This window comes from Ictidomys tridecemlineatus, chromosome 16 (assembly GCF_052094955.1).
Source record: "Ictidomys tridecemlineatus isolate mIctTri1 chromosome 16, mIctTri1.hap1, whole genome shotgun sequence".
NCBI lineage: Eukaryota > Metazoa > Chordata > Mammalia > Rodentia > Sciuridae > Ictidomys > Ictidomys tridecemlineatus.
Window position 1 is genome coordinate 16,971,972 of NC_135492.1, and position 144,179 is coordinate 17,116,150.

General features: G+C 36.3%; 2 protein-coding genes across 2 annotated transcripts; both read left to right on the plus strand.

Annotated features, from left to right (window-relative positions):
• The first annotated feature begins 24,346 nt into the window (after nucleotides 1-24,346).
• On the plus strand, nucleotides 24,347-27,701 carry LOC144371480 (uncharacterized). The gene is given in 2 exon segments (XM_078033784.1): nucleotides 24,347-26,231; nucleotides 26,481-27,701. Coding segments are annotated over 2 exon segments (2,820 nt in total). The 5' UTR covers nucleotides 24,347-24,457; the 3' UTR covers nucleotides 27,527-27,701.
• A 34,784-nt stretch (nucleotides 27,702-62,485) lies between these two features.
• Nucleotides 62,486-106,191, plus strand: LOC144371222 (uncharacterized). Its single transcript, XM_078033642.1, is given in 4 exon segments — nucleotides 62,486-62,713; nucleotides 95,378-95,472; nucleotides 104,648-105,857; nucleotides 105,859-106,191. Coding segments are annotated over 4 exon segments (1,683 nt in total). The 3' UTR covers nucleotides 106,009-106,191.
• The last annotated feature ends 37,988 nt before the right edge of the window (nucleotides 106,192-144,179 follow it).

The window sequence follows — 144,179 nt, forward strand, 5'->3', positions numbered from 1 at the left end:
TAAATATTGGTGAGTAGGTGGGGAAAAGGTTCACTCACCCATTGTTGGTGGGACTGCAGATTGGTGCAATCACTCTGGAAAGGAGTGTGGAGATTCCTAAGAAAACTTGAAATGGAACCACCATTTGACCCAGCTATGCCACTTCTCGATTTATATCTAAAGGACGTAAAGATCAGCACACTACAGTGACTCAGTCACAAAAATGTTTATAGCAACTCAATTTATAATACCTCAACTCTGCAATCAGCCCAGTTGCCCTTCAACAGATGAATGGACAAAGAAAATGTAACACACACACACACACACACACACACACACACACATACACACACACACACACACACACGGAGGTTGAGGAGGGAAAAAAAAGGCTATTGGATTAGATAAATGGAAATTATGGGAAGGGAGGGGGATGGTGTAGAAAAGAGAGTAAACTTAATGGAACACATTTTTTATGTTCATATATAACTACAGACCAGGGTAACTCCACATCATGCACAACTAAAAGACTAGGATCCTAATCAGAATAAGTTACACTCCATGTATGTATAAAGTGTCCAAATATACTCTAGTGTCATGGAACACACAGAAATGCAAATACTGAAATTACTCGAATTATCAGGGCGAAAAACAAGAGGGAATTTTGGTGAGCTTGAGAGAGGAAAGATGTCTTAGAATTAGACTGAAGGTACTATCAGGAACCACTTTTAAGACTTTTTTATTTTTTATTTTATTTTCTTGGTATAGAGGATTGAACCTATGGGCACTTAACCACTGATACACATGCCCAGCTCTTCTTTATATTTTATTTAGAGACAGGGTCTCACTGAGTTGCTTCAGGTCTCACTAAGTTGCCAAGGCTGGTTTGAAACTCGCAATCCTCCTGAGCCAGCCTTCTGAGCTGCTGGGATGATAGGCATGAACCCCTACACCAGCAACAACAGAAAATTTGATAAAGAGTACCTAATCAAGAATTTTCTCTTCAAACACCATAAATAATGTGAAAACCGTCTCTAGTTTGAAGCATTCCAAAATCTATGCATACATCAATATAACGTTATTTTACTAATTAATGTTTTCCAAAGGTTATTTATGTGCTCTGTGCAAATACCCTCATCTCTGAAATCTGGGGGATATTAGAGTAGGTCTCCACTTGCTGCTCAGGTGACACAATCTGAGGCTAACAGGGACCCTAAGAACTCTGCAGCTGTGTGTTCCTGCAAGAGCCTGGCAGGGGTCGCCCTTCCCACACACTTCACCCTTCTCCTGCAGGATTTTCAATTGGAGGAGGAATGATGGGGTCTGACTCTCATTTATGCTTTCACTGCAAGTGAGGATACAGAACAACTCCAAAGCTGAAACCAAGCCTCTTGTGGACAAGACAGCAGGAAGCTAGACTCAGCTCCCTGAAACCTGACCCCTGGCCTCATTTGAATGGCTTCTCCTCAATAAAAGGGTTCAGCCTGTGTGTGTGTGTGTGTGTGTGTGTGTGTGTGTGTGTGTGTGTATTTTCTGAACCTCCTACAGGATCAGATGGCTGTATCTCAGGGGAAGCATTTGTTTATCGCAGAAACAAAGCCATCCATGTTCCTGGGATGACCCCCCAAATTTTTCTTCTTGTTCCTGACCAAATAAATTAAAAGAAATAAATAAATGTATACACAAGGATCATCAGCTACATCACATGATGTCACATGCAGTCGTGTACTCCTAGTTAAAAACATGTTGAAATGGATCCAAAATATCTTAAGAACCACGTGGTTACATAAAGTTAATCAATTATATACTGTATTTATTTTAGGTTATGCCCTTATCTGCAGAAATATCCAAGGACTTTAACTATATTTTCATTGATATCTCTTTTCTTTTTTAAAAAAAAATATATATTTTTTAAGTTGTTGATGGGCCTTTACTTTTTTTTTATTTATTTGTATGCGGTGCCAAGAATCAAACCCAGTGCCTCATACATGCCAGGCAAGCGTGCTACCACTGAGCCCCAACCCCAGCCCTCATTAATATTTTTTTTATCAAGATACAAAGATGATTATTTTTCAGAAATTATTTTCAGAAATTATTTCAAAGTGTAACCAGGAAAAATTCTAAAAGGAATTTCAACAGAGGAGAAGCACACACTGGAGGTCCTAAAAAGAAAGAAATCATCTTTGGGTAAACCAAGATCTTTATATTCTAGATTTTTATGATAAAAATATTTTCCTAAATAGAAATATTTTTATATTATTAATTAGAGAATATAGGAATGTGAAAAAAAGAGATTTATATGTACTGGACTGACTAAAAGTTTTAACTGATTAATTCAAGGATATTTCAGGCTATTTCCCTGATTTTACTCTCTATGCTGACACTGAGCTAATATTTTTGTTCATATTTTGACATGATAAAGATCTATTAAAATGTTAAGTTTAATTCCTTTAAGCAAGGTCTTTATTGCCTAATGATTCTTATTGTTTAAGGCAAGGATTAATTTGGGTGAATAAATTCACATCATTGATTAAACACTAAATACATTAAACTGCTGACATAGATTCTAATTTTTACAATTCTCCTTGGAGACTAAATTTGATTGATTCAAAGACTGTCCATTCTTGAATATTTTGTTTGTTGAATCATTTTGAGATCTGGGAATTTTATTAGGACTGAGGTTCTCCAAATTAAAGTTGTATGTTAGTTTTGAGCAATAAAAGTTGCAAACCTTGTTGAAAATTCACAGACATGATAGAAGTTCTCTGATTGGACTATTATCCACAAAATTTGGTAGGATTTATATAATGCTTAATGACATTTTTTAAAAGACCATCGAGAGACACCTATTTAAAGGATAATATTCTGAGACATAAAGATATGTTGAAACCTTCTCTCCGAAAGAGATTGAGGATTCCTTTTAAATTGTTAAGATGGATCAACTAGTATATATATATTGGGAAATTACAATAATCAATACAAGGTAAATCTTATCATTAAAATACTTGTACTACTAACTATAACTTAAATTGATGATACTATGGCTTATGCCAAGTCTTTACTCAATTTTATTAAATAAAGAAAAGGGGGAACACAGGACCCTAGAGGCACACACTAGTTCTTACAAAATATTTAATTTTTTTCTTAATTGTAATATTGAGAATCTCAGGGAATATAGCTCAGTTGTTAGGGTGCTTTGCTCACATGTACAAGGCCCTGGGTTCAATCTCAGCACCACCAAAAAAAAAAAAAAATTGAGACTGCTGTTGAATTTACTGAATCATGTTCATTGCTGCTGAACATGATTAAGTAAATTAAATCAGGTTTAAAAGATAGAATTTAAACCGTCATCATGAAAATGACTGAAAAACCTGACACAGGAAGGTAAATCTTCCAACTGCAGAGTTTCCAACCATGCAGCTTCATGAACTTGTCAAGTAAGTAAAAATTATGAAGAAACTTCTATGGACCCATTCTCAGATCTATTTTTTCAATTTGTTTTTTACTTGTAGATGGAAACAATCCTTTTATTTTGTTTATGTTCTCATGTGGTGCTGAGGATCAAACCCAGGGCCTCGCATGTGCTAGGCGAGCGCTCCACCACCGAGCCACCACCCAAGCCCTCAGATCCATTTTTAATGTACATTGTAGTGTGGACTGGAAAGCCCACCCATGAAACTAGATTAATCCTACTGACTGTAGTAGTCAGCTATATGTTGATCCTATGGCAAACAGGATGTCTGGGATTCTATCTGAGGAATAGACACCATACAAGAAACCTAAACCAGACAATCATGCTGCCCTTAGAAATTAAGACTACTTATGTGGACAGTTGTCCAAATAGAAAGATTGTTGAAATAGAATTTTTCTCTACAGGCCAGTTATGTACACATGGTATCCACCAATATAGGGTTGCCCTGATCATTCTACAATAGAAATTGGCACCTTTCCTAAGTATTGTTCCTGAGTATTATGCAAATGTCTAGTCAGTACAACACAAAAGTTCTAGAAATAGTGCATGCATTTAGGCTGGTCTCCTAGAATGGACAAGAACAATTACAGGAGGATGCCTGTCACCTGGAGGTTTTATTGATAATACCCTAACCCTCATGAAATGGCACCCAAAAGGATGTTAGGATGTTTGTCTTCTGCCGTCAGAATATCTACATCACTGACAGACCTAATAGATTTCTTAAATGTGAGAATTAAGAGAAAGGATGATGACTATCCTGTAGCCTGCATGAATACAACTCATCTTAGTAATTGCCAGCTGATATTTCAGAGCTACACTCTGCTGAAGTTAAGGTTCAGGTCTGAAACAGGTGAATGCCAGTTAACCAGACTTAGGCCAGCTCCTGGTCTCAGGATCTTTGACGGGACTAATTTAAATATTATTCGTTGCTTCTATGATACAGTCTTTATGGCTCTTTTTAAAAGTTACAACATAGGGATTCTCTTAACGTTGGACTTAAATTACTTCCAAGAGCTTTCTTAGTCAGATAAATGCTGATGGAAAAATTAGAACTGAGTTAAAATGCTCTAAAAGGCCACTGTGGTAAATATTGTGACTGAGCCCTCTGCTCTGTGGTTTGTGGAGAGGCTGAAGCGCCATGCCAAATGAAAATGTCTATGTTACCATTGCCAAGTGCAAGGCTTCCCAATAATATCGAGAAAAGATGAAGAATCTTCTGATGAGTGTTTGGTATAATAATAATAATAATAATAATAATAATAATAATAATAACAACAACAACAACAACCTGGATCTTTCAAGGTGGTGATGTCCTAGAGATAGTATATTTTCTACTAATGCCTTTTTTGTTTCAATAGTAGATCATGATGATCTCAGACAAAGAATCCAGTGACTGAAAGATACAATTTCCCAATCGCCTTTAAATATTAAGGAATAGGAAATATGGGCGGAGCCACTCTGAATGACCCCCTGCCTTCCAGTCCTGAAGCAGGAGGCTCTGACCAATCACTACATCAACTCTCTCTGACTCTCTCTCAGCCCCCCTTCACTTTGAAAACATCCAAAACAGGGGACTGGAAGGACCCTTCTCATTACTTTTCTGGCCAGAGGTGGGCAGGAGAGTTTCAACTTTCAATTCCTCCCTCCCAGAGAGCACTTGGTAAGCTGTTGGCCTGGTCCTTCTGCCGGAGGAAGAGCCCACCTCAAACTGCAAGCCCTTTGTGGCTATCCTGACCAAGGGGAACCTGGTCTCTCGCAGAGCTTCCCCATACCTCTGTGGGTCTCCCCTTCCTGATCAGAGTCTTGATGGAAGCCAGAGCCCCAACCTGCATTCACACAGGCAGCCAGGAGGGAGATCTGGGGCAAAGTTGGGACTAGTTGGCTCATTATATTTCCTGATCTGGGTCTCAGGTGCGTAGAATTGGACGTTGTTTATATTTTATTTTTTTCTGATGACCTGTACCTTTGGATAGGATTGCCCATATAATGTCACTGTTGATGTCGTTAGATTTATATCTGTCCTTTTACATTCTATTATGTTTTTTTTGAGGGGGTGGGGACTGGGGATTGAACGCAGGGGCACTCAATCACTGAGCCCCATCCCCAGCCCTATTTTGTATTTTATTTAGAGAAAGGGTCTCACCAAATTGCTTAGGACCTCACCATGGCTGAGGCTGGCTTTGAACTCATGGTCCTCCTGCCTCAGCCTCACAATTTGCTGTGACTTGAAGTGTGTGCTACCATGCCCGGCCCTCTGAACTACATGCCCTGAACTACATCTCTATTGCAAGCTTTATTTAGAGACAGAGTGAAGCTAAATTGTGGAGGCTGCTCTAGCAGGTTACTGATTTATTTTTTGGTTGTTGTTGTTTGTTTTGTTTTGCTGCTTGTTAATGAAGGTTTCTGTTTTTTTTTTTTTTTTTTTAGAGAGAATGAACTCATTATAGAGCTGGGACCTCCCGAGAAACTGAGGCAGTGAAAAGACCCATTTGAACCCTTTATTTTTGCAATCACATCAGAAAGTTTTCAGATATGTCACCCTGTAACAGGCATGAACTCCTTGAAGGGGAAGGGGACATTCTCAAGGGCGACAGTGGGTCCTCTCAGAAAGCAGAGGGACCCTGTGCCTCTTCTGCACTCTAGTTTTATTGGAGTCCCTGGGAAGTTTCCAGAGACTCCTGCCCAGGTGCACTTTTTGACTTTTGACAGCAGGGTGACATCATACTTTCAAGTCTCGAGGGTCATGGCAACTCTATGTCACCTTGGCCCATGCTGAGCCATTCTAATTATATTCTTATCCAAAGAATTATCCTTTCTTCCAAAATTTGGTCTGTGGAAAGAGTCACAAAGTCTGTCCCCACATAGTCACTTGGGTTCCTCTTAGGGGGTTTCCTGCCTGCATTTCTCATGCAGATCACAGGTAGTTTGCTGAATGGGACATCTCATGTCCACTTAGGCCAGGCAGAGCTGCAGGTAAATTGATTTTTGGAAATCATGCATGTGCAAGTCAGCACAGTGGGCCCATTTTACAAGATTATTCTCTTAACCATCTGTTCCCACCATTCTTGCGTGTGTCCTCTAGAAGACTAAGAGACACAGGTATAGAAAAAGCACAGCTTTTACTAACAGTGTTACAGGATGGAACATCTGGGCCAGCAGGCAAGTTGCAGTCAGCATTCTATCCTCTGGTTCACAAGGGTCCCCACTTCCCACCCCAGTTCCTCTTTGGCAAAGTACTATGGGGTGCACCAACTTCCAGATCTTTACCTGCATTTCCCTGTGTCCCACTGGGCTGTTTAAAGAAGCATGCTGCGGGGCAAAGTAGCACAATCCTGAAATCCCAGTGGATTGGGAGGTTAATGCAGGAAAACTGCAAGTTGGAAGCCAGCCTCTGCAGCTTAGGGAGGCCCTAAGCCTCTTAGCCAGACCCTGTGTCAAAGTAAAAAAGAGCTGGAAGTTTGGCTCAGTGGCTAGGCAGCGCGCAGTCAAATCCCTGGTATCAAAACCCCCACATATTTGTATATAAAGATATACACACTTAGTTGTCCCCAACTCCCTTTGTCCTTTTGTGCCAGGAAAGTCTTCTTGAATTGAGTGCATTTTGGACCTAGACACTTTTGACTTTACCTAAATCAACACTACTTCTTTCTCTCTTGGTCAGGGTGACCCCTCCCCGACCTCCTGTGGGTCCAGGATGGTTCGGGTGCACGGACTCGAGATCTTCCACATCAACAGTCTGAGGCTGTACACGTGACTCTCCATTTTGCTCTAATTGCCCTCACGTTGCCTTTCTTATATCTCAATTGTACATTTAAGGCAATATACTTTATTTTCATAACCAGCCATGTTTGGTATTTTATTTAGAGTCAGGCTCTCATTGAGTTGCTTAGCACCTCATTTTTGCTGATGCTAGATTAGAACTAGAAATCCTCCTGTCTTAGCCTCCTGAACCTCTAGGATCACAGGCATGAACAACCATGCTGGGTCTCACCCTCTGATTTGTCAACCTCTTCATTGGATTGATAGTAGCTTGGAGTCACCATCTGGAGTTATTCTCTCAGGCCCATTACAGTTATGCTCACACCCACCTTCTTTGAACCACAATAAAAGGGATGCTCAGTGGCAAAGCGCCCCTGCCCTCAATTCAATCTCTACCATGGGGGACAATAAAGGCACCTGGAATTCAATTCTCAGCCCTGGCAGCTATATGACCACTTTTCCACACATTGTGGGAATACGACTTTTTACACAATAGCCCCCCCTTGGCCATGGGCAATATTGTTCGGTAGAATGAACTTGGGCCAGTGAGCAGGATGTGATAGACTTCACAAATCCCAAAATAAGAGTAGAGAAAAAAAAATTGTACTTAATTTCCAAGAGGGGGATAGACATGACAGGCAGTGTTTGCCCCAAGTGGCAATTTTTTATGGTTTATATGCAGGGTTAAGGGACCCATATGAGCAGGGTTTTCATTTCTTTCTGGTTGGACTATCGGTTCAAACCCAGAATGCTGAGAGTGCTGGGTCAGCTCCGGGGGGTATGTTGCTTCCTAGGGCTTGTGGCTTTTCTTGAAAACCTTGACATGGAAAGAATACACTGGAGGGGGACTTCCTCCTGACAAAGTGAGGTCAGTCTTTGCAATAGAGTGACATGCGTCCAGGGGGCAAGTGAGTGTGAGCTCACAGAGAAGTTATAAGACCACAGATGCCTGAAGCTTAAATCCTACAGATAATACTAAATCCTACATACAATTTCCCCTATCCATACATTCCTATGATTACCCTTTCTATAAAATCTCAAAGTCCTTGTCAGCATCTGAAGACAGGGTAAGGACAGGGTTTTTTTGTCTTCCTGGTGTAGGTGCACTGGTCAAAGTTTCTTTCCTGCTTTGCATCATAATCGTTTCTGTTTGGTTTTGGGTGAACATCTGAACAGACCTGTGGGGTCACCAGAGTCACATTTCTGCAGAAGACTTCCTAACATTCGAAGTAGAACATCTACACTAAGCACAAAGCACCCATTTTATTTCCCCAGCATATTGCTGCCCTAGAGGATTGCCTTCCTTCCTCCCCCACCCTTTCTGCTAGGGAGGGAGCCTTGGGCATCAGAGCCAACCCCAGTTGCTTCCTTTTGTATATCAGGAGCCTCCTCAAAGCAACAGAGGGCAGGAGGTCAGGAGAATTACTAAATAGTTTTCAAATTGTTTTCATTTTTTGATATTATATATGGGTCATATAAATGATATCTTTAAAAAGTGTTTCAAAAATTTGGAGACAGTGTCTTTCTAAGTCACTTGAGGTCGCATCAGCTGGGGAAAAATATATATATATTAATATATATATATATATTATTTTTCATAATATATATATTATAGAAAATATTCTGATTAGATGTACTTAGTGTGAGAAATATATATATATAATATATAAGATATATTATAGAAAATATCCATTCTATATATAGAATATATTATATAAACTACATATTTTATATATAAAATACATATAATATATAGAGACTATATTATATAAAATACATATTTTATGTATAAAAATATATAATATATTCTATATATTTTATAAAAAATATATTGTATATATTTTATATATACAAAAATATATAAAATATAGATTATATATATAATATAAAATAATATATCGTTCTTTCTTTTTTAAGGTACTGGGAAACAAACCCAGTGGGGCTTGACCCCGTCCTCTGAGCTCCATCCCCACCTTTTCATTTTATTTGTAGACAGGGTCTCACTGTTTGCAGATGCAGACGTGACCTTGGGCTCCTCCAGCCTCAGCCTCCTGGAGAAGCTGTGCTTTGTTTTTGTGTTGAGGTTAAACCCAGGGACTCGCCACGCTCGGAAAGCACTCTATGGCTGAAGCCTAGCTCAGCGCCACGTGTCACCTCTGTCCCAGAGGCTAAGCCAAGGTTTCCCACCTGGATTCCTTCTCAGCACAGCCCGGAAGCTCCTCCTGAAAAGGGCTGGGGCCAAGAATCTGTCACTCTACCCAATTTCAGCCAGTGATTGGATGCTGTTAGCTGTCAGTCACGATCCAGAGGCGGGCCTGGAGGCCATCCATCCGGGTCGCTTGGTGTAACTGTCCAATCAGTGCGCAAAGGGAGGGAAAGGGTGGGCTGCAGCAAGCTCCCGGGCTTTTCTTCCTCACCAAATGGGCTGCTCCTGCTCCAGGCCCCGTGTTCTCTGCTCCAGGGACCCAGGTGACTGCGCTGCCGTGTTCTCGGGGATCTCGGGTGCCCGCAGGTTCCTCCAGAGGACGCCAGGTCACCAGAGAAGCCAAAAATGGTGAGTTCGCTGAATGTAGGCAGTAAGCACCTGCCTTTGGGCCCGGCGGGCGGGCAAGCTGCTGAGTGGCGCCCTGAGTCGCCGCTGTCGGGTGGCCCTGGGTCCTGTCCCCTGGTTCCCTGGGTTTGGAAGGGTGGCTCCGGTCCCAGGTGTCCCCTTTGCTCTCTACCTGTGACCCGCACTCACTTTTCCCAACGTGTAGGAAGCAGGACCAAAAATGCACCTTTCTTCTCTCTGTGGAGCTCCACCTAGTGGACGTCCTCCAAATTGCAGGCGCCACCTGCCCTCTTAAAGGCCACCTTCTCTCCACCTCACAGCTCAGCCAGACATTCCTTCTTCCCACTGGTTTCAAATAGACCCCGTCCTCTAATTGTCATTATCGCTTAGTGAAATAGTGGAAAGAATCAATCTTCCTTACCCCCTCCCTTCCCCCCTCTCTTTCTCCCTTCCCTTTGTGTTGGAATCTGGGCTGGCCTCCAATTTGTGATCCTCCTGCTTCAGCCTCCCGCTTAACTGGGGTTACAGGCTTGTGCCAATGTCCCTGGCAAGAAGAACACTTTTGAAAGCATTTGTTTTCTCTTTGTGAATATTATCCTTGAGGAGAAAGAATGATCACTCAACACTTCCTCGTGTTTGGTCAAAATAACTGCTTTAAAGGGAATAAGGGGGTTGTTTATAGATCCCAGGGATATGGAATTCTGGGCTATATCAATACAGTATAACTGCTCCCTTTTCTGAGAGTCCATGATGTAGAGTCACACCAGTCCTGTAGTTAGGTAAGCACACAGGGTAATAATGATGTAGGGACAAAGGAGACAAGGCACTGAAGATAGTTGTAAACAGGTTTATCTGGCTGCAGCAAGTCTCAGAGGGCAATGCTTTTGCTGTAATCAATCCATCCATCCCTTGAAAATTGAGTTCAGGTGGTTTCAAAATTTTATACCCAGTATGTAAGGAGAGGGGGTCAGACGTTCACATTGAAATACAGGGACCCCAAAATAACTCTCAGACCACAGAGTCTTATTCCAGTTAAGCCTTTATTGCTGGCCAGTTGCAGACACTCTACTCTCGAAAGAATGAGATGGTCGGTGTGGTGCCCCTGCCTTCAGTTGGCTCCATATTTAAGCACAGAAACCACAAAAGTAAAGTTTGGGGGTTCAGTAAACGTAAGTAAGCCTGAAAGTTGTGGTCAGTTAGTCTCCAGTAGGCCCCATAGATCATTCTGTGTTCTTGGGGAATTTTCATGAACAAAAGAATACAAACTGCCCCAGTCATGAGCTTTTTGAGTGTCATTGCTGAGTTCACAAAGTGGAGTCACCATAGTCAAGTTGTCACATCACACACATAAAAGCAGGTTTTTCTTTCTCTATTCTGACCAAGTTAACCCTTCAAGGACAGCACCTGAGGAGGGGAGAGCTTCTTCTCCCCTTTCTTTCCTCCCCCACCAGCTGTTACCATGGAGCCCAGTTGGTGACTTATTTGTGAAGCCCAGCTCGAGGCCAGAGGCCTTGTTTGAACATTACTACAAACTATTATTCTGGATACAAGTGTGTAAAAAACTAGTAACAGGGAGTCCAACACCTGGAGTGCTAATTTCTTTTTTTTTTTTTTTTTTAGAGAGAGAGAGATTTTTTTTTAAATATTTATTTTTTGATTCTCGGCAGACACAACATATTTGTTTGTATGTGGTGCTGAGGATCGAACCCGGGCCGCACGCATGGCAGGCGAGCGCACTACCGCTTGAGCCACTTCCCCAGTCCAGGAGTGCTGATTTCTTCCAGACTAGCTGCCCAGTAAAGTAGGGCAACACAAAAATAGGAAGTTTATCTACACTGAACTTTTTTGTGGATACTCTTTTATTGATAGTCCTAAAATTAGCCATGGTGCAGATTTCTGGAAAACCCAGTTAATTTTGTTTTTTAAAAAATTGGTTGCCACTAAAATAATGTCTGATTCCTTTACTGTCCTTCATCCCCAGCTCTTTTCAGTATGATTTTCAGAAAGGATGTGGCTATGGTGCTCAGCTCTGGCTGAAAGTTGTGATCCTCCTGCCTCAGCTTCCCAATCTGTTGGGATTAAAGTCATCGACAACCCCAGCTACAGAAAATACATTATTTTAACCCAAATATTAATTATCATACTAAGGAACATGGATTAAAGTTACCCTGAATGATGTGTGTGACCCTCCCTGGAAAAGATTACATCACTTTTTTTTTTCTTGCTTTCTTCTTTATTTTCTTTCTTTCTTTCATTTTTTTTCCTTCTACTTTTTCCTTTTTTAATATACCAGGGATTGAACCCAGGGGCACTTAAACACTGAGCCACATTCCAAGTTTTTTTTGTATTGTATTTTCAGACATAATATCACTAAGTTCCTGATGGTCTCACTAAGTTGCTGAGTCTGGCTTTGAATTTAGCAATCCTCCTATCTTAGTCTCTCAAGCTGTTGGGATTATAGTTGTGTGCCACTTTGCCTGGCCTCCATGAACTTTTATAAAAGAAACTGTGTATCACTGCATTAACCAATTGCATTGGTAGAAACATCAGATTGGTGGGGTACAGAAAAAAACAAAGAAAATTTCTTCTGTATGTCTGTTACTGCATTCTGAGCTTTGGTAGATTTTGGAGATGTATCGTAAGGTCAGTGATATATTCTGAGAAGTTTTGAGATTGTGGTCTGATATAGAAATTAAGATGATGTGCTATTTAAGGGCTTATAATAGCCCAAGATAATATTTGCTCTCCATACAGAACCCTGCCTTTCCACCCTCATGGTGGTCTAGTTAGCCAAAGTCAAGTACTCTGAAGGTTCTTTGATGTAGATGCAACTGTATAGAGAACTTGAGTTCACAGCTGTAAAAATCTTGTGCTTTTTCTTTTATCTTCCTTAGGTGTAGGCACCATGTCAGATTTCTTGGGCAGAGGTTCCCTTTGGGCACCTCCCAGAATCCCATGTCCTCAGCCACTATCCTCTCCTGGAGCTGCCACAGAGTGCCCATAGCTTCCCTGTGCCTTGCAAGTGAACAGAATTTCAGGCTCTGGGTCAGCTGCTCCCAGAGGACAGCCTAAGGTGTGGGGTGCAGCCTCTCAGGGAAGCTGCTGGGGGCCCTGGGCTGAGGAATCTTCTGGAAAAGGCCTCATCTAAACAGCTACTTCCTTGGGACCTTGTTTTCCCCAAGCTCTGTTCCCATTCCTTGGAGACAGGCGAACACTCAGCCTGTTGATGCTGGTGCTGAGGGGCCAGGTGAGCAGTGACTCCTGCCCTTTTAGTCTCTCATGGTGTGAAGGAGCAAAACCTCTCCTGGAGCATAAGGACCACCCACCCCGGTGCAGAGCTGTGCAAACCTGTAAAGCCTCATAGACTGGAGTCATGGTCCAGGTGCCTGGGAGGGTGATCCTGGATGCTTTCCATGAGCAAGACCAGGAGAAAGCATGTCCCAGCTGTCAGGGACCTTCCCTGCCCCTTGAGCCTGACACATCTGTGCTCCCTCAGCACCAAAGCTTTTTGTGTATCACTTTGAAATGATTTGCTCACTTATGTGAGGCCCAGGTTTATTTATTCAGAGTCAAATGGGATGGACTATTATTAAAGAGGCAATAGAGAGGTGGATTAAAATCCACCTTTTTTTTTGGTGGTTGTTGTTAAAAATCCCAGCTTACAGCCAGGTACAGTGGTGCACACCTGTGATCCTTCCTGCTCCAGAGGCTAAGACAGGAGTGTTGCAAATTTGAGGACAGCCTTAGCAACTTAGCGAGGCCTTATGTAACCTGGTGAGACTACTCCTCAAAATAAAATATAAAAATGACTGTGGATGTGGCTCAGTAGTAAAATATCTCTGGGTTTAATCTCGAGGGCATCAAACAAAAAAGAAAAAAGAAAAAAAGAAAAAAAAACATCTAATTACCTATTTTACCTTTTGCTACCCCTGAATATGTGTAGAAAGTTGGTAAGATTCAGATTTGTCTTTTCAGTGGTTTCAAATTGAAATCCAACCCTAGATTCCAAAATACCACGTAAGATACAGAGAAACTCTGTCTTGCATTATTGCTGCAAAATTTGAGTCCAATTCTACTAATTTATGAATGTGATTTCATGAAAACTAGTATCTGTCCTTCACAAGGTGATGAATTTTACAAAGGACGACAGTTTTCACCGTTGTTGTCCTAACTTGGCAGGTTCAAGTGAACTGTGTGGTTTTTTGGTATCAGGAATGGTACCCAGAGATGCTTAACCATCAGCCTCTTTTAGATTCTTTGTTTTGAGACAGAGTCTTGCTACATCATCTAGGGCTGCTGGGGTTCTAGGTTTGCACCAGCACACCCGTCTTCATTGTAATTTTTAAGGACAACTTTGGCAATGCCTTGAATACCTAACTGTAATCATTGTATCACTGAATATCAGTGAAGGAGTAAATGACACCTGTTTTCTGCAAAGAAGAGATCCATGTGTTTAAATAATGGTGCTGATCCCCTCACCATGTCACCTAATTCCTGTTCCCTCCCAACTGCTTCCTCGTGGGGCCAAACTTTTGGGAGCTAGCCTTTTAGCTTATGAAACTTGGGAGTAACATAAATGCTCTTTCTATTCTCTCTGTCCTGTACAACATAAATGCTCTTTCTATTCTCTCTGTCCTGTTGCTTGGTCTTAGATACAGTTTACTGTTTTCAATTTTTTTGAAGAGTATTTTTTGTTGTTGCTGTAGTTGGACACAATAGCTATTTATTTATTTTTATGTGGAGCTGAGGATCAAAACTAGGGTGTCTCATGTGCTAGGGAAACACTCTACTTCTGAGTCAGAATCCCAACCCTCCTATTTCCATTTTTAGATATACTTTTTCTTAAGTTTACCTCCAAAATACAGTAAACCATGCCCTAAATTTCACAGAAGTTGGTTGAAAGCTCAGTGTTTTTTAGAGAGTTTATAACATGGGAACATTCAATCTTTGTGAGAAAGTGTGGTGTCTTTCTACTGATTTTTTTGTGTTTTTATGCCTCTAATTGTGTACCTTTTGTATCATAATCATGTTTATCTAATTACATGTATTTTTTCAAGCTACTCTCCAGCCCAAGAGAATTAGTATTGTAGTCTGTTGTTTATTTATTTGCTTCCTTATTGAGTGCTGGGAATTGATGCCATGGACTTGCTCATGCTTAGTTATCTTCCAGAAATAAATTTCAATTTGTGAGGAATGTTCTGGAGTTGTGCAGGCGTTTTACTGGGGAATAAACCTACAGGCACTTGACCACTGAGCACATCCTCAGCCCTTTATTTATTTTTTCTTTTTCCTTTTTTAAAATATTGTATAGTTGTAGATGGATAGAATACCTTTATTTTATTTATTTTTCTGTGGTGCTGAGGATCATACCCAGTGCCTCACACCTGTTAGCAAGTGGTCTGCCACTCAGCTACAGTCCCAGACCCCCTTTTTATTTTTGATGAAGACCAGTCTCACTAAATTCCTGAGTGTCTTGCTCTGTTGCTGAGACGGGCCTCAAACTTTTGCCATTTCCCTGCCTTGACCTCCCTAGTGGCTGAAATTACAGGTGCACACCACTACACCAGTAGTTAGAGTGAGTTTTGAAGAGTTATCATCCAATTTCTTTCCAGATGAAATAGTATTGAAAATCAGTTTTCTTGCTTTTGTTCATACTTTTGAAATTTGTAACTATGACTCTTCCTCTTTGCTTTATTTTTGCATTATTATAAAAAATGTATTTAGCATATTAATATTGTTTCTTATGTATACATTTTTAAAACTTCATGGCTTGATAGTTTATTTACTTCTTTATTAGATAAACTTTGTTTTTATGAGCAATTTTAGGCTTACATAGTTTATTAGTCAGTGTTCTCTAGAGGAACAGTATCAAGAGGAAGTATGATTATCAAAGGAGAGTCATTAGATTGGCGTACTTGACCTGAAGGTGGATGTCCACAGTGGCCATCGGCAGGCTGGAGAGCTTGAGAAGTAGTAGCTGCAGAGTCCCAGAGGCTGAAGCCACAGAACAATAGGGATCAATGGTGCTGCCTTAGTCCAGAGCAAAGATTCTTGAAACTCACTAGAGAATCACTGACAGAGTCCACTTTGGGAGAGTGAAGAATTTTGTTCCACCCAAGACACCATCTTATTCGATGGTGCTGCCTAGCTTAAGGAGGTTCTCCAGTTTGGCTCACTATCCCTTATGCCAGTCATTTGTAGACATACCCTCATAGACACACCCAGAAGCTCATTAATCATCAGCATCCTTTAATCCAATCAAGGTGACATTTAAATGTGCCATTACATATAGTATCAAATACCCCTTCTCTCCAGCTGATAGTCTCCACTGTTTTCAAAATATTGAATTGGTGTAGGGTGTTGAACATTGGATAAAGAGAATGGATGAAGCAACATTTTGGATAAGCCAAAGTTCATCCTTTATTTTAGGGTTCCTCTTCCTTGTGATGTGATTGTGTGTGTCACGTCGTATACAAGATAATGTCATACAGAAGAGAATATTCTTCTCTGGGAATCCTGTGTTCCACTTGTTCATCACTCCTCCTCATTTCTTCCTCCCTCTCTGCTTCTTATATCTCTGGCACCCATCAGTTTTGCTAGTGCATATATAATGTTGTCTTTTCCAGAATGTTCTTGACTTGGAATCTTACTGCACTTGGCCATTTCAAACTGGCTTCTCTCACTTTCCAGTCTGCCTTTAAGGGTGCTGTATCTTTCCAGGCTGCAGAGCTCATTTTCTGGGTGATGCTCTTTGGTGTGGTTAAACTTCAGCTTTTCAATTCAGTATTGAATGGTGCGTCTTCCTTGCATCTAGCTTTGGGCTGTTGTGGATATGGCTGCTGTAGTCACTGCAGTGAGAGTTCCTGTGCCCATAATTTTCACATCATTTGCATAGACACCTGGAGTGTGATGACTTAATTGTACAGTTTTTTGCATTTATGTTTAAAATTTGCATTTATGTTTATGAGCATCATTCATAGTCTTCTGTTTCATACTTTTCTTCATCTATTTAATTTGGATAATATGGTAACTTATGCCTCAGGGAGACTTAGGAGGTGTTAACTCAGCTGTTATGTTCTGGAAACAAAGTAGAAAACTGGTGGCAGTTCTTATGTGTCTCATGGAAGCCTGTTTGAGATGTCAGAGCCTTGCCTTGCCTTTTTAGGAAGTAATTAGTTTCTGAGTCTGGTTTTCTCAGCAGCCATGGATGCATCTATTTTGTGTATTTCCCCTTTTGTGTGAGTTGTAGGAGATTGTGTCTCTCAAAGAAGTGGTCCAGTTTCTGCAGTTGTCTAATTTGTGTCAAGCACATTTATGATAATCTTGTAGTCCCAATGCACTGTTGACGATGACACTTTTAAATCTGTTAGTAGGTTTTCAGTCCTCGATGCTTTTTTCTTTAATATTATTGTATATTTTACACTTTTTATTTTTTTCTTTTTATGTGGCAGTGAGGATTGAACCCAGTTTCTTCCAAGCACTAGGAAAGCAGTCTTCCACTGAGCCAAAACCCCAGTCCCTGTCCTCTGTATTCTTAGCCTTTTGTTGGTTAATCAGTGATGCAGATGTTCATGAAGAACTTTATTTGCAGACTGCGGATTTCCTGATTGTGGTTTCACCAACACCTTCTCTGTTACCTACCTGTGGTCAATTTAGGTTTACCGTGCTCTTCTTTCTCTGGTTTTCTGAAGTGGCAGTTTCATTGGTTGCTTTTAGCTCTTGTTTTCTGAAATGTGCGTTGGATGACTTAGATACCAATACAGCGCCACCTCTGGTGTCCTCTATGAAATTCCTATGATGGACTTTTACATTTTTTTCTTTCAAAATGGTCACCTTTTTTCTTGAGTCACTTCTTTGTCCTGTGTCTGTTCAGAGCCCTGTGTTTAATGTCTTTTTCCCTGGAGGCTTTTCAGCTTCTTGTGATCTGATTTCTGCTTTAGCTCTCATATTCTTTGAGCATACATGGGATTTCACTGGTGGTCCACTTTTAGGGGTGTGGTTTATGTCCTGTGGAGTGTTGCTGTGACCCTGAAACCTCAGTGTGCTTCCCGTTTGGTTGAAGGTCCATGAAGCCCTCCTGTCTGCATCATTGTCCTGACAGAGTTGGGCTGATGTCTCAGAGGGTAATTGTGGGTTCTTCATTGTTTGGGGTGGTTCTGTATGGTTTCAGTCCTTGAGTATGCTTCTGTGTAAGTGGCAGGAACATTTTCTTTGTCTGTTCCATCACTATGCAGACATCATAGCATGCTTACAGATGTGAATGGTGGGCTCTTTCACACGCAGACTGTGTGGGATAGTTCAGAATTCTGGGCTACAAACTTGTTGCTTTACCACACTCTGGAAGAGCTTCTGCCTTAGGTTTGTTTGCACCACCATTGCTACAGGCACAATGAATCTCTTTCACAACAGACAATCATTGCAAATGTGGCCCACCCTTGATCAAAATGTCCTTGAGCAGAACATTGGTATGTGTCTCATAAATGTATATTATGGTAGTGAACTGGCTGCTGTTAAGAAGAGTTTGACAATCATTGGATATTCATTTTGCTGTGAGACTTAGAAAAGTAGCGCCTGCTGTTTATTAAGAAGATTGTTTTGAGAGTTATAAAACTTTGTAAGGCTGTTTTTTGGACAAGGTGACAATTTTTTTTTTTAAAGAGAGAGAAGAGAATTTTTTAAAATATTTTATTTAGTTTTTTGGTGGACAAAACATCTTTGTTTGTACGTGGTGCTGAGGATCGAACCCGGGTCGCATGCATGCCAGGCGAGCGCGCTACCACTTGAGCCACATCTCCAGCCCATGGTGACATTTTTAGATTATTGAGTTCTTTCTTTCTTTTTTTCTCATTTTTTTATTGGTTGTGTAAAACATTACAAAGCTCTTGACATATCGTATTTTATACATTAGATTCAAGTGGGTTATGAACTCCCATTTTTATCCCAATTACAGATTGCAGAATCACATCGGTTACATATCCACGTTTTTACATGATGCCATATTAGTGACTGCTGTATTCTGCTACCTTTCCTATCCTCTACTATCCCCCCTTTCATCCCCTCCCGTCTTCTCTCTCTACCTCAACTACTACAATTCATTTCTCTCCTTGTTTTTTTTTCCCATTCCCCTCACAACCTCTTATATGTAATTTTGTATAACAATGAGGGTCTCCTTCCATTTCCATGCAATTTCCCTTTTCTCTCCATTTTCTTCCCACCTCATTTCTCTGTTTAATGTTAGTCTTTTTCTCTTGCTCTTCCTCCCTGCTCTGTTCTTAGTTGCTCTCTTTATATCTCTTTATATCAAAGAAGACATTTGGCATTTGTTTTTTAGGGATTGGGTAGCTTCACTTAGCATAATCTGCTCAAATGCCATCCATTTCCCTGCAAATTCCATGATTTTGTCATTTTTTAGTTCTGCGTAATACTCCATTGTGTATAAATGCCACATTTTTTTTTTATCCATTCATCTATTGAAGGGCATCTGTGTTGGTTCCAAAGTCTAGATATTGTGAATTGTGCTGCTATGAACATTGATGTGGCAGTATCCCTGTAGTATGCACTTTTAAGGTCTTCAGGGAATAGTCCGAGAAGGGCAATAGCTAGGTCAAATGGTGGTTCCATTTCCAGCTTTCCCAGGAATCTCCAAACTGCTTTCCAAATTGGCCGCACCAATTTGCAGTCCCACCAGCAATGTATAAGAGTACCCCTTTCCCCACATCCTCACCAGCACTTGTTGTTATTTGACTTCATAATAGCTGCCAATCTTACTGGAGTGAGATGGTATCTTAGGGTGGTTTTGATTTGCATTTCTCTGACTGCTAGAGATGGTGAGCATTTTTTCATGTACTTGTTGATTGATTGTATGTCCTCCTCTGAGAAGTGTCTGTTCAAGTCTTTGGCCCATTTGTTCATTGGGTTATTGGGGTTTTTTTGTTTGTTTGTTTGTTTGTTTTAAGAGAGAGAGAGATAGGGAGAGAGAGAGAGAGAGAGAGAGAGAGAGAGAGAGAGAGAGAGAGAGAGAGAGAGAAGATTTTTTAGAGAGAGAGAAAGAGAGAGTGAGAGAGAGATTTTTTAAATATTTTATTTTTTTAGTTTTTGGGGGACACAACATCTTTGTTTGTATGTGGTGCTGAGGATCGAACCCGGGCCGCACGCATGCCAGGTGAGCGCGCTACCGCTTGAGCCAATCCCCAGCCCAAGAGAAAAGAGTTTTAACATTTATTTATTTTAGTTCTTGGCGGACACAACATTTTTGTTTTGTAGGTGATGGATCGAACCTGGACCGCATGCACGCCAGGTGAGTGCGCTGCAACTTGAGCCACATCCCCAGCCCTTATTTGTTTTCTTATTGTTAATTTTTTTTGAGTTTCCCAGCACCATTTGTTGAGTATGCTATCCTTCCTCCATTGCATGCTTTTAGCCCCTTTATCAAATATAAGATAGTTGTAATTTTGTGGATTGGTCTCTGTGTCCTCTATTCTGTACCATTCATCCACCCGCCTGTTTTGGTACCAGTACCATGCTGTTGTTGTGACTATTGCTCTGTAGTATAGTTTGAACTCTGGTATCACTATACCGCCTGACTCACACTTCCTGCTTAGTATTGCTTTTGCTATTCTGGGTCTTTTGTTTTTCCATATGAATTTCATAATTGCTTTGTCTCTTTCTACAAGAAATGCCCTTGGGATTTTGATTGGCATTGCATTGAAACTATAGAGAACTTTGAGTAATATTTCCATTTTGATGATGTTAGTTCTTCATATCCATGAACAGGGTATATTTTTTCATCTTCTAAGGTCTTCTATTTCTCTCTTTAGGGTTCTGTAGTTTTTATTGTATAAATCTTTCACCTCTTTTGTTAGGTTGATTCCCAAGTATTTTATTTTTTTTGAGGATATTGTGAATGGGGTGGTTGTCCTCATTTCTATTTCATAAGATTTGGTGCTGATATACAGGAATGCCTTTGATTTATGCGAGTTGATTTTATATTTGCTGAATTCATTTATTAACTCTTGTAGTTTCTTTGTAGACCCTGTTGGGTCTGTTAGATATATTATCATATCATCCACAAATAGTGATAATTTAAGTTCCTCTTTTCCTATTTTTATGTCTTTAATTTCTTTCATCTGTCTAATTGCTCTGGCCAGTGTTTTGAGAACTATATTGAATAGAAGTGGTGATAGAGGGCATCCCTGTCTTGTTCTAGATTTCAGTTTTTCCTCCATTCAGAATAGTGCTAGCCTGAGGTTTTGCATATATACCTTTTACGATGTTGAGGTAAGATTCTGTTATCCCTTGTTTTTCTAGTATTTTGAACATAAGGGGATGTTGTACTTTATCGAATGCTTTTTCTGCATCTATCGAGATGATCATGTGGTTTTTTAAGTCTATTGATGTGGTGAATAACATTTATTGATTTCTGTATATTTACCCAGCCTTGCATCCCAGGGATGAATCCTACTTGATCATGGTGCACAATTTTTTTGATATGCTTTTGTAGTCGATTCACCAGGATTTTATTGAGGATTTTTGCATCTATGTTCATTAGAGATATTGGTCTGTAGTTTTATTTCTTTGAAGTATCTTTGTCTGGTTTCAGTATCAGGGTGATGTTGGTCTCATACAATGAATTTGGAAGATCTCCTTCTTTTTCTGTTACTTGAAATAACTTGAAAAGTATTGGTATTAATTCTTTTTTGAAGGTTTTGTAAAACTCCACTGTATATCCATCTGTTCCAGGGCTTTTCTTGGTTGGTAGTCTTTTAATGGCTTCTTCTATTTTCTCCTTTGTCATTGGTCTGTTTAAATTGTGTGTATCTTCCTGACTCCATCTGGGCAAGTCACATGACTTAAGAAATTTATCGATATCTTCACTATCTTCTATTTTATTGGAATATAGGGTTTCAAAATAATTACTAATTATCTTCTGTATTTCTGAAGTATCTGTTGTGATATTGCCCTTTTCATTCCATATGTTGGGATTTTGAGTTCTCTCTCTTCTCTTCATTAGCATGGCTAACGGTCTGTCTATCTTATTAATTTTTTCAAAGAACCAACTTTTAGTTTTATCAATTTTTCAATGTTTTTTTATGTTTCAATTTCATTGATTTCCATTCTGATTTTAATTATTTCTTGCCTTCTGCTACATTTGCTGTTGTTTTGCTGTTCTTTTTCTAGGCTTTTGAGATGAAATGTGAGTTCATTTATTTGTTGGTTTTTTTCTTTTTTTGAGGAATGAACTCCAGGCAATGAATTTCCCTTTTAAAACTGCTTTCATTGTGTCCCATAGATTCCGATATGTTGTGTCTGTATTTTCATTTATTTGTAAGAATTTTTTGATTTCTTCCTTTATGTCTTCTGTAACCCATTGATCATTCAGTAACATATTGTTCATTTTCCAGGAGATGCAGGATTTTTCCTTCCTTCTTTTATCATTTATTTCCAGTTTCATTCCAAATGATCAGATAAGGTCCATTATATTATCTCCACCCATTTATATTTACTAAGAGTTGCCCTATGGCATAATATATGGTCTATCTTTGAGAAGGATCCATGTGTATCCACATGAGCTGAGAAGAATGTGTATCCACTTGATGATGGTTGATATATTTTATATATTTTGGTTATGTCTAGGTTATTAATTGTGTTATTGAGTTCTACAGTTTCTTTATTCAGCTTTTGTCTTGTGGATCTGTCCATAGGAGAGAGCGGTGTGTTGAAGTCACTGGTAATTATTGTGTTGTGGTCCATTTGACTCTTGAACTTGAGGAGAGTATGTTTTAAGAACGTTGCAGGACCATTGTTTGGTGCATACATATTGATAATTTTTATGTCTTGTTGGTGGATGGTTCCTTTTAACAGTATATAGTGGCCTTCTTTATCCCTTTTGATTAAATTAGGTTTGAAGTTGATTTTATTCGATATGAGTATGGCAACTCCTGCTTGCTTCAGAGGACCATGTGAGTTGTATGATTTTTCCCAGCCTTTCACTTTCAACCTGTGTATGTCTTTTCCTGTCATATGAGTCTCCTAAAGGCAGCATATTGTTGGATTCGTTTTTTTATTCAAGGTTACTAGCCTTTGTCTCTTTATTGGTGAATTTAAGCCATTAATGTTTAAGGTTACTATTGATCTATTGTTTGTTCTTCCAGACATGCTTATCTATGTATTTATTTTAATATGGCTCGTTATTCCTTTTTGGTTATATTTTTTGTTCTTTTTTATACTGGGTTACCTCCCAATGTTAGTTTTGGGTGCTGTTTTTCAATTCCTCTTCTTGTAGTGTTTTGCTCAGAATGCCTTGCAGTGCTGGTTTTCTGGCTGCAAATTCTTTTATCTTTTTTTTATCATGGAATATGTTAATTTCATTGTGAAATCTGAAGCTTAATTTTGCTGGATACAGTATTTTTAGTTGGAATCCATTATTTTTTAGCGTTTGAAATACGTTGTTTCAGGATCCTGTTGCTTTCAACATCTGTGATAAAAAATAAGCCATTAACCTAATTGGTTTACCCCTGAATGTAATCTGCCTTCTTTCTCTCATAGTTTTTAATATTCTCTCCTTGTTCTGTGTGTTGGATATCTTCATAATTATGTGTCTTGGAGTTGTCTATACATTTGTGGGATATTTCAGATCTCAGTGACCTTTGAGGATGTGGCTGTGAACATCACCAAGGAGGAGTGGGCTTTTCTGGATGCTTCCCAGAAGATCCTTTACAGAGATGTGATGCTGGAAGTCCTCAGAAACCTGGCTTTTATAGGTAATAATGATGGTTTTAAAATTAATCAAATCGAGAACTCATGTTTATTTTGCTCATTTATGTAGAAGGTGAAAAGGAAATCAGTTGATGAATTATTGAAGCATAAATGGCACCTACAATTTGGCCAAGCATTTCTAGGTCCTAAATATTCATAATGATTATTATGTTGTCTCATTTTAGGAAACAAGTGGGAAGACAAGACCACTGAAGATCAGATTGAAAACTGTGGAAGAATCCTAAGGTAACTGTAGGTTTACTCACAAGAGGAATTCGTGAGGGAATCTGAGAACTGTCATATAATTTTTAAAGCAAACCAACCGAAGAAGTATGCATAATTTGAAATGTATTTATTCTTATAATATTTTTTATCAGAAATACATACTTATCTCTAACAGGTATTCAGTCTTTTCAAAGTATTTGACATGCAAAAAGGACTATGAAATTGCATATGTGAATATGACTATATGAATAATAGCCATAGAGAAGCTGTGTTGGAAAGGATTGTTTCCTTTTAATCTCTTTATTTTCAGGCAACTTTAACAAGTCAGAAAATCTAGCCTTTATGTGATGTTGGTAGAAATTTAAAGACCTATAAAAAAATAGAAAACTGTGAATGAGTTAGGTATCAATTATGTGCTGGTCACTTCTTCTTCAAAGAAGTCCTATGGTAAACTTCAAACTTTCCCTACAGAATAGTGTGGGGAAACCTTCAAATCGATTCCAATTTTTAACCAAACAAAGACAAATTTTAATAGATTAAATCCATGTGACTTCATTTTGTGTGCAAATGATTTCATATGTCCTTCTTTCCTTCATAGGCACATCACATCTCACTCTGGACACAAATACTATAAGCGTGAAGAATATGAAGAGAAGCCATGTGAATTTAAACAATATAGGAAATCTCTGGTTTCTCTCAAAAGTGTTGACACACAAATGTTGTTACAAACTGAATATAGACCATATGAAAGTACAGTATGTGGAAAAGTCATCAGTTGTTCCAATGACATTCAAAGACATGAAGAAACTCATACTGGGGGGCAACCCTATGAATGTCACCAATGTGGTGAAGCCTCTTCTTCTCTCCCAGGTGTTCAAAGACACATGATAATACACAGTGGAGATAAACCTTTTCAATGTGAGGTATGTGGGAAAGGCTTTCATTTCTCCTCTTTATTTAGAAGATATGAAAGAACTGATTCTGGAGAGAAATTTTATGAATGTAAACAAGATGGTCGAATCTTTATTTCACAGATAAGTCTTCAAAAGCACAATGTCACACACAGAGGGAATGCACATTTTAAATGTAAGGTATGTGGGAAAGACTTTGCTTATCCCAGATTACTTAGAATACATCAGAAAACACATACTGGAGAGAAGCCCTATGAATGTAAGCAGTGTGGCAAAGCCTTTGCTAGATCTTGTTACCTTCACATACATGAAAGAACTCACACTGGAGAGAAGCCCTATGAATGTAAGCAGTGTGGCAAAGCCTTTGCTAGATCTGGTGACCTTCACATACATGAAAGAACTCATAGTGGAGAGAAACCCTATGAATGTAAGCAGTGTGGGAAAGCCTTCACTCAGTCCTCTCACCTTCACTCACATGAACAAACTCATACTGGAGAGAAGCCCTATGAATGTAAGCAGTGTGGCAAAGCCTTTGCTAGATCTGGTGACCTTCACATACATGAGAGAACTCACACTGGAGAGAAGCCCTATGAATGTAAGCAGTGTGGCAAAGCCTTTGCTACATCCCGTCAGCTTCATATACATGGAAGAACACATACTGGAGAGAAGCCCTATGAATGTAAACAATGTGGAAAAGCCTTTGCTATATCCTATAAACTTAAGAGCCATGAAAGAACACACACTGGAGAGAAGCCCTATGAATGTCAACAATGTGGCAAAGCCTTTGCTAGATCTGGTGACCTTCACAGACATGGAAGAACTCATACAGGAGAAAAGCCCTATGTATGTAAGCAGTGTGGAAAAGCCTTTCCTACATTCCATCAGCTTCATGCACATAGAAGGACACATACTGGAGAGAAGCCTTATGAATGCAAACAATGTGAAAAAGCCTTTGCTACATCCTCTAAGCTTCATGCACATGGAAGAACACATACTGGAGAGAAGCCTTATGAATGCAATCAATGTGGAAAAGCATTTGCTATGTCCTATCACCTTAACAGACATGGAAAAACACACACTGGAGAGAAGCCGTATAAATGTAAGGAGTGTGGAAAAGCCTTTACTAGATCTAGTTACCTTCAGAATCATGGAAGAACACATACTAGAAAGAAACCCTTTGGATGTCAACAATCTGGAAAATCATTTGCTTCATCGCGTCATCTTCACATACATGGAAGAATGCATACCGAAGAAAAGCCTTATGAATGTGAAAAATGTGGAAAAGCCTTTACTGCTTCCTCTTACCTTCAGATACATGAACAAACTTATACTGGAGAGAAGCCCTATGATTGTAAGCAGTGTGGCAAAGCCTTTGCTACATCTAGTAAACTTCAAATACATAGAATAGTGCATACTGGAGAGACGCTCTACGAATGTAAGCAGTGTGGCAAAGCCTTTGCTAGATCCAGTGAACTTCAAATACATGGAAGAGTGCATCCTGGAGAGAAGCCTTATTAATGTAAGCAGTTTGGCAAAGCCTTTGCTAGATCTGGTGACCTTCACAGACATGAAAGAACTCATAGTGGAGAGAAGCCCTATGTATGTAAGCACTGTGGCAAAGCCTTTGCTACATCCTGTCAAGTTCATGAACATGGAAGAACACATACTAGAGAGAAGCCTTATGTATGTAAGCAGTGTTGAAAGCCTTTGCTAGATCTAGTCATTTTCAGATTCATGGAAGAACACACACTGGAGAGAAGCCCTATGAATGTAAACAGTGTGGAAAAGCCTTTTCTAGATCTAGTCACCTTCAAATTCATGGAAAAACACAATGGAGAGAAGCCCTATGAATGTAAGCAGTGTGGAAAAGCATTTGCTACATCTAGTTGTCTTCAGATTCATGGAAGAACACATACTAGAAAGAAACCCTTTGAATGTCAACAATGTGGAAAAACATTTGCTTCATCCCGTCATTTTCGCATACATGGAATAATGCATACCAGAGAAAAGCCCTATGAATGTATACAATGTGGAAAAGCTTTTACTGCTGCCTCTTACCTTCAGATACATGAACGAACTCATACTGGAGAGAAGCTCTATGAATGTAAGCAGTGTGGGAAAGCCTTCACTGAGTCCTCTCACCTTCACTCACATGAACAAATTCATACTGGAGAGAAGCCCTATGAATGTAAGCAGTATGGCAAAGCCTTTGCTAGATCCAGTGAACTTAAAATACATGGAAGAGTGCATACTGGAGAGAAGCCCTATGAATGTAAGCAGTGTGGCAAAGCCTTTTCTAGATTTGGTGACCTTCACATACATAAAAGAATTCATAGTGGAGAGAATTCCTATGTATGTAAGCAGTGTGGCAAAGCCTTTACTACATCCTGTCAGCTTCATAAACATGGAAAAACACATACTGAAGAGAAGCCCTATGAATGCAAACAATGTGGAAAGCCTTTGCTACATTCTATAAGCTTAAGAGCCATGAAAGAACACACACTGGAGGGAAGCCCTCTGAATGTAAAGAATGTGGAAAAGCCTACACTACTGCCTCTTACCTTCAGATGCATAAACACACTCATACTGGAGAGAAGCCCTATGAATGTAAGCAGTCTGGCAAAGCCTTCACTCAGTCCTCTTACCTTCACTCACATCAACAAACTCATACTGGAGAGAAGCCCTAATAATGTAAGCAGTGTGACAAAGCCTTTGCTAGATCCAGTGACTTTCACAGACACGGAAAAATGTATAATGGAGAAAAGCCCAATGAATGTCAACAATGTGGAGAAGCCTTTGCCACATCTTGTCTGCTTCACACATGTGAAAGAACATATACTTCATAGAAGTCATATGCATGAAAACAATTGGTAAACTCTTCTGTTATTACTGTTTCACTCATATACATGTAGGAAGTTTACTGGAGAAAAATCCTTTGAATGTGAAATATGGTAAATCACATTTCACATCATCCTCAAAGACAAGAGAGACTCACACAGCTGAAAATGTGTGTGTGTGTGTGTGTGTGTGTGTTTGTGTGTGTGTGTGAATGTGTGTGTGTGTGTGTGTGTGTGTGTGTGTGAGAGAGAGAGAGAGAGCAAAGGATCAATTGATCCACTGGGGATTTAGCCTGGTGGTGCTCTACCACTGAGCTACATTCCAGTTCCTTTTTACTTTTTATTTTGAGACAGGGAGTTGCTGAGTTTCTTAGGGTCTTCCTAAGAAGCTGAGGCTAGCCTCCAACATTGATTCTTCAGAATCAGCCTCTCAAGTCTGAGGAATTAAAGGCATACACCAAACTTCCAACTGAATAACTCTTTAAATGTGAAAAATATCACAAATCTTTCCATTGTCCCTGTTGCCTTCAAAGCCATTTCACTCACATTGAAAAAAAATCCCTCTGAATTTGGGGGATTTGCTACATTCTGTCAGCTTCATTTCCTTTCTTATATATGAAAACATTCATGCAGAGAAGCCCTGTGAATGTGAGAAATGTAGGAAATCTTCTAGTTTTCTCATTTTTTTCCTAAGGACTGGGAATATTGTTTTGGAATAAAAAGAATAAATCCTATGCAAGTAAGAAATATAAAGGGTTCAGCTGTTCTAGTTTTTTTCAGTTGTATGAAAAGACTCATAGTGTAGAAAATGCTGAGGATAAGCCATATGGGGATGTATTCAGCTTTGAGAGTTTTCTCCAAAGGCACAAAAGAATTCACATGTTAAAATCCCCTTTCTATCTTTAAAAATTGCAGTAACACTTTCAACTGTCCAGGTCCCTTTGAACAGCATTTAAGAAATCACACTGGGAAAAAGCCCTTTATGTAGAAATGTGGTGAGAACTTTGCTTGTTTCAGATCTATTTGAATTTTTTCAGACATGAGGAAAATTTTATTTTATTTCATTTTATTTATTTATTTTGAGATAACCACTGTAGCTGTGTGACAATGGTGTGTGCCTTCATTTATTTTTTTCTTTCTTTCTTTTTTTAAAGTACTCAGAGAGTACTTTAAAATACTCCCCTCCAACCCAGGGTACTGGGTTGGAGAGGAGTATTGCATCAGCATGAAGATTTGAAAGCAACATGTTTCTCTGGGTTAAATCTCTCTTATTGTTAGATTCCATTTTTCCGTATTTTAAGTCTTTTGTGTCTAATGTTTCATTACATATTGTATATGTTAGTTTAGGCCTCTCTACTCCAGCCTTTGGTACAGATTGGTGAAATGGCTCTTCTGAACTTCTTTCCTCTCTTTCTTAGTTCAGATTTCACCCAGGAGTGCTCTAGCACTGAGTTTCTCCACAGTCCTTTTAATTGTTATTTTTTGAGATGGGGTGAGGGTGGCAGCTGGGACCATAGGGATGTGTCTGTGTACCCTGCAGCTGGCATCTTCCTTTTGCTTGATTGCTTATTGATCTATTGATGACTCTGGGACCATCACTCTTGTCACTTGTGCTTGTTATAAGGCTCATGTATTGTGCTGTATGTAGGCACATTACAGAGAATTATAAAACAATGTCATTTGTGTATATTGTTTAGAGAGGCGCTTTCTCAAAATATATTTTGCCCTATACTTGAGTTGCTTTCTCTTTTCTTTTCCCAGTCCTGGGGACCAAATCCTTCCTTGTGCATGCTAGTCAGGCATTCTAGCACTGAACGCTTTGTAGCTCAGGTGGTGAATTTGCTGCAGCTGTGATTGTGGACCCCACAAATAACCACATCAGCAGATGTAGCTCTGCAGGTGTTTCTTCCACAATTGCAGCTGATCTCTTCCTTTTTAAAGGTCTTTTATACCAGTGAATTTTTTTAAAAAAACTACATCCAATTTAGGTTTTCTCCCCATGAATAATACTTAGGTGGAATATGCCAGAAAACCCAGGCTTGATTTTTCTCTGTGTTTTAGAGTACCTCAGTAGCCCTGGAAAAAATTGTGTGATGGTTTTCTTAACACACACTACATGACCAAAGGCTTGGTAAGGAGCATCCCATTCTGGTGTCCTAATATAGCGGCTCTCCCTTCTCCACCAAATAATCTTAAATAAGCTTCTTAGGAGACCTTCACCATAATTTTCTTTCAACAGAATGTCAGAAAATGATTTTGCAAAGATCTCAATGTGGGTTATAACACAGACTTCTGCTTTTGTGGCAAAGCTTGGAATACCTCTGACTAATCTTACAAGTGGTACACAAAGCACTTTCTGTGAACTAATCAAAACAACAACAACAACAAAACCTTTATGTATACCAATACATAAAATATTAACCTCCATCCGTGTCCCACTAGATGTAAATAAAGATCAATGAAATTCCAAGCAGTGAACCGAAAAAATTTAAGTGATACCCCTCAGAACCTAATCAATGTGCTCCTGGAACATTCCTTGGGTGTCTAGCCTCATGTGCCCTACATCACTAATAAAGCTACAGCCTCCAATCAGGTTATATTGTGCAGTACTTGCTGTGGAGTGGGCTGTTTCTGCTCAGGCTAAAGGATTCAGTTACTTGTCCCAATGATTCAAAGCCTCCTGAGCAAAACCTCACCCACAACCTATTCAGGTGTCATGGATCATGTGTGATTATTGGTAAGAGTTCCTTACATACTTGTGTCCAAATGTTGAAGTTTGCCAACATGCCAAAGATGGGTTGATTGTCACTTCTATCTCTGTTCCAGCCTTTTGCTGTGTCTTAGTGCTCATTTGGAAAGGAAGGCAAATAGAGTGTGCTGTGGCCCTTCTGTTTTTGATAAATACAGCATAAGCCATCCAGTAAAACTTCATCTTTAAAAGGTAGTTTTGAACGCTTCCCAAAATTTCCAAAAACTTTCTTTGCAGCCAATGAGTCGGTGTGGCAATTTCCTAGTTTTACAACTTTGATTTAGAAGAAATATTGAATAGAGGTGTGTGATCACTTGACGCAGTCTGGACTTCTATGTAATAAATCCATTTGCCAAAGGCAGTAGTTGCAGGCTTGCTCCTTGGCAGTGTGAGGGACTGGAGTGAATGCAGCTGTCCTGGGGTGTGGGCATTGTTTGTAGGAGTTCAGTCTTGGTGAGTACATCAGTGTAGGAATCAGACTTATAGGAAGGCTACAGAATCTCCTGACAGAACCTGCCTGTCGCTTTTGGACAGTAGTGTTGTCATGTGAGCTGGCAGGTAGGTGGCTACCTTCTGATGGATTTGGGTTTGTAGCTAAGCAAATAGTGAGAATGTACAATGATTAAATGAGAATTAAAATATTCTTTGTCATACCAAAGACATAATTTGGGGGCCAGTCATAATAACAAGTAACCTCTTTGACCTTGAACCACATATTTTCCTTCATGTATGCATTTTCTCACAAACTTTTGTAGTGTGATGCTTATGTGGAACAAACTGAGATAAAATGGAGAGGTTTATTTAATGGTGCAGTGTACTAGTAGTTTTAAAGACTTGCAGCAGGCTTAGATTCCAATATTGTTCAAATTTTATGAAAGACTCTGAAATTCTCAAATTCTTGAGAATCTTCAGGTGCTTTGGCATACACCTGAAGTACCAGTGGCTCAAGATTCTGAGGCAGGAGGATTATGACTTTTTTTCACTTTTTTTAAGGAGAAAGAATTTTTTAATATTTATTTTTTAGTGTTCAGTGGACACACCATCTTTATTTTATTTTTATGTGGTGCTGAGGATTGAACCCAGCACCCCATGCATACCAGGTGAGCACGCTACCATTTGAGCTACATCCCCAGCCCATCTTTTCATTTTTTAATAAAATTATATATATATATATACACACACACATTTTTTTCCCTAAGAATCAAACTTAGTTTCTCCCACATGCTAGGCACATTGTCAACCACTGAGCCACAACCTTAGCCCAAGGGTTGTGATTTGAAAGCTGGCCCCCCTGGATAACAAGGAGTAAAGAACTCAGTGAGGCCCTGTGTCTAACAAGTAACTCAAAATAATAAATGAAAACAAGACTAGGAGGTGGCTGACTGGTTGAGTGTCACTGGGTTCAGTTCGCAGTATAACCAAGAAAAATGAATTAGAAACCAAGTTTTAATAAACCATATGATGGGTGGATGGGCTTGTCCATTATATTGTTTTCTTCTTTGGATTCTCAGGCATGGTTTATTAATTCAGGAACTCTGTAAAATTCACCAATTCAATTAAAATCAAGTGTATGATTTTTAAAAAGTAATGATATTGAAAGGTCCATGAGGAGCAGCTTTCTGCTCTGGGAACCCTCTGTAATTGGTAGTCATCACAAGTGGCCATAATGTCCTTATCATAAAGAGTTTGTGAAAGCTTCTATTTTTCAGGAGTCTCTGAAGGTGCTAAACGTGCCTGTCTTTTCAGAGCTTTTGGTGGAGGAATTCCATATGGAGGTCTCTGATTTATAGATGATGTCATTGAGGAGCTCAAATGAAACTGATAAATAAAGAACAAATTACCATCTGGTCCAGTGCAGTCTAAAAGGTGTCAGATTTTCCTGTCTTTAAGGAATGTCAAGCAACCTTGGAGGAGGATGTCAGCAATTTACGATGTGCTCCTGCAAAAAACGTGATGCTGTGAGTCTCTGCTCAGGTCATTTGTGAAAAGCTGATGAGTAGTTTGAGAATTTATTTGGTCCTGTTAGTGATAAGGACAATTTGCATTAGAATGCTATTAAAATAGAGAAAACAAATATTAGCCAATTCTAAGGCCAAAATATATACCAGTTGTTGATGAGATAGGATTAGTAACTTTCATTATATTTGGAATTGGGTATGGATACTTACAGACGGGACCAGATCATCAAAGTAGCAGTAATCTACCCAAGGCTAATGTTGAGATAGAGAATATCTGTATTTCTGTAGTTAGGTATTTTATTTTTTCCTCTGTTATTATCAGTGACTATGTTTAAACATTTCAGGATGCCCAGAGAGAACTCTGATTTTTTCATATTTAATGAGTTAGAAAATGTTAGACTATTAAATATTCTGAGAAGCACATTAGATTTTATAAGAATTTTTAGTTTTCATGTACCTTGTTTTAACATATCAAAAAACATATGAAGTGATTTAATTAGAGATTGATGGTTTTTACTTATTTATTTTTGCTACTGGGGATTGCTGTGACAAGTGTGGTTAAACTAGCATGTTCTGTCAGGGTTTGATAGGACATTGGAAGAAATAAAGAGTCACACACGCAGAAGATGCAACATCTGGGATCGGGTGGAGCAATTCTCTATGATGGAGCAGCAGGTCTAAAGAATTATACCAGGAGGGCTGGGGATGTGGCTCAAGTGGTAGCATGCTCACTTAGCGTGTGTTCGGCACTAGGTTTGATCCTCAGCACTACATATAATTAAAATACAAGATGTGTCCACAAAAAATTAAAAATATAAATGAACATATATTAAAAATTATCTCTCTAAAAAAAGGAATAAAGAATTACACCAGCAATCTTTATTTTGTATCTTTCATTGATCATATTAAAGACTATGTAAGCATTATTCTTTGTATTTATGAAAGTTACAAAGTTAGCAACAGTATGCAGCTATTTTCTCAGTTACATTCTATAGTTGAAATGTGCAATGTTAAGAGCACCCTGCAGCTCTCAAGAAAGTCCATCCTTTAAAGTTTTTTTAAAGCTTCTTTTAAAACAGTGGAACTGGTGAACCATGTGGTTGACTTAGCAAGGAACTTTGTGCCTGAGAATAAGGTCAAAGCTGAAAAGTCTCCCACAACAGAGTCTCCCTAAAGGAGAGCATTGCCATAGCAACCAGGCATCCTATACTTTTGCATAGAAACTTTTCCAGTCACCAAGCATGCCACTGCCATTAAGTCATTAGAGACCTCCATCTCAGACACTTGTCTCCCAATCACTGTCACTGGTCTCCACAGGGGATTGAACTCAAGGCTGCTTTACCACTGAGCTACACCCTCACCAAGGCTCCCCCTCTTTTCTCTTTCTTGAGACAGTGGTGGACTCGGTTGCCCAGGATGACCTCACACTCATCTAAAAATGAAGCAATGTGGTCTCTGAACCTTTACCCCAATGGCAGTCACATTTGCTGGGAACTCAGCCGAAGTGGTTCAATTAAAGTAATAACTTTGGTGGGGAGGGGGCGGCTCCGCCCCTCTGCAGGCCGCTGGGCCTGATCTACATTGCAGGCAGGGGGGGAGGAGGGGGGGCAGGGAGGGCTTGCCCCTCAGCAGGCCGCTGGACGTGTTCTGCTGGTGGGTTGCACGTCCACCTACACTGCAGGAGTTTGGGGCAGCTCTGCCACTCAGCAAGTTGCTTGGCTTGACCTGCCCAGTGGGTCCCAGGTCCGACTGACTTGCTGGTGCATGGGAAGGGGGTGGCTCTGCCCCTCAGCAGGCCACTGTGCCTGATCTGCCAGTGGTCACAGTTCCGCCTTATATTTGATAAAGGGGCTATAAGCATGCAATGGAGAAAGGATAGCATCTTCAACAAATGGTGCTGGGAAAACTGGAAATCCATATGCAACAAAATAAAACTGAATCCCTTTCTCTCGCCATGCACAAAAGTTAACTCAAAATGGATCAAGGAGCTTGATATCAAATCAAAGACACGGCATCTGATAGAAGAAAAAGTTGGCTATGACCTACATACTGTGGGCTCAGGCTCCAAATTTCTCAATAGGGCACCCATAGCACAAGAGTTAACATCTAGAATCAACAAATGGGACTTACTCAAACTAAAAAGTTTTTTCTCACCAAAAGAAACAATAAGAGAGGTAAATAGGGAGCCTACATCATGGGAACAAATCTTTACTCCTCACACTTCAGATAGAGCCCTAATATCCAGAGTATATAAAGAACTCAAAAAATTAGACAATAAGATAACAAATAACCCAATCAACAAATGGGCCAAGGACCTGAACAGACACTTCTCAGAGGAGGACATACAATCAATCAACAAGTACATGAAAAAATGCTCACCATATCTAGCAATCAGAAAAATGCAAATCAAAACCACCCTAAGATACCATCTCATTCCAGTAAGATTGGCAGCCATTATGAAGTAAAACACCAATAAGTGTTGGCGAGGATGTGGAGAAAAGAGTACACTTGTACACTGCTGGTGGGACTTCAAAATGGTGAGGCCAATTTGGAAAGCTGTATGGAGATTCCTGTTAAAGCTGGGCATGGATCCACCATTTGACCCAGCTATCGACCTTCTTGGACTATCCCCTGAGTACCTTAAAAGAGCGCACTATAGGGATACGGCCACATCAATGACTATAGTGGCACAATTCACAATAGCTAGACTGTGGAACCAACCTAGATTCCCTTCAGTAGATGAATGAATAAAAAAAAATGTGGCATCTATACACAATGGAGTATTACGCAGCACTAAGAAATGAGAAAATAATATAATTTGCAGGGAAATGGATGGCATTAGAGCAGATTATGCTAAGTGAAACTAGCCAAGCCCTAAAAAACAAATGCCAAATGTCTTCTTTGATATAAAAAGAGCAACTAAGAGCAGAACAGGAGGGAAGAGCAAGAGGAAAAGACTAACAGTAAACAAAGACGAATGGGGGGAGAGAAAGGAAGAGAGAAGGGAAAACATATGGAAATAGTAGGAGACCTTTAATGATACACAAAATTATAAGAGGTTATGAGGGGCAAGGGGGAGGGAAAAAAGGGAGAGAATTGAACAACAGCAGAGGAGGTAGACAGGGAAGATGGGAGGGGAGGGGAGGGGGGATAGTAGGAGATAGGAAAGGTAGCAGAATACAACAGTCACTAATATGCCATTATGTAAAAATGTGAGTATGTAACAATTGTGATTCTGCAATCTGTATTTGGGGTAAAAATGGGAGTTCAAAACCTAACTGAGTCAAATGTATGAAAGATGATATATTATGAGCTCTGTAATGTTTTGAAAAATTAATTAAAAAAAAGGGAAAAAAAGAAAATTAAAAAAATAAGTAATAACTTTGGAATTCTATGGGATGGGACTACTGTTTCCAAACCATTCTACCAGGCCTGGTAGAAATTTGCAAGTCAATTTTTATGTCTCCAGATCATAAGAAAAAATATTTTTTTTTATATTTTCACCGATGTATCAATATCAACAGACCCTAAGTACTTGGTAATAAGGGCAGGAGTTATGGGAAACTTGTTGGAATTGTGTGGATCCATCCTGCCTTCTGATTTGTCTTCCTATTTTCTCTCTCACTCCTTTTAGTACAAGGGGTTCTTAACCACTAAGCCACATCCCCAGACCCTCTTTCATCCCCATGACAGTAGAATGCATATATATATATATATATATATATATATATATATATATATATATATATATATATACACACTTTGGTATATCATACTTGTACATGTTGCAGAATCATATTAGTCATGTAGTCAAATATATATACATCCAGTAATGATTTCTGTTTCAATCTACTACTATCTTTTCTATTCCCACATTCCTCTTCCCTCTCTCCCATCACTTTCCTCAACCTAATGTAAGATAAAGTGATTCTGCCCCAATGCCCCCCTCCCTCCTGAATTAGCATCAGCATAATATAGAAAACATTTGTCTTTGATTTTGCGAGACTGGCTTATTTCACTTAGCATGATATTCTCCAACTCCAACCATTTACTAGAAATTGCCATAATTTTAGCCTACTTTCAACCTGACTAATATTCCATTGATTATATATACCACATTTTCTTTAAACATTCATCTTTCGAGAACCACCTAGGTTGGTCCATAGTCTAGCTATTGCAAGTTGAGCTGCTATAAACATTCATGTGGCTGCTGAGGAGGTCATACATGTGAAAATATTTTTTAAAACAACAAGTTGCTGAGCAGGAAAGAATATTTTACATTACATATTTAATTATTTTATAGTATTCAGAGTATAAAATGAACTCTAGTGACTCCATAATAAAATGATCAACAAATTAAAAAATGAATTCTGAGTTCTGAACCCCTCAGATATTTCTGCTACTCTTTATGGTGTTTTTTGAGAATGATCTTCAAAATGCTAATTGTTACTTTTTGCTCCCAGTCATCTGGAAGTTTCTAGAGAAAGTTTCTAGTCATCTGCACTAGGCCTAAGTTCCAGTGGTTTTGCTAACTTCTGTTGGTGGAAGAATTGCTTCTCTCTTAACTTATTTATAAGTATCAAAGGGGAAAATTAAACAAACAACCGATAGACTCAAGAATATTTCAGCACTTTCTGAGCTCTGTCCTACCATTGTTCATCCCAGTAATAATTCCAGGCCTTCCAGTTTTTTTCAGAAGTAGTTTTTCCATGTACTGAGCATCTAAAATTAGTGACTTCTGTTCCAGGGAGTATATCCTAAACATCCAATTTCTATAAGCAACAGAGACTGAGCATGTGCAAATATTCATACATTACAAATAGTTGGATTTGCATTGTTTGTAACTACTTCCAAAAGCTAAAATTTGCAGCAGTAGTGTTAAAATTGTATTAGAAATCACAGATTCCTGTTTCACCACAGAAAATACAGAACACTCTTCTCCTAGCTACTTGACAGCCTGGAATATAACACACTTGCCTCAGAAATTTAATGCATCAGTCAAATGAAAACTTTCCTTCACCCTAAGCAGTCTTGTCAGAATGCCTATGATAAAAATCTGAAAGGTAGGGGCTGGAGTTCTGGCTCAGTTATAGAGTGCTTCCCTAGCACATGGGAGGCACTGTGTTCAAGCATCAGAACCACATAAAAACAAATAAATAAAATAAAAGTTATTTGTCTATATGACTAGTAAATAAATAAGTAAAATATTTAGAAGTAAAAAACAAAAATCTGAAAGTTAGTAGGTAATCCAGAGCATATGAGCATGGATGTAAAGATTCACTTGTAAAAATGCTGGTGAGAATATAAATTGAGTAAAGCTATTTTTGAAAATGGTATTAAGGTTCTTCAATAAGTTAAAATAAAAATGTCATATGATTCAGTAGTAGTAATTCTGGGTATGTATCTAAAAAATTGGAGTCATTAGATCATAGAAAAGACTATATTTTCATTGTAGTATTTTTTACAGAACCTAGTAAAAGACCTGAAGTACCTTTAAGGTAAATGGTAGGTTGGGCATGGTGCCACATACCTGTATTCCCAGCAGCGTGGGAGGGTGAGACAGGAGAATCATGAATTTAGAGCCAGTCTCAGCAAATCAATGAGATCTTGTCTGTAAACAAAATATAAAAAAGGAGCTGGTGATGTAGCTCAGTGGTTGACTAGCTCTGATTTCAACACACAGCATAATAAATAAATAAATAGGCTCAACACATTGACCCTATGCTATATTTTTCAAGAAGCAATTTACTTGCACCCTTTCTGGATTAACTGGACAGAATGTGTTACATTCTTTAACAAATTATTATCTGCAGAAGAAATGCAGTTTCAAAATAATGTTTGCAAGTGGAACACAAGTTACGCTAAAGGGGAGACTTTCGTGACCTTGTTTAAGACCAGATTGTGGAACTCAGGGAAATAAAGATAATTCCTACTAAGCATAAAATCTGCAAGAGTTTATGATTAAGAATTCAATTATAAATCATGAACATAAGGCTAATTAACCTAAAGTTTTCATGGCACTGGATACTTGAGAGTTTGATATTATCCTGCTGTCTGTCTAAAGTCAAGAAGTGTACCTTTGCAGGATGCTTTAGAATCTTTTTTTAGATCTCTAATGAAATTGGAGAAAAAGAGAGCCATGCTCTTCTCTTTACAGAGAGGACACATTCTCTCTTTTTAAAGTGTCACCTTTTTCTTTTTTCTCATCACATCATTGTGTCTGCTTTTTTCCTCATGTGAAATGCTTACAAATAGAAAGCAAAATCTATAACCTGTCATCTAGTTCTTGGAGGAAAAATTAGAAATACTGCATCCATTTGAAATATAGCATAAAAATAGTTGATAAGGCAAAGAGGGAATGCTGGCATTAAAATTGTGACCAGAGCTGAGTGCAGTGGTGCACTCCTGTAATCCCAGGGTCTTGGAAGGCTGAAGCAGAAGAATCGTTAGTTCCATGCCAACTTCAGCAAGGGAGAAGTGCTAAGCAAATCAGTGAAACCTCTTTCTTTAAATAAAATACAAAATATTGCTGGGGATTTGGCTCAAGGGTCGAGTGAGCCAATAAGTTCTAGAATGACTTGTTTTCCAGTGACAATAAATTGACCCATTATAGGCTGGAACTCAAGATTCAATCACAAGTTCTACAGAAGTCATATTGAAAATAGCTGGTGTCTTATAGATAATGTGGTTAAGTTGTTCCTGCACCCTCTGTCTGATAGGGTCACAGCATGGGAGATGCCGTGGCAGAGCTACACCATTTCGAAACTGAAACCATGTGGAGGGTTAAATGTATTGTTTATGATACTCATAATATGGAAAATAGGGTATACATCAATCAATAATAAAAGTACATGTTGACGGAAATGGCAGGAAAATTTCCAAAATGAGACTAAAGATACAATTAAGACATGCCTGGAGATGTGTTTTAAAATCTCTCAGGATTGAAACAATAGTGTTATTCCTCAAAAATTTATGAAGAAAAGCTTACAAATCTCAAGGTTCTTGAGAAAAACTTAACAATTTGCACTAAGCCCCACATTCTAAATCTATAATCTGTGCAACATACATTTCCCCGTACTAACAGGCCCTCCTTTGCCTTACACAGGAATTCATAAAAATGGGAAACACATTGTTAATATTAATGGTAAATGGGTTGTGTTGAAGAGCCTGCTCTTTTGTTAAAGATTACAAAAACATACAAATAGTTGTATTTTGAAAAAGTATCAAAGAAAGTCTTAAAAGAAAGCAGTTAAATAGGTCATATGAAAAAAAATTACCTTTTAAATTAAAAATAGAATAATATAAAATAAATATACATAAATTTTGGAAGCACTTCAGAAAAGTGCTTTTAAGTAATAGGCTTTAACTAACTTAAGTGTTTTATTGGAACTTTAGAAGTAAGAAATCTTACCAATAATCATAGGTATGCTTTAAAGTTAAAGGTTAATGATATTATTATCTGTATGCTTTAAAATTAAAAGCTAATAATAGGTCAAGGTACATGTAGTCGAGATGTGTAGTCTAGCACTTATTGATTGAGGTGAAAATGTAAAAGCTTAATCGTGATTGGCAAAGGTTACAGGAAAATATTTTAAACAATGTACTCGATATCTTAGGTAATTAATATATATCTGAAAATATTGCACTTTTCTGAAGTGCTTCCAAAATGTATGTATATTAATTAATATATATCTGAAAATATTTAACTCTTAAAAATTATGTAAGTCAAAGAAATTTTGAGCTTTGAAGCTATCCATTAACTACATGAAAAAACACTTGTAAATAATGTTTAAAAATAAAGGCCCTCTAGGGGCAGCGAGTACTTCTGAAGGCTGCTCATAACTTGCAGCTATAGTCCTGTCTCCTCTTCTTTCACCTAAGCCACTTATCCTTAAGAATCCCTGGATCTCTGGTAGCTAGGGCTTGACCTAAACAATGGAGATTTAATTTTTTTCTTTTAAAATTAATGTTGAGTTTGTTAATGGGCTGTATTGAAATATATATAAAATCTGTGATTTGTGCTCATATTCTCATAGTACCCCTCATAATCCTACCACTATGCTCAAGGCAAAATTGCAAATAAGTCTGTTTTTAATTGCTTATATTTCAGAGTCTAGAGATCTGGCCCCCTCCATCTCTTTTTCATTTTTATCATTAATACTAGAAACTTTAAATATTATTTGTACTTTTCAAGTACAGCATAAGGTGTGTAGAAATGGTGGGTATATTTTTGACTGGTCTTCTAAAATTGACAAAAGGCAGTTATGCAAGGGTAATGCCATGAATCCTGGAGGATTTGTTAGTAGCATCCTTACTTTCAGGGAAGGTGGCATTGAGAAAAATGTTTGGCGCTTAATTGCTGCCTCAGAATTCTTACATTTTACTGACAAAGCTTTACCAGACTTTGTAGTCAAGAACTGTAACAGGAAGGTTCTTGCTACAGCTTATGGGCCTGTGTTCAATCTCCTTATGTTTTAATTACAGGAAATGTAAAAGTTAAAAGGGAAGATGATAGATATCTTGTAACATGTAGTAAATGTAATTTAACTAATTATATCACCAGAAATAATAGAGAAAAAGGAACGATGATGCTCCATCAGCCCTCCTTTATTACCAGAAAATATTTCAGAGCCATGGTAGGCTGATGCTGCTTTTCAAGTCTTACAACAAATACACGCCCAGCTAGCAAGACCTAAGTGTGCTCCTGGACTCATAATAGTGAGAGTTGTTCCCTTAGTTTTTTTTATTGCATCCATGGTGACAGCTTTGATTGCCTTACCTCAAATATTCAACATGCACTTTTTCTTAATTATCTGACTCAAAATACTTCCAAGGCTCTTCACAATCAAATAAATGTTAATGAAAGGATTGAGACCAAGCTAAATGCCTTAGAGACTGCTGTCATGAATATAGATAATGAACTTTCCACTTTGAAATTCAAGGAAAGACTTAAATGTCATGCTAGCTATTAGTATGTGTGTGTTACTGCTCCAAAATGCAATGCTTCTTAGTGGTATTGGAAGAAGCTTCAAAACCATTTGTTGCATATTTGGCAGAAGAATGCTTGGATCTTTTGGAGCTTCATCATCACATTCAAGATACAAAAATGTAAGATTTATTTTTCAGATCCTAATTTTTAGCTGATCAAATACTTAGAGTTAAACAGCTTTAACCCCGGAAAACATTCTTAAACACTCTGCATGGTATATCTTTGTATTGTTCTCATTGCTACTTATTCTCTCTTGTGTTGTAATTGCAGGATGTTGTGCCCCTAGAAGAAGAATTCAGAGACTCAAAATAATGACACATCAACTGCTTTTTCAAAGAAAGAAAAACAGATATGTGGTAAGCTCTTCTGAGTGACCCATGCCTTCCAGTCCTGAAGCAGGAGGCTCTGACCAGTCACTACATTTGTGATGACTTGGGCATTGTCAAAGCTCAGATAGAGAGGGGGGTCTTCAGATGTAGGCATTATTCATGAGGATTTATTTACCCTCATGGTCCTTGTAACCCTGCCCCTCTGGCCTTTTTTGAATAAAACTTTCTAAGAACAAGAGTCCTCCAATGAAAGCTCTCTTCTTAATGTGGTCACTTTCTCACCAGCCTCTCATGACTTTCTCTTGCCCTCCCTTTTGGGGAGCCTGAGGCCAAGAGCAGAGAAGAAGTCCTGAAGCTTGTGTAAAGGTAAAGTGTGACTATGTTATTTGGTGTTCCTGGAAATTCACATGAGTGCCCTTAAGTTCAGCTGAATTTGCAGGTCCGGGGTGGCAATTTATAACTGCGTGGGCAACAATTTGCCTGACCTGCATGGGCAGCAATTTGTAACTAGTGTTCAGAGGGATTACACAGACACACACGCACACACACACACACACACAGACAGACAGACACACACACACACACACACACACACACACACACACACACACACACTGCTTATATTTTTTAAGAGTAAAAGCTGAAGCAAAAATGCCCCTGAGATTACTAGATGCCCACAAGAAGAAAAAATGTATTTGGATACGTACCTCACATCATGTACAAAAGTAAAATTAAAAAAGGATCAAAGTTCTTTGTGTAATAGCTAGAAGCATAAAAGTCATAAAAACAGTTGAGGAAATTTTCATAACTTTGGGTATGGTTTTTGCTATATAATATTTGTATTTATTTTATTCACGCCACTCATATAGAATAATCCTCGTTTAAAAGTGGTATGATTCATGTCAAAATAAACATTAATGTTATTTGTAACTGAAATTCAAAAATAAAAAATAAAATTTAAAAATGTAGCTCAGGGGTAAAGCACCCCAGAGTTCAATTTCCAGTACCAACAAATAATTAATAAAGGAACAAAGACATTTCTCAATGTAATAGGCTTAATCTTAACTCTTTTAGCACTTCTGTGAGTTTGGTGAAAATGAGAACCTTTTTTATGATAATTCATAATTTGTTAAAAATATGCCCACAAAATTATAAGATTTCTCTTTTTGTTGACTCAACAATACATTCATGACTACATGAAGAAGCTACAAGTATACAGATGTTATTAGGGGTCAGAAGGTAATTAGTTAATATTATTTCTTTTATAGCCCTTCAGCTAATATGATTCCACACAATGCTATGGATCATTTGGCTCTAGAGGAATAATCTTTACTCTTGAGAAATTTCAATTTTAGTTAAGTCTATAGATTAAGAAAAATGTATGTCCAGGTTTGACTTCTACAAGGTAAATGTGTTTGGACTTTTTCAGATAGAAGTCCCCATTGGGAACAGTGAAATTTCAAATAGTATATACGGAAGGCTAGATGAAGTCTATAGTTTAAGAAAACATATTGGCTAAATTATAAATATATTTTTCTTTACCCTTCACAAAATTTATTATGCCACATCATAAAGCTCATATCTAAAATTCTGTAGATACTTTCTAAATATGTGGCATTATAAGCAGTATCTTTTGGCCCCTGCCTCTAATCCCAGCAGTTTGGGAGGCTGAGGCAGGAGGATCACATGTTCAAAGCCAGACTTAGCAATTGGGCTCTAAGTAAAATTTTTAAAAGGGCTGGGAATCTTGCTCAGTAGTTAAGCTCCCCTGGGTTCAATCTGTAAGGGTCCAGCAAAATGTCGGAGGAAGAGACCACAAGAGACTGTCTTATGCAACAGCAGAAGGAAGGGTTTATTTGGAGACCAGCATGCTAGGGCTCTCTCTATAGCAAAGAGAGATAGAGCTCTGAGAACAGCTTAAGCAGAGTTTATATACTTTTCTTGGAGAGAGCAGGGAGGGAAGTTACATTTTGTAGTTTGGCAGTTGCGGACAGCTCATTCTGGGAACAAGATTAACAAACAGTTCACAGTTGGGGACAGAACATTCTGGAAACAAGATTAGCAAACAGTTATTAAGATTTCAGCAATGTTTTGTTAAGCATATAGAAAAATGGAGTGACAAGTACCTATTTTATTAACCTTTCAAATCCCTTTTACCAAAAAAAAAAAAACAAAGAAAATTTGTCTTTACTAAGAATCTATTGTTCAATGCAGGATCCTGAGATTTTTACATGTTTTCTGCTAAGAATCTTGTAGTTTAAATTCTAATATTTACACTTTTCTTCATTTAAAATTAATTGTGAAACGTGTGAAATAGTGTTTGAGATTGTGTTCCATGTTTTATATGGATTATTGTTCCAGATGATTTGAAAACATTTTTCCTGTAATGTCTTGGCATTCTTCTTGAAAAATAATCGACCATAAATATAAGGATCTATTTCTAAATTGTATTCTTATTTCTTTTTGCAGTAATGAATTTGAATCTAGGAACACTCTACCACTGAGATATATACCCAGTTCATTTTTTTTTGGTTTTGAGACAATATCTTGATATGTTCTCAACGGTGACCTAAAATTGTCAATTATCGTTCCTCAGTCCCCTGAGTTGCTGGTACTATAGGCATCCACAACCATGCCTGGCAATATTATTCCATTTAATCATTTTGTAAGCGTGACTCAGTACTGATTACAGTAACATTTTAAAAATATCTTTGTGAAGATGTACTATATATACATAATAAAGGGTCTCTGCTTATATTTTAACACATATGCCACATCCACTGATGAAATCCCTTTCTCATTTTTCACTTCCACTCTTTAACCTTTAAAAATCACCAACCTAAGTTCAGGTTTAGCCTCCCCAACATGCGGGACAGCATGCAGTGTTTGTATTTCTGTGTCTGGTTTTATTTCATTTTACCACACTATCCTCCAATTTCACCCAATTGTTGCAGGTGGCAGCATTTGACTTTTATGGATGTATGCCTAGATATATGCCATATTTTCTTTATCCATCTGTCCCAGAATTCCTAGGCGAATCCATATCATTTTAACTGGGAAGTGCCTCAATAAAGATGGACATCCAGTTATCAGATGAGTGTTTTATTGTTTTCATTACAAACCCCCAAGTGGGATACCTGAATCACAAGGTAATTCTATTTTAGTATTATTTAGTTGAGATACTGAAGACTTAACCAAAGCCTCATGTGCTTGGCAAACATTTGACCATTAGACTACATGACAGTGCCTTATTTATTATTATTATTATTATTATTAATTTATTTTGAGAGAGAATTACATTAAGTTTCTTTAACCTCACAACACATTCAGGATCCTCCTACTGTAGTCTCGCAGGTTGCCTACTTTACAGGCATTTATCACCATTTCTGGCTTCCAGCATATTTCTTTTTTATTGGAGACAGAGTTTTGTCCTCTTTGACCTTGAACTTGCACAAGTTGGCCTTAAACTTGTAATCCTCCCCGTTAGTTTCTTAAATATATGGGATTAGTTGTGTGCCACGATCCCAGCTATTGTTAGTTTTTTGAGTAATATGCATAGTTTTTTATATCAGCTACCCAATTTACTTGCACACACCCATGCATGAGTGTTGATTTTTCTCCACATCAACATCAGTGATTGTCACATTTCTAAGTTATCCATTTTGACTGGGATGAGATTATACCTCATGTATTTTTATTTCTTGTGGTGCTGGGACTGAATTCAGGGCCTTGTGCTTGCAAGGTAAGAACTCTACCAAGGAGCTATTTCCCCAGTCTTCCACATTGTATTTTTGATTTGCATTTTCCTGAAGGCTTATTATATTGAGCATTTTTCTATATGTTTACTGGAACTTTTTGTTTCTTCTTTTTAAAACTGTCTACTTTATTTGCCTACTTTTAAAATGCATTACTTAGTTTTTGATTGTTTGTTTAGTTTTATTATTTTTGTGTTCTTTATGTATTCTAAATATGAAGCTTGTATCAAATGCATACTGGGCAAAGAGTTTCTCCCATTTTATAGAGTTTCCACTTTTTTTCCTTGCTATAAATCAGGTTTTTAGTTTAATGCCATTTTTATTTTATTTATTCATTTTTTGATTTTGAAATTATTTCTAAAACATTTGTTGTCCTTACCAGAGCTTAAATTGCTTTCTCTTGTTTATTTTGTAGTTTTACAGTCAGGTCTTTTACCCTTTTTGAATTAATTTTGAACAGGGTGAGGAATCAGGATCCTCTTTCTTTAGAACTGAAACTTTATACTGAGCTTTAAAATTGGGGAGTCTTCCAATTTTGTTCTTTATATTTTTCTTGAAGAAAACCTATAGTTCATATTTGAGGTTGACTGAACTTCTATGTTCACTTTAGGCTTACCATTCCATATTTTTCAAAAATGACATGTGGGAATTTTGGTAAGGTTTACATTGGTATGTAAATCAACTTGCATTTTACTACTTCAGCAACATTAAATCTTATGAATAAATAATGGATGCCTACTTAGTCTTTTAAACATTTTGTATAGTATTTTCTGCTTAGAAGACATATTTGTAATTTTTTTGCTATGAATTTAATGTTTGATACTACCATAAATGAAAATTTAAATAATTTTGCTTTGAATATTTATTGTTCAGCTTCAAAAATTATATTGATTGATTGGTGCTATATGCTGCATACAGGCTGAAATTTTTTATTTAAATAGTTCTTTGGTAGAGACATTAGAATTTAATTCACATAAAGCCATATATCTGCTTTTAGAGTTAGATATAGTTTGATTGTTTCACTTCACATTTCTAATAGGATTTTTGTTGTGGTTGTTTGGTACCATATTGAACTCAGGGGCCCTTGACCACAGAGCAAGATCCCCAGCCCTATTTTGTGTTTTATTTAGAGACAGGATCTCCCTGAGTTGCTCAGTGCCTTGCTTTGCTGAGGCTGGCTTTGAACTCATGATCCTCCTGCCTCAGCCTTTTAAGTCACTGGGATACAGGCATGCGCCAACAATGCTCAGCTCTGATACGGATGTTTTTATTGTGTTTTTTACTGATTCAATCTCTTATTAAGTCTTTTTAGACTTTCTATGTCTAAGTCAGTTTTGATGGAAGTTTTATAGGAATTTGTTCACATTTAGTTGTTCATAATATGCCCTTAAAATTCTCTAAATTTTTTTGTGCAGTTTGCTTTGATGGTCTCACTTTTACTTTTTATATTTATGAACTTGAGTACTCTCTCTCTCTCTCTCTCTCTCTCTCTCTCTCTCTCTCTCTCTCTCTCTCTCTTTTCTTGGTTAATTGAACAAAATCAATTTTGTAAATCCTTTGAACAATGAAGATGTTTTCTTAATTCTTTCTTTTGTATATTTCTTTTATTCTTGCTCTATTCTTTATCAAAATTCATTCCCAGTGCAATTTGATTACAGTTTACTTTTCTTTGTCTAGTTGCTGCATAAAGTTAGATTTTGGTTTGGGAGGTTTTTCTTTTATAATGTAGGCTTTTGTGGTTATGAATTTTCTCCTGAGGGCTACATTAGCTGCACCTCATAAATTCAGGCATGTTTGCTTTCATTTTTTCCACCTAAACTATTTTCTATTTTTTTTCTTCCTAAAGAGTACACTGTCTAATTGCTACATGTTTGCAAAGTTTTAAATTTTGTGTTTTTTAACTTAATTTCATTGTAGTTACGAAAGGTCATTGTCCTGATTTCAGTGCTTTTAAATTTATTGATATTTTTTTGGCTTTAAAATGGCAAGTCCTGTACAATGTTTCCTACACAGTGGAGAAAAATATGTATTCTACTCTTTGGGGGAGAACATTTTGTATAGTCCTGTAGACCTAGTGTAGTTATATTGTTGTTCAAGTCAGTTTGTTTTACATGGATTTTTGCTAGTCATTTCATTCTTTCTTGAAAATGGGATATCACAAATTTCCCACCACTTTTTGTAGATTTTTTTCTTTTTAATCCTGATAGTTTTCACTTCACATATTTTGGAACACTGTTTTTAGACATGTGTACATTTATAACTTAGTTTGTGAGATTGCCCACTTTATTGATATATATTATATATCTTAATTTTTATCACAAATATGCATATATTTAATATATAATTTAATCTATGTAATTACAAGTATATATCATATTCTTGCCTCTATCTAACAATTTCTGTTACGGATGATTTTGTCTCACATGTGCAGAGCCCTCCAGCTGTTTTCTTTTTGTTTTTATTTGTTAGCTTGTTTTTTTCTTGTACTGGTGGTTTTACCCAGGAACACTTTACAACTGAGACCTGTCCCCAGCCATTTTTATATTTTATTTTGAGGTAGGGCCCAAATAAGTTGCAGGGAGTCATCCGTGAATTAATTGGGGTCTTGTCTCATTATGGGGCCATGGAGATTTAGGTTTTACCTTGGGAAATATCAGCAGCACCCCCAAGCACAATAGATTGCCCAAGGCACATGGCATCTAAAAGTTTCTAGGTGATATTCATTGGGTGTGACCAAGTTTAAAATTAGCCACTGCAGATTTCAGTCCTCTGTTTCAGATTGCCCAGGGAGATCCTTCTGTACTTTCTCATCAACTTATGGCAGAAAAAAGGATTAACATACCAAAGGTTGAGTCTGCCATGGAGACTGCACAGCTTACTAGAATTAATCCACAAGAGCCTGTATATTGTCTAACATTTCCCAATGTTCATACTCCTACAGGAGCAATATGGCAATAATTGGGAATTATTGAGTGGCCTTGCCTACCTCATTCTCCTCAAAAGTCATCAACTCATTTCCATGGCTTTATTACTCAGTTATTAAAGGAATGACATGTGTTTTGCAGATAGTTGGGTCATAGCCTAATATTATTGTTGTTCCCTTTTCTACTCAAGAGCATGATTGGCTTTGGCAGTCTTCTAATAATTGCAGATAGCTTTTGCTAATTTCCCTGGTCAAATGGAAAGCCATTACCTTCATGATAAAATTATTTAGTTTGCTCTTGTGACTACATTTATTTTCCCCAAAATTGTATGTGCTTAACCAATAGTTGGAGCACCAACAATATTTTCTGATGGATCAATTTCAGGAAATGTACGTTTCTATAGCCATGATCATACAGAGATAATACAGACATCTTATACTTCTGCAAAATGAGCAGAACTTAAAGCTCTCATTTGTGTTTTAATTCATTTTGCAAATGAGCCAATCAATCAATGTTTGTTCAGATATTTTACATGCTGTTTGTGTTACAAAAATATTGAAACATCAACTAAGGGGAACACATCATTGCAAGAGTTATTTAATTTGTTTCAGACCTTACAAAAGACAATTCAATTGTGTCACTATCCATGTTTCATTAGCCCTATAAGTAGAGCACATTCTAATCTTCCAAGTCCTTTAGCATCAGGTAATGATAAGATTGATTAACTTGTTGCTGTTTGTGAATAAATATCTTTATATGATTGTGCACAAGCCTCACATTCTTTACATTATCAGAATGCTTCTTCTTTACATAAAAAAACCTTAATATTCCTGGGAAATGACTTGTCAAATTGTTCATCAAATCTCACAATGTTTTAAACAATTTATCTTTACCAACTGGGGTTAATCCCATGGTTTATTATTAAATCAGTTATGACAAATGAATGTAACTCACATCCCTCAATTTGGCAAACAGTGTTAAGTTCATGTTATTGTTGATACTTACTCTAAATTTATTTTGCCACTGCCTGTGTAAAAGAAAATACTCAGCATGTTATTTCTCACTGTCTAGCTATTTTTGTAGCATTAGAATGTCTTTTACAGATTGAAATTGATAATACACTAGCTTATACCAATTTTTCTTTTTAGCAGTTTTGCCGTCAATTTTGTATTGATCATAAAACAGATATTCCATAGAAGCATCAAGGTCAAGCCATTGTAGAATAAACTCATTTATCTATTAAGCTACAATTATTAAAAAAGTGGGGGATAAGATCCCAGAAAATAACTTTAATCATGTTTTGTTTTAATTTTTTTTAATTGTGACTCTGAAAGTCACACTGCAGCTGAAAAACACATTTTTTTCCACTGCAGCAGGTCCCTTGAGCCATGTTTGGTGGAAGAATTTACAAACATAACAACAGAAAGAATAAGATTCAGTGATAATGTGGGGTAAAAGTCATGCTTGTGTTTCCCCAGAAAGTGCCTCTCATTCTATTGGGGTACCTGAATGTGATATCAGACATGGAGGACCCAGAACCAAGGTTCAGATTACTTAAGATTGATCCAGAGATGTCAGCCCTTGTGGAAGGCCAACCTTACAGGTGACTGAGTTACACTCCCCAGCTGGGTGCTGAGGTGCTCAGTCACAGAAATGGGTGTGTCTTGCTATAGCCTTCCGGGTGAAGCTATGCTCACCTGTTCATTTGTAATATAACCCCTTGCCCTGTTTAGGATAGAATCTTCCATGGAAGTGCCTTGTGTGTGTCCCCTCCTCTTACTGTGCCCTTGGGTGTGGCCTTCCCAGATGTCAGACAACCTGCTGACAGTGGACATCATGAAGATAGACTCAGCCCCTGAAACCTGACCCCTTGTCTCATTTGAGTAGCTTCTCCTCAATAAAAGGGGTCAGCGTGTGCTCTCTCTCTCTTTCTGTGGACCTTTAAGGTCAGAGGAGCTGTCACAGCAACCCCCCCAAAAAAGGTATTTGTGTTTCTTGTGTGGTTATTTCATGCAGCCCAGTTAGCCCAGTTTAACTAGAGTGACCCCTGAGCCTTTTAGTCGCGAGAACAGAAACCTGGCAATTGGTGCCCAACGTGGGGTGAAAGGTCTGTGTCTTTAAGCCCCTGGGACAAAAGGGACAAATGCTGGCTCCTAAGCGGACTCCAATTTAAATATTAAAGAAAGTGAAGTTGAAAGTTGTCTCCAGAAGTTAAGCATGCTTAGGATTGCAGAGTATTGTGGGTAAAATTGTAGAAAGTAAGTGAATTAGACAAAAGGAAAATCTGTGACATTAAAATTTTTAATATTGGGGTATAATTGTAGAGACTCTAAATAAATATAGTTATTAAGATGATTGATGGGGTATGTTGTTGAGTTGAGTCCTCTCCATGGAAAGCGCACTTTTGTGGATTTTTTAAAATGTTTTTTAAAATTTTTGTTTATTGGTTTTTCAAAAGATTACAAATCTCTTGACATATTTAAAATTGTTTTTATAAATCTGTATAAAAGATTTTTGGGGGGCTAGAATTGTTGCTCAGCGGTAGAGTGCTTGCTTAGCATGGGTTAAACCTGAGTTCTATCCTCAGCATTGCATAAAAAAAAGCCTAAAAAAAAAAGAGATTTTTTGGCCTTTATGTTCTAGAAGTTTGCGCTAGAAGAGTGAGATAAAGGGAGAGAAAATGTGATGTTTACTTGGAGAGAAATAAGTTTCAATTTTCTATTGTTTTTGTCAATACTCAGAATGTATGAATGGACCTTTTTACTACTTGATTCTCCTATGAATCAGAATGGCTGTAACTCAGCTGCTGGGTACAAGAAACTTTTGCTGCTGCTGCTCCCTGCTTGCTATGGGGTCCTAGCCCCTGCAGCCAGCAGCTCTTTTAACCCTTGAATTACTTGACCTAAATGCCAAACACAGACTAACTTAAGATCTGATGGTAATGCTAGCGTAAAAAACCTTTGGAGCACCCACATGCCACAGAAAAAAGTGCAGAATGTACAGGAGCTGCAACCGCAGGTGGCAGAGACAGAACAAGCTGCTACTGCAGTGAGATTGTGGCCAGGTGGGGGGAAATGCAGACAAAATCAAACAAAATGCAATCAGTGAGGAAAACTTGGGGAACTTTTGCTCTAACAATGGGCAGTGGACTCCATGTTTTTTGCATCACTATGGTAACCAGGGGGTGCCTGGCCGGAAGTACGGGCTTCCTGGTTTCACCTCCCATACTTTTTCGGGCTTCCGATTGGTTCTTCCACAGTCACTCAGACAGGAATTCTAGTTTCGCCTTCCAATGACTAACCTGTATTACTGTGTTTCAGATTTCTACCGAGCTGTTCAGAGTCTATTTTTAAGAATGCCTACCTGTAAATGTTAACAAAAGATATCTTTTTGAGACAAAATTTAATTCCACAGGTTTCTATGTTGCAGCCCTAAATTTAAGTTAGTTCTGAGTTAAATAACCTGACTTTTCTCTATAGTTGTGTTACTAAATAATGTTCTATTGATGAGAGATATCAAACATGCTTCTTTATATTTTACTTTTAATTTTGGAGGTTATGAGGATGCATTTGCTTGAAACAGGAATAAAGCCAGCAAAGTTTCTGTGATGACCAAAAAATCCTTATTGTCATCCTAACTGTAAAAATAAATATATATACTCAAGGATTTATTACAGTTACATCAAGTGACTTCACATAGAAGAGTGCACTCCTAGTTAAGAATAAATTAAAATGGATCCAAATGTTTTAAGACCACGTGGTTACATAAAGTTAATATAATTATAAGTTATGTTCTTATTCTTAATATATATATTTTTTAGATATTTAGATAACCTATATTTGTTAATTATTGAGAGCCACAGCCAAAGGGGCCCCAGCAAACTTCCAGCTGCCAGCTGATGATTGGCTCAAAGTGGCCCCAGCAACATCTAGCTGATTGGCTCCTCTGCGGTGATGTTCATTGGGCAGTTTCCCTGCCCTTCAGACTGCCAGCTGATGATTGGCTCACAGTGGCCCCAGCAACATCTAGCTGATTGGCTCCTCCACGGAGCTGCTCATTGGGGGACTTCTTTGGCTCCGCCCACGTAACCCAGCCAATCGGCCTCAAGAGCAAGAAAATTGTGGGAGGTGGAGAGGCTGGTGTGGGGGTAAGAGGCTTGTGGGAAGCCGGTGGTGGCAGTTGGGCTCTAAGGGTTTTTTCCTGAGAAGCGGTTTTGTTTGGCATTTGTAGTTCTAAAAATAAAGTTAGTTTCTTTTGACAAGTGGCTCCTGAATTGTGCCCAGCCAGACTGTGGCAGTTAATTTATAAAATAATTAGCACATGCCTAATTGATTAGTTAATATATATTTGCCTAACTGTGTTTCTTTAACAGAAAACCCATAATTTATGCTTTATATTTACATTTATCAGATACTCTCCCTTTTCAGTTACAGATATTTGAGATAAATGTGTTTACTATAAATTTGTTTTTAAGTGAAAATACAATCTTCAAGTGGTTTCTAATTCTCAAAGTTACTGTTCAAACTCATAAGATGATAAATAATTATAATTATGTCTACAAAATATCTAAGGATTTTAATTATATTTTCATTGATATTTCTTATCAAAGTATAATAATTTGTTTATAGATCCTAAGGTTTTCAGAAATTGTTCCAAAGTATAGCCAAAAAAAAAATTCTAAAAGAAAAAGATGCTTTAACAAAGAAAAAGCACACATGGATCCTAAAAAGAAGAAAGAAATTATCTTTGGGTAAAACAAGATCTTTATATTCATTTTCCTAAGTAAAAAAGATTTTTATATTGTTATCTAAACAGATGATGTAAAAAGTTAGAACAATTTAAAAAGAGATCTATATATACTAAACTGACTATAATTAATTTAAGGGTATTTAAGGTTATTTTCCTAATTTAACTATACTAATATGAGCTAAGATTTTGTCCATATTTTGACATGATAAACTACCTATTAAAATGTAAGTTTATTTCTTTAAAGTAAGATCCTTATTGCCTAATAATTCTTACTGTTTAAGACAAAAATTAGTTTTGGTAAATAAATTCACATTGTTGATTAAACACTAAGTATATTGAACTACTAACTTAAATCCCGATTTTAACAATTGTCCTTAGAGACTAAAATTGATTTATTCTAAGACACTGAGATACTAATTTTTACATATTTTGTTTGTTAGATAATTATAAAATTTAAAAAAAGTTTTATTAAGACTAATGTTCTCCATATTAAAGTTATATATTAATTTTAAACAATAAAGGTTACAAACTTAAAAAAATTCATTGATATTATATAAGTTATCTAACTAGATCTTTTGTCCATAAAAAATACAGTAAGATTTATATACTGCTTCCTACACAGAAAATAACCTTCATCATATTTTTTAAAGGCAATTAAGAGATACCTATTTAAAGGATAATATTCTAAAATATAGAGATTTTGAAACCTTCTCTCAAAAAGATTGAGGATTCTTTCTAAATTTTTAGGATGGATCGACTAGTCTATATTAAAAATTTTAATAATCTATAAAAGGTAAATCTATTCTTAGTCATTTAAATACTTGTACTATTATCTATAACTTAAACTAATAATACTATGACTTATGCCAAGCCTTTACTCAATTTTATTAAATAAAGAAAAGGGGGGATACAGGATCCCAGAGAGACACTAGATTTTACAAAATACTTTAAAAGTTTTTTCTTAAATTATATTATTGAGAGTCTTAGTGTTACTGAACATGATTCAGTAAATTTAATCAGATATCAAAGGAGAGTTTAAACCAGTTATCATTATAATAAGTGAGAAACCTGGCCCAGGAAGGTCAATTTCCAGCTACAAAGTTTATAGCCATGCAGCTTCACGAGCTTGTCAGGTAAATAAAAATGATGAAAAGACTTGTATGGACCCATTTTCCAGGTTCACCTTTAAAGTGTCTTGCAGTGTGGACTGGAAAGTCCACCCATGAAACTAAATTAATTGTCCTGACTGTAATGGTCAGTTATACCTATATATTGATTCTATGGTAAACAGACTGTCTGGAAGTATCTTTGAGAAAAAGAAAGTGTTGAAATAACGGATTGTTCTGCATCCGTGTGGATAACAGCTATAGACCAGATGTGAGTAACACCAATTAAGGGCCAGTTCTGTATGAGGGATCTACTCTTCGTCTGTCTCTCTCAGCTTTGTGACTATATTATTGTTTGTCTTTCTATGGCCTGTCTCCTTCATTCCTGAATTCATCCCCACCATCCCGGTGCTGTGAGCTGAGCCCTCCATGGAGAAGTAACCTGAGTTTGCTGATCCTAGGGTAAATGCTGGCATGGAGGCCACGGGGGCATTATCTATCAAGGAGACATAGAGCCCTCTTGGGGACGATGCCATGAACACTCCACATCACCCTGTTTGGCCCCAGAGAATGGCTGGTTAGCCAATGACAGGTAAGATTCCTCAAGGGAGAGACAACCAAAGACAGGCACAGTCGCAGAGAGGCCATCAGGAGAAAATTTGGGGGCCAGCAAAGGTGAGGCAAAGAACCTCACACCCCCGAGGTGCAAAGGCCTAATTCTTCTCCCCTTCTGAGAGAGGTCTCCTGCCCCATGGTTGCTTTGCTCCCCACATCCAGCTCAGATCAGAACCCTAGTGACAGAGACCTAGTCAACAGAGACTGCCTGCTCACCACAGCAGGAGACAAATGCAGCTACAGTAATAGGCCATGTCTGGATGCTTTTCTCTTTCTTGGTGCTCATTTTTTTTCTATGCCTTTTCTTTTCCTTTCTTTTCTCGTCAGGGTTCTCCTTTGACAATAAATTTAATAGAAGAGGGGAAAATGTTAGAATAGCCTTCAGTTGCAACTAACAGCTACGAGCACATAGAGTTTTCTCACAGTTTGGTTACACTAGACAGAAGATGATCGGCTTATGGATATCATCTTGCTTATGTAGATTGACAGGCATGCCCCACTCAAACCTTATAATAGTTGTGTACATTGCAAAAAGAAACTGAGCTACTGGACATTGACTTGAGGTTTGTCACCAGCCAGTTATCACCAGTTCTTGGGACTGAGGTAGCCAAATAGCAGAGCAACAAATTGAGCACACCAGTGACGGCAGATAAAAAACTCAAGCCAGCCAATTTTGCTGGACTTTAGTGACCAAGACTACATTTACCTTTATGGACAATTGTTGGAAAGATTATTAAAATAAAATTTTCCAAGGGTATTTTATTACTGACAGACCTAATTAACTCCTTATATATGAGAGTGAAGAGAAAAAATAATAAATATCCTGTAGCCTATAAGAATACAACTTACTGCCTCATTAATTATTGCCAGCTAATATTTCAGAAGTATAATATGCTGAAGTTAATATTCAGGCTTTGAAAAAGGTGTATGTTTATTAACCAGACCTAGCCAAACTGCTGGTCTCATAATCCCTAAAGTAACTACTTTAAATATTATTCCTTGCTTATTCAATTTCGACCTTTGTGGCTATGTCTTAAAACTTACAATGTATGGATTTTCTTAATGTTTGACTTAAATTGCATCCAACTTCTTTCATGGTCAGATAAGTGCTAATGGAAGGATGAGAACTAAGTAATGATGTTCTAAAAGACAATGTAATGAATAATGTGAGTGAGCCCTTTGCCCTATGGTTTATGGAGAGGCCTAAATGTCATGGCAATGAAAATGTGTGTTATTATGGCCAAAAACAATGTTTCCCAATAAAATTGGGAAAAGATTAAAAATCTTCTGATGAGTGTTTGGCAAGGTAATAATAATCCAGATTATTATGTTGACTGTTATGAAGATAATATGTTTTCTACTAATTATTTTTGTGTTTCAATAGCAGATTGTGATGACCTTGGACCAAGAGCCAAGTGACTGAAAGAAAATTTCCCAGTTACATTCCTTTTTTTATATTAAGAAAGGGGGAATATGTGGGAGGCCAACCTTATGGGTGACTGAGTTACACTCCCCAGCTGGGTGCTGAGGCGCTCAGTCACAGAAATGGGTGTGTTTTGCTACACCTTCCATGGGTGAAGCTATGCTCACCTGTTCATTTGTAATATATCCCCTTGCCCTGTTTAGGATAGAATCTTCCAGGGTAGTGCCTTGTGTGTGTCCCCTCCTCTTACTGTGCCCTTGGGTGTGGCCTACCCAGGTGTCAGTCAACCTGCTGACAGTGGACATCATGAAGATAGACTCAGCCCCCTGAAACCTGACCCCTTGCCTCATTTGAATAGCTTCTCTTCAATAAAAGGGGTCAGCGCATGCTCTCTCTCTCTTTCTGCGGTCCTTTAAGGTCAGAGGAGCCATCACAGCAACCCGAAAGAAAAAGGTATTTGTGTCTTTTGTGTGGTTATTTCATGCAGCCCAGTTATCCTAGTTTAACTAAAGTGACCCTTGAGCCTTTTAGTCATGAGAACAGAAACCCGGCACTCACCCATTGTAGGTGAAACTGCAGATTGGTACAACCATGCTGGAAAGAAATATGGAGATTCCTTAGAAAACTTGAAATGGAAGCACCATTTGACCCAGCTATGCCACTTCTCGATTTATATTCAAAGGACTTAAAGATCAGCAAACTACAGTGACTCAGCCACAAATATATTTCTAGCAACTCAATTCACAATAGCTCAACTATGCAATCAGCCTAGTTGTCCCCCCACACACATACACGCACACGAAGATTGAGGAGGAAAAAAATAAAAGTCTATTGGATTAGATAGAGGGAAATTATGGGAAGGGAAGGGAATGGTATAAGAAAGAGAGTAAACTGAATGGAACACATTTTTATGTTCATATATAACTACAGACCAGGATAACTCCACATCATGTACAACTAAAAGACTAGGATCCTAATCAGAATAAGTTACACTCCATGTATGTATAATGTTTCCAAATATACACTAGTGTCATGGAACACAGAGAAATGCAAATACTAAAATTACTCAAATTATCAGGACATAAAAACAAGAGGGAATTTTGGGGATCTTGAGAGAGGAAAGATGTCTTAGAATCATACTGAAGATTCAATCAGAAACCACTTTTAAAAATTTTTTATTTTTTATTTTATTTTTTTGGTATGAAGGATTGAACCTATGGGCACTTAACCACTGATCCACATGCCCAGCTCTTCTTTATATTTTATTTAGAGACAAGATCTCACTGAGTTGCTTCAGGCCTCACTAAGTTGCCAAGGCTGGTTTGAAACTCGCTGTCCTCCTGTGCCAGCCTCCTGAGCTGCTGGGATGACAGGCATGAACCACTACACCAGCAACAACAGAAAATTTGATAAAGAGTACCTCATCAAATTGATAAGAATTTTCTCTTCAAACACCATAAAGAATGTGAAAACAGTCTCTAGACTGAAGCATTCCAAAATCTATGCATACATCAATATAACATGATTTTACTAATGAATGTTTTCCAAAGGTTATTGATATGTCCTGTGCAAATACCCCATCTCTGAAATCTGGGGGATCTTAGAGTGTGTCTCCACTTGCTGCTCAGGTGACACAATCTGAGGCTAAAAGGGACCCTAAGAACTCTGCAGCCGCGTGTTCCTGCAAGAGCCCGCCAGGGGGCGCCCTTCCCACACACTCCACCCTTCTCCTGCAGGATTTTTTTAATTGGAGGAGGAATGATGGGGTCTGACTCTCCGTGGTTTGTGGAGAGCCTGAAGCGTCATGCCAAATGACAATGTCTATGTTACCATTGCCAAGTGCAAGGCTTCCCAATAAAATCGAGAAAAGATGAAGAATCTTCTGGTGAGTGTTTGGCAGAATAATAATAATAATAACAACAACAACAACAACAACAACAACCTGGATCTTCCAAGTTGGTTATGTCCTAGAGATAGTATGTTTTCTACTAATACCTTCTGTGTTTCAATAGTAGATCATGAAGACCTCGGACCAAGAATCCAGTGACTGAAAGATACAGTTTCCCAATCGCCTTCAAATATTAAGGAAGAGGAAATATGTGGGGAGCCACTCTGAATGACGCCCCCGGTTTCCAGTCCTGAAGCAAGAGGCTCTGACTGATCACTACATCAATCCCTGAAACTATCTCTCTCATTCTTTCTTGTTCTCTCTTTCTGTGAACCCTTAAGGTCAGAGGAGACATCATAGAACCCAAAGGAAAAGGTATCAGGAAGCCAGGAGGGAGATCTGGGGCAAAGATGGGACTAGTTTTCTCATTACATTTCCTGATCTGGGTCTCAGGTGCGTAGAGTTGGACATTGTTTTTATTTTTTTTTTTTCTGATGACCTCTACCTTTGGATAGGATCACTCAGTCAATTCTCATATAATGTCACTGTTAATGTCGTTAGTTTTATATCTGCCCTTTTACATTCTATTTTCTTATGTCTTTTTGGAGGAAGGGTGGGGACTGGGGATTGCATGCAGGGGCACTCAACTACTGAGCCCAATCCCCAGCCCTATTTTGTATTTTATTTAGAGAAAGGGTCTCGCCAAATTGCTTAGGACCTTACCATGGCTGAGGCTGGCTTTGAACTCATGGTCCTCCTGCCTCAGCCTCACAAGCTGCTGTGACTTGAAGTGTGCCCCATCATGCTCAGCCCTCTGAACTACATGCCCTGAACTTCATCTCTATTGCAAGTTTTATTTTAAGACAGAGTGAAGCTAAATTGCAGAGGCTGGTCTAGCAGGTTACTGATCTATTTTTGTTGTTGTTGTTTGTTTTGTTTTGCTGTTTGTTAATGAAGGTTTCTGATTTTTTTTTATTTTAGAGAGAATGAACTCATTATAGAGCTGGGACCTCCTGAGAAACTGAGGCAGTGACAAGACCTCCTTGAACCCTTGATTTTTGCAATCACATCAGAATGTTTTCAGACATGTTGCCCTGTAACAGGCATGAACATCTTGAAGAGAAAGGGGACATTCTCAAGGGCGAGAAAGGTTCCTATCAGACAGCAGAGAGACCCTGTGCCTCTTCTGCACTCTAGTTTTATTGGAGTCCGTGAGAAGTTTCCAGAGAGTCCTGCCCAGGTGCACTTTTGGACTTTTGACAGCAGGGTGACATAATACTTTCAAGTCTCGAGGGTCATGGCAACTCTATGTCACCTTGGCCCATGCTGAGCCATTCTAATTAGATTCTTATCCAAAAAATTATCCTTTCTTCCAAAATCTGGTCTGTGGAAAGAGTCACAAAGTCTGTCCCCGCATGGTCACTTGGGTTCCTCTTACGGGGGTTTCCTGCCTGCATTTCTCATGCAGATCACAGGCAGTTGGCTGAGGAATGTGACATCTCCTGTCTACTTGGGCCAGGCAGAGTTGCAGGTAAATTGCTTTTTGGAAATCATGCATTTGCAGGTCAGCACAGCGAGCCCATTTTACAGGATTATTCTCTTAACCGTCTGTTCCCACCATTCTTGCCTGTGTCCCCTAAAAGACTAAGAGACACAGGTACAGAAAAAGCACAGCTTTTGCTGACAGTGTGACAGGATAGAACATCTGGGCGAGTAGGCAAGTTGCAGTCAGCATTCTATCCTCTAGTTCACAAGGGTCCCCACTTTCCACCCTAGTTCCTCTTTGGCAGAGTACTATGGGGTGCACCAACTTCCAGATCTTCACCTGGGTTTCCCTGTGTCCCACTGGGCTGTTTAAAGAAGCATGCTGCAGGGCAGAGTGGCCCATGCCTGAAATCCCAGTGGATTGGGAGGTTAATGCAGGAAAACTGCAAGTTGGAAGCCAGCCTCTGCAGCTTAGGGAGGCCCTAAGCCACTTAGCCAGACCCTGTGTCAAAGTCAAAAAGATCTGGAAGTTTGGCTCAGTGGTTAGGGAGCGCTCAGTTAAATCCCTGGTATCAAAACCCCCACATATTTTCATATAAAGCAATACACCCTTAGTTGTCCCCAACTCTCTTTGTCCTTTTGTGCCAGGAAAGTCTTCTTGGATTGAGTGCATGTTGGACCTAGTCACTTTTGACTTTACGTAAATCAACACTGTTTCTTTCTCTCTTGGTCAGGGTGACCCCTCCCCTACCTGCTGTGTGGGTCCAGGGTGGTTCAGGTGCATGGACTCGGGATCTGCCACATGGACAGTCTGGGGCTGTACACATGACTCTCCATTTTGCTCTACTTGCCCTCAGGCTGCCTTTCTTATGTCTCAATTGTACATTTAAAGCAAAATACTATATTCTCATACTCAGCCATGTTTGGTATTTGATTTAGAGTCAGGCTCTCATTGAGTTGCTTAGCACCTCATTTTTGCTGATGGCTAGATTCAAACTAGCAATCCTCCTGTCTCAGCCTCCTGACCCTCTGGGATTACAAACATGAACAACCATGCTTGGCCTCACCCTCTGATTTGTCAACTTCTTCATTGGATTGATAGTAGGTTGGAGTCACCATCTGGAGTTATTCTCTCAGGCCCATTACAGTTATGCTCACATCCACCTTCTTTGAACCAAAATAAAAGGGATGCTCAGTGGCACAGTCCCCCTGCCCTCGATTCAATCTCTACCATGGGGGACAATAAAGGCACCTGGAATTCAATTCTCAGCCCTGGGCAGCTATGTGTCCACTTTTCCACACCTGTGGGAATATGACATTTTACACAATAGCCCCCCCTTGGCCTTGGGCAATATTGTTAGGTAGAATGAACTTGGGCCAGTAAGCAGGATGTGATAGACTTCACAAAGCCCAACTTAAGAGTAGAGAATAAAGTTGTACTTAATTTCCAAGAGGGGGATAGACATGACAGGTAGTATTGGCCTCAAGTGGCAATTTTTTATGGTTTATATGCAGGGTTAATGGGCCCAGCTGAGAAGGGTTTTGGTTTCTTTCTGATTTGACTATCAGTTTAAACCCAGGATGCTGAGAGTGCTGGGTCAGCTCCTGGGGGTATGTTGCTTCCTAGGGCTTGTGGCTTTTCTTGAAGACCTTGACATGGAAAGAATACACTGGAGGGGGACTTCCTCCTGACAAAGTGAGGTCAATCTTTGCAATAGAGTGACATGTGTCAAGGGGGCAAGTGAGTGTGAGCTCACAGACAAGTTATAAGACCACAGATGCCTGAAGCTTAAATCCTACAGATAATACTGAATCCTAGATACAAGTTCCTCTATCCATGCATGCCTATGATTACCCTTTCTATAAAATCTCAAATTCCTTCTCAGCATCTGAAGACAGGGTAAGGACAGGGTTTCCTTGTCTTCCTGGTGTAGCTGCACTGGTCAAAGTTTCTTTCCTGCTTTGCATTATAACCTTTTCTGTTTGGTTTTGGGTGAACACCTGACCAGTCCTGTGGGCTCATCAGAGTCACATCTCTGCAGAAGGCTTCCTAACAGTCGAAGTAGAACATCTACACTAAGCCCAAAGCACCCATTTTATTTCCATGGCACATTGCTGCCCTAGAGGATCGCCCTACTTCCTCCCCCACCTTTTCTGCTGGAAATGGAACCTTGAGCATCAGAGCAAACCCCAATTGCTTCCTTTCATAGATCAGGAGCCTCCTCAAAGCAACAGAGGCCAGGAGGTGAGAAGAATTACTAAATAGTTTTCATTTTTAGATATTATATATGGGTCATATATATGGTATCTTTAAATAGTGTTTTAAATTTTTGAGACCCGTGTCTTTCTAAGTCGCTTGAGGTTGCGCATCAGCTGGGGGAAAAAAATATATATATATTTTATAGATATATTATATATATAATATATATTATATATAAAATATATATTTTATATATATAAAATATAAATATATTATACAAAATACCTGTTTTATATATAGAATATTATATAAAATACATATTTTATATATAAAATATATAATATGTACTATATATTTTATAAAAAATATATATAATATATATTTTATATATACAAAATATATATTAAATATATATATTATATATATAATATATAATAAAATATCGTTCTTTTTTTTTTAAGGTACTGGAGAATAAACCCAATAAAGCTTTACCCCGTCCTCTGAGCTCCATCCCCACCTTTTCATTTTATTTTAAGACTGGGTATCACTGTTTGCAGATGCTGACCTGACCTTAGGCTCCTTCAGCCTCATCCTCCTGGAGAAGCTGTGCTTTGTTTTTGTGTTGAGGTTAAACCCAGGGCCTCGCCATGCTCAGAAAGCACTCTATGGCTGAAGCCTAGCTCAGCAGCAGGTGTCACCTCTGTCCCAGAGCCTAAGCCAAAGCTTCCCACCTGGATTCCTTCTCAGCACAGCCCGGAAGCTCCTCCTGAAAGGGGCTGGGGCCAAGAATCTGTCACTCTACCTAATTTCAGCCAGTGATTGGATGATGTTAGCTGTCAATCACGATCCAGAGGCGGGCTTGGAGGCCATACATCCGGGTTGTTGGGGGGGAACTGTCCCATCAGTGCGCAGAGGCAGGGGAAGGGCGGGCTTCAGCAACCTCCCGGCTTTTCTTCCTCACCGACTGGGCTACTCCTGCAACCCAGCTGACTCTGCGCTGCCCGTGTTCCCGGAGATCTTGGGTGCTCAGAGGTCACCAGAGAAGCCAAAAATGGTGAGTTCGCTGAAGGTTGGCGGTCAGCACCTGCCTCGGGGCGGCGCGCGTGAGCTGCCGAGTGCCCCGGAGTTCCCGCTGTCGGGTGGCCCTTGGCTCCGTCCCCTGGTTCCCTGGGTTTTGAAGGGTGGCTCAGGTCCCAGGTGTCCCCTTTGCTCCCTACCGGTGGCCCGCACTTACTTTTCCCAACATGTAGGAAGCAGGGCCACAAATGCACCTTCCTTCTCCCAGTGGAGCTCAACCCAGTGGAGGTCCTCCAAATTGCAGGCGCCTCCTGCCTTCTAAAATGCCACCCTCCCTCCACCTCACAGCTCAGCCAGACATTCTTCTTCCCACTCGTTTCAAATGGACACCTTCTGGTAATTGTCATTATCACTTAGTGAAATATTGGAAAGAATCAATCAATCTCCCTTCCCCCCTCCCTTTCCCTTCCCTTCCCTCCTCCCTTCCCTCCTCCCTTCCTCCCTCCCTTCCTCCCTCCCTTCCTCCCTCCCTTCCTCCCTTCTTTCCTTCCCTGTGTTTTGGAATCTAGGCTGGCCTCCAACTTGTGACTCTCCTGCTTCAGCCTCCCACGTATCTGAGATTACAGCCCTGTGCCAATGTCCCTGGCAAGAAGAACACTTTTGAAAGCATTTGTTTTCTATTTGTGAATATTATCCTTGAGGGGAAAGAATGCTCACTTAACACTTCCTTGTGTTTTGTCAAAATAACTGCTTTAAAGGGAATAAGAAAAGGAGGTTGTTTATTGATCCCAGGGATATAGAATTCTGGGCTACATCCTTAGAGTATAACTGCTCCCTTTTCTGATAGTCCATGATGTAGAGTCACACCAGTCCTATAGTTCGGTAAGCACACAGGGTAATAATGATGTAGGGACAAAGGAGACGAGGCACTGAAGAGAGCTGCAGCCAGTATCAGAGGGCAATGCTTCTGCTGTATTCAATCCATCCATCTCCTGAACCCTGAGTTCAGGTGGTTTCAGAATTTTATACCCAGCATGTAAGGGGAGGGGCTTAGAAGTTCACATTGTAATACCGGGACCCCCTAAAGAACTCTCAGACCACACAGTCTCATTCCAGTTAAGCCTTTATTGCTGGCCAGTGGCAGACACTCTGCTCTTGAAAGAATGAGATGGTCAGAGTGGTGCCCCTGCCTTCAATTGGCTTCATATTTAAGCACAAAAACCACAAAAGGGAAGTTTGGGGGTTCAGGCAATGTAAGCAATCCTGAAAGTTGTGGTCAGTTAGTCTCCAGTTGGTCCCATAGATCATTCTTTGTTCTTGGGGGAATTTTCATGAACAAAAGAATACAAATGGCCCCAGTCATGAGCTTTTTGAGTGTCATGGCTGAGTTTACAAAGCGGAGTCACCATAGTCAAGTTGTCACATCACACACATAAAAGCAGGTTTTTCTTTCTCTGTTCTGGCCAAGTTAACCCTTCAAAGACATCACCTAAGGAGGGAAGAGCTTCTTCTCCCCTTTCTTTCCTCCCCCACCAGCTGTTACCATGGAGCCCAGTTGGTGACTTGTCTGTGAAGCCCAGCTCAAGGCCAGAGGCCTTGTTTGCAAATTTCTACAAACTACTATACTGGATACAAGTGTGTAAAAAAATAGTAAGGGGGAGTCCAGCACCTGGAGTGCTGTTTTCTTCCAAACTAGTAGCCCAGTAAAATAGGCAACACAAAAATAGAAAATTTATCTACACTTTTTTGTGGACAGTCTTTTTTTGACAGTCCTAAAATTAACCATGGTGAAGATTCCTGGAGAAACCAATTTAAAATTTTCTGTGAAAAAAGGTATTGCCACTATAATAATGTCTGATTCCTTTACTGTCTTTCCTCCCCAGCTCTTTTCAGTATGATTTTCAGAAGGGATCTGGCTATGGTGCCTAGCCTGAAAGTTGTGATCCTCCTGCCACAGCTTCCCAATCTGTTGGGATTAAAGGCATCGACAACCCTAGCTACAGAAAATAGTTCATTTTAACCCAGGTATTAATTATCATACTAAGGAACATGGATTCAAGTTACCATAAATGATGTGTGTGACTCTGCATGGAAGAGATTACATCCATCTATCCTTCCTTCCTTCCTTCCTTCCTTCCTTCCTTCCTTCCTTCCTTCCTTCCTTCCTTCCTTTCTTTCTTTCTTTCTTTCTTACTTTCTTTCTTTCATTCTTTTTTTTTCTTTTTAATATACCAGGGATTGATCCCAGGGGAACTTAAACACTGAGCCACATTTCCAGCCCTTTTTATATTGTATTTTCAGACATGATTTCACTAAGTTCCTGATGGTCTCACTAAGTTGCTGAGTCTGGCTTTAAATTTAGCAATCCTCCTATCTTAGCCTCTCAAGCTGCTGGGATTACAGTTGTGTGCCACTGTGCCTGTCCTCCATGAACTTTTATAAAAGAAACTGTGTATCACTGCATTAACCAATTGCATTGGTAGGAACATCAGATTGGTGGGGTACAAAAAATATTAAAGAAAATTTCTTCAATATGTCTGTTACTGCACTCTGAGCTTTGGTAGATTTTGGAGACGTCTGGTAAGGTCAGTGATATATTCTGAGAAGTTTTGAGATTGTGGTCTGATACAGAAATTAAGATGATTGGCTATTAAAAGGCTTAAATAGCCCAAGATAATGTTTGATCTCCATACAGAACCCTGCCTTTCCACCCTCATGGTGGTCTAGTTAGCCAAAGTCAAGTACTCTGAAGGTTCTTTGATGTAGATGCAACTGTATAGAGAACTTGAGTTCACAGCTGTAAAAATCTTGTGCTTCTCCTTTTATGTTCCTTAGGTGTAGACACCATGTCAGATTTCTTGGACAGAGGTTCCCTTTGGACACCTCCCAGAGTCCCATTTCCTCAGCCACTTCCTCTCCTGGAGCTGCCACAGAGTGCCCACAGCTGCCCTGAGCCTTGCAGGGTGAACAGAATTTCAGGCCCTGGGTCAGCTCCTCCTAGAGGGCAGCCTGAGTTGTGGGGTGCAGCCTCTCAGGGAAGCTGCTGGGGGCCCTGGGCTGAGGAATTTTCTGGAAAAGGCCTCATCTAAACAGCTACTTCCTTGGGACCTTGTTTTCCCCAAGCTCTGTTACCACTCCCTGGAGACAGGTGGACAGTCAGCCTGTGGATGCTGGTGCTGAGGGGCCAGGTGAGCAGTGACTCCTGCCCTTTTAGTCTCTCATGGTGTGAAGGAGCAAAACCTCTCCCACAGCATAAGGACCACCCACCCCAGTGCAGAGCTGTGCAAACCTGTAAAGCCTCATAGACTGGAGTCATGGTCCAGGTGCCTGGGAGGGTGATCCTGGATGCTTTCCATGAGCAAGACCAGGAGGAAGCATGTCCCAGCTGTCAGGGACCTTCCCTGCCCCTTGAGCCTGACACATCTGTGCTCCCTCAGCACCAAAGCTTTCTGTGTATCAGTTTGAAATGATGCACTCACTTATCTGAGGCCCAGGTTTATTTATTCAGAGCCAAATGGGAAGGAATATTATTAAAGAGGCAAGAGAGAGGTGGGTTAAAGTCCACCTTTTTTTGTTGTTGTTAAAAATCCCAACTTACAGCCAGCCAGATACAGTGGTGCACACCTGTGATCCTTCCTGCTCCAGAGGCTGAGACAGGAGTGTTGCAAATTTGAGGACAGCCTCAGCAACTTAGCCGGGCCTTATGCAACCTGGTGAGACGGCATATCAAAATAAAATATAAAAATGACTGGGGATGTGGCTCAGTAGTAAAATATCTCTGGGTTTAATCTTGGGGGCATCAAAGAAAAAGAAAAAGAAAACATCTAATTACCTAATTCCTTTTGCTATCCCTGAGTATGTATAGAAAGTTTGTAAGATTCAGATTTGTCTTTTCAGTGGTTTCAATTTGAAATCCCACCCTAGATTCCAAAATACCACGTAAGATACAGAGAAACTCTGTCTTGCATTATTGCTGCAGAATTTGAGTCCAATTCTACCAAAAATAGTGGTGGATAAATTTATGAATGTGATTTCATGAAAACTAGTATCTGTCCTTCACAAGGTGATGATTTTGACAAAGGATGACAGTTTTTCACTGTTGTTGTCTGGACTTGGCAGGTTCAGGTTAACTGTGTGGTTTTTTTGTTATCAGGAATGAAACCCAGAGGTGCTTAACCACCAGCCCCTTTTTGATTCTTTGTTTTGAGACAGAGTCTTGCTATATCGCCTAGGGCCCCAGACTCCTGAACTGCTGGGGTTACAGGTGTGCACCATCACACCAGTCTTCATTGTAAATTTTAAGGACAATTTTGGCAATGCCTTGAATACCCAACTGTAGTCATTTAATCACTGAATATCAGTGAAGGAGTAAATGACACCTGTTTTCTGCAAAGGAGAGACCCATGTGTCTAAATAAGGGTGTTGATCCCCTCATCATGTCACCTAATTCCTGTTTCCTCCCCACTGCCTCCTCATAGGGCCACCCCTTTGGGAGATAGCCTTTTAGCTTATGAAACTTGGGAGTAACATAAATGCTCTCTCTATTCTCTCTATCCTGTACAACATTTTGGCTGGTCTTAGATACAGTTTATTATTTCCAGTTTTTTGAAAAGTATTTTTTCTTGTTGCTGTAGTTGGACACACAACCTATTTATTTATTTTTATGTGGTGCTGAGGATCAATCCTAGGGCCTCTCATGTGCTAGGCAAGCACTCTACTGCTGAGCCAGAATCCCAACCCTAGTATTTCCAATTTTAGATATAGTTTTTCTTAAAGTTCACCTCCAAAATACAGTAAACCATACCCTAAATTTCACAGAATTTACTGAAAAGCTCAGTGTTTTTTCAGAGAGTTTAGATCATGGAAACATGCAGTCTTCTTTGTCAGAAAGTGTAGTGTCTTTCCACTGATTTGTTGTGTTTTTATGCCTCTAATTGTGTACCTTTTGTATCATACTCATTTTTATCTCTCATTACATGTATTTTACCAAGCTACTCTCCAGCCCATGAGTATTAGTATTGTAGACTGTTGTTTATTTATTTGCTTACTTATTGAGTGCTGGGAATTTATGCCATGGACATGCTCATGCTTAGTTATCTTCCAAAAATAAATTTCAATTTGTGAGCAACTTTCTGGAGGTGGGCAAGTGTTTTACTGTGGAATTAATCTACAGGCACTTGACCACTGAGCACATCCTCAGCTCTTCTTCTTATTTATTTTATCTTTTTCTTTTTTTCAATATTTTGTATAGTTGTAGATGGATAGAATACCTTTATTTTATTTATTTTTCTGTGCTGAGGATCATACCCAGTGCCTCACACATGTTAGCAAGTGTTCTGCCAGTCAGCTACAGTCCCAGGCCCCCTTTATATTTTTGATGAAGACCAATCTCACTAAATTTCTGAGTGTCTTGCTATGTTGCTGAGACAGGCTTCAAACTTTTGCCATTTCCCTGCCTGGACCTTCCTAGTGGCTAAAATTACAGGTGCACACCACTACACTAGCAGTTGGAATGAGTTTTGAAGACTTATCATCCAATTTTTTTCCAGATGAAAATAGTATTGAAAATTAGTTTTCTTGCTTTTGTTCATACTTTTGAAATTTGTAACTATGACTCTTCCTCTTTGCTTTATTTTTTGCATTATCATGAAAAAGGTATTTAGCATATAATATTGTTTCTTATATATACATTTTTAAAACTTCATGGCTTGGTAGTTTATTTACTTCTTTATTAGATAAACTTTGTTTTTATGAGCAATTTTAGGCTTACATAGTTCATTAGTCAGTGTTCTCTAGAGGAAAAGTATCAAGAGGAAGTATGATTATCAAAGGGGATTCATTAGATTGGCCTACTTGACCCGAAGGTGGATGTCCACAGTGGCCATCTGCAGGCTGGAGAGCTTGATAAGTAGTAGCTGCAGAGTCCCAGAGGCTGAAGCCTCAGAACAAGGGGGATCAATGGTGCTGCCTTAGTCCAGACCAAAGATTCTGGAAACTCACTAGAGAATCACTGGCAGAGTCCACTTTGGGAGAGTGAAGAATTTTGTCCCACCCAAGACACCGTTCTATTGGGTGGTGCTGCCTAGCTTAAGGAGGTCCTCCAGTTTGGCTCACTATCCCATATGTCAATCATTTGTAGACATACCCTCAAGCTCATTAATCACTGACATGTTTTAATCCAATCAAGATGACAATTAAATGTGCCATTACACATAGTATCAAATACCCCTTCTCTCCAGCTGATAGTCGCCACTGTTTTAAACATATTGCATTCGTGTAGGGTATTTGTTAGTTATTAAACCAGTGTTGAACATTTGATAAAGAGAATGGATGAAGCAACATGTTAGGATAAGCCAAAGTTCATCCTTTACCTTAGGGCTCCTCGTCTGTGTGATGTGATTGTGTGTTTCACGTCTTATAAAAGATAATGTCATACAGAAGAGTTTCACTGCTCTGGGAATCCAGTGTTCCACCCATTCATCACTCCTCCTCATTCCTTCCTCCCTCTCTGCTCCCTAAGTCCCTGTCACCCATCAGTTCTGCTAATGCATCTATAATGTTGTCTTTTCTGGAATGTTCTTGACTTGGAATCTTACTGCACTTGGCCATTTCAAACTGGCTTCTCTCACTTACCAGTCTGCCTTTAAGGGTGCTGAATCTTTCCAGGCTGCAGAGCTCATTTTCTGGGTGACGCACTTTGGTGTGGTTAAACTTCAGCTTGTCCACTCAGTATTGAAAGGTGCATCTTCCTTGCATCTAGTTTTGGGCAGTTGTGGATATGGCTGCTGTAGGAACTGCAGTGAGGCTTCCTGTGCCCATAATTTTTACATCATTTGCATAGACACCTGGAGTGTGATGACTTAATTGTACATTTTTTTGCATTTATGATTAAATTTTGCATTTATGATTATGAGCATCATTCATAGTCTTCTTTTTAATATTTTTCTTTATTTATTTAATTTGGATAATATGATAACTTATGCCTCAGAAAGACCTAGGAGGTGTTAACTCAGCTTCTATATTCTGGGAAAAAAGTAGAAAATTGGTGAAAGAGCCTTGCCTTGCCTTTTGGGGAAGTAATTAGTTACTGAGTCTGTTTTTTTTCAGCAGCCATGGGCTTATTTATTTCGTGTATTTCCCCTTGTATGTAAGTTGTAGGAGATTGTCTCTCTCAAAGAAATGGTCCAGTTTCTGCAAGTTGTCTAATTTGTGTCAAGCACATTTAAAATAATCTTGAAGTCCCAATGCATTGTTGATGATGACACTTTTAAATCTGTTAGTAGGTTTTCAGTCCTTGTTGTTTTTTTCTTTAATATTATTATATATTTTACACTTTTTATTTTTTTCTTTTTATGTGGCAGTGAGGGTTGAACCCAGTTTCACTCAAGCACTAGGCAAGCCACAACCCCAGTCCCTGTCCTCTGTATTCTTAGCCTTTTGACAGTTAATCAGTGATGCTGATGTTCATGAAGAACTTGATTTTGCAGACTGTGGATTTCCTGATTGTGGTTTCTTCCACACTTTTTCTGTTACCTACCTGTGGTTAATTTAGGTTTTCCTTGCTCTTCTTTCTCTGGTTTTCTGAAGTGGCAGTATCATTGGTTGCTTTTAGCTCTTCTTTTCTGAAATGTGTGTTGGATGACTTAGATACCAATACAGCGCCACCTCTGGTGTTCTCTGTGAAATTCCTATGATGGACTCATAAATGCAGGGTAAATTCAGTGTACATGAGTTGTATGTACAAGGTAATGATAACAGCATGAGTTGTATAAACAAGGTAATGATAACACCTGAAAGATGAAAAAAGTAGTAATTGAGGTGATACAGAACTCTATAATTATGGGGAATAATAATAAAAATTTAATAAAAATAGATACTGTTATCACTTTGGATATGCCTCTTTCCTCTGCTGTTCATCTGAATTTGATTCTCTCAAATAAGCTTAGGTGGGAAAAGTGCTTTTTGAATTTTTGTTTTTTTTTTGTTTTCAGGATTTTGTCAGCCAAGTCTTGTAATGCCCAGTCCTGAACTCACTTTTGTTGCTTTTTTACAACTTATTCTCATCTGCAGAGGCACAAACCCACTTCATTCACTTTGTTCAATAAACTGACTTTTTTTCTATCTTTGCAAACAATGTTTGGAATAGTCAGTCTATAGGAGGGTCTTCCATATGGTATAATATGGTTCTCAGACCCTGTGGGAATTGAAGGTAGTTCCCCTGCTGTTTTCCTATCATCTTCCCTGTGAGAAGGCATATCTAGGGGCTGGGAATGTGGCTCAGGCGGTAGCACGCTCATCTGGCCTGCGTGCGGCCAGGGTTCAATCCTCAGCACCACATAATAACAAAGATGTTGTGTCTGCCGAGAACTAAAAAAAAAAAAAATATATTAAAAATTCTCTCTATCTCTCTCCTCTCTCACTCTCTCTTAAAAAAAAAGGCTTATCTATCTTTTGTATTCCACCAACTCAGAAGAGAAGTATTTGTGGTCACAAGCTAAAGAACACTAGAAGCTATAAGATTTGAGAAAATGCAAGTAATAATTTTCTCTTAGACTTTTATAGGAAGTATGGCTATTTCATCAATTTGATAAAAATTTATATACTCAAAATCATTCACACTGTGGAAGTCTTGTATTTAAATAATCCATAATTTTAAGAAATAATTTCTGGTTATTTCATTTCAATAAGTGACTTAATTTTTTTAGCCATATTAAAAATCAGAAATTACTGAAAATTAAATCTATGTATTCAAATTTCCATCATGATAATGTGATCAGAATTAAGTAGGAATTAAGAGAACATTGTACAAAGTTGCTTTAAAATATGATTTAAACTTCCCTGCTTTTTCTGAGTGTATGAAACAGGTTGATAAAGCAACGTTAAATTTCTAAATAGTATGTAAGTTTATTTGTGATTGATTTTTCCATACTAGTTTCCAGTGCTGAGGATATAGCTCAGTTGATAGAGTGCTTGCCTTGCATGCATAGGGCCCTGGGTTCAATCCCCTAGCACACAGGAGACAGAGAGAGAGAGAGAGAGAGAGAGAGAGAGAGAGAGAGAGAGAGAGAAATACCTGTTTCTTTGTGATGTAACTTATTGGTGTTCTTTGCTAAACCATTCTCATCATGTTAGATACTCACATGTTCTCTTTGCTTTTAGTTACTTCTGATAACTTCTGCCTTGACAATTATTTTCTTATGATCCTAATAAGGACTCATTTTATTATTTGGAACTAAAAAAACTGATTTTTACAAAAGGAAGTTTTCTACTGTTATATATATACTCTGATCATTCTAGTATTATATTTTGGAGATTGGCTGTTTTATTTCCAGCTTTTTAACCTACTCAATTTAAATTTGGTCAATATACTGGCTAGTTTCCTATCATTTGTTTCATCAAGTGAATGTAGTTTGATCAATTTTATGGTCCCATTTTCTACTTTTCTACCTCATTGATATTGGTTTCTTCAAAGTCTCCCATCAAAGTCTCTGATTGGTGGTGGGGATAACTAGAAACTAAACTCAGGGCTACTGGAGTACTGAGCCTCATACACAGACCTATTTTGTATTTGATTCAGTGGCAGGGCCTCACAGATTTGCTTAGTGCCTTGTTGCTGAGGATAGCTTTGAAGTTGAAGTCCTCCATCCTCAGTCTCCAGAGCTACTGGGATTCTAGACTTAAGCCACCTTTCCCAGCTAGATCTTGCACGTCTTCATTTGATGTCATTTTAAACTTGCAAATACAACTATGTTGCACTTAAAAAAATATATTTTTATTCATCATGCAACTATTATTGTGGTAGCAAAATTTTTTTTGGGGGGTAATGTTTCTCTATAATTTTCTGTAGTACTTACTAAATTAAATATATATCATGTTAATGTCATGATATTGAGAGTGTTTTACAACATTTAATATTTTTGTAGCTATGTAGTAACTAAAAATGAATAAGCTCATATTTCTTCAATCTTATATGACCCCAATGTAGCTAGTTTCAGACATACTTTTTACTGTTTGTACTCAAATTTGTCATTTTATGATGAGTAGGCCAATGACAAAATTTAGTTTCATTCAAAAAATATTTAATTTTATTTATTCAGGTTATCATCACCTTTGGTAAGCCTATAAAGAAAATAGCAGTGTGACTACTTCATAGGTGATTGTGAGTAGTTTTAGTAATTAATGTTACTACAATGTGTCCATTAAAAACAGCTAATAATTTACTCAGTGTACATTCATTGAAATATAATATTTTGAGAGACCTTTAGCATGACAGCATGAAGATATTCATGAAAGGTTAGCCCAGCAGAACTAGTGAACAGGAAAAAAAATTGCAACTATTTATAATTGCTGGTCCAGAAAAGTAGCTCAAGAAAATAGACACGTAAAGGTACAAACAAAAGTATAAAAGGCAATAGAAATACACATTTTCTACTTTCTTAATGGATATTGAAAGCAACACATAAAACTGCATAGTTAGAATATATGTCCCTAGTTCCTCAAAAACTCTAGCCTGAAAAATTAAAACAAAATCAAAAAAACCTCTCACTATGTGGTAAGCATTCTTAGTATTCTTCTTTATATTGTTTGACACATATTTTGAGGTTTCTAAAGAAAAACATGTAAAAAATAAAGAGTGTCTTCAGACTGAAGTGTTTAACATTTTTTTTTAATCACACACACACATACATTTGGTTGGGTACAAATGTATGGCTCTTTATTTTATTATTTTTATTTTTGTTCTTATTTGTACTGGGGATCAAATCTAGCAGTGCTCTATAATTGAGCAAAATCGTCTCTTCCTTAGTTGCCCAATTAGTTTTGTACTTTCATTAGTATCAGGAATTAAATGTAGAGGAACTTAACCACTGAGTTACTTGAAAAACTCTTTTTTTTTTTTTTTGGTTAAATTTCTGAGGTTGCCTTTAACCTTGAGAACCTGCTTTTTTTTTCTGAGCTACTGGTATTGCAGAAGTTCACCATCATAACAAGGAATCTTGTACTTATTTGGTTGGTCTCACCATCACAACTTACTAAAATTATAGATGTACACCATCATGCCTGGTGCTTGCTGAGAAAGTTTGAGGTACTGGGTTCAATTCTAAGCATCACATATACTTAAATAAATAAAAATTAAAAGTCCATCCACAACAAGATACATACTTCACATTTGGTTTTTATTTTATTACTAAACTAATATTTGTTAATAAAACTGGTTATTAAACCCATACTATTATAATTAGGCTTTATGAAACTGGATAATGAATTAAAAGTAATGTATACGTCCTGGTCTCAGGAGATTACAGTTCATCAGTTATTTACAATATATATCATGTTCCTTTGATTTGCAACTTTTAGTTATCTCCTTCAAATAGAAATTAAAGTAGAGGCTAATAAACTTGTAGACCATATTTGTTTCACCTAAGTGCTAATTTTGTAATTCAAAGAACTATTAGATAATTAATTCATTTTTAGTAAATTTCAGATATTAGTCATTTTAAGGGTTTTGGGGATTGACCCCATTGACACTTTACCAATGAGTCACAGCCTGAGAATTTTCATTTTTAAGGCATGGTCTCTCTATGTTGCATAGGACCTCACTAAGTTGTTGAAGTTGGACTCCAAGTTGCAATCCTTCATCAACTCAACCTTCATCATTTCTGTGATTACAGTAGTGTTCCACTGCCCCCTACAGTTATTAAGATTTTAAAAGAGGACAATTGAAAATAGATTGACCTTGCTTAGTTGGCTTTGTATTTGTAATCCTCTGGCCTCAGTCTCCAGTTTTACCAATGTATGTTAAATTGTGTAATTTGCCAGTTTTACCAATGTATGTTAAATTGTGTAATTTGCATCTTTGTGAATTACTCATATAACTTATGTGTAAATAACATGTCAGGAAACTTTATGCTCAGGATCTTATTTGTCAGCTTTCATTTTGTCTTTTAGTAAATGCCTTGTGACTCCTTTTTCACAAATCTGAGTGTCCCTATGCATAGTGTCTGAAAACATGGCTATTAGTTTTAGATGAGTTTTGTTTGTTTTAATGCAGTCTTGTTCCTTGCTATGTTAGATTAAGACCCGGTGACATATGCAAGAGCATAGGTAAGAGAGATTTCTGACACTCAACTATAGCAAAAGCAGGAGTGAGGAGCCTGAGGAGCCCAGAGAACTGAGGATTGTGTGAGACTGAGCACATTAGTCAGCAGGGAGATCAAGTTTATAATCTACATAAAATAAATAGGCAATACAAGAAAGCATATATGTGAAGTATTAGAAGATTCTAGTTAATCATGTGAAATTTTTATCCACTCATAAAACAGCAACAACAATCAATATAGTATTAGCAGAATGTTAATTAGGACATAGTAAATGTTCACTTTTGCAATAAGAAATATATATAATACAGTTGAAAATTGGCATTAGATATCTTTTCAAAAAGAGATAAATAGGCAGATATAGCAAGACATAACTGTAATCCTCGGACTGAGGGCTGAGGCAGGAGGATTATAAATTAGAGGCTAGTCTAATACACTTAGAAAAACTCCCTGCCAAAAAAATCAAAAGGACTAGGGATGTAGTTCAGTGGTAAATGACTCCAGGGTGCCATCTGTGTCCAAAAATACAAAACAGAGAGAAAGAGAGTGAGGGGCTAAGAGAGAGACAAGGAGAGACAGAAAGAAAGAAAGGGAGAGAGAGAGAGAGAGAGAGAGAGAGAGAGCGCACAAAGATTAAAAATATACATTTTTACATGGGTTTTGGCAAAACAGTCAAACACCTGTCATGCTTGTGCAAGATCTTGGATTTGATCTCCATTGGTGCATGCACACACACACTCACAAACTATGAATATTAATTCATATAAGAATATTAAAAACTTGACAACTTTACAATAGTGGTTGATGTATAGACATAGTTTTTCTATATACTTATTACAAATTATAAAGTAACAATGAAAATTTTAAAAAGTCACAGAATATTCACATAAATGTAAGTGGATCCCATAATGAAAACTCAGTGCTTTTTTTAACAGTAATAAGTTACATTTTTATTTCTCTGTTTTACAGGCTTTAATTTTGGCTGCTTTATGAATTTCATAAATTATTTATCTTTTCATTCCTAGAAAACACATGTGAACTTTAAATTTACTTTATAAATATTTTCAGGATGTAATTCTTTATCATTTAGTATATTCACATGTTTACCATCCCCAGCATTTAGTTTCCAAAACTATTTTAGATGAAAAGAAATTAGTGCCCACTAGCAGGTTTTTTTTTTTTTTCACATAGGTCTAGGCAATGACTTATATGTGTTTTGGATTCATGAATTTACTTGTGCAAAAAATTAAATATAATATTAATTGTAAATCACATTACAGTTTCTCTGCTTACTTTCAATTAGCTAAAGGTTTCCATGTACACATTCATTGTAACATTTAGTGCTCTCATGAATCCTACTTGCTCAATATGGCTGGGAAAATAACTCAGAGGTAGAGTTCTTTCCTAGCCTGTGTGAGGCCCAGAATTCAATTTCTAGCAACACAAATATAATATTCCTGAGTAACAGTCTACTGTGAGGATTTACATGTTTCCATTTATCTATTTACCTTGCATTGATTTTACATATTGGTTCTTATGTGTAGTTCAGTAATAAATATTCCTATATGAATGACAGTCTCAATACATTTCCAGTTACTTTTGGTATATTTCAAAAATGAATGCTTCTTCATCTAGTAATTCTTTATTTTACCAAGAAACCATCAATGTAATTTTACTTTTGTATCAGAGAGGCATGGAATTTTCAATTTTCTGCATATTTACATTTTTTTCTTTTCCAAATTGTTTTATTTTAGGGTATTTTTGCAAATGTTTATAATTTTTGTTTACATAATATAAAACAGTTGCTTTGGATAGGCAAAAGGAATAAAAGAATAATGTCAAAAATAAACACATAGTTGTTCATTCGAAGGTATAACAAAGACATATTAGAACTGTGGTAGCAGTTCTATGTACTCTGTACCATATACTATGTACTATGAAGTCATCTAGATTTTAGGAATTATCATTGACTTAACAGATTAAAAATTTGGGGGTCTCTGGAATGTATAACATTTTTTTTCAATGGTTTACTCCCTTATTGTTGGGTAATTATGAAGGATGCATTTTGTCACTGGAGTATGAGAGCCTCAAAAGGTAATTATTTGGGCTCTGGGCTCAATCAGCCTCTCAATAAGGAGGAATGACTGCTCTCTAGCCAAGTCTAAAAACTTGGAAAAGATAGTTCTTTGAAAACAAAAAGAAAAACTTGATAATTATGTCTTCACTTTCACGGTGAGGTTATTTTTTTTACAGCAGTTCTTTCAAGTCCAGTTTCTTATTTCTTATTTTTACTTTGGAAGCATAATGAAGATTCCACAGCTGAATCTGATTTATAAATATGTAATTGTTTTCTTCTTATTTTTTAATAGTTTTAATTCTTATATTCTAGTGCAAAACATATTTTATGTTAAATATTGTACATAATCTCATGTAAAATCCAATAACATTACTTAAAACATAAACATGCATTTTTATCAATCTACATTAAAGAGACTACTTTTTCTCCATTTAATTTTTCTGACACAATTGTCGAAATTAAATTGACCAGAGTCATGAAGTTTACTTATAGACTTCTAGTTTTCTTCCATTGTTGTGTTGTTCAAACTTATTTGTGTATATACTACCTTAATATTCAAATAATTATAATGATTAAGGTAATAGGATATGTCAATGTCAGTAAGATATAATATGTAATGACAGAACTTTTTTACTTAATTTTATGAGACATTAACAGGAACAACTAGTGAAAAAAATTGAAGCAGAACATTTTTAGAAAAAAGAGAAAACAACACTTTTTTTTAACCTTGGATTGAACCAGAGACACTTCACCACTAATCCACATCCTCATACCTTTACATATTTATTTAGAGACAGAACCCCTAAAAGTTCCTTAGAGCCTCACTAAGTTGCTGATGCTATCTTTAAATTTCTTATTTTTCTACCTCTACCTCTTGAGACACTGGGATTTTAGATAAGTGCCACCAAGTTTTGTTAGTTTTTGTATTTTATAAAGATGAAATATTGCTAACTTGCATTATTGAAAATCATTCTCACTTATTAACAGAAGTGTTAATAATCAGATAACTTTAGGATAAATGTGGCCTCTTTAGGTAATAGCTGCAACTGAATTTTTATCTGTATACCACGGATTACTCTTGACAGAGGGGGGGTTTGTGTACCTCACGTTTCTTTTAGAATTGATTTTTATTTAAATTATTATTTGTTTTCTATTCATTTATATTTATTTTTTTACTCTAACTCATATATGGATTTATCTTATGATATTTAAAATAATTCTTGCAATTAAATTTAAAATAGTGCTCTACCAATGCATATATATCATAATCATGGGATGCATTTCCCAATTATGTCTATTTGAAATCCTTTTGTATTGACACAAGTTCCATGTAGCTTAATGTTCTCATATAGAAAGGCACAGATAATAATCTCATCAGGGAATTCTAGTGTATTCTGTGGTATCTTGTTTAAAAGTGCTGTGTTCTTCTACACTCTTTAATGGGTTTTTAAATTTTTATTTTTAGCACTTTTGGGACACAGATGATGTATTTTTTTCTAAAATTTTCATAGAATATTTTAATGCAATGCCTGTGGGATAGATTGTAGCATTTTCATATTTCTCACATGGTAAGAAATTAAGAATATATTGTTGATTACTGATATTTTTTTAAATTGAGACATCAGCCATTACTCAAAATTATTGCAAGTTCTTATTAGAAGGCTCAGAAGAACACTCTTGAGTATATTGTCCCCACTGGTGATGTACACAATATGGATACAGATCCTCCTCTTTTTGGTATGTCTCTGTTCAAAACCTCAGAGAGTAAGCAAATTTGCATTTAGTATGTGGTTTAGTGGAAATCTTTGGGATTTGGAGTCATGCATAGTTGATTCTAAATTCTACCTGGTCTGCTTAATAGCTGTGGATATACAAACACATTTTTTCCTTCAAATAATTGTATAAGCTTCATGTATAAAATAGGGTTGAATGATATAGAGTGCTTAATATAAGCAATTCTTCCTTATTTTCTGCCTTTTTAAAGTATGTATTGTGTTTTTCATCTTCACCTCTTAAAATGCAGAATCTATTTCTAAGTTTATCTAATATTTATTTCTTTTTTTTTCTTTCTTTTTTTATTGGAGTGGGGGGTGGAGTACTGGGAATTAATTTCAGTGACACTTGGCTATTGAGCCACATCCCCAGCCCTATTTTTTATTTTATTATAGACAGGGTCTCACTGAATTTCTTAGTTTCTCAACATTGCTGAGGCTCAGTTTAAAGAATGTTTTTAAGAATTCTCCTGCCACAGTCTCCTGAGACACTTGAATTATGTTCACACACCCACCACTGTTATTTGCATTTTTTTATTTATTGTGGCTCATAGGAACCAGTAAAGATGAAAGTGAATAGTATAGTATCTACACTCATAAGATCCTGATTTGTTTTGATTTTACTTTTCAAATCCTGTTGTGTCCAAAATAACAAGCCTACATTAGTGGAGGAATTATCAAAGCAGAGAATCAAGGTGCTGCTGTGAGGATGATAGCTAACCCCCTGAAGCTCACCAGCCATTAGCTAATTTTTTTTTTACCAGAAAAACCCAGATAAGCCCAGCTTGAATTAATAAAGCAGCCCAATCAAAATCTAATAAGCTTTAGAGTGAATCATTCACCATTTATAATTGGAAACCAAGATTCTGTCACATACTTGGAGAAAATTCTGTGGAAAACAGCAGTTGCCTTATTGGTACTGTTTTCCTTTTTCCCTATGTTAAGTCTGGACCATTATTGAGGTGCTATTAGCTAATGCAGACATGTATACATCAGATTGATGCAAAAACTGTTACAATACCTCATACAAACTGAGGAAACAATATCACAGCCTAGGTAGGCATTAGGTCAAAGGCTAAGTTACAAAATAAGATGTTTGTCTTTAATATATTTAAGTTTTAGAGTCAAGGCTGTGAAAAGATATACCAAAATGAGAAATCCAACTTTTGGAACTCTTTGTTATGCTATCTGACATCTGGAATGGGAATGAGTCTGTGTCCAGCATCAAATAGAAAAAAAATCATTATCTTTTATACCTTTTCTTTTGGTCTTACTTCTCTTTCTGAGGGCAGTGCCACTACTGCTGTTTGGTTTTGTGGAAAAGCATATTAGAAAGTGTATTCTCATATCTCCTGTATGGAATGCAGGCGTCCAGGCACTTTGACTTACCAAGGACAGGGAAGCCATATTCTCAAAATGGAATGTGATCATTATGAATTAAGTTGTGCTAGAGCATTAAAAATGAGGGAGTTGTGAGGATGGAGTTCTAAATACATATATATTCTTTATTACTAACTTTATATTTGTCTCATAATAAGAATACTCTAGATATATTCAGTTTTGTGATTAAAATAAATTTCAACTATGTCTTTTTTTAATAGTATATACTAAAATAGTTAAGTCTACACCTGTGCCTTACATATTATTTGTAGTTGGAGATTACGGGAGTGCTTCTCAGTTGAGAGCTCTAACTGTCTTTTTAGAAATTAGATCAAAAGACTTTAATTAAAAAAAAATATTGCCCATTATATAGTTTTCAGTAATTAACAATATGTATGCATTTAATTTATACATTGATATTATCCTATATAAAAGGCTTAATGTAAATATCCTATTGCCAGGCTAGACTCCATCACTTTTGGATAAACTTGCCTTTTAAAAAAGCTGCTGTCTGTACTCAATTATAATCACCTTTAGAAAATGAAGTAAATGCACACAAAAACATGCCTATCTTGACTCATTCTGGCCTCATTGATTCCTGGAGTTGAAGGCATCTACTGTTATTAGATAGTAGGCTCGGTGGATTCAGACTAGGAGAGACGCAGTTTCCAATCAGGTACTCTTGGATGATAATTGTTTAATCCAACATATGATAAGTACAAAAGCTATGACTTACACTATCTGATCGAGTTTTAATTTCTGGAGCTTGTCATTCTTTCAGATTCATTTCTAGGCTTTCTTCACAGTGTTCAGGAGACTGAGGTTCTGCTTCCACATAGATAATAAAAAATCTATTGGGAAAATGCAAGTCACCTTGAAAGCCAGGCAATAGTTACTGCACAGGGTATTGAGACCGTATCTGTACACTGGAAAGGGAGAAGCACTCTGAAATATTGTGTGGAAATTATCTGGAGAGTAGTTGGATGCCCTGCACCTGGAATAAATCTCCTGAGACACCCTTTACTTAAGTCTTTTTTTTTTTTATTTGATTATTGGCAATACTGCTACATGATAGTGGGCATGCAGTCATTTCTTTTACTTACTCATTTTAACTCTTTGAATTTATATACAGAATTAATTTAACCATGTTATATGTTACTTCTGTTTTAAATAGTTCAAGGAGTTTACATTATTTTCACAAGTGACTTTTTAAAACTTACATTTTCACCAACAGAGTGCAAGGATTTTCTTTTTTTTCATATTCATAGTTTCTTGACTTTTTGGTATTAGATTATTGACAAAACTATTCTCTTTTTTTTTGGGGGGGGTAGGCACTTGAGATTTAACTGAGATGCACATTCCCAGCCTTATTTTGTATTTTATTTAGAGACAGCATCTAACTGAGTTGCTTAGTGCCTCACTTTTTCTGAGTCTTGGCATTGAACTCGAGGCCCTCCTGCCTCAACTCTCCAAGCTGCCAGGGTTACAGGCATGTGCAACTGTTACTGCTGATGAAAGCTACTCTAACAACTGTGTTCAGTATACAATTGTCCACTATTTGACTTTCTTATCAAATATTTCAGGGAAGATTGTGGAGTCCAGTTTGTCAAGTATCCACAGAGAGAGTGTATGGAAACCTTCTCTGGGAATTAACAAATATATGTGCTTTATAACCCCTTATCTGAACTACTGCTTGGGATTTTAGAAGCCCATTTAGTTGCTTGCAAATCAATAGTAAACAAATATTTTGTTATCTAGGGGAGATTTGCCTATGATCAGTAAACTTTATTCCCAGAACTTGAGCATATGGAATGGCTTTTTATTTGGGGTCCTCTGCCTAAGCCTCCTACTTTTCTTTCTCTAGAGTGTTTCCTTATATGTGAGGTAACTAGTTTCTTCTATTAAATGGAAGATGTTGAGATATTTATCAGTCAATAAAGAAAAAATTTTCCTGCTGGCAAAAATTGGCTGTCATGGAATTTTTAGAGGGGCAAGCTGAAGACTGGAGCTCTTTGTGTGCTGAACACCCATAAATGCATAAACTAAGTTATTTGTGATTTAACTTCTCTGTCCCAATCCCAGGGTCTTAAGCCCATGGAAGCCCTTGAAAGAACATAGATAACTATTATTTTTTTCTGTATTCTTAGTGGTATTAATGTGAGGATCCTTCTTCAGCACAAGCAAAATTAAGATCTAAAGCACAGAAAACAGTTTAGTGGTAGGGTTTTATATATATGGTCCCAATCTTCCTCTTCTTGGGGTTTCACTAGCTGGTGGTAATTCTGTTCCAATTACATAGCACATTGCCTAAGGCTGGACTTAGATCCCAGCCTACCCTAGCTTTTTAAGATCATCAAAGGGTAGACATTTTCAAGTTGTACAGTTTATATAAATCTTTCAACTAATTTTTTTACTTTGCCTAAGAGGAACTTGAAATATTATATTTCCATTTAATGTATTCATTAATGGAAAGTGAATCAGGAGGTACTACTTATTTATATTCCCAACATTGCCCTCACTTAATGTATGCCTTTTATTATTGGGCTATTATTGTAATCCTGTGTTTTGCAGATTGTACACAAACTACGCCAGTGAATTCTTCCCCCAAGTTGATCTTTCTTCAGGTTGGCCATGTCAACCATTCACATGTGATGTTGTTTTTGAGGTGTTTAGATTTATGTTGACCTTTCAATTCCTATTAAGTATACATAAAGTTTCACATACATACACATTCATCTATGAATTTTTTTTTTCATTATTGTAAAATAAGTTCTTCTTTAAATTCAGAATTTGGGGGCTGCTGGTTTCATATATAACATATAACATTCCGGATGAATTTTAGAATTTTTTTCTCTAGTCACTTCTCTCATTAAAAGTAAAATATGCTAATATTTTAATGAAGTGATATTGTAGATTTAGGGAAAATTTTGCATCTTGGTAATGATCATTTTTATCATGTGCACAATGATGTGTATGATAAAGTCTTTTATGTCCTTTTGTATATTTTTATTTTCTCAAACTCTACATATTTTTATATATGCATGAATGCAAAATAACACATGTATGTGACATCTACATAAAATTATGTGATGACTCACATATTTTTCAAACTGAATATATTATGATGAAAATGGGTTTTGAAAATCGTTTTTCTCACTGTATTCCCTTTGCCTTTCTAACCCTATTCTTGTTATATCTTTCTCAATGTACATTGCTTTTTCTCCATGTCCTGGATTTCAGCTGTTTGGACCAATACGGCCATATCCATATATGTTACCATGGTTCAGATATGCAGTAATTTTAATAAACATATGCTTCTGCTGGGGAAGAAACATGTATTTTTAACAGCCACTTCTTAAAAGAAATAACAATTTTTACTCTCTTTTTAGTTCCTGAGAATTTACTTGCTCCATGTTTTTACTTATACTATTTAATTTTTGTGCCACAGATATGATTTTAATTGCCATTTTCAAATTTCTAAAGCTATTGAGCTATTTTATATTTATTGAACACTATTTTTTCTTTTAAAAGGTGGCTATTGAAGTCTCTTTCCTTTCTTTTATTGGCACTGAGGATTGAATTCAGAGGCATTTAACCCCTGAACAACATCCTAGATTTTTAAAAATATTTTCTTTTGATACATGTTCTCACTTGACTGCTTAGTCCCTTAATAAACTTCTGAGACTAGGTTTGGACTCACAATCTCTTTCCTGAGTATCTTGAGCTGCTGGGAGTATAAAAATCTGCCACCAATCATAGCTCTTACTTTCTCTATTTTGGAGTCTCTATGTTTGATATTCTTTTTATTTTTATTTTCTATTTTGGTGCCCAGTTTTAAAATCAGGAATTCTTAACTACTGTGCAACATCCCCTAATATTTTTATTTTATTTTTTAAGCTTTAGACAGGGTCTCTAATTTGCTTATGGGCTTGGATGTGTTGCTAAGGCTTGGGATCCTTTTGCCTTAGCTTCTGTTACTCTTTTTTCATATGTGAAGCATACATTTTGTCATATGTGAGGCAATTAGTTTTTTCCCCAATTTTTTACTTCAGTTTGTACCCTTTATGGTGTCATATTGTAAATATGATTTGCATTTAAGTATTTTACTGTTTTGTCATAAAGATATCATTTAGGGGCTGGGGATGTGGCTCAAGTCATAGCGTGCTCACCTGGCATCCACAGGGTGCTGTGGTTGATCCTCAGCACCACATAAAAAAAAATAAAATAAAGATGTTGTGTCCTCCAAAAATTGAAAAATAAATATTAAAAAATTCTCTCTCTCTCTCTCTCTCTCTCTCTCTCTCTCTCTCTCTCTCTCTCTCTCTCAAAAAATAAAGGTGTCATTTAACTTTGAAAATAAAAATAAAACATATATCTGTCTCTTAATGTTATTATTATTCATGATTAAAAAAAAGGTGTGTCATACTACTCAGACACATTCACAGCCATTTCTAAAGTTTATTTTGAGTAAGCATCTCACTAAGATGCTTAAGCTGATCTTAATTTTGCAATATTTCTTTCTTTTTCTTCCAAGTAGCTGGTATTACATTCACCAACTATTATGTACACTGTATAAATTTCTTTCTTGTAAAAACTTTGGCGTAAATCATACTTTTCTTTTATATTAAAGTATATTTTACCAGTGAGTGATTTATTAAGTAATACTAGGAAATGATACAATGGCATTTTTTATGCAGATACTCCATTATTTAAGCAGATTTTTTTGGAAAGTTTATCTTTTTTTTTCTCCTTTATGGTAGTTCTGTTTCTGTTTTATATATTGTCTAAATGGCCAGAGTCTTTTTAAGTATTCGGTCTTTAGTTCCACAGGGCTAATAACTCACCTCATCATGATATCTATATTGATTGCTATAATGTTAAATTCAATAGTCATATGTAGCACAATGTTTTCATTTATGATGGACTTTATGTACTCTAATGGCTAAATTATAACCTAGGTGTGTAGTGGTGTATACCATGTAGAATTATGTAAGTACCCTGCATCATTCACCTTATGGTGCATTTTCTATAATGTATCCACATAATTAAATGAGGCATCATTATACATACCATACATTTTACAAGTATATAATATATAAATATGAAAATTTTCCTTATAAAATTTACCAGAGCTCTTTTAATTTTAGTTGTTTTCTCAATGCAACATTTGGAATTACTGATACTTTCTATGCTATATTCACTGTTAATATTTTCAAGTATCACTCCTTTGTTAGTATTTTCCCTATACTCTCTACATATAAAAATTGCCTTTCTCAAAATATTGAGACTGATATTTAGTGAATGAATTCCTACTTTTATTTTGAATTAATCATTTAATAGTGTAATTTCAGGTACTCTAATTTTTTTTGTCTCGTTTATGCTCTTCCCCACCAAGTTTTATGGAATTAATTTGATTATATTTAACAATGCAAATACTTGATCAGCATCACACTCTACCGATCAATGAATTATTACAAGTGAAACATTACTATGTGACTACTATTTCTATTAAGAAATAGAACATTAATGATGCTACATAGAACAGCTTCATGTTCTCTTGCTTTCACTATACACTCCAGGCACCCCTAGTGGTGACTTCAACTTTTTTGTTTCAACTAGTTATTTTAAAGTATTATTCTTTAAACAAACAAACAATCAAAAACAATTGGGACCATTTATTTATTTCATCAATTGTACAAGAAATGAGTAAAATATGTATCTCATTGTGTAGCAAACAAAATCTTACACCAATTATGCCTGAAGCTTTTTTTTTTGGACCAAATAGTGTCACCCGCTGTTGACCAGTGACGAGTCCTTGCTTCCCCGATGTTGAAGAATAACACCAAAGAAGCACGCTGAGGCAAGATCAGTGTAGAAATTAGAAGTTTATTAAAGGACAGCAGAAAAGACTTCTCCCAGAGGAAGAAGGGGACCCAAGAGGTGGAATCCATGGAAGTGTGGTTGTTTCCCCTTTTTATAGTTTTGGTGAAAGAATGTAGGTTGAAAGGCCTGAGGGGTGGGACACAGGTGGGCCTAATTACCACTTCTCTGGGATGGGCTATCTCCAAATCTGTTTGGGGCTATTCATTAATACTTCTTCCAGGTAGACTTTGGCCTAGGGCCTTTTAGGTACTTCATTAACATTCCATGAATTGTCCTGTGTTTTCCTGGAGTCATTCCCAGCATGGCCTCCATTTTAGATTTCACTCGATATTAGACCCGATTTACCTAACTACACTGACTACCTAACTTTAAATATGGCTTTATTCCCTGCTCTAATTTGGGAACTCCTTACTGCTGTAAGGAAAGTGGGTGAAGAAGATCTTTCTGGCTTCTTCAGGCTGAAAAGAGACATTGTGTGGGGCAAGCAGTTTGGAGTCCCCCTTTAAAAATTGGGTCTATCGAGTGGTCCATGATAGGCTGGAGGGCCATTTGAGTGATGGGTGGTCTATAAGAGAAACAAGAATTTATTAGTACTGGAACCATATTGATGTAGCAATAAATCCCATAGCACAGGAATATGCCAATGAGTATGATGGCAAAGACGAAGACTAACAATGTTTACCACCAGGAAGTACCAAGAACCAAGAGCTAAGATATTGTTTCCATGATAAAGTTGCTGAGGACATGGCTTCTATCTGAGCATGTAAATTTTTAAGGATATTTGTCACATTACCAGAAATGTCAGGGATGTAAACACAACATTTAACTTCTAGGGTTATAGTTGTCCGTCCCTTAAGATATAGTTTAATAATTTAATATCATCTGATCTTGCAAAATTCTTTTACTAGTATGACCTGTGTGTAATAAAGAAATCTTTAATTCTGTTACTTAGGGCTGGATAACCATACTAGCAAACATTAAGCCTACCTGTGTAGGTTAGAAATAAATGCGTTAAACTAAAAACTACTCTGGCAGTTCCTTTTGATAGTTATCAGGCATTCCTGTCTGAGATGATAGTTATCAGGCATTCCTGTCTGAGATGATAGTTATCAGGCATTTCTGTCTGAGAATCTCTTTTGTAGCCTCCAGTTTACTTATTTTTTGGAAGTTACATTTAACTATTATTATTATTAAAATGTCCAGGAATAGCTGTGTTTTGGCTTTGACTGTCTTTGCTAAGTGTTTAAGATGAAGCAAGTCAAACTGACTTTGTTTCTATCTATAGTTAACAGTCAGCGGAGTTACCCTAGGAGTCCTCAGGAACTTCACAGCAGCTTCTCAGTTCTGCTAGTGCCATTTGCGCTAGGATGGGTCCAGGCCTTGCTTGACCCAGGAGTCATAAAAAAGAAGGGTAGCTCAAAATATCAGCAATAGAGCATGAAGAGTTCAGTTATGAGAGGTTACCTGAGTATAAGGGTGGTGGGATGGTTTGAGGAAAAAGAAAAAAAAAAGATTAGGTATGAGTTACTGAAGACAATCTGAGGGAGCTCAGACGGAACAGGTTCAGAAGTAGAGGACCAGTAGATTTAAGTTGGATGAGCAGTGCCTGGAGAGGGATAAATTCAAAGTCTTGAAAGAAAATGAGAGTGACATTTCTGGTAAAGCTCTAAGAGCAGGAAGCCAGGTGTGTGGCATACTTGTTTTATTACAGCATTCTGTTTTTCAGAAATGTCCAAATATGAGGCCACTGGGGTATGTATCCTGCTGCCACATATTTCCTGTCTTCTTCCCCATGGGATCAACCTCTTTTCTCATCTAATACACAGTTAGCAATTTCTCCATCCTCCTTAGATCCATTCTTTTAGTCCTTCACCATTTTTTCTTCTTGTTGCAATTTGCTTTTTCTTTCATGTGTGTCCACATTCAGATCCTTAATTCTCAAGGATGCCACATTCCTTATGCTTTAATCTGACATTGTTGTGGGACAGGGCATGGGCTCATGGGAATCTTGGTAACCAGAGCCCTGACTTAGAGAAACTAGACAGTGAAAGATGGCGGCAGAAGCAGTGTATTTTCATGATTAAAACAGGAGTGTCAGTTACCAGTTGGAAAATTCAGAATATTTGGTGCCAAGGGTAGAACTGATGACTCATTGAGGTATACCTAAGTAGGCAGTACCAAATCAATTTTCCACAAGGCTTATAATTTCAGTCATTTTTTTGGCCTTTCTATTTCATGTTCTCCTTCCTGATTGATATGCAATAGTGAATTTGCTTTTTAGTAAACTTGTCTCAATAGTCATGATTTATACTCCTTTTTGTAAATTTACATAATGGTTTAATATTTCCTCTTTAATTAAGTGAATTAGAAATAGTTTAATCATAACATTCTCTTTTGGTATGCCTTCTTTTTCTCAAAAATATAAACCACTTTTATTCTGTCATATCAACTTTTTGCTACATATGTACTTTGCAAGTATTTTCTCTCACTTTATATTTTAGCTTGGATACCTGAGTGTTCCTCATCTACAATATTAAAACTTGGCCTTCTCATACAGAAATCCATGAAAATAAACAGGAAAGGGTCTTAAAAATTGAGTAATATAAGTCACTGATATAGTTTCTTTTTCCCAGTATTCAAATAAGTACCATGCACATTCATTGTAAGAGGATGACCAAGGACAGGCAGAAAGTATAAATAGAGTATTAGTTGGAATAATCCAAAGCTCCATGTAATTAAGAGGGTTTTCAGGGTTTCAAGAAAAAATAAATTAGACTTCCACTCTGTACACAGCTCTGTCTTCTGCTCTGCATCTGGAGACAGTGTATGATGTCACATTTTATCTGTCATAGTCACTTTTGTGCATAATTAACCTGTCTTGCTACATTCTCCTGGATCAGTGTCCCCTCTCTTTCTTCATCCACTGTGCATGAAATTTTATTTTTTTTGTGATTCTGTCTAATACTCTGTGCAAGAATAAAAATAAGCTCAATGGAGGATCTAACTTCTATGTTGCTGTAGTTCTCAGATTCTATGAGGCTTCAATGTTGTAACTTGTTATCACAGCATCATTTTCTCTCTCTCTCTCTCTCTCTCTCTCTCTCTCTCTCTCTCTCTCTGTGTGTGTGTGTGTGTGTGTGTGTGTGTGTGTATGTGTGTGTATAGTCTCTCTTTATTCTTTTGAAGGCTGTATCACTACTAGGAGAAGGGAAACATTTGTAACCACAGAAAAAATACCGATAGCCATTTAAAGCTGAAATGATATTCTTCCAGAGTTTCTGAAGGAGTGTGTCTTTTCTAATATTTATTATTAATCCTCTGTCCTGATAATAAAAACATCCATAACTATAAATGAATATGTTTTTATTATTTTAAGCTGTTATATTTGTGATTATTTTCTTTAGTTGCAATAGGAATCTATGGATTTTTTTGCAAGTTTAATTGACAATGTAACCAAAGTGAATCCTCCTAAAGTGGTAGGTGTCAAATATAAATACTGGTTTTCCAGGTTGTTTGTATATATTTGCAAGCTTAATTGAAAGCTGCCTAGCATATTTTCAGAAACAGAATGAGCTTGGTAAGGCAAATTTTTCAGTATTTCATTTATTTATTTATTTATTTATTTATTTAATATCTTACCTGCTGCTTACTGCAGATGTGACTCTATCTTTTATATAACTTCTCATTTATAAAATATTTTGTTCTGAAATACTTTTTAATAAATTTTATTTTTTGCAGTGTTCAAAAGTGTAGGGCTGATTCTGACAAACTTCCTGAAAATATGTTTTTATTTTTAAAAATTGGAGGAATTATTTATTGCTTCTGTCATCTACTTAATTGAGAATAGAAAATTTACTACTGGTTAATGTTTCTTTCACTTCTTTCATTGAGTGGATGTATTTGTGTCTCTTTCGTGGTCTTTTTTTTTTTTTTTGGTTTGTTTCTGAATTGTAGATTTTTGAGATTCAAACCAACATTTTTAATATGGTAAAAATAAGGTATATACCAAGTAGTTTACTTGTGTCTCTTGCTATTTAATTTTGTTGTTTTTCCCTAATGAGTTATAACAGACCTAAAAAAAAAGTCAACAAAGCATATGCACTTGGGCTTCTGATTAATGTGGTGAATTTCTGGCTGAATGTTATCTAAAGTGTGCTGTCATTGTGTACATAAAAATTTGAGAGTGAAGACTTAAATTCAGAATGGTCACATAGAACTGTTTTTCTTCTCTAATGTGTCTTAGAGTTTTTACCAGGGGTATTAAAGGATCTCTATACTCCTTATTGTGTAGTGTTCAGTGACTTTGAAACTGTTTCTGAATTCACTTTCCTGAAACTTTAAAAAGCTGAGAAAAAGTGTCTTGTAAAACATAAAAAAATCAGTATAAAAGAATAGTATATTCTGTTGTTTAAATGGTATCTCAACCTATAAATAATTATATTAAAAATCTATACTTAGAAATATATGCACATAGGAAAGAAAATTTAACAAAAACTATTAATAATACCTATCAATATTGCAGCCAAAATGTCACTAATAACATTTTATAATTTCTCAGTATTATCTATTGAATTCTGTATGTGCTGTATTATTTTCAAAATTTTACCACACTGCCTAAATTTTGTAATATATTAGAAATCTTCTTTTTGTGGTACCACTGATTGAACCTAGGTACACTTAAGCACTGAGACAAATCTGTGCTCCCATGCCCTTTTTATATGTTTATTAGAGACAGTGTTTTGCTGAGTGGTTTAGAGCCTTGCTAAGTAGCAGAAGCACTATTTGTCCTTGTGATCATCCTGCCTCATGCTCCCAAGTCACTGGAATTATAGGTGTGAACCGCCATGGCTAACAGATATTAGCAACGTTAAGGTTGACACTTGTTTCTCTTTGTTTTATAATAATCTATGGTTATTTTGTACAAAAATTATTCAGTGTATTTTGAGATGTATAATGTGTACATAAACATTTATAGTACTTGCACAAAGGGTACAAGAAAATAAACAGTCTGTGGTAAGGTTTTTGTATTTAGTAAACTCATAATATTGGCTCTAATTAAATTGAAATGATAAGATGGAAATTATAATTTTCTTAGCAACCAGTAAAAATAAAATATATTCTCATTGAAATACTAGGAAAGAATAAGCTGAGTGGAATAATTATTTGTTTAAAATTATTGATGGCCCCATTCATCCTAATTGTCCAAAATAAGAAATAACTCAAATATTCTTGAATGTTGAAATGAACAATTTGTAGTGCATCCATAAAATACAAAAGCAGTCATCAATATAAAGAAACACTTTACTGATGCACACATGCTTATTGTCTCTTACAGCAGCTGTATTTAAATTATATTGCATTATGCCAGGCAAAATAAAATTATAGATTTTTAATACATTACAGTATCATCCTTTTGGGAAAAACAAAGATGCATGTAAAAGAAAATGGGTTTTTTTGTTTTTTTGGGGGGGTTGGGGGCAATGATGTAAATACTCTGTGCTTAAAAGCAGTGAAGTTTTTAACATTCCAATTTTTTTAAACTGTATAATGTATTTCTATGACATTCAAGACATATACATATGACATCACCAAAAAATAAATATACAAGGAGGATGGCTGGCCTATGTTGTGAAATGGGTAGAAGCATAGAAAAAATAAAAATGGCATATAATACACAGGTATTCAATCTGGGTAACTGGTAAAATATTTACTTTTTTAAGGTATATTTTACATTTATGTAGTAAAACATTCCCATGCTAGTTATTAAGAACCTTTTTGCTCTTTGAAATAGTAGATGAAAAAACTGATTTAGACTGTCCTGAGCAAGGCTGATTCAAAATGTGTTTACTTTTGAATAACTTCTGAATCTTTATATAAATGCTTCATGTGGTTTTATATGTACATCATACTTTCATAAAAAATTTAAAAGTTATATTTGTGAAATAATTATGTTTCTCAGAATACTAGTAAAAATGTATGATTTGGTATAAATCTCAAATTGGTTTTCTTTCTATTTTAATATTTTATCATTCTCAAGCATTTATCTATGTTCTAACACTTGGACATAACTTTATTTATTTATTTAATTCAGCAACCATTTGGTAAACATTATTTTTTATTCACTTTTTTCCCTCAGTACAGTGGATGGAAGTAGGTATCACTAAATAATCACTAAATACACACACACACACACACACACACACACACACACACACACACCAGTGGAGATATGTGTGTGTGTGTGTCTATATATATATATATATATATTATTCACTGGAAAATATTCACTTTGTGAATATAATTTTTTTTCTTTGAAATGACACCATACTATGTTACGAATTCTGTCATTGAACTTGCAATCCAAAAGCATAAGGCACATTCATTGCTAGGATTATTGACATGCAGCACAATACATGGTTTAACACAATTTTTAATAATTTTCTTCAATTAAATTATTTGATAAAATGATGTGGTTCATAATCAAGGCACTTAAAACTGTGTCTGGTGTATTCCCAGTAATTTTTAACTGAGTTGAATAGGCAAAATGGATATCAATGATCAGTGTATGCAAAGGATATCAATAATATAATACAGGTACTCTGGTTTGAATAATTGCCCAATAATAGTTCATATATTTAAGGTTTATTTTCAAGGGTGTTTTATTTAGTGACAACTTTGCAAAAATAAAACATATTTGGAATTGTTTAGTTTATTGTAGACTATGTACTTGAAAGAAATTGTTGACACCTGGTGCTTCTGTTTGTCAAGGGCTTCTGCCATAATGTGCTCACTCACCTCAAACATGATGGTATAACACCAAGCATTTATCAAAAATAATCTCCAGAACTTTGATTTAAATATGACATTTTTTATTTGTTAGTTGATTATCACAAATATATTTCATAGCTAAAAAAATTGCACAAACAAAAAATAGAAATTAGGTGGCCAATGTCATGAGCACATATCTTATATGTCTTTGCAACTCATTCATCAAAAGATGTTAATTTAAAGTAGTAGTTTTTTGTTTTTACTGCACATGGTAATTTATTTCATATCTTTCACAGACACACATTCCTGGGTTTTTCTCCAGGGATATGGATTACATTGTTTTAATGCAATATTGATTTATTTTTTATTTTTGGAAATTAAGGAGCCCTTCAGGTGACTGTACACTTTAGCCAGAACTAGGAACCATTGGTTCATAGTTGAAAACACATTAGCTCTGTGTGGTTTCTTTGTGTGTTGTGTGGAGTTGTCCACTTCAGCCTTTCATGTGGGGGTATATAGAGAATAGATTTTCCATGTTGAAAAAAAAAATCAAAGAATGTTTTTTTAATATAACTTCAGGTGTTTAGTCAAACTCTTTGTGGAGGAAATATTTTTTCAGTAGACCTATCTTGTTCTCTTGCTTTCATATTAAGAAACTCTTTTATAAAAATTATGTCTAAGGTTATTCTAGGTTAAAAATCATAAGTAGACTATGAACACCAAAAAAGAGAATAAACTAAGTTGAAGATACATTGTGTGTTATGCACATTTTTACTATTATCTCATGATAAAAAATAAAAATGAATCATTTAGCTTTATGTTCAAAACAGTCCAAATTGATTTACCCAAATTATTCCCATTAAACACACACACACACACACACAAACACACACACACACACAAACTTGAATGTTTTTAAAAGTGTTTAAATAGGAGTATCTGAATCAGCATATTTAAAATAGTGAGGATCTTGTAATTCATAGTGGGAAAGGGGCTCTTCTATGGCAGAACATAAAAATTGAAGGTAATATCTTCAACCACTTATTTCCTTAAATGGCATATATAGTATCGCATTTTCCTCTGTCATTTTTTTTAGATTCTATGCAAGGTTTCAATTATCAGTTTCCAGATTTATATAATTTATAACAAGCTGGTATACATAAGTGTGTTCTCTTTTTATCAGTATAAGTAACTTGAGTGAGTTGATGTAGAGACCCCTAATTTATAAAAAATGAATTATAAATATAAATATTGTTCTATTCTGGGGCTTAAAACTGTCACCTCAGTTAGTAAAATTTGATAGTAGTGAACACCAAACTTGTGGGATCTATACTGAATGGTATCAGAACTGAATTATTGGACTACTAGTTGTTCAAATATTGGTTGTTATGCAAGTTTGCACATTTGGTATCAAAGGTGGTTGCAGAGTCAGGACTGGTGGCACAAACCTGTAATCATTGTGATGTGGAAAAATGAGGTAGGAAGAAAGTAAATATGATTAAAGACTCAGTAATTCAGAGACCCTAAGCAACATTGTAAGCCCATTTATCACAATAAAAAAAATCAAAACTTCTTGAAATGCATTTCAGGGGTAGAGTGCCCCTGGATTAAATCTCTAAATTAAAAAAAAATAATAATGCTGAATCAGAAGAAAGACACCACAGATCAGAATGTTAAGCTAACTTCATGTATGTGTTTGTTCACTAGTGATAACTGAGACCCTGGTAAAAGGAGTATTTCCAAACTGTCAGAGAGGCATTTAGGGTGCAAGAGCTTTTCAGAATTTTTTTTCTTAACTGCTTAGTATTCTTTCAATTTCTACTTTGAAATGAGCCAAGTGAGGATACAGTTTCACAGTGAGAGTGGTTTTACTAATCTGGGAATGTTAAACCTAATATGTCAGTTTCCTTATTAACTGAGAGATTAATAGTCTATTCACTTAATTTGCTTTTTTTTATTTTTATTTTTTGTTATAACTTTGTGCCATGTGATTCAAGTTGACCCAAGTACCTAAGTGTTTTGTAATAGTTTGATAGTTAAAAATTTTATTCTTTTGTTTTAGAAGTGAGTTGTGATGTTGTAAAAGTAATTTTTAAAATACAGTATAGATTTATGGTATATTTAAATAATGAGAAGATAGACAACTTTGGAGATTGAAGATAGACAACTTTCAATAATCCACATAATCCATAATTATGTGGATTATTGAAAGTTTTGGTGTGTCTTTAGTGATCTCTTATGTCTTCTACACACTAAGGTGACCACTGTCATATGAGTATAGTTATTACTTACAGTTTTGCTATGCATATCTCAAGTATCATTGATTTGTTTGGTGGTTCTTCTTTTGAATATTCATTAACTAATTGCAACTATTATTTATCCTTTGGAATTTTGTTGGATTTTTTCCCACTTTTTTTGCTTCAGTGTTTTGCTTTACATGTGCTGCTGGCTGGATTTCATTATACCAAAATTATCCACCAATTTTACTGCTTAAAATGAATTATTGGGGCTGGGGATATAGCTCAGTTGGTAGAGTGCTTGCCTTTCATGCAAAACGCCTTGGTTTCAGTCCCGGGCACCACAAAAAAAATGTATCTTATTGAATGGTTGATATCACTACCATATGTGAAAGCCACCTTTTTTAACTCTCATTAATATTTGTATGAAATTAAGTACTATGTTATTAATCATATGGTTTATGTAATATGTATTCATTTTTATTTCAGGAACCATTGACATTAAGAGATGTGGTCATTGAATTTTCAGAAGAGGAATGGAAATTCCTGGACCCCTCCCAGCAGACTTTATATGGAGATGTGATGTTAGAGATCTGTAAAAACCTACTCTTTATTGGTGAGCCTAAATTTCATTCAGGATTTTTAATTAAAAAACAATATTTATTTTTTTAACTTTATAGAGTATCTTATGGTAGCGTCTATTCTGCATTAATAAGTTTGTTTCTTGTTTTTAGTACAAAGATTGGGTATTTGTTTATGTAGAAAAAAATGTTAAAGATTTTTTTTCTTTTTAGGTGTAACTTATCTTTTCTAAGTACTGATTACAATGTAGAGAATGAAAATGGTTTCTAAGTATTTTAGTGTTTTTGTCTAGGAAAAAACATATTTGAGAAAATAATTTTGTAAACTCTTATTGGATATTTTCTCTTTCTTTTTTTCCTAATGAGTGTAACATTAAAAGATGTCTTTAGTTACCAAGAAAATAACAAAATGTGACATATTCCATCAAAAAAAAAGTATTGATGTCTCTATGTAATCCTTGGTCACCACTTGGTTTCCAATGAAATAACCTTGGGATTTGAAGAGAAAAGTGACAGTAGACATATGAAATTGGGTAGAAGTCAATGAAGCAAAGAATAGAGATAAGAGGTGCAAAATTAAAGAGGAATTCACATTTAAAAATGTTAATTAATAAGCTAAAATCTGACAGAAAATATTTTTTCAAACCTAGGTTTGTTTCAGTTCCAATCATTAAAGAGCATTTCATACTCTCTGTTTACCATGCATATCAATTATTTAAGCTCCTTCCTGTTCTTCACTGATCTCCCTACATTTCAGTTAACAAAATATTGTAGGAAAATCAAAAGAAGAAGGGCTGGGGATGTGGCCCAAGTGGTAGCTCAGTTTCCTGGCAGGCATGCAGCCTGGGTTTGATTTTCAGCAACATATACAAACAAAGATGTGGTGTCCACTGAAAAAAATAAATATTAAAATTCATTCTCTCTCTCTCTCTCTCTCTCTCTCTCTCTCTCTCTCTCTCTCTCTCTCCCCCCACTCTCTCCCCCACTCTCTCTCTCACTCTCTCTCCCCCACTCTCTCTTTTTTTAAAAAAAAGAAAATCAAAAGAAGACACAGATAAGTGACAGGAAATGTGGCATAGTGACAAAGAGGCCAAACTGCCAAGCTTTATTTATATCAACAGGTTAATTTAGGTCATTGGCATTACTAGTATACACTGTTCACTTTATTACTAGGCAGATTACAAACTTAGCAACATTATGCAGCTTATATATCAGTTAAATACTAAGTTGCAATGTGCAGTGTTAGGAGTTTTGTGTAGCTCTCAAGAAAGTCCATTGTATAAACTTACTGTTTTATGGACAGATTTAGACTCAGTGAACCATTGTGCTTGTCTAAAAAGAGAGTTTCTTTATTCCAAGGAGTTGTGTGCCAGAGATTATGTTTCAGGCTGATAATACTCTAGTGCAGAGCCTTTTCAAGCAGGGCACTGCCATAGCAGCTTTACATTGCACATGTATTTAATTCCTTGACTAGTTCCTAGGGAAAATTGCAGGGCATTCTAAGGCGGGGAAACAAACTCTTGTCCCCCCTACAAATTATTCCACAATGACTGTGAGGATATGCATAACCTGGCATTTATTTGCATTTGGAGGCTCCCTAGAAAATCTGCTCATTTCCAAATATCTCTAGGCAAACCATTGTAAGGTATTAATATTACAGGAGAGTTTCTTTAATATAATTTAAATATTTATTCATTCAAATTTTTCTCATCAGAACTTTATATGAATGCTTATATTGAATATTCTGTAAAGTTTTTTCACCATGTAATGAATAGCAGTATTTCACAATACCTACACCTAGTGGAAATGTAAGTATAGCTGATCAATGTGGTTTAAAGAAGAATTTTTAGGGCTGGGGCTGTAGTTTAGTGGCAGAGGACTTGCCTCACACATGTGAGGTATTGTGTTTTATCTTTAGCACTACCTAAAAATAAATGGATAAAATAAATGCATTCTATCCATCTATCGCTACAAAAATTAAAAGAAAGTTTTCTATTGTAATACAATTATTCATAATATTGTAGGTAACATTTCTCTAATTCTTGTGTCTTTTTTGACTCTCATTCTTTAGAGACCTTCAGTGTTGTTCATTATATTTTCTCACATTAGTGATACTGTTTTTGTTTTCATATCTATATGTAATAATTGAATAGAAATTATCATGACGTCACTTTAGGACAACATTAGGTAAAATTAAACTGCATGTGACCCATATGCCAATATTCAATCAAGTTTTCTATGCTTTTACTTACAAGTAAAAATATTACCCCTGTTTTATATATGATTGTATATTGCCTTGATTATTTACTCTGCTTTTGTGCTTAATCATGTAATATATCTAAAGTTTGTTTTATATATATATATATATATATATACACACACACACACACACACACACACACACACACACACACACACATACAAATACAGCTGATTGAACACAGAGGTTCTTGTAATATTGAGCTACATCATCACCCCCTTTTGACTTTTAGTTTGAAATAGACTCTTGCTAAGTGGCAAAAGGTTGGAATTATATTTCCATGTTTCAGCCTTCCAAGTAGCTAGAATTAATGGCATATTCATCATCTCTACATATATAAATCTTTTCTTTTGTCTAGGAGTAAGACATTAGCTTTTTAAATGTACCATAAAGATGCTTACAATTCTTTTATCTTTTATATATTTGTCAAATATGTAATTGTGGTCAAAAGTGTATATCTTTGCTGAACTTATGATCTTATATATTTTAAATTTACTGGTTAGTTCTGTTCATTTAAATTTTTTTGTAACATTTTTTTCTAAAAAATTTTTATCACATTTTTTCTTCAAACAAGTTCTCCTTTTTCTTACTTTTTCATCCCTAATGCCATTCTTTTTGGTCTTTATATTTGGCTACAGTAGATATCTCTCAGAAGTAGAATTACCTGGTATTTTTTTGGTGTGGGGGTGTGAATTACTATTTTACTTAATATACTCTCCTGAATGTTGATCATTGTAGATATTATATAATTTATTATCTTTGAAAAGATTTCTAACTTTTTCATTTCAAATTGCCTTCATGTAGTCATTTGAAATGATATTTGATTTGCTTGCCACATTGGTCTCTTTTGAATGTTATTTAATGAGAATAGGTCTGTAAATATATTTTGATTTGACCATCAACTTGAGGGCTACTTGATATACTTTCAATTTTATTACCCATGGCTTTCTCATTTAACCTCATTCCAGTGAATATTGTAGCTTTTATTATTTTATATCAGGAATTATTTTTTAAATATTTTAGTATGTATACTTATTGATGTACCAAGAATATTCTAAAGAATTGTTCAAATAACTTATTTTGTTTACACAAAAATAATATTGATTGTTTGGTATTACATAGTCTTCTTAGATTTTGGGGGGTGCTACTGGCATTTTTTTTAAGAACAGGTGGTTAACCACTGAGCCACATCAACAGCTCTTTTTGGGGAAGGGTACTGGGGATTGACCTCAGGGGCACTTGTCCACTGAGCTACATCTAAAGCCCCATTTTTAAATTTTACATAGAATCATGGTCTCCTTGATTTGCTTAGCACCTTGCTGTTTATGAGGCTGGCTTTGAACTCACAATCCTGCTGTTTCAGTCTCCCAAGCTTCTTGAATTACAGGTGTATATTACTGTGCCTAGCTGGCAGCTGTTTTTATATTTTATTTTGTGACAGTGCCTAGGTAAGTTGCTTAGGGCCTTGCTTAATTGCTGAATGTGGTTTAAACTCATATTCATAAATTTTGAATATCACTTTCACTTTTACTTTCCAACTTACTATTTTATGTTACAAAGCAACTTCAATATTTTAATGTATTTAACATTTGTTTTGTATTTTTAACCTGATGTCTTTGGAACAATATTCCATACACTATAAAGAAGATTGCCTCTGTAAACCTAATTAGTTTTTAATGCTTTTTGAAGTATTTTCATTCCCTGAGTACTAATGCAATGATTTATTTTTTTATTTACATCAACTGGGGATAGATGTATCCTACTATTACTGTGTTGCTTTTTATGCTGTTGAATTTTCTTCTGTGATTTCTTTCTATATATAAAAAATATGATTGGAGTTACAAATATTTCAACTATGATTGTATTCCAGTGATTAGTCATATTTATCTTTATGATATTGTACTTTGTTTCTCACTTATATAATTATCATAACCTATGCAATTTTGAATGTAATATTTGTTATATCTTTTTGTTTTTAGACTTTTGTGACCTTATATCTTAAGAAAACATTATGTAGATTTGCATCTGACATAGTTAATATATTTTTATGTTTAATCTTGTTAATCACATTGTTTTCTGTTTAGTTTTTTACAAATTAGTTTATTTCTACTTAAATTCCTGATGAGAACTTATTTCTGTAGATTTCAAATTTTGTTGATTTTTTTATAAATTTTTCTACTATGAAAAAAAACTGCCTTAATTTGTATTTCATAGATTTTATGGTGATTATTTTATTTTATTACCTTCAATGTTTATTTTATCATTACTTTTGAATTATATAAAAGTATATAGGATCTCACTGAGGTGCTTTGTGCCTTACCATTGCTGAGTCTGTCTTTGAACTTATGGTGCTCCTGCATCAGTCTCCCCAGATACTGGGATTACAGTCATGTACCACATCTTCCAGCAGTACCTGTGTATTTTAATTAATTCTAGCCTTTGATATATTTTCTTCCTCAAATTTCTAATTTATGAGACTGTGTGTGTGGGGGTCGTGCTGGGGATTAAGCCCATTCTTTTGAATGTGAGGCAAGAATTCAAACATGTTACCTGTGTCCCCAGCCTGAGACATGGTTTTTAAAAGAATATTTTTAGTATATAATTTCTAACTTTTTGTTGCTATTTTTTCTAATTTTTTTTCAATTTTCTACATTGATATTTAGTTCATTAAATACATTTCAGGTGGTTTTCTGGCATTACTTAGATAATTAACAACATCAATTTTTGAACTCTCAATTACTAGTATTACATTGTTTGTTTGCTTGAGTTGATTATACTTTTTATTGTGTGAGCTATTATTTTCATTGGTTTATTACTATCCAAAATCTTTTCAATTAGATCATTATAGTCATTTCGGAAAATATTTGGAAGTTACGAAGTAAACAAAAAAAAAGGTGATGTGCAATGATATATAAATTTAATTCCATATAACTGGAAAGCTGAGACAGTGGAATGCCAGTTTAAAATAAATTTCATCATCTTTTTAATAAACTGTCTTTAAAAAAAGTATATAGATATAGATACAGATATAGATATAAAGAAATGCCTGTGGATCTAGTTTGGTGATAGAATACCCCTGTGTTCTCTTATGAAATAATGCCCCCAAAGATAAAAATATAAATAAACAAATAAGAGATATTCATTCTCTGAAACACTTGAGTCACAGGTGGATTCTGAATATGTTGAAGTGAAGGGCTATTTTGACATTGTTGTAGTAATATTAGTCAGTTTGCATTTTGTCCTCATCTGTGGTGCTATAATTTCTTAAGATAATTTTCAAAATTCTCAAGGTTTTTGTCATCATGTTGTAGTAAATTCTATGTATTTCTTGAGTAATAATCACCTTGAGTCATACTGTTCTGTTGCTATTCCCCCCCACTTTAATAAAGTTTTATATAATTGCAGAGTTATTCACCATAGTAAATGAAATAACTTTCTATTATTTTTTTAGGTATGTCTTCTAATAAAAATCAAGAATTTTCAGGGGAGCAAGAAATACAATATTTTTTGCAAAACTTGAAAAAGCAAAGGTATGGAAAGCAGGACAGTTAATACTTGGTTTTAAACAAGAAATTGAAATTGAAAGAGAGGGAAGTTCAGAAAATTTGTCTTAATGAATTGAAAAAAAACATGAAAATTATTTATTCAAAAAATTACAAGTTCATCAGGTTATATTATTACAAAAATCTCAGAAGACTGACTGCTCATCTTGTGCCATTCAGTTTTTCTTTCATTAAAACTTTAAATTGCACTATTGTAATTGTAAAAGTTTTACTACTCAGTATTTTTTGTAAAACCACTTGCAATGCACAATATTTTAAATTGCAAAAACACGTATCAAATTACATTTACACAATGTTTACAGGGCAATATGAAGCTGTCTCTTAAAAATACCTTTAGAATAATAAAGACTCATCCAGTATTCTCAGCGTTAGAAATAGGATTAGAATAGAAATAGGCATTTTAATGGAAAAAAACTCAAAAAGTTATAAAATGCTTATAGTCAGTTATGTTTTTAAAAGTTTTAATAATCTCTACATAAGCGCAGGTTAGAGAAAAGTGTACAGATCATTAATTTAAAGTTGCAGCATTCTAATCTGTCTTTTTTATAATGTAATAAAAAGAGATTTTCTACACAGTATAGAAAAATTGTCTAATTTAAACACATGCATACTATTTCTACTTAAAAGAAATACATGCAGATTAAGGAAATGCTGAAACAAGCCTTAGTAAGACATTTCTGTTTAAAAGAACAATTCAATAATTAAATGTGCTTACAGTGAAAGTTTGTTAGGTATTGCTTTTAAATGAAATAATTAAGCAAAAAAAAATAAGAAGAGAAGCAGTTGAATCTTTCTAAAACACATCAAATAAGCATATAGCTCTTCTGTCATGTATGACAATCCAAACACAGAAATGTCCCAGGAACTTTTAGCACAGTCTCCCAGAAAGACCACAGCCAAAATGTCTTGCAGGAATCACACCCCAAAAGCAGACATGAGGGTCTTGTGAGAATTGTGGAAGGCTTCTGACACTTTTCTGGGATCTTGGTAAGAGGTATAAAACAAGCCTGAGATAGAAGTAGTAGGGATGGTGTGGGGCAAATGAAGAACAATGAAGGGCATAAGCTAATAATTGTATAACCCTTTGAGAAAAGTAAAGCAGCCACAGTCGTGATTTAAGACAACCTTTGAATGAGGAATGGCTTACCATTAAACTTCTCCTCTGTAAGATAAAAAAAAAAGATCTATAATGTCTTTGTCATTTAATGATTCTGTCTACCATTGCAGAAGCCCACTTTTTTAGTACCTTCTCCACGAAACTTGATAGTTTGAGTCAAAGGTGCTTGTAAATATTTATTTATAATTTTAATTCAAATTGAAGCAGTCTGTGTGTAGTTACCAATGTATTTATGGCTCATAAGTTAGCATAATTACTCCATGTCATGGGACATCAAGCATCCCACCTGAGTAATTTCTTTTTTGGAAGGTGATGAGTCATCTGAAAAAAAAATATCTGAAATAATTAGTAAAGGAATATAAGATCAGGCAAAAACTTATGTTAAAAGCGGTAAAACATCTTATAGATTCTCTAGACCACATAAGTTCTGAAAAACAATTTCTAGATAATTTTTCCAGTTCTTTATTTAAGGGAGTGTGCATCAAAGTAGGAATAAGATTTCAACGGGAAGAGTCTTTCTTGAGACAGGTTCATTGCCATTCTGACATGTCTCACCCATCTCTGTGATGCTAAGTGGCTATATGGCTCCAATGGATGATACCATCTCCAATGCCATGCTTAATTTAGACAAAACTAGGTAGTATATAACGTGTACTGAATAGTCTCAAACCAGCTGGATTTCAACTGTGAGTTCCTAGATACCAGACTTTTTACCTAAAGGCTTCCATGCTTTTTTTTTTTAATTTCATGCACAGTTTATAGATATCTTTCAGCAGCTCCATCTGACATGCACTGCTTCATCTTTTATATCAACAGGGATTTTGACCAGACTGCAAGTGAATATCCCAAAACATCTATGCATTTTTGTGGTTTTGGTTGGAATGAGAAAAACTTTCTTAATGTGAGAAACAGAGACTTCCTGGATCCTATACAAGTCCCTAAAGAAATAAATCCTGTTGCCATTAGATTTTTCTGAGGCCCTAGCTCTACTTATCTGTGCATCTCAAGGAATATGTTTTCAACAAATCAAAAGTATTCTCTAACTTATTTCAATAAGCTAGTTACATAGAAAGAATTTTAAAAACACCCTCAGTGATAGATATTTTTGCTGGAAAGTTGAGCAGCCAAGCTCAGATGAAATTTGCTCTTTGGCTTAATAAAGAATGCTCTGGCATATCAGGGCAATAATATGTCCCGGTACCTGCAGGATTCCCCACAAATTAAAACTAGACAATAGTTTGTTGGAGGAAAGGTGGAACTGTAGGGATGTGGGGCATTGGCTAAGCTGGTGAGAGACAAGAACACATTTGGCAGTCACATTTTAGGACCTGTGTGTTCTTTTAAACATTTTTGAACAGCATTTGTAATTATACTGTTTCTCTAAAAAATGAAAAATTTGCAACGGAGTCTATTTCATGCTTTAGTTAGTCACTGGAATAATTTAAAATTCACCATTGAGTAAATATACACAAATATTTCTTTAGACAAGATAGAAAAAAAAGAAGGAGAAGAAGAAATTTCTGAGTTTTAGTAGTCTCTCTGACTGTTACTTTACAAAAATGATGAAATGAACAGTTTCTCCTTGTTGCAATGCATGGAATTATAATGATTGTGGGAGTATTTGTACTTACCTAATATTGCTTAATTTAAAAGTAGAAAGAATTTTGAAAACACCCTCATTGATACTCAGAGAGACCTATATTTATGATAAATCTGTTAGGACCTGTAGACAGTCTCTACGCTAGGTAATTCGCAGCATAATAGATTTGGTGTAAAACAATGAAAATTCTGTGAAAGTCATTAAAATTTTCTTCTTTTTTTAAATCCTAGAAATCACCCATGTGATCATTTAAAAGAGCTTTACAATGAGAAAAGTGAAAAAGTTTTTAATCCACACCCAAAATTTATTTATCCAAGCTTTTATAATCAAAAGACAAATTACAGCTATAAGGTATGTGAAATCATTTTTAATAAAACTACAAGAATTTCTGACCTCCAGAGAATTAATATTGGTGGGAAGCTCTACAAGTTAAAAAAATATGTAAAAGCATGTAAAAATTCCTCAGTTCTTTATGAGAGCTGTGATAAATCCTCCATAAGTAAAGAATGTGAAAAATATTTTACTCAAATTCTATGTGTTACTAAAAACAATAGGCTTTACAATGGAGATAAACCTTACAAATTGAAGAAATGTGAAAATGTATTTAAGTGTTTCTCAAACCTCTCTAAATGCTACAGTAATCATACTGGAGAGAAAATCTGGAAATGTAAAGAAAGTGTCAAAGCTTTTAATAAAAAATCACCCCTTCCTGAACACCAGAAAATTTATACTGGAGAAAATCCATACAAATGTAAAGAATGTGGCAAAGCTTTTAATAAAAAACCATGCCTTAGTCAACACCAGAGAATTCATACTGGAGAAAAGCCATACAAATGTAAAGAATGTGAAAAAGCTTTTAATCGAAAATCACACCTGACTGAACACCAGAGAGTTCATACTGGAGAAAAGCCATACAAATGCAAAGAATGTGGCAAAGCTTTTAATAAAAATTCAAACCTTACTGAACACCAGAGAATTCATACTGGAGAAAAGCCATACAAATGTAAAGAATGTGGCAAAGCTTTTAATCAAAAATCATGCCTTAGTCAACACCAGAGAATTCATACTGGAGAAAAGCCATACAAATGTGAAGAATGTGGCAAAGCTTTTAATCAAAAATCAAAACTTACTCGACACCAGAGAATTCATACTGGAGAAGAGCCATATAAATGTGAAGAATGTGGCAAAGCTTTTAATAAAAAATCATGCTTTACTCAACACCAGAGAATTCATAGTAGAGAAAAGCCCTACAAATGTAAACAATGTGAGAAAGCTTTTAATCGAAAATCACACCTGACTGAACACCAGAGAGTTCATACTGGAGAAAAGCCATACAAATGTAAAAAATGTGAAAAAGCTTTTAATCGAAAATCAAAACTTACTCGACACCAGAGAGTTCATACTGGAGAAAAGCCATACAAATGTAAAGAATGTGGCAAAGCTTTTAGTAAAAAATCAAACCTTACTCGACACCAGAGATATCATACAGGAGAAAAGCCATACAAATGCAAAGAATGTGGCAAAGCTTTTAATAAAAAATCATGCCTTACTCAACACCAGAGAATTCATACTGGAGAAAAGCCATACAAATGCAAAGAATGTGAAAAAGCTTTTAATCGAAAATCACACCTGACTGAACACCAGAGAGTTCATACTGGAGAAAAGCCATACAAATGTAAAAATTGTGGCAACGCTTTTAATCAAAAATCAAAACTTACTCGACACCAGAAAGTTCATACTGGAGAAAAGCCATACAAATGTAAAGAATGTGGCAAAGCTTTTAATAAAATGTCAGAACTTACTCGACACCAGACAGTTCATACTGGAGAAAGGCCATACAAATGTGAAAAAAAGTGACAAAGCTTTTAATCAAAAATCACACCTTACTCGACACCGGAGGCTTCATAGTGGAAAAATGCCATATAAATGTAAAGAATGTGGCAAAGCTTTTAATAAAAAATCATGCCTTACTCAACACCAGAGAATTGATACTAGGTAGAAACCATACAAATATCTATGATGTAGCAAAGCTTCTAATTGAAGGTCACTCCTTAGTCAACACCAGAGACTTCTTATGGGAGAAAAGCCATACAAATTTGAGATTGTGGCAAAGATTAATCAAATATAACTTATTTGACATCAGAGAATTAATATTAGAAAAAAGTCATACAAGTTTAAAGAATTTGGCAAAGCTCTTTATCAAATATTACACATTTCTCAACACCAGAGAATTCATACTGGGGAGAAAACATAAAAATGCAAAGAATGTGGCAAAGCTATTCTATTAGGAAAAGTATTGTTGTTCACCAAATATTCATACTGGATAAGAACAATGTAAATGTTAAGAATGTGGCAAATTTTAAGTATGCTTCAAGTGTTAACAAGAAACCGATCATTCATACTTGCAACAATTCTCACAAATCCATAGATTGTAAAAGTCTTTTCCTGTAAGGTCAAACCTCATTGGTCACCAGAAACTTTATACTGGGAAGAACAATTACAATTGTCCAGAGATAGCTCCACAGCACTGACTCCCCATAGAATTCCAACCCTTGCCCAACTGGCCATTATTCATTAGCCAGTGGAAGTCGGCAGGAAGCATGATTGGATCCTCCGGCTTCTTTCCTATGTGAACCTCTCTAGGTTCAATTGTCATTTCCTCCGTTTCTCTGTATTGATTGAATTCAAATCATCTTTTTTTTATTCAAAAGCTATATTTGGACTTAAAGGCCTATTTGTACCAAACCAAAACATTAATAAAATTATTTTATGCCTGAAGTCTATGATCACATCAATATTTTTCCCATAATCTCAGCTGGACAGAATAGTCCTATGTCAATGTCTGATTTCTTTTATTTTATTTTGGGTGTATACCGAGGATTAATTTCAGGTACACTCATCCACTAAGCAACATCCCAGCCCTATTTTTTATTTATTTAGAGACACAATTTCATTGAGTTGCTTAGGGTATTACTTTTACTACTAATACTGGATTTGAACTTGTAGTTATCCTGCCTCAGCCTCCTGCACTACTTAGATGCAAAACCAGTTTCAGCAATTTCACATGAATCTAAGCAACTTAGGAAGATCCTAACTCTAAATAAAAAGATTTGGGGATGTGTCTTAGTGGTAGAGAGCACTTTGGTTTGATCCCTAGTACAAAAAAAAAAAAAAAGACAAAGAGGCTCAGGTTTTGTGGTCATCAGACTGAGTTTATGGTGTACATAAGTCTGAACAATTGCATTATTTAAAATTTTTTTTAAAAAATTATACTAGCTATAGTTACTTAGTGATCACCATAGTGCTATAAAGCACAGATATCTCCACTAACTTTTACTATCACAGAAGTACCTCCATAATAATCCCACAATATTAAGATGATGCCTCTGTTGATGCAGGGATTCATTTGGTAGCCTTTGTTCAATTACTCTCTCACAACAGGTGTGCACTTAACCCCTGAAAGTTTCAGTAATTCAGACTCAAAAATCATGCCTTACTCAACACCAGAGAATTCATACTGGAGAAAACCCATACAAATGTAAAGAAGGTGGAAAAGCTTATAAGAAATATTATCGGGTGTGGTTGACACGTCACACCAATTGGAGGAGGGGCAGAGCAGAGCCACCACCCATGCCCGCAAGGTAGGCAGACCTGTGACTGACCGGCAGATCAGGCCCAGTGGCCTGCCGGCGTGGTAGACACGTCACTTCAATTGGAGTAGGGGCACAGCAGAGCCTTCGCCTGCGCCCGGGACAGGCCCAGCGACCCGCCAGCGTGGTAGACACGTCACCCCAATTGGAGTAAGGGCAGAACAGAGCTAATGCCCGCACCTGCAAGGTAGGCAGACCTGCGACCAACCGGCAGAACAGACCCAGCGGCCTGTCAGCATGGTAGACAGGTCACCCCAATTGGAGGAGTAGCACAGCCGCTGACCGCCCTGTAAGGGAGAGTATTCAACTATACAAGAGCAATATAAATATATAAGGGGAAAATTTCAAAAAAACAACAGTTTCACCAAGCAGAAAGAAACATGAACAGTATGAAACGACAAGGAAAGAAAGGACCACAAGCAATGCAGGTCAAATCAACTTTAGAAGAGGTAATAGCTGCAGCAAATGAAATGTCAGATAAAGAATTCAGGATATACATGCTTCAGATGATCTGGAGTCTCAAGGAAGACATTAGACAGCAAAACCAGACAATGAAAGATCACTTCTACAATGAACTACACAAACAAATCCAAGAACCAAAAGATCAACTATACAGGGAGGTAGAGGTAATAAAAAACAAGCAGAAATCCTAGAAATGCAGGAAGCAATAAACCAACTTCAAAACTCAATTGAGAATACTACCAGCAGAGTAGAACACTTAGAAGATAGAACATCAGACAATGAAGACAAAGTATTTCAACTTGAAAAGAACATAGACAGTTCAGCAATACTGTTAAGGAACCATGAGCAGAACATCCAAGAAATATGGGATAACATAAAGAGACCAAACTTAAGAGTCATTGGGATACAGGAAGGTATAGAGCTCCAAACCAAAGGAATGAGCAATCTATTCAATGAAATAATACGAGAAAACTTCCCAGACTTGAAGAATGAGACAGAATCCCAAATCCTAGAAGCCTACAGGACGCTGAATGTGCAAAATCATAAGAGATCCACACCTAGACACATTATAATGAAGATGGCCAGCATACAGAATAAGGAGAGAATTTTAAAAGCTACAAGAGAAAGGAAGTAGATTACATTTAGGGGTAAACCAATCAGGATAACAGCTGATCTTTTAACACAGACTCTGAAAGCTAGAAGATCCTGGAATAACATATTTCAAACACTGAAAGAAAATGGGTTCCAACCAAGAATCGTGTATCCAGCGAAATTAAGCTTCAGGATGGAAGATGAAATTAAAACCTTCCACAATAAACAAAAGTTAAAAGCATTTGCTGCTAGAAAACCATCTCTTCAAAACATCCTTGGCAAAACATTTCAGGAAGAGGAAATGGAAAATAACAATGAAAACAAACAGTGGGAGGTAGGACAGTAAAGGGGGGAAATAATCAAAGAGGAAAACAAACCATGTTTAGTAACAAATAAACAAATATGGCTGGAAGAACAAACCATATCTCAATAGTAACTCTAAATGTTAATGGCTTAAACTCACCAATTAAGAGACACAGGCTAGTTGAATGGATCACAAAACAAGACCCAACAATATGCTGCCTACAGGAGACGCATTTGATAGGAAAAGATATACATAGATTGAAGGTGAAAGGTTTGGAAAAATCATATCACTCAAATGGACTTCAGAAACAAGCAGGAGTGTCTATAGTCATATCAAATAAAATAGATTTCAAGCCAAAGTTAATCAAAAGAGATAAAGAGGGACACTACATACTGCTCAAGGGAACCATACACCAAGACATAACAATCATAAATATATATGGCCCAAAAAACGATGCAGCTATGTTCATCAAGCAAACTCTACTCAAATTCAAGAATCTAATAGACCACCATACCATAATCATGGGAGACTTCAACACACCTCTCTCACCACTGGACAGATCTTCCAAACAAAAGTTGAATAAGGAAACTATAGAACTCAATAACACAATTAATAACCTAGACTTAATTGACATATAGAATATACCACCCAACATCAAGCAGTTACACTTTTTTCTCAGCAGCACATGGATGCTTCTCAAAAATAGATCATATATTATGTCACAGGGTAACTCTTAGACAATATAAAGGAGTAGAGATAATACTATACATCTTATCTGATCATAATGGAATGAAACGGAAAATCAACGATAAAAGAAGAAAGCAAAAATCATGCATCACTTGGAGAATGAACAATAGGTTACTGAATGATCAATGGGTTATAGAAGACATCAAGGAGGAAATTAAAAAATTCTTAGAGATAAATAAAAACAGAGACACAACATATTGGAATCTAAGGGACACATTGAAAGCAGTTCTAAGAGGAAAATTCATTGCTTGGAGTTCATTCCTTAAAAAAGGAAAAAACCAACAAATAAATGATCTCATACTTCATCTCAAAATCCTAAAAAAAGAAGAACAAAACAACAGCAAAAGAAGTAGAAGGCAAGAAAAAATTAAAATCAGAGCTGAAATTAATGAAATCTAAACAAAAGAAATAATTGAGAAAATTGACAATACTAAAAGTTGGTTCTTTAAAAAAATAAATAAAATTGACAGACCCTTAGCCATGCTAATGAAGAGAAGAAGAGAGAGAATTCAAATTACTAGCATACAGGATGAAAAAGGCAATATCACAACAGACATTTCAGAAATACGGAAGAAAATCATAAATTATTTTCAATCCTTATATTCCAATAAAATAGAAGATAGTGAAGGCATTCAGAAATTTCTTAAGTCATATGATCTGCCCAGATTGAGTCAGGAGGATATAGACAACATAAACAGACCAATATCAATTGAGGAAATAGAAGAAACCATCAAAAGACTTCCAAATAAGAAAAGCCCAGGACCAGATGGGTACATAGCAGAATTTTACAAAACCTTTAAAGAGGAACTAATACCAATACTTTTCAAGCTATCTCAGGAAATAGAAAAAGAGGGAGAACTTCCAAATTCATTCTACGAGGCCAACATCACCCTGATTCCTAAACCAGACAAAGACACTTCAAAGAAAGAAAACTACAGTCCAATATCTCTAATGAACCTAGATGCAAAAATCCTCAATAAAATTCTGGTGAATCCGATTCTCAAACATAAAAAAAATTGTGCACCATGATCAAGTAGGATTCATCCCTGGGATGCAAGGCTGGTTCAATATACGGAAATCAATAAATGTTATTCACCACATCAATAGACTTAAAAATAAGAACCATATGATCATCTCAATAGATGCAGAAAAAGCATTCGACAAAGTACAGCATCCCTTTATGTTCAAAACTCTAGAAACACTAGGGATAACAGGAACATACCTCAACATTGTAAAAGCATTCTATGCTAAGCCTCAGGCTAGCATCATTCTGAATGGAGGAAAATTGAAGGCATTCCCTCTAAAATCTGGAACAAGACAGGGATGCCCTCTCTCACCACTTCTGTTCAACATAGTTCTCGAAACACTGACCAGAGCAATTAGACAGACAAAAGAAATTAAAGATATTAAAATAGGAAAAGAAGAACTTAAATTATCACTATTTGTGGATGACATGATTCTATACCTAGCAGACCCAATAGGGTCTACAAAGAAACCATTAGAGTTAATAAATGAATTTAGCAAAGTGGCAGGATATAAAATCAATACACATAAATCAAAGGAATTCCTGTATATCAGCAACAAATCCTCTGAAATGGAAATGAGAAAAAACACTCCATTCACAATATCCTCAAAAAAAATAAAATACTTGGGAATCAACCTAACAAAAGAGGTGAAAGACTTATACAATGAAAACTACAGAAACCTAAAGAGAGAAATAGAAGAAGATCTTAGAAGATGGAAAAATATACCCTGTTCATGGATAGGCAGAACTCACATCACCAAAATGGCAATATTACCAAAAGTTCTCTATAGGTTTAATGCAATGCCAATCAAAATCCCAACAGCATTTCTTGTAGAAATCGAGAAAGCAATCATGAAATTCATATGGAAAAATAAAAGACCCAGAATAGCAAAAACAATGCTAAGCAAGAAGTGTGAATCAGGCGGTATACCGATACCAGACTTCAAACTGTATTACAGAGCAATAGTAACAAAAACAGCATGGTACTGGTACCAAAACAGGCGGGTGGACCAATGGTACAGAATTGAGGACACAGAAACTAATCCACATAACTACAATTATCTTGTATTTGATAAAGATGCTAAAAGCATGCAATGGAGGAAGGATAGCATCTTCAACAAATGGTGCTGGGAAAACTGGAAATCCATATGCATCAAAATGAAACTGAATCCCTTTCTCTAGCCATGCACAAAAGTTAACTCAAAATGGATCAAGGAGCTTGATATCAAATCAGAGACTCTGTGTCTGATAGAAGAAAAAGTTGGCTGCGATCTACATACTGTGGGGTCGGGCTCCAAATTCCTTAATAGGACACCCAAGCACAAGAGTTAATAATTAGAATCAACAAATGGGACTTACTCAAACTAAAAAGTTTTTTTCTCAGCAAAAGAAACAATAACAGAGGTAAATAGTAAGCCTACATCCTGGGAACAAATCTTTACTCCTCACACTTCAGATAGAGCCCTAATATCCAGAGTATACAAAGAACTCAAAAAATTAGACAATAAGATAACAAATAACCCAATCAACAAATGGGCCAAGGACCTGAACAGACACTTCTCAGAGGAGGACATACAATCAATCAACAAGTACATGAAAAAATGCTCAACATCACTAGGAGTCAGAGAAATGCAAATCAAAACCACCCTAAGATACCATCTCACTCCAGTAAGATTGACAGCCATTAGGAAGTCAAACAACAAGTGCTGGCGAAGATGTGGGGAAAAGGGTACACTGGTTCATTGTTGGTGGGACTGCAAATTAGTGCAGCCAATTTGGAAAGCAGTATGGAGATTTCTTGGAAAGCTGGGATTGGAACTACCATTTGACCCAGCTATTCCCCTTCTCAGTCTATTCCCTAAAGACCTAAAAAGAGCATGCTACAGGGACACTGCTACATCGATGTTCATAGCAGCACAATTCACTATAGCAACACTGTGGAACCAACCTAGATGCCCTTCAATAAATGAATGGATAAAAAAAATGTGGCATTTATACACAATGGAGTATTACTCTGCATTAAAAAATGACAAAATTATAGTTTTGGAGGGAAATGGATGGCATTAGAGCAGATTATGCTAAGTGAAGCCAGCCAATCCATAAAAAACAAATGCCAAATGTCTTCTTTGATATAAAAAGAGTAACTAAGAACAGAGTAGGGATGAAGAGTATGAGAAGAAGATTAACCTTAAACAGGGATGAGAGGTGGGAGGGAAAGCGTGAGAGAAGGGAAATTGCATGGAAATGGAAGGAGACCCTCAGGTTTATAGAAAATTACGTACAAGAGGAAGTGAGGGGAAATGGAAAAATAATACAAGGGGGAGAAATGAATTACAGTGGGGGGTAGACAGAGAAGACAGGAGGGGAGGGGTGATAGTAGAGGATAGGAAAGACAGCAGAATACAACAGACACTAGTATGGCAATATGTAAATCAATGGAAGTGTAACTGATGTGATTCTGCAATCTGTATACGGGGTAAAAATGGGAGTTCATAACCCACTTGAATCAAAGTGTGAAATATGATATGTCAAGAAGTATGTAATGTTTTGAACAACCAACAATAATAAAAAAAAGAAATATTATGCCTTATTCAAAACCAGAGAACTCATACTGGCAGTGGTTACACCCAGTGGAAATTGGGCATTCTAGAGGCAGTTTTATTTTCAAGTAGGGAATGGGATTACTAAACATCATCATGATGGGCAAGCCTCTTACCAAAAACAAGCCTTTATTCTCTAAGTTTTACCATGCTGAGGCTCAGGGTAGATCATACGTGCTGAAAAAAAAAACTGTTATTTTTCTAATTTATTTTTTCTCCCAGTGCTTTAAGCACAATGATTGTCTCCCAGTAGTGAGGAAGGGAGGAAAGAAACAAGAGAGGGAGCAGAAGGAGACACACAGCATATTATCAGAAGAAACCTAAAGCCTTCAGGCAGGAGAATTATTAATTTGGGCCTGATTGTGGTGCTAATAACACTCTGTCAAAAAGTTCTACCAATCTTACCAAACTTACCAGTCTTGGGTCACTTGTCAGTATCAAGCCAGATGCCCCTACTTGAACAACAGGCAAGATTCTTCCTTAGCAGAAACACCATTGAGTAAGCATTCTTTTCACCTCTTCTTTTCCAAGAATGAATTGTGAGCCATTGAGGACTTCACCTGCATTCTTGTGCACGTGCGCACATGTGCACGCGCGCACACACACACACACACACACAAATTAATATTCAGGCCATCAGAATCTGCAACCCCAGGCTGGAGCTGGTGACCTGGGACATTATCTTGCCATCTCCAAGAAAAACCTTTGACTTCTGATCCTGTACATTCCAGAATTTTCTGTGCAGTGTTTCACTTTCCCTTTCCAAGATGCCATCCGAGATAAAAAAAAAAGCTAGAGTGAGATTCAAAGCCTTTTCACTGCCATCTTCTCTGTATCTGAGTAGTCTTTTCTTGTCCCATACAACCTGAGTTTGTGCCAGGCAGTTATCACCTGGTGTCAAATTGAGGATAAAAAGACAGAGGAGAGATTGTTGAAAGGCATCAGAATTCTCTGCTCTGCTGGCTCACTGAAAGACACTCTATTAAAACAAAGAGTGCTCTTGCTCTGCAGTCACTCACAAGGCTGCATAGGGTCCATTAAGCAAAAAAAAAAAAAAATGATCACAAACACAGTTCCTTGCTTGAGGGAGCAGAGACCAAGCCTCTAGAAGAACCTACAGAGTCATTTTCTTTCTTTTTTTTTTCCTGGAAATAGAAAGTACTTGTGTTACCAAGGCCTTTTACAGTTGTGACTCTCTTCTTTGACAATGGTGCTTTGCTTACCATCAAGGGGATAAATTCTTAAACTGTTTATGTGTGTGTGTGTATTTTGAAGGCAGAGGAAGTTACTGTGGATTTAACTCAAGAGCATTTTACAGCTATTCTACTATACCTGAAGAAGATCCTTAGATGTGTCTTCGAAATTTTACTGTGAGCCAGAATCTCACTAAATTGTTCAGGCTGACCTTGAACTTACAATCCACCAGCTGCAGTCCCTTGAATCACTTGATTTATAGGCATGGACCACCTCACCCAGGCATGCATCACTTTACCCAGTCATGACTTTCTGGAGAGAGGTAGTTTTTAGAAATAGTCAGCCATCTTCCCAAGTTGTTCATGTCAAAATTAACTAATATAATTATCATACTACCAATATCCTTCTAATTTTGCTCCCAGCATCCAAAGTCAGTCTTTGTGTGATATAATAATGGCATGTCCAGTTACCATAATAACAGAGATGGCTCATGCCCCCTAAAGCTCACTGAAAATATAATAACCCTAAATCCACTTATGCTGTATCATCTTTTCTTCCTGTGCAAATAGAAGAAAGTCTCTTTTACATGTTCTCCATCACCTCCCACACCCCTATCTCCTGACCAACCCTGGAGCTTCCCAAATGGCTCTTCACTACTGCTTATAGAAAGCTGTAGCTCTCTGTGACAGTGCATGTGTTCATGTGCATCTCCTATATATGATTAAAACAAACCCTAAGGACTCTTACAACAATGGCAAATCTATAAACCTCCTCAAAATGGCCAGAACAACTGCATCTGTAACCTGTACCACTTAGACTTGGTCATAGGGAGGCACCGAAGCCCTGCTTTCTGTTAGGCTTTTCCCATCTTAGTGCTGGGGAACACAAAAGGCTTTCAGAGGTGGGAGGAAAGGAAGGGCTCTGCACCTGGAATGTGGGAATTGTGCAGGCACTATTCCTGTTGCATACAGTCTCTTCCAGCATTGTTGTAAATGTGGGTGGCAGAAGAGGTACATTAGCAGATAATGTCCACAATAGTCTGGAGTAGAGCTAGGCTTAGATTCAAATTGGAGATATCTTTTCACCTTCTCAGTTACCCTCCTTATAAACACTTTAAAGCATCAGAAAAAAGGCAGGCTATATGTTCTGGGTGTTCATAAAACAGAGTATACCTTTCAGGAGAAGAAAATATTGTCTCTACTTTTCTTTTCCAAATTGGTATTATTAGGGCCTATGACCATATCTCTGCCACTATCAGGACTTCAGGCTGTGGGCAAATAGTCAGCCTTTCCTGTATGAGGAGGAGGACCTGCACCATTTTAAATAAATTTCCTGCTACAGTACTATAGTAGTACTGTAGTCAAAGACCCTGGCTTCATATCACTTCCTGGAATCTGCAGTAAAAACTGCCTCAGCATAGGAACACATCAGGAACTCTGATAGGAGCAACCAAGAGAATCCCCCAGCCACCTACAGAATGCCTCCACTGGCAAAAAAAAAAAAAAAAACCAACACTCGCCATCTAGTGGTCTTATCGGGCAACTGTGGGGATCTGCACATCATGAGCCAGAAACTTTATTTAAGAAAACCATGGTCCATCCAATCATGGCTACAGTGCAGTAACATGGCCTTTAGAGATTTTTTAATTTTTTTTAATATTTTGTTTTTAGTTTAAGGTGGATGTAATTTTTTTAAAATTTTATTTTTTATGTGGTGCTGAGGATCAAATTGAGTGGCTCATGCATGCTACAAGAACACTCTTCCACTGAGTCGCAAATCCAGCCCCCTTTAGTTTTTAAACAAGAGATTAGGTATCACTTTAATCTCTGGAACAGAAGTAAAGGTTAAAATGTTTACAGGGATTGACTCTTAGCTGTGGGTGTTGTGGTTGAAGATCTTAATGAGGTCATTGCAATAGTATTCCGTGAACATCTCAGCAGTGGAGATCCATGCACCCAGCCCCTTGGATCTCAGGGTCTGTCAGCCAGGGCTGAAACTAGAAAATTTTGGATGCAGGTCATTAAGGTGTAAGTTAATGAGGTCATAATAACTTTTTTTTGTAAAGTGCTGAAAAAAATTGTCCTTGGAGGAGAGACCAAATCAGGGCACAGATTGTAAGCCCCAACCATGCAACTGAATGGATCATAAATATTAAGATTTGTGAGCCACTCTGAGTCTCATATAATAAAGCTGAGCTGCAACCTGAGAACCCACATTTCTATCCAGTTTTCTGGTAAAACTGATGTTTGTCTAGGGCCCAATCTTTGGGACGTAGGATCAACAACAGTATGATTTAGGCTAAACTACTTCTTGCTGAATGATAGGGGACAGATGTGAGCGGTTAGAGCATGAGGTTCAGAGAATAATTCTATAAAGTGAGGGTCACTGTGCTGACCCCCACATGCTTTTCTCTTTATGAAGAAATTAACCTGCTACCCTGCCTGCCTTAAGTGGACGTGGTAGATCACATTTATCAGTAAACTGTTATCGGCAGGAGAAAGTCAGGTATTAAATAAATGTCCATAAGAGGAAGCCATGTAACCCTAAGAAAGGAACTTTTGTGACTCTTTCCACATACCAGATTCTGAAACCCAGAGAGACAAAAATATTTTTCCTAGCTCTAAAATCTACAAGAATTTATGGTTAAGAATCCAATTAGAATCAGTTGCATTGGCCAAGGTGACCTAAAGTTATCATAGCAGTGGGGACTTGACAGTGGGATGCCATCCAGCAGTCAGTTCAAAGTTAAGTAGTAGGCCTGTGTGGGACTCTTTGGAAACTTCTCTGGGGTATCCGACAAAAGTTGATTGTATAAAAGGCACACTGTCTTTCTCCCCTCTCAGAGGACCCATTGTCTACTATTAGAGTGTCATCTTTCCTTGTTTATCTATTCAATAAATTCATGCCTGTTATTCTGAGTGAAATGTCTGAAATCTTTCTGACTTAATTATAAGAATTAGAGTTTGAAAGGGGGCCTTTTTACTCTCTCAGTTTATAAGAAGTCACCAACCTTGTATCATTAAACATTTACAAAGTTCTCATGATCTACATTAAGCTTGCTCCAGCTACACTTTCAAGATTTACAAAGTTGTAGTCTCCAGCTCTTTCAGAAAAAGCCAAAAGCTAGAGCTAAGGTCAGCTAAGATAAAGCTAAATGGTGTGACTGTCTTTTTCCTCACACTCTAGTGGTTAGGACCACCAGGCGATATGTTTGAGCCCAGTTCCTGTGCAGCAAAGACCTTTGTTTCCCATTTCTGCATCCAAATTACCAATGAGGTTAGAATGGTCATCCACAGTATGTGAGGCCAGGTATGAGATGTTTTCACAAGATAGATGTGCATTTTCATCACTTTCAAATAAAGATTTGCATGTGAGGTGTTTTATGCTAGAAACTCACCAAAACAAATGGTAAGCCTGTGCACTGGACAACCAGAATTTCATCAGAGGATCAGTTCCATCCTGTATCTCCAGCATAAGGGGCTCTGGTAAATGCTTGGCTAAATAAACTACTCTTAGTTTAGAAATAAGTAATAATCTGGTCCCCACCCACAAATTCTGTTTAGCCTATTCAAACCACTAGTACATGTAGCCAATCAGAAGTTATCCCTGCTCAAGGGACACTCAAGAAACTGGAATCCATAACCTGGCTTTACCTGTTCTACTCACTCAAGAAATGTATCTCAGTTGATATGGTTTTCAGTACCCATTGTAGAACTAGTAAAAAAAATAATGTGCGTGAAATTAGAAACAAATTATTGGTTATAAATATATAACAGTAAAACAAAGAAACAAAAAAAAACAACACTTTCAGAGTTAGAGTTTATCCACTGAGCAATATCCCCAGCCCCATTTTGTATTTTATTTAAAGACAGAGTTGCTTAATACCTTGTTATTGCTGAGGGTGGCATGGAACTCAGGATGCTCCTTCCTCAGCCTCTAGAGCTATTCGGATTACAGGCATGTGCTACTGCACCTGGCCCCAAATTTGTTTTCTTTTACACGTAAAATATCTGTGGATAGTTGTGTCTGAGGCACATCTGACTTCAGGAATCAGTGTCTTTTCATCTCTCACTTTCCATTTTATTTTCTGGTCTCCCCTGTACTCATAGTTGGCAAAAAACTTTTCATGCTCACTTTCTATTTTTATTGGTGGCCCTCTGGAAGAGTATGTTCAGACCAGCACAAACCCACTTTGCAGGTTATGAGCCTCTTGTTCAGTGGGCTTCATGCTATGAATTCCTGGTCTGGGTAACCTGTCTGACTCACCCCACATGAAGCGGAAAGCAGAAGGGGATTCCCAGGAAAAAAACACAAGCAACTTCTGGAAGAAGAGAAAAGAGATACTGGTGATAAGTAACACATCAGACTCCCTTCTGATATCCAGGGAATCCATTGTCTATACTGTAAAGCTGAGAATCTATGTTAGTTCATGACACTGTTTAAGCACTCAGGGCTCAGAACATCTCCACTTTATAAATGAGGAGACTAGAGCTCACAGGGAATTTAAACTTCCTGTCAAAATCCATTGGCCTTTAAAGTGGTAGACCTGAATATGAAGACAAATCCAGACTGTTTTGAATCAGTGTTGACCTCCCAGCTCAAGGCTACTCTCCATCAAGTACAAGAAGATTATCATTGACATAGAGGAGGAAGAGGGGAGGCAGGAAAGATAAAGATCCCCTGATAGAACTTCACATAGACCCTGTACTGGTAAGTTTGTTCCTGAGTTTGGAAGGTTTTCTGCCTACTAATATCTTCTAGTGTTTGATAAACATATATATTTCCACATCACCTTCCTAATTTTGGCATTCATATTGTTTTTTTTTTCTGTTCACTTATTTTTCTTAAGTCAACTTCCCTGGTATACTTACAGAAATGTCCTCAAAACCTTAAGTGTTTGTGGCAGTTTTAAACCAAAATGAGTAATGTTTGCCTCAAATAAAGATTACATTAAAACTCCATGAAAGAATTTAATAAAACGCTAGCCATCTGTTCACCATTTAATATCATTTTACAATTGAGGTAGGGTCTTCCGAATAAATTTGAATAATTAGAGCTACCACATCACAGAAGAACACAAACGACCACTATGCTTCTTCTCCATATGTAGTTTTCTATTCCTGTAATTTCCTCTGCACTCTAAGAGCAAGTCAAAGGAAGTACCAGGTCCTTTAAACCAGGATTCCAGGTTATCCTACCCCAAATGTGGCCAAGTCTTCACACCTTTCCTCAGGCACTAGATCCTGGCCACTGCACCCCCTAGTTTCTGAACACATACTTTTATAGGTGTATAAATTTATTCAGGGGCCTTGGTTTCTTCCAGCACTATTTTGTGTGAACACTGTATCGTGTTGTAACTCCCATTTTACCTTTAGTGTGATTATTGCTTTAAGTGCCCTGGGAAGAAGTCACCAGGTTTGCAAGGTGTATCCAGGAAGCCAGGCAGTGCTAGGCCATGCACATCTTTTCCCACTTTTCTTCTGCCTATCTGCTGCACAAATGTCTGACTTAGACCAATTTTCAGGGGAAGACACAGAGGATACCAACCCCAGAATAAAAAAGGGCCTTTGAGAGTAAGAACAAACACCAGTCACTGTGAAAAGAAAAAAAGTCAGTCCTCAGGGACCTGGTCTAACTATCTTGCACAAACAGCTAGGACAGAGCTGTATTTGATCAATATTTCCTTATTCCTTGCACAAAGTTTTCTTTTATTCAACTGAGATTATTTCTATCACAAGTGACATTGATCTCCTTTCTCTAAGGACAGAGTGTGCAAACTTCTCATTCTAAAATTGTCTAGTCTGTGGAACAGCAATGTAGTCATAATGACTTTCTCTCACCTAGGAGATGAACCATGTGACCTCCTAGAATCTAATGATCCTATGGAAATAGAAATAAAATTAAAAAACTTGAAAAAACAAAAGGATATAGAGAGCCCCACCACACCTTGCCCTCATCCTGAAGACTCCAAGACATTTCATCCTGTGGATGGAGAAGGCTTCATGTGATTTCATAAACCAGAAGGCTGCACATAAAGTACATTTCCTCTGTCTCAGAAAGCAATATGAAGTCATTGTGGTTTGAACTCTTTTCTCTCACAGTTGGCCACTCAGCTCCCTTCTGCTCAGCCCTGTTTCACAACTGGGTTTCAGTCTGGCTACTCTCTCAGTGATGATAAGGATCATCCTTAGGAGGTCAACGCATCCCACCTTCTCAAAATCTGTACAACTACACCAGAAAGATAGCTGAGTATGGGTGAGAGACACAAAGAGTCTAAGGAGTTGAGGTCCCAACAATTTAAGGACAGATATTCTCCCATAAACCTCAACTTCCATGAAAGTGTGGTCTTGTGAAAAGGGAAGGGAGAGGAAAGAAATCATTCCCCAATCAAGAACACTTCCTCTACACTCACTTCTTGTTTTATTATTTAGCATAAAATGTTTATTATGATTATTTTTAGAATGGCTAAAAACTATAAGAAACCCAATCGCCCAATATAGCAATATGGCTGGGTATCTGTGGTGCAACTACTCTACAAGCTCTTATGCAGACCTAAGAATAATGGTTTAAAAGTATGGATGGTTTATTTCAGATATTGTTCATATGTAAAAACAAATTGTTAATTGCATGTGTGATGAGATTACTACTGTGCTGGTTGATGCTGAATTTCTTGAGCAAAATGTTTCAACCCATCTAAAACTATAGTGGTCCTAGTGAACTTCTTGCTAGTGCATACAAATATACAAATACATGAGTGAAGTATAATCCCTGTTTCCACTCAGTGCCTCAGAGTGGCCTGGGATACCCAACTCTGTTCCTAAGAATTTATGCTAGGAAGCTCATCCAGGTATCAAACCTGTCCTGCTTCATAGGAGTTGCCAAACCAAGAAAAATCACTGTATTTTTCAGAGTGCATGTGGTCTTGAGGAAAATTTTTAAAAAATTTAAGGCTTGGAATGGACATTCCTATGAGAATGTTTGTGTCAGTGTTGCTTGGGGGTTGAGCCCTGACCCTAATCTCAGGGGGTTTACAATTCAGGATGACTATTCACAGGTCTTGCTCCTTCTCCAGTATTGTAAGAGAACTCAAGGTCACTAGTACCTGTCAAGTACCATGACCACAGTTCTCTGTGTCTGTTTCTCTGTCTCTCTTCTTGCCCATTTTTTTTTCAGCAGGATCCCACAGGGAGTTCCTTCATCAGCACTATGTAAAGCCATATTTGGCATGCTTCTTGTTAACACTGGGATAAAACTAGAGCTTCCTTGTTGGGGCTACTACCTCTACTGGTTAGAAAATACAAGGGGAGTGTGGGTCATATCTGCCATTACCAAGAGTCTGTTGCAGCATTAATCTGAGCTCTTGGACCAATGTGCCCAAAAGGGGTATGTGCATTAATTAAACCTTGAAAATTCAAGAGGATATTTACCTCAAGTTGTGACTTCCAGAGATACATGGCACACCATAGCTGGGAGCATCTTGGGCAAATTGCTACTAGTCTCAGCTTGGATTAGCTAAGGAACTGGTCTTTGGAGAAATGGCCTATCCCTCTCCTAAACATCTGAGGACCAGGCCTGGTTTGGATTCACTTACACTTAATTGAGAAAGGTGTATTTTTTGTCCCCAATATGTTTCATTTCTTTCTTGCTCCCTATTTGTTTTCCCTCTTCTCACCCTATATTCATTTTTTCCATAATCATGGTCATGACAACAGTGTTAAAGTCATCCATGGACTCATGATCATGTGTATTAAGCTTCAGAGTCATTCCTTCAAGTGAAATCTTGTCCACACTTCATAAATAAAGAAAAACTGGTTCCCAAAATGCCATAGATGCTGCTACCAAGAAGCAAAAATCAAAAAACACTGAGAAGGCAGCACCTCTAGCAATTAGAGAAATGCAAATTAAAACTACACTGAGCTACCATCTCATTCCAATTATAAGGAATATAAGTAAAAGCAAATTTTGCTGAGGATGTGGAAAAAAAGGAAACACTCAAACATTGTGGTGAGACTGCAAATTTGTGTAACTTCTCTGGAATGCATTGTGGAGATTCAAAAAAAAAATCTGGTATTTAATGCCCCCTCACTTTGAACCAATTATCACATTCTTCAATATTTTTATATATATATTATATGTATTATATATTTTAAGAGAACATATATGTATATCATATATATATACATATATTACTTGGTATCAGCATAATACAGTGTGACAAAGTCACATCAATGTTTATAGCAAAACAATTCACAAGAGTTGAGCTATGGGACAAAGCTAGATGCTCATCAACTGGTAAATGGATAGAGAAATTGTTGTATATATAAACAATAAAATATTACTCACCCATAAAGAAGAATGACTCTACTACATATCCCAGTAATTAAATGGATATGGAGACTCTCATTGTGAGTGAAACAAGAAAAAAAAAACATAAGTGGAATGTTTTTGCTGATATGTGGAGGCTAAACCACAATAAATGAGAGAGGAAAAGGGGAGAAGTTCACTAGATTATCCAAAGATACCTTCAAGAAAGGTAGAATAGATAGGAATAGGAAAGACATTAAAATGAATAATTAGAATAATTATGAATTATTGTTTTAACTGGACAAAATATCATTATTTATTTTTCTGGTGCTGAGGATTAGACTAGATCTTTACAAGTGAGGAAAGCACTTTACCAATGTAATATATTCCAAGCTCAAAATAATTATGAATTATAAATAAGAGTTTCTATGCTTGTATAATTTTATCAAAATGGATTCTATGCCATTAAACTTAAGAATAACAACTAAAATAAATTAAAAATAGAGAATAAGAACATGAAATAAAATTGATAGAATAAAAGTCTGATGATTAAATGTCTTTAGGTTCATTTCAGAATTTTTTGAATCTCTGAGTATGTGGAGTCTGCCAAAGGTATTCAGGCCTGAAAAGAGAAGAAGAAGGGACTGCACCCATTCTGAATTGATATACAGGTGAAGGGATCCAAATGAGAAGGTAATCTCAAGGTCCCCAATGTTTAACTAGGGCAGAGAGGAGCAAGGTGCTTGATTATATATTTATTTAATGGCACATACATGGAGATATATATAGAATTATAAAAATCTGGAATTAGTTTCCTGGATTTACAATGAAAGCCAAATGTTTTTTCCTTGAAGAAAGAAATCCTTGACCCTCTTTTAACAATAAGTCTCCTCTGTATTATATGACTTTTTGCACCCCTGATATTTGGGGAGCAAGATACAGAGGTCTCTTTTGAATCATATCAAAACAAGCAGGCAGAGGTGAGAAGTAAGTAATGCTGGGTTTTTTTTCTTTGTAAAGTACAGAGTGTCGATCTGCAATTAAGGATGCACCCCTTGCCAGGGCTTTTTTGACAGTTGTAGGAAGGCAGGTGAGCACCCAGGTCCCAGGATCTAGGTAAGTTGCAGGAGCCAGAAAGATTACCCAGGTTTGCCTTGTTCTGTGGAAAGCTGCCATCATGTGGCCACCATAGGTATTTCTTTCAAAAAATGTCTCACCAGTGACCAAGGGAGCCCAGGGACAGCTAGATTTTACATATGCCTGTGCTCTCTGATGTCTCTTCTGTGATAATCTTCTTATTCTGCCTCCAGATTAAACCACTTAGAGAAAAATCAGGCTCTAATGTGGACATCCACATCCAAGTCTACTACAAGGCACCTGTCAAGCCTGCTGGAAGCACTCACCAATGTGGGCAAAAGGCAATGTGTTTATTGGGCACTGAATATTTCTTTTCTGTTTCTACTGTTGTTGTTTCAGCTACCTGCCCCAGGTAGCCTATGTATCAGTCAACTCTACTGGCTTTCCAGTACTTTTACAAGATGTATTGACAACTTTCCAACAAACTGAAAGGTCATATTCATTTGCATATGTTTAAATTTATAAAAGATAAAAAGTCAGCACTCCAAAGAATGCTTTGTGATAGTCTTATTATAGGAAGTGGCCCAGGTAATGAAGCTTTGAAATCAACCTCAATTTTTTTAGCATTAGAACAAAATAAAACTTAGAACTCTGGTAACCAGGCACACGCATTCCATAGAGAGTGCATTATTCATCTTATTTAAAGAGAGAGGTTTTCATGGTGTATTCAAACCTTCCAGGGTTCTAGGCACAAAAATTTCCAGAGCACATTTGCATGTTGGCTCAGCCTTCACCCAGGACCTATGACTATTTATCAGAAGGCATTTATGGGTAAAAGAGAGCAGTTTAGAGAAGACCAATCCAGGCAAGTCCTCATCTGGGATCAGAGCTGGAATGTTTTTTTACATTCTCCTTCTGTGTGTGTGGGGGGGGAAGGGAAGTAATTTAGGGGCACCTTCAATGGCAGAATTAGGTTAAATCAGGACATGGGTGGTAAGATTGATATTGGATTCTAGTTTTTTTTCTACTAAAATTACTATCCAAAGACCTTATTCTGTGATCCAATGTGTGGAGGTCTATGCATATATTTTATCTATTTCTAATCTGTGTATAAAATTTTTCAGTGAGAATGTCATCTTTGGAAACAGCCAGTATTAATTATTGTCCAACATGTAAATCAAAATTTTTGCCAAGCTCCTTGTAGACCATAGTAAAGCTACTTGTTAATTCTGTCTCCTGGGGAATGAGGAAGTGCACCAGAAAACTCACAGTGATATCTGTGGTGTAAGGTTAGCTAAGCCTTCTGGAAAATTGTCTCTTCAAGAGAAAAAAAAAGCTGGAGATGGCCAGAATATACAGAACAAATACCCAAGATGAGGAATCTCCTAAACTCTAAGAAATTTTACCACTTGAAAAATCTACATGGCCATTCCAAAAGAATTCTAGATTGTATTATTCTCCCTGACAACATAATACATGTAAATCTTCAGATTATATATGTGGAGAAATAACAGAGAAATCATTTTCACTTTGTTGTCAGTGTTTATTGGGCACTTATATTTCTTTTCTGTTGCTACTGTTTTTGTTTTAACTACCTGCCCCAGGTAGCCCATGTACCAGTCAACTCCACTGGCGTTCTAGTCCTTTATGAGACTTATATATGAACATCCTTACTAAGAAAGTTTTGACACAAAGAGAAGTTGGAGTTACATAAACAAAGGAGGTAAATGTAGTCTATGTTGTTTTATGGACGTGGCAAACCAGAAAAGAAGTCTCTTTAGCCCCATCTGGTAAGAAGCTATGTTCTTGAATGCCTTTAGAATATTCTAGTAAGAAATTTATTTATTTATTTATTGTTGCAGCAGGTCAGCCTTTCAATGCTTTTGGAATGTGATTTGATCCAATTGTACATTCATTCAACCAAGGGGCTGGGACAGTGTATGTGTATCCTAATGGGCTGCATCAGTGTCACAGGGATCTCATAAGACAATGAATAGACTGAGTTACACAGATATTTATTTGTCCTAATTCTTGAATTTTTACATCAAGATACTTGCTGGAATGATTTCCTTTGAGACCCACTCTTTGAGATGTAGATTGCCATCTTCTGTCTCCATGTTTGCAAGACATTTTTCTGGGCTTCTCTGTGTCCTTAGAAAGTAGGTTGCTCTAAACATTAAAGCTTCAAATACAATTGATTATACCTCCTGCCACTATTTGCATATTAAGTTAACCAATTAAAATCACCAATAATTTGAAAAGAATATCCTCATTTAAGAGTCCTAACTCAGTCTTTAATGAAGAGCTAATTTGAGAATAGCTTGGTTATTTTTCAGCCAGTGCCCATGTAACATTATTCTTTGCAGCTCATAGTTCTGTTCTTCAATAGATGTTTAGGTGTCACTTGTACCCCTGAATTGTGTCTAGCTTCTAGTATTAATTTGGCCAGGCCTGTTGTTTACTAGTACAGCTGTGGGCTTTCCCTCTTTTTTTATTGAGCTGCGTTTGATATTACTTTCTCTAATGTTAAATCAGTTATCACTGCTTATTTTTCTTAATTCTTTTATCAGTTTTATTTACTTTTGTCTAATTAGTGGTAATATATTACAGAATAGTCACTTTGTGATTGGTTAAGCATTATTTCAAGGTTTTCTTGTCTATCTCTAATTCAAGATATTTTTATAATGCCAGACAGGTTTTCTTTATTTCAAGATTTAAGTTGTTAACAGGAATATTTCGTATACATTTTAAAAGATTGTATTTTTAATCTAAAGACAATATTCTGAATATAAAGCTTTTTAAAATAATAATTTTTCAAGAATCATGAAAGCTTGGATTAAAATATATTTATGCAGCCAAGTGGCTTCACTTAGGTGAAGAATTTTTATGTAAGAGATTTTGTTGTGTTTTGTTGTTGAAAGCAGATATTCCTAAGACAATTTTCTGAATAGATTTTATTAAAATTATGAAAGTAACTGTGGCATCAACTTTTTTTCTCCCCTAACGGATCATCAATGGAATCTCCTTTTTATGCCCAGTTTGGTCATTTGTCCACCTTGGCCTTCAAATACTGTTTGAATCTAAGAGTATTTTTAAGCATATTTAGCAAATATTTTTTAGAAATGTTCTGGGAAATACCACTCAGAGTTACTGGAGATTGAACTCAGGGGCACTTAATCACCGAGTAACAACAAACCCCATTTTTTTACTTTATATAGAGATAGGGTCTCACTGAGTTTCTCAGTGCCTTGTAATTCCTGAGGCTGACATGGAAATTGTGATCCTCCTATCTCAGCCTCCTGAGCTACTGGGATTAAAGGCATGTTCCACCATGGCTACCTGTGTAAGATATTATAAATCAGTATATGCATGACATTTTTTTACAAGTTTATGTGTTACTCAAAGGCATATAGCTTTTTGTTTCTAATGAAATTCTACTTTTAATTGAAGATGGAAAGACAGTCTTGCATTGCTCCTGCCTATATTGTTGACAGGAAAAATCATATGTCATCAGATGTGTTCTGTACCATCAGAGGTGCTTTTTAGCCTGAAAGTTGTTGGTAACCACTCTGGACAGTACAAAAATTTAAGTTCTGAGTAAGGGGTACTGAATGGTTATTGCACCCCACAATATATTTGACTTTTACCCTCAGTCAAATAATGAGGTGTGATTCCAATTTTGGGAATCACTCAGTGAGGTTGAGTTACACACTTCTGTTCCTTTGGAATCCTATCCCTTTTCACTTTTTGGGAAAAAAAAATGTTCCATGGAACTTCCTCTTGTGTGTCCCCTATATAAGAATAAAAAATTCCAGTGGTTCTCACTCTTTCCATGGAAACTAAAGGTTAGAGAGCCATCCCAAAGTGTATAATGGTACTTTTTTTGTCTTATGTGCTTCTTTTACCATTTTCTTACTTTTTGAAATAGTCAGAGTTGTGAACACAGCATACGTCAACCAGCTCCATTGGATTGCAATAGGAATATTTGTCTGGAAGCCTCCTACACATTGAAACATTGCATCAGCTTTAAATTTCCTCAGTCAGTTCACAGACACAACAGGAGTGAGAAATTTTTATCGAGGGAGAGGAACCTCTTCTCCACTCCTACTACTTGTTAATGTTATCTCATGTTGAGCTTTTATGCTTACAGGTAATTTTTTTTCAGTTTGAAGAGAAACAGTAAGTCTTATTTTCCAACTTGAAAAATTTCTTAAATAGCCTACTAATAGTTCTAGTGGCTATTATATATTGAGGACCTCTTGAAACATATCTTTTTTAATTCCTCCAATTGGATTCTGAGGCAAGTATAATTAGTTTCCCTTACAATCCTCACAACTGCAGATTAGAGCTGATAACTTAACCATGGGAACAAATGATGAACTAGGATTTCCACCCAGGTCTACAAACCATGCTCTCTTCTGCATAAGCCTAATTCTTCTTTACAATTTACTCGCTAAACTTTTTTCATGCTCTTGAGAATTTTTTCTCATATTGTTTTCTTTTTTTCTTTTGTGTAGAAGATTGGGTTTCAATTTGAAAAAAAAATAATTTCAAGTTTTGGCTAAAGATGGAAAGGCATTATACTTTTACTGCTGCCCAAATGGTTTGCAGGCAAAAATCAGATGGCTTCAGCTGTGTTCTACACCACCAGATGTTTCTTTAAAAAATCTGAAACATTTGACCAAAAGTTTATTGTGCAAAATAAAACATTTTTTATGCTTGCTATGTAGGTTATATTTAGACTAACCTCAGTTTGTGTAGCAGTGTCAGTTATTGCTATAATTCAAAACTAGAATAATATTTTTTGATATGGTAATGGCAAGCAGCCATAGATAACACTTAGGATTTCTGGCCTGATCAACCGATAGGATAGAGCTTTTCCTGAAATGATGAGACCCTTTTATATTTATTTACTTACTTATTTTGAGATGCAAGTTTGTGTGTGTGTGTGTGTGTTGATGGTTGTATATACAGTTTATTTTTGACATTTGAAATTTGAAATATATATTGCTTAGTGAATGTTTAGAGAATTGTATGTACTGAATCCAAAGTAAGCAAAGGTACCTTGGTTAATTTTGTCATGTTAATAAAATTTAAATTTTTTTTACAAACCTCTACAACATGTGAGGCAATAGGTCCAGCTCAGGGAATCCCATTGCATCAGGCATGCTCTTATCTAGGAGTCACAGTGTTGGGTTTGGTTATATTTTGTAAAAATATTTTTTTGGAGTATATAGGGAGTTGTATAACTGAACAACAGAAGAGGACTAAGCAGTTGTAAGGGTTGCTCTTTTGTTAAGTGAGCGAATAAACAGTGAAATGGTTTCCCCAAAACATAAGTGCCTAATGTCTGAAAATTGTTAACATGTTAGGTTACATGAAACAGGAGAATTAAAGTTGAAGAAGCAGTGATAAAATGACAAAGATGGAAAGAAGAAATAATAGAAAAAGGGAGTCTTCAAGTTAGTGTGGCAAGATTTAGTATGTCTTACCCTATATTAGACACACACACTCAAATGCTGGAATCTCTTAGTCTTAACATCTTGATCAAAGACTTTAGCCCCGAGAGTCACATTTCAATATATGTTACGTATACACAAAGAGGGAGAGGTCTAATTCTCTCAAGGTTCCTCTTCTCCCTCTGGAAAGGGAAAGGCTTAGCATTTCTTATGTAGTTCATGTAGGAGAGGTAGTAACTGAATCCTCATACCCACCTTATAGCTGTTCTCGTTTGCATTTTTGGGCTCTTACAACATTACTGTTCTAAGATTATGATTTTCATTAAAACTGAGGTAAGAGAAGAATATTTTATTCTTTTTAAATATCCTGGTTATTTTATATTGGAATAACTCTGTTTCAATCTGTAAGTGTTTTCTAGTTTATGTTTGTTTGCCTCACTCACCTCTCATGGTACTGAAATTGAACCCAGGGAATTCTATATCTACATCCCTGATTTTTTTTTTATTTTGAGAAAGAGTCTTACTAAGTTGCAGAGGCTGGCCTCAATTTTGTGATTATTGTGCCTTTGCCTCTTGAGTCACTGGGTTTAGAAATGTGTGAAACACACCTGGCACAGATAGTTTCCTAATCTTACCTAGCCCATAAGCCTAGGTTTTGACCCTCTAAAACATCTTTCTTTTTATAACTATATCTGGCCTGCTGATGTGTATATCAGATATAAAGAATTGGTGCAGCTGAATGAATGAAAGGATGTGAAGGAAAGTCAGGTACTCTCTGTAAACTTCATCAGAAGAAGCAAAACTAAAAGAGTAACCAACCTCAAGACAAAAAGTGTTTAGAGCAGAAAAAATATCCTGAACGAGCAAACGAGATTTAGAAAAAAAATGAGAATAAGATATAAAAAAAATGAGAATAAGTATTAGGTAATCATGGATTATATTTTTCTGAGAATATAAAGAACGCATGTTTATTTCCTTGATTTAGTAAAATCAAATAGTAAATTTTCTATCATTGCATTTGCATGTTGGCTCCTAGTCTCTTGGGTCTTTCTCCTCTCCCTGATTGGAAGCTTGTATAACTCTCCAGAGTTGTAGATCGCTTAGGGTGTACGGCTACTCTATAAGGTGAAATGTTAAACTCATAATTCAAACTTCGGATATCTGGGCATTATTTTTAGTATCCCTAGGTCCTTCCTATAACTCTCTTAGTTTTCCCATAATTACAAACAAGAGAGTATATAATTTACATAAATAATATTCTACAAATAATACTTGATTAAACATATGAAATAATTAATGAAGACATTATAGCATTATTTACCCAATAGAATGTTTTACTATTTCATCGACTCATTAGCAAAGTGAATAGTGGGAGATGTGTGACCTAATAACATCATTAAATGCATGACAAGGTTAACATTAAGAAATTCACACTTTATTTAGCAACAAATTGCATCTGAAATGAAATATAAGTAAAAATGCATGGTGGACCATGCTTTGACCCTAGGGACGTAAGAAGCTTTGCAAGTACAAAGTCAGTCTCCATAACTTAGTGAGGCCCTATGCAACTTAGCAAACCATATCTCTAAATAAAAAAGAAAAAAATCTGAGGATGTGATTTACCGATTAAGTGCCCCTAAGTATAAGGGGCACTGAAGATTTTAAATTTTAAATTTCATATAAATCTTAAGAGACTTCTGAAATAATCAACTCTGAGTATTATTATTTCTCCAGTTGTGAAAAATGAGACTCTTTAGTAATTGTTGATTTATACTAAAATTATATTCTTTTAGGGATGCACAATTCTATACTTGTATTTCCTTATTTCTACAATATCAGCTAAAGATGTTAAGAAAATTTTCAGCAAATGTCAAAAGCAATTACCCATTTTTTACATTTAAATGATTTTTTTTCCACCTAGGTCCCCAATACTTCAAGGGATGGGCTATAGATAAGAAACTTACTACAATCTTTATATTTGTCAAGGTGTTTTTGTAAATATTTTGCTGTTATCTAAGGTAAACACTTTGGACAAATGCTATTCCACATTTGCTCCAGATATAAGGTCAGAAATTCTCACACTTTTTACATTTAGAAATCTCTCCTTTAGTATAAATCCTCTGATACTTAACAAGTTGTAACTTTTCACTAAAAGTTTTTTTCACATTTTTTAAATTTATAGAATTTATCACTGTCATAGTATCTGCTGTTTTTAAAAGATATATCCAAGCATTTGCTTGCTCAATATCTTTTATACTTATAGGGCTGTCTTTCTCTATAAATTCTCTTGTATTAAGAAAGCTGTGCACTGTGGTTAAGAGCCCTTTCACATATCTAAACTTGAAGGTTTTTGTCTTGGCTATGAATATTTTAATGAATACTAGTTTTTGATCACTGAAGCAAGACTTTTCTACATTTTTCATCTTGTAAATTTTCTTTAGAAAAAGACTAGGAGTTTTCTATAGTCATAATTATTATCACCAATGTAAATATACTGGTCATTACTCAGGGTAGTGACATGGCTCATTGTGTTACTTATAGCACTATCTATATAGTGCACTTTCCAGAAATCTGTATCAGAATTTTCAATGAACAGTAGTGGGGAAGTAGAAACTTTTCTATAATTTTTAATATTGTCCATTTGGGAACAAGGAAAAATTAATCATTTGTTTCAGAAAAATGGACATTTTATAAAGAAACTCCCAAATGGATCACTTTTAGAAATACCTTTTCTGTCCAAATGTTTGATTGGAATTTTAACTCAGTGCTACTTCTATAATTGGCCAAGTTAAAAATTGATGCATGGACTAGATTTCAAATTTTCCACATTGCCTTTCAGTTAAAAAATGGCTATGGATTTATTCTTAAAATACATATAAAACCCCTCAAAATAATTGGAATACATTAAATTTTTGTTTCAGATATTAATTGTCTCTGATGTCTTTTGACCATTAAATTTTTATCATAAATAGGTACTACTGATTGATTTTGCCTAGTATAATACAATTTTTGAACTTTACTCTCACCTATATTTTCCCATTGTTTTCTTGGTTGTAAATAGTCAAAGTTACACTTTCCATATCTTCCCCCCTCTCTTTCTTTTATCCCTGCTCTGGGAAAATTTCTCGAGGATGATGAGAAGTCATGGCTGTAATAAATAAAAATAGCAAACATGTTTACTTACTGTACTGGGCTGAGTATATTTTGCAGAACTAAGAAATTACACCAAAAAATAACATCAGCAAGGGAGTGGATTATTAAATCCAAGTCTATCATTACTGTAGGAATATATAAATCAAATAAAAATAAACACAGAAAATTACTTTGAAAATTTTCCTAATCATCTTTGTGTTCACAGTATCCAAGATGAGTACATTACTATGGAGAGTAACATAGTAGAGAAAAATACATTGTGTTATGCAACGATTTTCCTCCTTTAGAATATATTTTCAAAACCTACCAACATTCTTCTGTTTCATTAAAAAATAAAAATATGAAATGTGAATATTTGGGGACTGTTCAGAAAAGGGGTTCCTGCTTACCAACAGAAAAAAAAACATGGCTAAATCAACAGTAAGCAAAGTTATGAATTACTCAAAGGGAATAGTCAATTATCATTTAAAAGAAGTTTACTGAAATAAACCAACACACACACACACAGAAAAAAAACAGAATAAAAATTAGTCAAGAATTGTTACTAGTAATAAGCAGAAAATGTAGGTTTAAAGACTTTCTTTAGAAAATGTCTGAAAGAGTCAGGGGTGGTTGGACATAGCAACATAGGAGGTTGAGCTAGAGGATCAAAATTTGAAAAAATGCAAAGTGCTAAATCGCCCTTAAGTTCTCTGTCCAGTACTAATAAACACATCTTAGAAAATAGGAGAAATGAAACATCCAAGCAACTCAGTTTTCTCCAAGTTGTAAAGACTCATAGTAGGTTTTAATGCAAGTTTAAAAACTCAGGACACTGAGAGCATCCAAGAGAAAAAGATGGGTCACCTAGAAATGTGTAACTATATAATTGTGAAATCCTTAGTCAAATCTTCACAACACAGGAAGGAATTCAAGTCTATCTATATTCAAGGGATGAAAGAATAAAATTATCAACCAAGACATTATATTCACAGATACTACCTTTTAAAAAAGAAGAAAAACGAAGACTTTAAACATATAAAAATATACACACTATTCATCAACACTGGATCTGTTCTCCAAAAAGTACTAAAGGTAATCTTTCATAATAAAATGTAACTGCACACCATCATAAGTCATATAAAAGTTTAAACATTTCTTGGCAAAAACAATTCTATTTTATTGTAATGTCGGGTCTCCAAACATTTAATTTCGCAATCGAATTTGAAAGAAAAAAGCATAACAACAATACTGTTAATAGGCATATATTCCTGAAACAAAAATATAATTTTAAGAGAACACATAAATATATTCCGATTTTTAATAAAGTGAAGTCAAGTTGATACTCATACAAAGTATGAGTAGGAGATTCTTCATTTTTAGAGTTTTTTGTTGGCAAATGCAAGATTACAAAACTCTGATCAAAACAAAACTTGGATATCTGAATTAACTCTAAATATTGCAATTGTAGATAGTCTACAGGATACTCTAAATCTAAGAACACACACATACTGAAAGCAAAAGGATATAATAATGACACATACAAAAGTGATTGAACAAAACCTGGGATGTCTAAATTATAGTACACAAAACATAGTTTAAGACATCTATAGGACATAGAAGACACTTTAAATCAAAAAGTACTTTGAAAAGAGGCAAAAGAGAGAAAACGACACTTTCCCTTAGGTTCTGAATTAAGAGTAAATACATTCACTACATAGTTGACACTTACCAAACACACAAAGAAAACACTGAGACGGTTGAATGAAAACAAAGAATCACTGTCATACTAAGAGACATAAATCTCCACTTATTGAAAAGGGAAATACGGTGAAGCAAAAGGGTAATTGCAAAGCATAAGACTTTGAAAATATTTTGAAACTACTATAGACTTATTGAATCCCTGTTCTTAATCAAAAGTGGGATATTATGCTGTTAGAACAAAGGTTAATAAATATTTAAGTAATAGTTTTTTTGTAACCAACATGGAATAAATATTTGAAGTCAAAAGTGGTAGGGATTTTCAAAAATCCCTAAATATGTGTCACTTGATTGAACACTCTTTTGCATGCTGTTGTTCAAAATTGAAAGATTAAAATTAAAGATGTTTATAGAACTTAAAGTTAACTAGAGGCTCCATGTAGTATTCATAAACCTCCCATAGTTAAAATTTTTTTTGCAGAAAAATCGATCCTTTAAATCGTATGAATATCCCCCCCCAACACAAATAAGACTATTTTCCTGCTAAAAAAATATACTAAAAGTTACAACATTCAATTGTAAATGCAAACATGGAGTCAGGTAGACGGAATTTTTAGTGAGTGTGGCAATAAGCCCTCACATCAATAGCAAATTAGAAACATTGCACACCAGTGTTGTTACATTGTTACTCAACAGAGCCATCATGGGGGACAAAAACCAAATATCCCTTTAAAAAAACGATGAGCCATATTGGAATATAGAAACTATAGAACTTTGAAGTCAAAGAATTTATTCTAATTATATATTTTACAAAATGTATGTACACTAGGTTAACTGAAATGTCACAGAAAGAATACTGCAGAATTCAATGAACATGACATTTCTAAACTAAAAAAGAAGCTTTCTGAACAAAAGAGAATAGTTTTGTGATGAGGAGACAGAAATGAGTCCTTGCTTTCTAGACATTCTTGTTTTTTGAGATGTAAATTTTGTAGAGATATATTGCATAACAACTTGAATTAGTGATACTGAATTGTATATTTAAAATTTTGGAGACAGTAAGTTTTATTTTGTGGTTTTGATTACAATAAAAACTAAAAGATAAAGAGAATTGCAACATTTCTCAAAGCTACATTTAAAATAATGTGGTCTTTGTTTTATAAATAAGAACAAGCTCATCCATATACAAATGATGGGCATGCATGTAATCTCAGATACTAGAAAGTCTGAGGCAAGTAAATTGCAAATTCAAGACATCCTCAATAACTTAGCAAGAACCTCTCTCCAAATATGAGTGAAAAGTAGCTTGAAGTGTAGTTCAGCATGAGAGTATCACTGCCATAAATCCCCATTACACTTATACATAGAAAACTTCAATTTCTATGTACATGGGCAGAATAAAAAGCCAATAAAGATAAAATACAAAAGTCATGGACAAAAGAGGCTTAATATTTATATAAGCAAAAGGACATATAATGTTTTTGGCAATACAAACAAGAATCATACATATCTTAGTTTGTGAAGCAATTAACTGATATGAGGAATCCCAGTCTATAACATGGAACCTACTGTACACAATTTTTTAAAAAGGAATAAAACAACCAAATTGTAAATATCCACAGATGTCTTATATTACAAATCTTCTAACTCAAATAAAACTTACACCATCTCTCAAAACAGCAGTCTTTGTCCAACTTGACATTCATTCTATGGCAGATAATTTCACAGAAAATCCATTACACATATCAGAAAGAACAATGTTAAGGAAATTTTAGCGAAAAAAATGTACAAATAAGATTAGAGACACTGACTTATGATAGTAATGTATTTCAATGGGTGGACCTAGAGGTCTCCAGAAATGTGAAAAACTTTCCTGCAAATAATGGAAGAAGGGCTGAAGTTATAGAGTAGTGTTAGAGAGCTTGCCTAGCATGTGTGAGGCCCTGGGTTCAATTCTCAGCACCATATATGGATAAATAGGAAATTCACTAACAACTAAAAATAATTTTTTAAATTATGGAAGAGTTGTCAGATAATATTGACACTCACAAGCCAAGGGGAGTGTTTTGTTGTTAATTTGAAATTATGAAGACATTACTGGAGGAAAAGCAGGATACTACATAATTTTAAAGCACAAAACACAGGACAGGTTTTTCTGATAACAAGAGAAAGAATTCAAAGCTTCTCAAAAATATTTTCTGCTGGATAATGTCTCAATGAACCTTTTTGAATATAGGCTTCCTTCCCTACCTCACGTATGTCCTCTGCTATATGCGGGCCACAGGAGTTGAGATCACTGCATTCCTCTAAGTCAACCATATATCAAGTGAAAGATATATATCTTGCCACCAAAGGAAAACATTAAGGGTGAAAATAAACATCATTAACATTTTCTTGTCAGCACCAGAAACTACACCATCTTCTTTATTGAAAGCATAAATCTGAAACACATTCTTGTGGAGAAGTTCCCAAAAGATATACTTCAAGGGAAGAAAACTAAATAATGATAATTAGGAATTTTGAAGGAAAGTTATGCTCACCCACAAAGACTAGGTTGCTGTAGTTCTCCAACATCACTTCTCTATATAAATTCTTCTGGGCAGGATCCAGGCATTCCCATTCCTCCTTAGAGAAATCAGTAGCGACATCCCCGAATGTCAATGGCTCCGGAAATAAAAATTGTTAGATAAATAGAACATGGACCAAACCATTATTCAGTTTTTAACTTGAATTAAGAGTTTGTAGAACTGACTGTCATGTAAGAGAGTGACTTTAATTATGTAATAAGATACTTTCCATTATCTAATTCAGAGTAAAATACATGAATCCAAATACAGTATATATATTCCGTATCAGAGTGATGTGAAGGATATATATACCATAACCCAAGCACTGAATAAAAGCCCAACTCCTAAATTTTCTGTCATGAGTGAATGTGAACTTTGGCAGACATTCCAGATGCAAATCAGACTTCTCAAAGATGTTCTCATAAGGTGATTGTGTACAAGGGAGAAAAAAGACTGGTAAAAAAAGCTTTTGAAAACATTCTTTTTCCTATTCTCTCTGCTTTCTATCCATGAGATAGATTGAGATTTCCAATACAATTAGTTTCAAGTATCATGCATGACACATTCACAATGTTTAAAATATTCATAAAATATTAATATTTGGAGACAGGTAAAGTGACACATCCACCTCATGAAAAGACAAACTTGAAATATTTCAAGTTCTATAATCAGTTCAACGAATGAATCAATTTGGTACACTAGAATGAAAAATGGGTTACAGGAGACTTCAAGGAGGAGATTAAAAAATTCTTAAAGGTAAACAAGAACATAGACACAACATATCAAAATCTATTGGACAATATGAAAGCAGTACTAGGAGGAAACTTCATTGCATGGAGTTCATTCCTTTAAAGAAGAAAAAGGCAATAATTCATCTCATACTTCATCTCAAAGCCCTAGAAGAACAAATCAACAACAAAAGCAGTAGAAGGCAAGAAATAATTAAAATTAGAACTGAAATTGAATTAAAAGAAACAATTAAACCTTGACAAAAAGTTAGTTCTCTGACAGACCCCTAGCTATGCTAATGAAGAAAAGGAGAGAGAAAATTCAAATTACCAGCATACATGAAGAAAAAGGCAGTATCCCAACAGACACCTCAGAAATAGAGAGGATATTTAGAAATTATCTTGAAAATGTATACCCCAATAAAATAGAAGTCATTGAAGGTATCAACAAATTTCTTAAGTCATAAGATATGCCCAGATTGAATCAGGAAGACATGCACAATTTAAACAGACCAATATTCAATGATGAAATACAAGATGCCATCAGAAGATTATAAGCCAAGAAAAGCCCAGGCCCAGATGAATACACTGCCGAGTTAAACAAGACGTTTAAAGAAGAAATTCAAAATACTAATATTCTTCAATTTATTTCAGAAAATACAGAAAGAAGAAGCACTTCCAAACTCATTCAATCTGCCCAATATCACCCTGATCCCCAAACCAGACAGGGACAAATGAAAGAAAGAAAACTTCAGGCCAATATCTTGAATGAACATATATTCAAAAATTCTGAATAAAATTTTGCCAAATTAAATACAAAAACATATTAAAAAGGTCGTGCACCAAGATCAAGTGGGGTTTGTCCAGGAATATAGGGTTGGTTCAACATACAGAAGTCAATAAAGGTAATTCATCACATCAGTAGACTTAAAAATAAGAATCATATGATCATCTCAAGAGACACAGAAAAGCCATTTGACAAAATACAGCACCCTTTCATGTTCAAAAAATTAGAAAAACTTGAGATAACAGGAACATAACTCAACATCATGCTGGCTCTCTATATTAAGCCTAAGGCAAACATCATTCTAAAGAGAGAAAAACTAAAAGCATTCCCTCTAAAAACTGGAACAAGAAAAAGGTGCTCTCTCTCACCATTTCTATGCAACATATTTCTTAAAACACTGGCCAGGGTAATTAGACAGATGAAAGAAATTAAAGGAATAACTACAGGAAAAGAACTTAAATTAGCACTATTTGCTGAAAATACGATTCTATACCTAGAAGACCCCAAAAGCACCACCAGAAAACTAATAGAACTAAAAATGAATTAAGCAAAGCAGCAGTATATAAAATTAACACACATTAAAGAAAGTCATTTCTGTATATAAGTGACAAAGCCTCAAGAAGGAAATAAGAAAACCCACCCCATTTACACTAACTTCAAAAAAAAGAAAACACAAGATACTTGGGAATCAACTTAACAAAAGAGGCGAAAGATGTATACAAGGAAACCTACAGAACCCTAAAGAAAGAAATCAAAGGAGACCTTAGAAGATGGAAAGATCTACCTTACTCTTTCATAGGCAGAATAAATATTATCAAAACGACCATACAACCAAAAGCACTATACTTATTAAATGCAATGATGAACAAAATCCCAATGACATTTCTCATAGAAATAGAAAAAGCAATCATGAAATTCATCTGAAAAAATAAGAAGCCCAGAATAGCTAAAGCAATTATAAGCAAGAAGAACAAAGCAGGTAGTATCACTATAACAGACCTTAAACTATACTACAGAGCAATAGTAACAAAACAGCATGGTACTGGCACTAAAACAGGATGATAGACCAATGGTACAGAATAGAGGACACACAGACTAACTCACAAAATTGCAATTATCTTACATTTGATAATGGTGCCAAGAACATGGATTGGAGAAAAGATAGCCTCTTCAACAAACGGTGCTGTAAAAACTGTTGCTTTGAAAACTGGAAATCTATTTTCAAAAAAATTAAATTAAAACCCTATCTCTCACCATGCACAAAACTCAACTCAAAGTGGATCAAAGACCTAGGATTTAAACCAGAGGCTCTGCATCTAATAGAAGAAAAAGTAGGCCATAATCTTCATCACATGGGGCTATGCTGCCCCAACTTCCTTAATAAGATGCCTATAGCACAATAATTAAAACCAAGAATTAAAAATGGGATGGATTCAAACTAAAAAGTTTCTTCTCAGAAAAAAAAAAATCTGAGGTGAACAGAGAGCCTACATCGTGGGAGTAGATTTTTATCCCTCACACATCAGATAGAGAACTAATATCTAGTATATAAAAAACTCAAAATGCTAATCACCAAGAAACACAATAATCCAATCAACAAATTGGCCAAGGATCTGAACAGACACTTTTCAGAAAAGGATGTAGAATCAATAAACAAATATTTTTTTAAAAGTTCATCATCTCTTGCAATTAGAGAAATGCAGATCATGACCACTGTAAGATATTATCTCACTCCAGTCAGAATGTCAGCTATCATAAAGACAAACAACAAGTGTTTGCAAGGATTGGGGGGGGGATAGGCATACTCATACACTGCTGGTGGGACTGCAAATTGGTGCAAATAACATGGAAATTTGTATAGAGATTCCTTCGAAATTTGGGAATGAAAACATCATTTGATCCCACAGTTCCTCTTCTTGGACTATTCTCAAAGGACTTGAAAACACCATACTACAGGGTCACAGCCATGTCAATGTTAATGGCAGCACAATGCAGAATAGCAAACTGTGGAGCCAACCCAGAGGCCTTTAGTGGATGAATGGATAAAAATATGGGGCATATATACACAATGCAATTTGACTCAGCAATAATAAAATCATGGCAATTGCACGTAAATGGATGTTATTGGAGAAGTGAAGTTAGGCAAACCCTAAAAATAAATGTTGAATGGTTTCTCTGATATAAGGGAGCTGACCATAGTGGGGTAGGGAGGGGGAACATGGGAGGAATAGATGAATTCTACAAAGGGAAGAGGGGTTGGAGGGGAGGGAAGGGGGCAAGGGATTAGCAGTGATTGTGGAATGTGATGACACCATTATTCAAAGAACATGTATGAAGACACAAATTGGTGCCAACATACCTTATATACAACCAGAGATATGAAAAATTGTGATATATATATGTATTAAGAGTTGTATTGCAGAAAGAAATGGGTACATATATAATGGCATAAATTAGCATAAATATACTTTCTATACAGAGATACGAAAAATTGTGCTCTATGTGTGTAATAAGAATTGTAATGCATTCCACTGTTGTCATGTATTTAAAAAAATAAATAAATTTTTTAAAAAGAAATGTATTGAAACCCATTGGGGACACTATAAGCCTACATGGCTATATATCTTAAAACACAGAGTTGGAAGGGAAGATGCATGTACAACATGAGAAACCAAGAAAGAATGTGCCCCAAACAAAGATGCTACATTATTAGAATCCATGGTCAGAATAGCAGGATAAATGGGAGAAGGTACATAATTTTCTGTGAATTAAAGGATGATATGAGACAAATACAGGCAGCAAAGTATTATTTTGATAAAGAGTTACATAAGCAAATACAGAAAGCAAAAGATTTTTTCAAAATGAGATAGAGATTTGGAAAAAAGAAATAAAACAGAGATCCTTGAAATGAAGGAAACAGTAAACCATATTAAGAACTCAATAGGAAGCATCTCCAACAGGATATATCACTTGGAAGACAGAACCTCTGATATTGAAGGCAAAATATATAATCTTGAAAAAATAAAGTTGACCCCAGTGAGGATGGTAAGAAACCATGAGCAGATGATTTAAGAATCATGAGATAATATGAAACAACTATTGGGATAGATGAAGGCATAAAGGTCTAAACTACAGTAATGGAAAATCTATTCAATGAAATAATACCAGAAAAATTTCCAAACATGTAGAGTGAATTGGGAAATCAAATAGAAGGATCGTATAGGACATCAAATGAACAAGATCACTACAGGTCTACACCAACGCACATCATAATGAAAACAACTAGCATACAGGAGGAGCAGAGCATTTCAAAGCCAAAAGAGAAAGGAATCAAATTACATATGGGGAAAACCAATCAGAATCTCAGATTTCTGAACTGAGACTCTGAAATCTACAAGATCCTGCAACAATATAAACCAAGCTCTGAAAGATATGGATGTCAACCAAGAAGCATACCCAGCAAAATTAAATTTTGATTAGCAATTAGATTTCGATTCAGATGTTATTTCATGAAAAAATAAAAACCTTCCATAATACACAAAATTTAAAAAATTTACAATGAGAAACCTGAACTACAGAACATCCTTGGTAAAATATTCCATGAGGAGGAAATAAACAACAATAAAAAAATCAGAAAAGGGTAGTATTACTCTAAAAGAAAAATCTATCAAAGAGAAACTGACTTAGTTAAATACCAAAAATAAACAAAAATAACTGGGAATACAAATCTTGTCTCCATAATAACCCTGAAAGTTTAGTTCCAACTCAGCAATCAAAAGACAGGCAGATTGGATTAAAAAAAGACCAACAATATGCTGCCTCTAAGAGACTCATCTCATAGAAAAAGACACCTACAGAAGGAAGGGGACAGGTTGGAAAAAAATATATCACTCAGGCTGGGGCTGGGACTGGGGCTCACTGGTAGAGCACTCGCCTAGCACATGTGAGGCCCTGTATTTGATCCTCAGCACCACATTAAACTAAATAATAAAGGTATTGTGTTCATATACAAAAAAATATTAAAACACATAACACTCACATGGAATGTGGAGGCAAACAGGGGTTTCCATTCTTATATCAAATAATGTGGACTTCAACTGAAAGTTAATCAAAAGGGACAAAGAAGGACACTACATACTGCTTAAAGAAACCATACACCAACAAGACAGAACAATTATAAATATACACACCCCCAAAACAATGGAGCATCTATGTTTAAACAGACTCTTCTCAAGTTTAAGGGCCAAGTAGACCACAGACAATCATTCTGGGTGACTTTAACACACCTCTTTTACCACTGGATTGATCTTCCAAACAATATCCAAACAGAAACTATGGAACTCAACAATACAATCAATAACTTAGATTTAACTGACATACATAGAATATATCATCCTTCAACAGGCGAAGAGACTTTCTTCTCAGCAGCAAATGGATCCTTCTCTAAAATAGACCATATGTCATGCCAAAAAGGAACTCTAAGCAATACAGAAAAGTAAAGATACTACCCTAAATTCTATCAAATCATAATGGAATAAAATTAGAAATCAACAATAAAAATAGAAGCTACTCCTATACCTGGAGACTAAATAATATGCTAGTGAATGAACAATGGGTTGCAGAAAACATCAAAGAGGAGATTTAAAAATTCTTAGACGTGAATGAGGACACAGATACAACATATCAAAATCTCTGGGACACTCTGAAGGCATTACTAAGAGGAAAGTTCATTGCATGGAGTTTATTCCTTAATAAAAAGGAAAAGTCAAATAAATGACCTAAAATTACATCTCAAAGCCCTAGGAAAAAGAATTAATCAACACCAAAAGCAGTAAAGGACAGAAAAGAATTAAAAAATCAGAGCTGAGTCAATGAAATTGAAACAAAAGAAGCAAATAAAAATTGACGAAGTGACTGGTAATGGTACCACCATTTGACCCAACTATCCCACTCCCCAGTCTATACCTAAAGGACTTGAAAACAGCATACTACAGGGACACAGTCACAATGTTTTTAGCAGCACAATTCACAAGAGTTAAACTGTGGAGCCAACATAGATGCACGTCATTGGATGAATGGATAAAGAAAACGTGGCATTTGTACACAATAGAATATTACTCAGCAATAAAAAAAATTAAATCATGGCATTTGCAGGTAAATGGATGGCATTGGGGAAGATAATGCTACGTTAGCCAAACCCAAAATAAAAATGCTGAATATTTTCTCTGATACAAGGAGGCTGACTCATAGTGGGGTAGGGAGGGGGAGCATAGGAGAAATAGATGAATTTATTCATCAGAGTGGTGGGAGGAATAAGGAGGGGTAGGGAGTAGCAAGGATGGTGGAATATAATAGACATCATTATCCAAAGTACATGTATGAACACACGAATTGATGTCAACCTACTTTATATACAGAGATATGGTAAAATTGTGCTGTATATTTGTAATAAGAATTGTAATATATTATGCTGAAATATATTTTTAATTTTTTTTTTAATTTTCAAAATGAAACGTAGGCTCTTTGAAAAACACATACATTTGATAAAACCTTATCCATGCTACTGTAGAGAAAGAGAGAAATACTCCAATTACTAAAATCCATGATGAAAAAAAATATCACCATGAAAATTAGAGAAATACAGAAGATAATTAGAAATTATTTTGAAAATTTGTACTTCAATAAAACAGAAAATATTGAAGTCATCAACAAATGTCTAGAATCATGTGACTTACCCAAACTGAGTAAGTTAAACAGATCATTTTCAAGCAATGAAATAGAAGACACCATCAAAAGCCTACCAACCAAAAAAATAAATAAATAAAGCTCAGGACTCAATGGAT